Source organism: Perognathus longimembris, chromosome 15 (assembly GCF_023159225.1).
Source record: "Perognathus longimembris pacificus isolate PPM17 chromosome 15, ASM2315922v1, whole genome shotgun sequence".
In the NCBI taxonomy this organism is placed as follows: Eukaryota; Metazoa; Chordata; class Mammalia; order Rodentia; family Heteromyidae; genus Perognathus; species Perognathus longimembris.
Genome location: NC_063175.1, coordinates 11,261,511 through 11,383,406, shown reverse-complemented (window position 1 = coordinate 11,383,406; position 121,896 = coordinate 11,261,511). Strand labels below are relative to the sequence as shown.

At 44.1% G+C, this 121,896-nt stretch overlaps 1 protein-coding gene and 2 long non-coding RNA genes across 4 annotated transcripts; 2 read left to right on the top strand and 1 right to left on the bottom strand.

Moving 5' to 3' along the window:
* The first annotated feature begins 6,204 nt into the window (after positions 1–6,204).
* On the top strand, positions 6,205–47,585 carry Vapa (VAMP associated protein A). Of its 2 annotated transcripts, XM_048363001.1 has the most exons (7): positions 6,205–6,542; positions 23,283–23,435; positions 28,350–28,453; positions 29,132–29,212; positions 36,014–36,148; positions 40,803–40,976; positions 44,261–47,585. In XM_048363001.1, exons 1-7 carry the CDS (start codon positions 6,464–6,466, stop codon positions 44,417–44,419), a joined length of 885 nt encoding a protein of 294 aa, XP_048218958.1. In that variant the 5' UTR covers positions 6,205–6,463; the 3' UTR covers positions 44,420–47,585. The 2 variants fall into 2 exon arrangements, with proteins under 2 accessions (XP_048218958.1, XP_048218959.1); XM_048363002.1 differs by lacking the exon at positions 36,014–36,148 and having other exon boundaries at positions 6,212–6,542; positions 44,261–47,536.
* On the top strand, positions 16,472–19,831 carry LOC125363761. Its single transcript, XR_007213337.1, has 3 exons — positions 16,472–16,856; positions 18,625–18,631; positions 19,801–19,831. It is a non-coding gene; the product is annotated as an uncharacterized LOC125363761 (long non-coding RNA).
* A 21,130-nt stretch (positions 47,586–68,715) lies between the features above and the next one.
* On the bottom strand, positions 68,716–86,957 carry LOC125364025. Its single transcript, XR_007213399.1, has 4 exons — positions 86,875–86,957; positions 76,124–76,128; positions 74,923–74,928; positions 68,716–68,725 (listed from the first exon to the last, which is right to left on the bottom strand). It is a non-coding gene; the product is annotated as an uncharacterized LOC125364025 (long non-coding RNA).
* Between the last annotated feature and the right edge of the window lie 34,939 nt (positions 86,958–121,896).

The following is a 121,896-nucleotide window of genomic DNA, read 5'->3' as shown; positions in this document are numbered from 1 at the left end:
AGTCTCTGTAATGTCGAGATCAGATCTGGCCAGCAAAAGAGGGCAGAAGCTGACTCCATCTCCACAGGCCCAGCTGCTCAGAAGCCTGGGAAGATTCCCTCTACTTTTAAACAATAGTCTCCTCTCCCCCCCCCCCCCCCCATCCACACTCCAATTCTTGATGGGTGGGCCTGGATTCCTACAGGAAGGGAAGCCCCACCCCCAGGTAATGGGAGTTCCTGAATCCCAAGAGACAGGGGCGGGCACATGGCCTATAGGTCACTGAACCTGTCTGTCAAGTGCTTGGAACTGGGAGCTTCGTGTGACCCAGCCCTCTGACCTGACCCTATTTAGGGGCAGGTGACCTCAGGCGCCATGACGCCACGCCACGTGTTCGAGTCTTGTGTCTCTCTTCCCCATGGCGTCCCAATTCAGCTCTCCACTGGAGCCGAATTGGTTTGTTGGTATTTACAAATCTTCTGAAAGTAAGTCTCTGTGCCACTGTCCTGTTTTGTGTTATATGTTTTTCTGAAACCTGGGACCGGCCCATCCAGAACTTCCACAATAAGTTAATCTTACTTGAGGCTGTCTCTAAGTGGTGGATTCTTGGAGGGATGGGGGGGGTTCCCCCCGCCCTTGGACGCCATTACAGTCTCCACCCAGCCCTTGCATTACCTAGGTAACTGGCACACCTGGAGGCACTTACCTCCCCGTCCTCTGTGGTTACATCCTGGACTGCCCCTGGTCAAGCCTCCCATCAGCCCTCCCCCTTCGGTGTGGCCACACCTCAGGTAAACCCCTTCAGCCTGGCTGGTCCCCTGTTGGGGGGGCGGCAGTTCAGAAAATAAGGTTTGCTCTCTTGCCTGAATACGGCGTGGTGTTCTCTTCATCAGCTACCTAAATTAATAAACCTAATTCACCCACCCTTCCTTCCTTTCTTTTTCTATCTTTCTCTTCCTTTCTTTGTCATGTGGCTTTTTTTTTTATTAATTAAATTTTGTTGACAAGGTATTGTGCAAAAGGGGTATAGTTACATAATAAGGCAGTGAGTACATTTCTTGTGATATCTTACACCCTCATTTTTCTTTCCCTTCCCTAGATCAGGTAGGCATATATACAATACCCAGTGTACCAAAATCATATATAGTAACCATGTAAGGTATGCCAAAGGAAATTCACCTAGGACTTTAAATGTAACGTCAACAATAGAGTCCTCCTATGTCCTTCTCTTGGAGTTTTTGCTTATCCTCGTCTTATATGATCATATATACATAGCTGTTGAGCTACTGTGATCCACTGAGAGGTATATTTTAGACCTTTTAATGTTTAGTAGCTGTTTGGTTTTAGAGACATAATGTAAGGTCGCTGACCCAAACCTGTGGAAATACCATTTGAAAAAAAGTTTGTTGGTTTTGCAGACCTGGTCTCTACTGTCTCCGCCCCCCCCCCCCCCCCAGTCATATACCAAGGAGACCATGCCCCTTTGTTCTCTGTGTTCTAGGCTTGTCTCGCTCAACATTATTTGTTCAAGTTCTGACCTTTTCCCTGTGAATACCAATACTTTATCATTTCTAATAGCTATATAGTATTCCATTGTGTACAGGTACCACATTTTTTGGATCCATTCATCTGTAGTGGGGCATCTGGGTTGTTTCCATATTTTGGCTATTGTGAATTGTGCAGCGATAAACATGGATGTAAAGGTGTCTTTGGGATATCCTGAGACCTGTTGTTCAGGATAGATGCCTAGGAGTGGTGTGGCTGGGTCATAGGATATGTCTATGCTGAGCTCTTGGGGACTTTTCTGCTAGGACTGGCTTTGAAGCATGATCCTCATATCTCAGCTTCCTGAATAGCTAGGATTGCAGGCGTGAACCTGGTGCCTGGCTCTTTTTCTTCTCTTCCTTCCTCTCCTTCTTTCCTTCCTTCTCACCAGTATCAGGATTTTAACTCAGGACTTTTAAGCTAAACATTAACTCACAGATTGTGCTTTATCACTTGAACTATACCACCAGTTAAACCTTTTTTTTTGGTTTTTAAACTGGGGCTTGAATTGAAGGCCTAGGCGTTGTCATTGTCCTTTAACTTTTTCTGCTTAAGGCTCACATTCTACCACTTGTGCTTTAGCTTCACTTCCAGCTTTTGGGGGTGATTAATTGGAGGAAAGAGTCTGTCTTGCTCAGGCTGTCTTTGAACTATGATCCTCAGAGCTCAGCCTCCTTGAGTAGCTAGAATTACAGCCACTGGTGCCTAGAACTGCTTTTTGGCTGGTTAATTTGTAGTCTCTTGGAGTTTTCTGCCTGGAATAGTTTTTTGCACCCAGACTCTCAGATCCCAGTCTCTTTTGTAGCTAGGATTACAGGCAAGAACTACCATTTTCTAGCTTGCCTCTTACTTTCTTTAATCCAATCTCCATATTGCATCCAAGAGGTCTTTGAAAAATGTTCATAGGATTCTATTATTTAAACCCTTTGATGGTTTCCCATTTTTTCATGATAAAGATCCAAATCCTTAATGTGGCTTACAATAACCTACACAACCTGGACTTTTAGCTTCATCTCTTGCTACTGACTTTATTCAATAGCATACAGCTTTTCTTCAGTGACTTAAAATGAGCCCTACTTCAGTCCAGTTCAGGCTTCATATATGTTTTTCTAATTGCCTGGAATATCTTGTAATTCTTCAAAATATCATTTCCTAAAGATGTGTTTCCAGACACCCAACTCAGCTCCTACTGTCCACTCTCTTACTACCCTAGACTTGTGTTTAATAATTCAAATAAAATAATTGTATATTTATTCATTTTACATTTGTCTCTCTAGCATGAATATAAGCCAATAAGGGCAAGTACCAGGGCCAGGGCTCTCAACCAGCACCTAACAGGAATGAAACCCTGAAGTTCTGCTCCAAAATCCGTATCTTTATTGACTATATTTTACTGCTGTATTTATTGGATACACGTAAATGTCTGCTGAAGTATGCAGGGGATTGCTCATAAACAAAATCATTTATAGAGCACTTCTATAGCAAAGTTTAATTTACCTAATTATGAAGCTGCAACAGCAGCAGCAAGAGGAAGAGGAGGAAGAGGAGGAGGAGGAGAAAAAGGAGGAGGAAGAAAATATTTTAAGAAAAAATTTTTAAAAGAGATGGTCTTGTTAAGTAGTCCAAACTGGACTCAAATTCTCCTCCTGCCTCGGCCTCCTCAGTGCCAGAATTACAGGTATGTGCTAGCATGCCTGGCTGAGTGTACTTTGATACCATCTCTACCGGAAACTTAATGTTGTCAATCCCATCAGATATAATTTGTCCAAAGGTACATACAATTAGTGATGTGAACAAATTGAAATGACACTTTAAGTCTTCATATCGCTTAGGCTTATAAATGTTAGAAAAAAATATGTTTAAGAATATATACACAGCTGGGAATATGGCCTAGTGGTAGAGTGCCTGTCACATACATGAAGCCCTGGGTTCAATTCCCTAGCACCACATATATCGAAAAAAGCTGGAGATGGCGCTGCGGCTCAAGTGGCAGAGTGCTAGCCTTGAGCAAAAAGAAGCCAGGGGCAGCGCTCAGGCCGAGTTCAAGCCCCAGGACTGGCAAAAAACAAACAAACAAAGAATATATACACATATACTTGCTGGAACTTTAAGAACTATTTCTGTGTTGCCTTAACCTAAAAAGAACAAACATTTGCCCACATTTTACCATTCCTAGCTAAATGGCTAAATAGCAGAAAAATCAACTTCTTTTTAAATTGTTAGCTTGATCACTGCAGGTTGTCATTTCTGTATGCTTTTAGAAAGAGCAAAAATACACAGAATGTAAAATTGGACAACTGCCCTCCGTGGTTTAGCTCTATTACTAACAGAAATGCTCTCACATACATTTTTATTTACACATTTAACAACAAAAGTTGTACTTGCAAGCTGTTATAACCTCGTTCAGAGTAAGTGTGCCATGATCTTCATACTGGGACAAGAAAGTACAAATAAATATCAAGATCCAAACTGCTAAAGCTGGATCTGTTGAGGAATAGGAGATTTTAGAACTCCCAGCTAGTATCACTGCAATGTCCTAAAATTGTAATGGGGAGATAAATCCTGAGAAGTTTCATGTATTTTTAGAGTATCAGCTATTTAGATTCATATAGATCTTAAGAGTGTGTCTATATGATTTTGGGGCAATGTTGAGGAGAAACAGTTGATTCCAACGGTAAATAACCTAAAGGGAAAAAGGTTATATTATATATTTAATTGGATGGATTACATATCTATCTGTCTGTCTATCCATCCATCCGGTAACCCATCTAATTCAATCTTCCCAAGAACACATGATGAACAGATGATCAAGTGTCCTATAATGGGGCCATTGTGGTCTTTTTCTGTAGCTAACTGGCTATTTGTGCACTGAGGAATCCCAAATACATCCTGGCATGATGGTACCTATCCAGCTGTGAAGAGACCACTTTAATTAAGTCTAGCTCACTCACGAACTAGTTCTTAAATAGGAAAAAATCGAAGTTAGAAATTTTAGGGCTGCCAATACAAAGCTAATTATATGTGGGAGACTATCCTGTGGACCATCAACCACAGCCTTTGTGTTGCCTTTTTAATAAGAAAAAAAAATCACCTTAAGCCTCCTTTCAGTAAACACACACCTGTGGGCGGTAGTGTTGAGGACTGAACTTAAGGCCTCCAGGCTTGGCCAGAGTTCTACTGCCTGAGTCATACCCAAGTCTTGTTTTTTTTTTTCCCTTTTAGGTTATTTTTCAGATGGTCGAAGTTTAGCCAGAGCTAACCTCTGATGGTAATCCCTCTACCTATGCTTCCCCTCAGCTGGGATAACAGCCAGAAACTACCATGTCCAAGCCTCTTTTAGTGATAGTTAAAAATGGTCTCAAAATAAATTGTGTTAAATACAAATAAACTTGCTTTCCAAACTTTTTAACACTCGCTTCATTTGAGGTTCTCCGCGACTGAAGACCCAGGTCTTTGGCTTGGTGCGGTCCTATTTCCTGAGAATGCTGACTTGGGGGGGAGCTGGGTGTGGACGCCCTGGTTACACGCTGACTCCGAGGGAGCTGGGTGTGGACACCCTGGTTACACGCTGACTTCGGGGGAGCTGAGTGTGGACACCCTGGTTACACGCTGACTTGGGGGGGGGAGCTGAGTGTGGACACCCTGGTTACACGCTGACGGGGGGGGGGGGGGGAAGCTGGGTGTGGACGCCCCGGTTACACACCCAGGCGTCAACTGGGTCTGGTCGGCTGCTCCACGTGTCAGACGTTTTCCCGGGCTCTGACCTCACGCCCGCGGCACGCGTCCCGGGTCTCGGTGCTCGCTAGGGATTTGAATTCGGTCACGGGCTGCCGCCGAGCACGCACCCTGTCCGTCCGCTGCCGGGGTTTCCACACCGGCTCCGTCCCCGGCAGGCAGGCGGCAGGCGGCGAGCGGGCGGCCGGCCCCGGTGACGCGGGTGGAACTCCTCTCCAACCGGAGAACGTGGCGACCGTCCCGGTGGGATGTGCGTGAATCAAGCTGAGCGACAGCCGCAGGTTCCGCGATGTGGAACGGCCTCGGGCCTGGCGCGCGCCGTCCCCCGTCCCCCGTCCCAGCGCGCCTTCAGGGCGCGAACCGGGAGCGGGAGCCGCCGGCGCGGGGCCCCCGCCGGGCTGGGCCGGGTTCGGAGCACCGGGGACCGCAGCTCGCCCACCCGTGGGGCTTAGCCGTGACCCGCTGAGAGCCCGGAGGAAAGCGAAGGGTCCCTCGCGCCCGCCCCCAGCTCGCCTCCAGGGCCTTCCCGCCCGCCGAGCGGCCGATACTACAGCTCCCAGCAGGCACCGCGCGGGCCGCCCGGCGCCGCCCGCCCGGAGCATGCTGGGAATCGCAGTGTAGGCGGGGCGCTCGCCGACTCCTTCCTTCTCCTAGGCTTGCCTCTCGCAACTCCGCGACGCCCGATTGCTGTAGGCTGTCCGGCGTCGCCCCAGTCGCTCCCCGTTTCCGAGGGTCGCCCCACTCCCCCGGCTCCGCGTAGCGAGTCCGACGCTCGGCTCCGCCCACCGCTCACACCCGTTCCTTCGGCGGCGGGGCTGCGCCCCGGGGCCGCGGCTAGGCCCAAAGTGCGCAGGCGCGCCAGGCGCCGCGCCGCGCCCAATCGGCCCTTGGGGCGGGGCGAGCGCGAGGGCTCCCGGCTGCGGGGGCGCGCACGTAGGCACGCAGAGCCCGTCACGTGGGACGCCGTAGATCGCTGTGCGCGTGGCCGAGGCGACTGGTGTGGGGTTGAGTCAGTTGTGACACCCGGAGCTGCGACCCTGCTGGCGGCCTACCGAACCCGCAGCCGGGCGGCAGACGTGGAGACCCGGGAGCCGCGAGCCTGGCCCCATCCTAGAGCTCCGCAGTGCGGGCGCCGCTCCCACTCCCCGCCCCCGTCAGCGAACCGCCGCCGCCGCGGGCGCGCCCCCGCTCTGCGCTGTCTCAGATGGCGTCCGCCTCCGGGGCCATGGCGAAGTACGAGCAGATCCTGGTCCTCGACCCTCCCACAGACCTCAAATTCAAAGGTGGGCCAGCGGGAGGGGGGCGCCGGGACCCCCCCCGGGGGTGCGGGGGGCCGCGGGTGGCGGGCGGGGGCCGCTGGGGCCCCGCGGCAGCCCCTCCCCCACTCCGGGGATTCGCCTCCGGGCGGCCGTCGGGCTGCGCCTCCGGGCCGGCACCGGGCGCCCGGGTGCTCCGGGGGCGCGCCGGCCGGGGCGCGGCGGAGGGAGGGAGGGAGCCGGCCCGGGCGCGGCGCGAGGCTGGGCTGGGGCGCCGCCGCCATCTTGCGGCCCGCGGGGGCGCCGTGGGGGCCGCCCGCCCGCCGCGCGTCCTTGCCCCCGGGGCCGCGGCGGGCTCCAGGCGAGGGGCTCTGGGCGTGCGCTTCGGGATGCGGCGGCGGCGGCGACGGCGGGTTCCTGCTGGAGTCTGTGGGTGGCCGGGGGGACGGCGGCGGCGGGCTCGGGCGGGGCGGCCTTGGTGTCCAGGCCACGGTCCTTCCCCCCCGCGGAGGCGGCGAGCCCGGAGGCCGGGCACCGAGGGACCTGTGTGTCGGCCCGGCCCGCGCGCGTCACCTGGGGATGGATTGGATGGGTGGGTGGGGGCGGGGGATTGTCCCCCGTGAGGCTGGACGCTCGCCGTCCACCGGGGGAGACCCGCGCCCGGGCCGGGCGAGCGCCTCGGCTCGCCTCGCCTCGGACGCGGGCACGGGGTCAGCCACGCTCCGGAGCACGGCCCGGAGACGAGGTGTGGAATCAATCCGGAGCCCCTTCCCTTCTCACCACACGCGAGTACCGTGGGGAAGAAACTTAGAACGGAACCGCCTTTACGGGCTCACGGTGGAGCCTGGGAAGCTCTGTAGGGCGCAGCCCCCTTCCTGCCTTTCACATCACCAAGCGAAATCTGCAGGAAGCTTTAATGTTGTGTCTTAATTTCAGGAGCTGTGATGAAATAAATCTTTATGAGGTGCGGAGCGTTTTTTTTTAATGCTAAAAGAAAAATATTCTACTATATAAAGTTGATTCCAAACGATAAACATCCAGGTTGTTTTCCATAGTAAACATTTTAAAATGATTTTAAGGAAATAAAAAAATACTACATTCTCATATTGGGAGTTAGATTTACTTGGCAGGCGTTTTGTGACTAGAAACAAAGTGAAATCCTTGTTAGATAAGGATTTGGTTTTGAGGTCCAGCGAATGCATTTGTCGCAACACATTTCCGTATTTGATGATTTTTTACACCGTGTTAGCTGAGGGTGGGGAACATCTTTTCGGACTCTTGAAGTTTGTACAGAAGTAGCCATTATCTTAATGAAGTTGTTGGAATTTAAACCTTTATGATACGTATTTTTTTTCCGGAGCAGTTGGCTTTTACCTTTTCACAGGTTGAGCTTACTGGGGAAATTTCCTCTGCTACATAAATCATATGAATTGCTCTTAGGAACTTAACCTCTCCATCTCACACCTCCATCCCTTGTGCTGGTAGCCTAGGCTTTGAGCCTCACCTCCAGTTCAGGGACTTAAAATATCCCTTAAAACCAGTTAGAGGCCAGGCGATTCCCACAGAGCTCGATTTCTTCCTAGGGAAGTTGTGACATGGCCTAAGTAGGAGACTAATAATGGTGGAGAAGCAAGTTTAAACCACCGCCAAAACCCTGCATGGTAACTTGTGAGACAGGTTTAAAAAAGTTCATCCATGTTTGTCCCATGTATTGGGTATTGAAGAATACCTCCGATTATACATATTAGTTTAGAATAACATTGGTAAGGGAGAGGCAGGAAAGGTGTAAAGTTGATATAAAGAGGTTCAATGATGTTTGAGGAGCATAGTTCCTTCTTTTCCCTTTTAGGTAGCCCTTCTGGGAGAGGTTTCATTCCAATTGTTGAGTGAAGTTGGGCTGAGGGAGTGGTTGAATAAACACAGAAGTGAGAGTCGGCCTGATATATACTTACTTACATGCCCCAAGATTGTTTCAAGTCTGTGCTTTAAAGCGAGAGTAATGGGGAGTTACTGGAGAAGAGGTAGGATGAAATAGGTATTGACATAGCTTTTGATTCCTTCCTCCTTAATGTTACTATTAGTCAGAGGTAATAGTTTGCTGTGATGGCAATCTGTATTTAAATGCACAGTTCAACACTAGTGAGAATTTTTTTTAGACTCCACATGCGCAGGGCCTAGGTTGATAATAGCGAAATGGTTTAACTGACTTCTTTTAAATTACCTGTAACTTTTAGTTTTAAGTACATGTCTATTACAGGTTAGTTTCACAGTTATCTTGTATTACTTTTTTTTTAGGGCGTCATGGGGCTTTATCTCTGTGCCTGGGCAGTGTCCCTGAGCTCTTTGCTCAAGGCTAGTGCTGTATACCACTTTGGGCCACAACACTGCTGGTTTTAGAGCCTCATGGACTTTACTTCCAGGGCTGTCTTCAAACCATGATCCTCAGATCTCAGTCTCCAGAGTAACTGGGATTGCAGGAGGAGCCACCCTGCCTGGCTGTAGGTTTATTTAAATTTTATTCTATATTCCCATGAATGACTGATTAAGTATTCAGGAACTGAATGGAGTTTATATGTGTAAAATGTGTATCCTGATAGCATTTTGCACATTTTTGGAGAAGTAGATAAGAATTTAGTACATCCTTCTGCAAGTATCAGTCTTTTAGGATAATTGTTTCATCTAATAATGTACAATAGATGGTTTATAGTGACATGTCTTTTTTTCTTTTTTTGATGTTTCTAAGGTTTTGAACTCTAGTCTTGCCCTTGCACTTGAGCCATGCCTTCCAGCTCTTTGTTGTATTAGTTATTTTTCATGTAGGGCCTCTTGTTTTGCCCTGGCCAGCCTCAGGATTGAGATCCTTTTACCTGAGCCTCCAAGTGCTTGAGATTACATACAGGCTTGTGTTGCCTGACCCTTAGATAAATTTTAAAGTAGGCCTCTTACTTCCCTACTGAATATAAATACCTTGTTTTCTTTTTGAGATTGGGAAAGCCTTGCCAATTACTTGACCTTAAATTTAGAGTTTAGTGTTTCATGTGAACAGCTAAAATTTTTTACATTATCAAGTTTCTTCCCTTGTATTACGCAATCTTTTATTTTTCCTACCTGTTAGCTGATTTGGAGGGAAGTTTGAAGAAGAAATTGTTTAGGAAATGCTAAAATAAGTTTAAATGCCTTCTTTTTATTAATAATCTGGTGGAGGAGGATTGTAGACCAAAATGATTGTGTTGAAGTTGGCCTGTAGTAGTACAAAGCAATGGTGGCAGTTAAGGTGAGGTGCCACAGAGCCTGTGGGGTCACGGTTAGCACACTGTAAGCAGAAGCGAAGGTAGAGCATACTCCTGGTCCTCTGGATTTTGGCACATTTTCAGGTAGTTCCAGAAGCTCCTCCTATTAGTAAACCTTTGGGGTGTCCCACAACTCTCGTAGACCCTTGGGGTGTCCCATAATCCTAACTTCTCTTAACCATAAAGGTCATCTTATTACTCCGTTCTTTAATAGTTGTTAGATCTGTTGCCCCCACAGAGTTAAAGTCTTCACTTTGGGGAAAGGGGTCCCACAAGTAAGCCTTTCCATGGTGTGCTGACTTCTCTTCGTCATGGTTTCTTTGCCGAGCAAGAAAATGTCTTCATATCTAAGCTTCTTTGCTTTTTTTTTTTTTGGTGCTGGTTAAGGTAAAAATTCCTCATGACTCACATTTAGACCATGTTCCATCAGCTTTTTTTCTTCCTCCCATGTTTTCAACCACACATAAAACTCACTGAAGTACTTCATTTTAAGAATAAATTAGCAAGCAGTGCTTTCTGTCTTCCAGCTGTCCCTTCGTTTCATGTCTATTTTTTATATTCATACTTTTTTGGAAAAATAGTCCATGTTCACTGACTGTCCAGTTCTTAACCTCTTGTCATCACTCTACCTTAGTTCTGTTTGTGTTCTCACTTGATATTGGTGACATCTTCATTGATCATTTCCAAGTTTTATCTCACTTGACTCTCTTTGAACACTACTAGCAACAGTTCCTCTAGAAATTGAAATCTCTTTACCTGTATAGAAACCATTGCCTTCTGAGTTTCTTTGTTCTTTTTTTGCCCTTCTGTGTCCTTTTTTCTCCAATGCTGATGTTTCTGATTTGGTTTCAGCTTGTCTGCTTCTTGTTTAGACTCACATTTTTTTAGATTTCCTATTTCTCTTCCTCACTCTATCTCTGTGCATACCAGTACACACCCAAATCTAAATTTATATTTTAATTTAGAGCTTAAGGTCAACAAATTAGTGTATACTCTTATTTAGCTTTGAGTGCTCCTTAGACATCTCAAAAACATCGGAGCTTTTTTTGGAATACCTGAGCCTAATTTTCTTCCTGTATATATTTTAAAATTACTTTTTAGTGGCATCACTATTGCTCATACCAGAAACATTTTGCAAATTAATAATTAAAATTTGTTTCTACTTCTTCAATTATCTGACTATTCCCTTTTATTCATTTTACTTCTAAATTCATTATTTTAAAAGCTTAATCTAGAATCTAATTAATATAATTGCATTAGTTTTGAGCACCTGCAATATGTCAGGTATGAGGAATCAGTATGAGAACCTCAGTTATGAATAAAAACACCTCAGTTCTAAAGAGAAATAGGCTCTAATCAAATATTCAGGTGAACGAATTATAGATATGAACACACATACATATACACACATACGTATATTGCAATCAGAATCTAAAATAGGGAAAGACAGTTGAAGGAAGCCTGACACTGGAACTAGGAGTCCAAGTAAAAGCTACTGGGTGGGGGTGAGGGATAAAGAAATATGTATGTACAAAAATCTGTGGTGAGGGGAACATGGAATATTTACCATGCTGAAAGGTTATCAGTGTGGAAATAGAGGAAATCACCGAGAGTAGTGCTGGTTTAGTAGGTCAGGTTAGGCACTTCATTTTTATCCTAAGCCCCTGCAGAGTTGTTTTTTTTTTTTTTTTTTAAACTGTTTATGTGTGTGTGGGGGGGGGTTGATTGGTCGGGATTGGCTTTGAGGGTGGGCTGGAAGGTAGTGGGAATAGACTAACATTCATTCTCTTGCACTAAGTAAAACACTTAATATTAAGCAAGAATACTTAATAGCACTATTTAGTTGCAATGAAAATTAGAACTAGAAGAGATAAAGTAGGCAGCTGTTGTAATCATTCTGGGGAGAGATGACCAATTGGATTGAAGTGCCATGGTGCTAGCGATGAGGAAACTTGAAATTAGTGAGACTTGTTAGAAAAGGGGGTTGTTTCATGGGCAGCTAGGAGTTTTCTGCTTACATGAGGTAGAGGAATGGTGGTGCTGTTCGTTGAATAAAGAAATGCTGGGTATCTGGATGATGAATAATAATTACCTTTTATTTGGAGGCTTGTGGAAGAGGGATAGGAAGATCATAATCTCATTCAGTGTGCTAAGTATGTTTTGATCCTTTAAAGGTGTTGATGAAAAGATGCCAAGTTAGACAATTTATGCTTTGTCAGAGGTAGATCTGAACTTTGGATAGTTTCTTGATTTCAGGTGATTATCTTTTTTTTCTTCAGGTCAGCAGACTGGTTTCATTTTCTGCAGTGTCAGCTCTCTTCAGCCTAATTTCCATGCTGCTTGCTGCCATAATTATGCCTAGAAAAAGCAAAATCTAGTATTGTTGCTCTCCAGGTTAAAGTACCTGCAGTTAATTCCTTTTAAGACCTTGGAAAAGTCTTCCTTATCTAACTTAAGTTTGCAAGCTATTGCAACCTGCTTTGCTTGGAATCTTCTTCCTCATATCTCCAGCTCAAGAATCACTTCCTCTTGTTATATCTTTGATCTCTTCCAAGCCAAGTAGCCCTTTTTTTTTGCCACTTGGAAGGTTATGCCTACCCATAATAATGCTTGTCACATACGATGTTTATGCTTATATGTTTTCCTGTATGAGCTGCTTGAGAAATTAACAGTTTCTTTTATCTCTGTATTCCTGGAGTTCCTGGAAATAAGATCTGGCATCATAGAATAATTACTTAGTAACATAGGATTAATAAGATTGAGATGATCTCATTTGTAATTCCTTTTTCTTTTCTTTTTGGTCTTGAATCTCTTTTACAATTGTGATTTTCATCAGGCTGTAGATGTCATAGTTCAGAAAATGGGGACTGAGGGACTGGTGATATAGCCTAGTGGCAAGAGTGCCTGCCTCGGATACACGAGGCCCTAGGTTCGATTCCCCAGCACCACATATACAGAAAACGGCCAGAAGCGGCGCTGTGGCTCAAGTGGCGGAGTGCTAGCCTTGAGCGGGAAGAAGCCAGGGACAGTGGTCAGGCCCTGAGTCCAAGGCCCAGGACTGGCCAAAAAAAAAAAAAAAAAAAAAAAGAAAAGAAAATGGGGACTGAACATGTTATTGAGGATAGTTGACTAAAATCTGGAGTTACATTGTCCCTTTTTTGTGCCTTTTTTCTAAAATGAGAGGAAGGACTGACTAAAGTTTTAGGTGTTTTGGCTCTGAAGGTTTCTATGACAATTGAATATAAAAAGACATTTTAAAAAGTAAGGTGGAAAAACCTGAAGTAAATGTGCATGCCACATGGTTTCTGATAGTTTGTACCATTCCAGAAATAACTTCTAAGTTGAAGTCTAGTGCTGTCTTGCTTTTCCCCTGCCAGAGTCTGGCTATCTCTGTGGCCAACATCTCTATTGTTGCATACTGCTCACCTGTCAGTCACTAAACAGATCTCATTGAGTGCTGCTACTATTGCTATGCTTATTCAATCCCCAATAACAGTAGTGGGGCTGACAAATAGTCTAGTGATAGCAAGGAAACCCATAAAGTGCTTCCTTTAAGTGAAATTTGAAAGTTGTCAATAAGGAAAGAAAAAAGTATATGCTGAAGTTGCTAAGATCTACCAAAAGAAAAAAAGTTTGTTTTGAGGCTGTTCCCCCCCCCCCCCGGGGGGGGTGCTTATTGGGTCTTGACTTCAGGGCCTGGTCACAGTCCCTTAACTTTTTCGGCTGGCACTCTACCACTTGAGTCATAGCCCCACTTCCATCCAGCTTTTTTGGTGCTTAACTGAAAGTAAGAGTTGCACAGACATTCCTGTCTGGCTAACTCCAAGCCACATTTCTCAGAACTCAGGCTCCTAAGATTCAGGATTACAGACATGAGCCACCAGAACCCAGCTTATTTCTCCCAATTTTTTATACAACAGCCCCCTTATTCCTGGGGGCTATGTTCCAAAACTCCCAAACCCCCAATGGATGCTTAAAACTGAGGATAGTGGCAAACTCTGTAATTTAATGCCTTTTCCATCTTAACTACACACAAGGTGGTCATACATTTTACAGCCTCAGATCTCAGTGTTCTGAGTAGCTAGGATTGGGCATGAGCCTTAGGATTATAGGCAAAAGCTGCTAGTGGCTGGCCCACCATTTTTTTTTTTTAATTCACTCATGATATGTTGAAAAGTTCCTATCTTTGGTCTAGTGGTATGTCCCATATTCTGAGTATGCTGTATGTATTTCCCATATGTTTTGAATTACATTTGAGGCCTGATTACATTCAAGTTTCAATTTTTTTGTGGTAAAAATCCTTCATATATGTATTGTCACATCTGGTGAAGTTGTCCTTCTTTTACTTAGAAGTTTATTGAGCCTCATCTTGCCTTGGAAAGTTGTATTTATGAACCACTTATTGGAATATATGGAGGAAAAAGTAGGAAAGAATGTTGTTAGCAGTATGCGACTCCAGAATTAGAATATTTTTTATTCCTGGGATTTTACTTTTCTGTGTTTTCTAAGATTTTTTTTTTTTACAAAATATAGTTTTTTATATAATGAGAAAGTTGAAGTAATTATAGAGCCTGTTCTTTTTTTGTGATAACAAAAGGATTTAAAATAAGTATAATGCTTATAACTACATGTTAAAGTTATCAGAAAGTGGAGTAATTGTTACACTCTTAACAACATAATACTGCAGGGGAGGTTATCCAGGAGTGGATTTCATATCTATGCCAGGTAGTGTGATCACTGAAGAATGCCAGAATCACAACCTTGCACAAAGGCCACTATGACCTTTTGCAGAAAACACCTCTGCAAATGGTGTCTGCCCAACAGCAGCTTGCTGACCCTTGGACTGACAGCACCCTTGTTATTGAACCTTGTGGCCAAGGCATATTGTTTTAAAGCAATAATGTATGCTGCCATCTTCATTTTGCCCTTTAAGACTTCCTTTGTGCCAGCCTCCTTGAATGCACAAACTGTGTGCTAGTGTTCCCATTGCATTGCTACTAACAAATTCATTAGTCTTGGGAGAATCTTTGTTTATAACATTGACACAAATCACAAAATAAATCACAAATGAATGTCTAGTAGAAGGAAATCTAGTCTACAAGTACCTTGCAACTATTAGGTCATAACAATATATAAATGTGATAAGTTTCACTGACTTGTTTTTGTCATTGGTGATCTTTGAGAATATTTGGAGATATTTCTCTGAGAATTACCTCCTATTTTATATTGAAGAGGCAAGTAGGTCCAAAATACCTGCTAAGTTTCTCTTCCTCTAGACTGTTGATCGGTTCAGAGAGTCATTGATACAGGATTTTAATTTTTTTTGCAGAACAAAATACACTTTATTATTATAAAGAAACACTTTCCACTACTGTGAGATCAGACAAGTTCAAAACCCCACCTCCCCATCAGGGCTTGAACTCACTATCTACCATTCTGACTGGGCTTGCTTGCTCATGGCCGGTGCTCCAACATTTGAGCCATGCCTCCAGTCTGACCATTAGCTCTAGTTAATTGGAAATGGAATCTTCTGTACTTTTCTGCCTGGGCTGGCTTTGAGCAGCCATCCTCCAGATATTAGCCTCCTGTGTAGCTAGTATAATAGGCATGAGCCACTAACATCTTATTGAAAGTAACTTCTTTGAAAATATTATGCTTCTTAAAAATGTATAGACTTGTCCTATCATTATCCCTTAGTACAGTATAACCAAGATTTGCATAGTAGCACTGCACTGTTTTCTGTATAAGACAGTTTTACATTTTTGGTGGTACTTGGATTTGAGTCCAGCTGATTGCAGTTAATTAGCAAGTGCTCTGCCAGGTGAGCACAAATCAAGGTTGAACTTTTTTGCTTTATTTTTATTTACTTTTGTTTTTTAGATCTTTCCCCTTTTTTTCTTGGGCTGCACTAGACTGGCCAGGACTGTTATCCTCATATATTCCCCCCCCCCCCCTCCCAGTGTAGCTGCCAGGGATGCCACTCATGTACCACCACACCACGCCTGGCATAAAGGTCCCTCTTGTGTTTGAGGACACCTATTTTATCCCTTTTGTTTTTGAAAATTTCATCAGGTTTAGGTATAGGAGTTGGTGATAATATACACAGTGATATTATGCATCAAAATGCCTTAAAAAGCAATTCAGAAGTGCTTGTTTAGGCTATGTGGTTTAAGATTAAATTCCTTATAAAGGCAAAAGATCCTTTAAGATAATAAAGTTGGTCATAATCTCGCATAGTTAATGTGAAATGAGTCTTAGATCTAGGGATCATTTTGCTTATTCTAAAATGAAAAAAGTTAGATTGGTTTAAAGAGGTTAAGTGATTAACCTAGTTCATGGTTTTAGATTCAGTTATGCTTTAAAAAAAGTCTTTAAGGACATTGATAAGAGACTAGTGTGTTGCTCCCGCTAAGAGTTTTTTTTTTCAAAGAATGAAGTGGCTTTTTTTTTTTTAAACCCTCTAGTACTTTTTTTATGTGAAGGTGATGGATAACTATTTATATGCCCACAATAATATATGAAAGTGCATAGTCTCATCTGTTGGATAACTTTTTTTTTTGAGTTGGTTGTAGGGCTTGAACTTGTGGCCTGGAGACTGTCCCTGAGCTCTTTTGCTCAAGGCTAGCACTCTCCTCCTTTGAGCCACAGCTCTACTTGTGGTTAATTGGAGATAAAAGAGTCTCAGAGGGATTTTTTTTGCCCAGGCTGGCTTTAAATTCATATTTTCAGATCTCAACCTCCTGAGTACTAGGATTACAGGTGTGAGCCCCAGGAGATGGGTAACTTCTAACTACAACTTTAGTTAGGTCCATAGACTGGGAAAGTCCTTTCATTTATTTTCAAATGACACTGCTGTGCTCAGTGAGTTTTTTTTTTTAATGAAACATTCAGAAACCTTATTAACCAATGCAGTATGAATAAATAGGGGCAGTAAAGAGTTTAGTTAAAAGTTAAGTATTACACATGTAGATAAAATAATGAATCTTTGCCCAGAATTCCTATGAAGAAATTTAGTGCCTAAATCTGTTTGAATGGAAATATATCGGGCATTGTTATAGCTGTTGGAGATAGAGCAGTAAACAAAATAAGGACCCAGTCCTCATGGGGCCTACTTACATCAAGTCTCATATTTTGGTATGAGATAGAAGAGGTCAATAAATTTAAGATAACTTCATTTATAGACTTGTAGGAAAATATTTTAAAGCTTCTTTGGATCTAAACTGTAAAAATGCTTTGTCACTGATACTTATTTCAGGAAAAGTTCAACATTGACTTGTGTGAACCAGGGAAGCACAATTTTCTATTTAAAATTCTTCTCATATATTGCTTAATTGATGGTACTACCTCTCATTTTTATTGCTTCAGAAATGTACCTTGTGTGCTTATGGATTAGAAAATAGGTGATACATAAAGAATTTATGAGTGATAACAGCCTAGTTAATTTGCTAAAGCCTGTATAAACATATCTGATGACCTGCATTGCTATAGCTGCATTGTTTATGTATTTGATGGAACCATTCAGCCTTTTCTCCTTGAGTAACTAGAATCCTGTAATCCTTTCAGAAGTACTTTGCCTGTGATCTAACTTTCTCACATTTGGCCCCACTACTTTCCCCTACCTCCCAGTAGCATTGCTTTAAGGGATCAAGCTTTCAGCAAGCACATGGGCTTTTAGGGGACATTCAAGCTCTACACTGTAGCAGGGATGGGTATTTGGTAGGATGGGGGCATAACACTGTGGGATGTGCTGGCATTGCACAAAGGCTGTGGACCAATATCATTGTACCACCCAGTCACAAATACCTTGTGTCACTGTTGTGTAAAAGATTGTTTTTTAGCCCTGCACATTTGGCCTCCTGCCTGTAATAATCAACTAGGGATAGGGGAATGATAAAAATTTCCCCTGCAACCCAAACTTCTTACTATCTCTAAAACTGAGTGTTAAATTTTTGTGCATGTATCTATTTCTTTGAGGTGGGTTTGTTCAATTTACAAAGGGATCTGGATTTTACAAATGTGGGCCAGTTGTTTCTTTCCAAGACTTTTTTTAAGCTATGCAATTTGGCTATTCTTAGTTTATGGTCCTAAATACTGGAAAATGGGCTCAGATTTTGCTGGGAGCAAATCTCCTTTAAAAAGTGTGTTGAGGGCTTGGGAATATGGCCTAGTGGTAGAGTTCTTGCCTTGTATGCATGAAGCCCTGCGTTCGATTCCTCAGCACCACATATATAGAAAATGGCCAGAAGGCATGCTGTGGCTCAAGTGGTAGAGTGCTAGCCTTGAGCAAAAAGAAGCCAGGGACCGTGCTCAGGCCGAGTTCAAGCCCCAGGACTGGCAAAAAAAAAAAAAAAAAAAGAAAAAGAAAGGGTTTTTATTTTATTCTTAGTGCTAATAATAAGGTCCTAGTTAAAGTAGCTTAGAAAATTTTATACTCAGTTATGATTTATGAGTTTTTTTAACTGAATAAGAGAAAGGTTATTTGAAAATAAAGGCAGTGATGTTGGGGTTCTGGACACCCCCTTTCTCCCCCCACGGGGAGAATGGTAACCACAAACTCTATGAAAGAGCACTCAGCCTGGCCCTCCGCCAGCGGAAGGCCAAAGGCGTGCTCACATGGGCAAGCGCTAAGTTGAGGACGGGTTGCTGAAGCTTCCCCTCCCCCCAGGCCCCCCACATGTTACCGAGGGCGGAGGCGAAAAGGAAGGCATCAGGGACACGCTGCGGTGGTGGAATGCGTCTCAAAGACTTTAATATGGAAGGGCACTTATATAGAAGTAATGGCGGGAAAGAAAGGGGGCTGGCCAAAGGGTCAGTCATAGGCTAGGGGTCACGTTCATCAAGTGACATCACGAAACTTCCCTCTGTGGGCGGGACAACCCCATCATGGTGGCACGCACGTGTTCACCTCCCAAGGGGTGGAGGTCAAAAGGTGGGAGGGGCTTCTATTGTCCCAAGGCTGGTGGAAGGGCAGTCTTTCCCAGGCCATAATAATCCCCAACACAGTGAAAGTAACAAAACTTCCTATCCAGATAGGGGATGACTCGAGAAGTCCTGATGTATGGGTTTTGAGAATGGTAAGGATAGAATTTAATTAAGACTCCTTTCACAGCTCCCCATGTGTTTCCAGGTAACCCCTGTGGATGTGTATAGTAAGGGAGACAGGTTGGAGTTTCTCCTCTCCCTTAATGTTAATTGTGTGGTAAGGGGCTAATCTATTTTAAAAAATATATGAGCAATAAGGAGCCAAAAAGGGTTGAATAATCAGCTTGACAATATAAGCATTCATGATAAAATCATTTTACTTCTTAGGGCTTGACCAAAAAACTGTTCTACCTTTGTCCAGTCAGTTTCCTCTTCTCCTTTCTGGCTAGACTGATTTGCTTCCTTTCATCTCCTGCACTCCTCCTAATGTCTCTTTGGATTCCTTTAAGTAATTGTTGTGTTTTTTCCAGTATTTATCAAAATGAATCATTTTACTTGGTTGGAGAATTGTCTCAATTTGGATGTATAGAATGTGAATATTTCCAAGTTTGGAAAGACAGGTTTATTCATGCTCAGCAGATTTAAATTAAGATGGGCTTTTATTTTTATTTTGAATTTAATTTGATTGACAAGGTGATGTACAGATGGGGTACAGTTACATAAGGTAGTGAGTACATTTCTTGTCATATTTGTTACATCCTCCCTCATTTTCCTTTCCAAGCACATGTACAATATCCAGTGTACCAAAATCATACACAGTGACCAAAGGAAATACCATACATCAAAGGAAATTCACCTAGTACATTAAACATAAGGACAACAATAAAATCCTCCTGTTTCCATCTCTTGGAGTTCATTTTACTTACCCTCATCTTATATAATCATATATACATAGCTGTTGAGCTGTTGTGATCCTCTGATAGGTCTAACCTAGACCTTTTTTTTATGTTTATTTAGTAATTGCTTGGTTTTAGAGACATAATGTAGAGTCGCTGACCAAAACATGTGGAGAGGGCTGGGAATACGGCCTAGTGGCAAGAGTGCTTGCCTCCCATACATGAAGCCCTGGGTTCAGTTCCCCAGCATCACATATACAGAAAATGGCCAGAAGTGGCGCTGTGGCTCAAGTGGCAGAGTGCTAGCCTTGAGCAAAAAGAAGCCAGGGACAGTGCTCAGGCCCTGAGTCCAAGGCCCAGGACTGGCCAAAAAAACCTAAAACATGTGGAGATACCATTTGAAAAGAAGTTTGTTATTTTACAGACATGATCTCTACTGTTCTCCTTGCCGCTTGCCCCCCCCCCCCCCCCCCCCCCCCCCCCGCGCGCCACCTATCAGGGAGACCATGCACCTTTGTTCTCTGTGCTCTAGGCTTGTCTCGCTCAACATTATTTGTTCAAGTTCTGATCATTTCTCTGTGAATGCCATTATTTTATAATTTCTAATCACTGTGTAGAATTCCATTGTGTACAGGTACCACACTTTTTGGATCCATTCATCTGTAGTGGGGTATCTGGGTTGTTTCCATATCTTGGCTATTGTGAATTGTGCAGCAATAAACATGGATGTGCAGGTGTCTTTGTGGTATCCTGGGTCCTGCTGTTCTGGATAGATGCCTAGGAGTGGTATAGCTGGGTCATAAGGTATGTCTATGATGAGTCTTTTGAGGAACCTCCATACTGTTCTCCAGAGTAGTTGTACTAGTTTACAATCCCACTAACAGTGGAGAAGGGTTCCTCTTTCCCCTCCAGCATTTGTTGTTGCCTGAGTTCAGAGTTTAGGCCATTCTAACTGGAGTGAGGTGGTATCTCAGGGTTGTTTTTATTTGCCATTTCCTTTACTGCCAGGGATGTTGAACATTTCCTAATACATTTCTTTGCCATTTTTATTTCTTATCCTGTGAAGTCTCTCTTTAGCTCCTTTGCCCATTTAATAATTGGTTTACTGTGTTTGGAGGGGGTTAGTTTCTTGAGTTCTCTGTAGATGATGGATATTAGGCCTTCGTCTGTTGCTTTGCCGTGAAGATCTTTTCCCAGTTGGTTGGCTGTTTTTCTAGTTTAGTGGCTGTGTCTTTAGCTGTGCAGAAGTCCCATTTGTCGAGTCTCTGCCCTATCTGTTGTGCCCCTGGGACTCTATTCAGGAAGTTTTTGTCTATGCCTGTAAGTTCTAGTGTCTCTCCTACTCTGTCCTTCAGTAGTTTCAGGGTTTCAGGTCTGATATTGAGGTCTTTAATCCATTTTGAGTTGATCTTGGTGCATGGTGATAGGCTAGGGTCCACTTTGAGTTTTCCCCATGTGGTTGCCCAGTTTTTCCAGCACCAGTAGTTGAAGAGGCTGTTTCCCCCCCCCCCCCCCCCATTGTATGTCTTTAGCTCCTTTGTCAAATGTCAGCTGACTGTAAGTATGCGGCTTTATTTCTGGGGCTTCTATCCTATTCCATTGATCTTCAGGTCTGTTGTTAGGCCAGTACCAGGCTGTTTTTGTTATGATGGCTCTATAATAAAGCTTGAAGTCTGGTATTGTGATACCTCCTGTGCTGCTTCTTTTGCCTAGAATTCCTCTGGCTATTCTAGGTCTTTTGTTGTTCCATATAAATTGATGGGTTGTTTTCTCTATTTCAGTGAAAAATGTAGCTGGGACTTTGATGTGGATTGCGTTGAATTTGTATAACATTTTGGGCAGTATGGCCATTTTCACTATATTGATTCTGCCTACCCATGAGCATGGGTTGTCTTTCCATCTCCTGATGTCTGCTTTGATTTCTCTATTTTTAGATTTTTATAATTCTCATTAAATAGGTCATTCACATTTTTGGTTAGGTTAGTCCCTAGGTATTTTATTCTTTGTTTAGCTTTTGCAAGTGGTATTGATTCCATAATTTCCTTTTCTGCTTATACTTTGCTGGTATACAGAAAGGCTGCTGATTTTTGTGGACTGATTTTTGTAGCCTGCTACTTTGCCAAAATGGTTTATATTAGTTCTAGGAGCTTGAGGGCTGAGTTTTGGGGTCCTTCAGGTGTAAGATCATGTTATCTGTGAATGGGGATAGTTTGATTTCTTCTTTTCCAATGTGGATCCCTTTAATCCCTTTAATGTCCTTTTCTTGCCTTATTGCTATGGCTAGGGATTCCAGGACAATATTGAATAGAAGCGGGGAGAGTGGGCATCCTTGTCTTGTTCCTGATTTTAGGGGAAATGCTTTTAGTTTCTCCCCATTTAATATATTAGCAGTTGCTCTGTTGTATATGGTGTTTACTGTTTTGGAGAATGTTCCTTCTATTCCTATTTTCTCCAGGGCTTTTAACATGTACGGGTGTTGTATTTTGTTGAAGGCTTTTTGGGCATAAGATTGGCTTTTATAGTTGCTGTTTTTTTGTTGTTGTTGTTTTGTTTTGTTTTTGCAGTGAGCCACAACCTCCAGTCCCCTATTTGATGTTGCTTAAGCGCCAGTTCTGTGTGTTTATGTGTGCATGAGTATGCAGGTGTTGGTCTTGGGGCTTGAATGCAGGGCCTTGGCACTCTGAGTTCTTTTAAAAAGTACTTAGAACAGTGTTTTGTTTTGTCTTTGAATAGTTAATATAACTATGGGATTATTGCTTCCTATTGGAATGTGTTTTTTAAGTTTTATTTCTTGCCTCCAAATTAACCAATAATTACTTTTTGTTGTCTAACCAGTAATAACAAAAGATTACTGTTTTAAGCTTTTCTTCAGCCTGGAGCAAATGGCTTTAATCTTCATGCTTTGAGGATTACCAGTTTAAGCAAGCAGGGCTAGATCAATTTTTTTGTTTGTTTGGTTCAGAACAATTTTTTTTTCACCAGTCCTGGGGCTTGAACTCAGGGCCTGAGCACTGTCCCTGGTCTCTTTTTGCTCAAGGCTAGCACTCTATCACTTGAGCTATAAGTACTGAAGAATCAAACCCAGGGCTTCATGTATCGAGGCAAGTATTCTAGGCCATATTCCCAGCCCCCAGAACAAATCTTGTCTAAGAAAATTTTGTATTTAGATAGAAAAAAATGTTTTACAGTGTGAATGAATGGATTGAGTAAATGAGAAATGAGTAAGCCCACTAAATCAAATTAAGATGAGTGGCACTGTAGTCATAGGTTATATGGTGCTTTGAGATATAGAGACTTTATAAGCTGAATTTTTAAGATTGGCACTGATTTGAAGACCACTAGAAAATTCTGTTGCTTCCAGTAATGTGAGATTGTACTATAAGAATATAATTGTAAATTTCCCTATAGATTGAAACTTTCAAAACACATTTCAAACAATACTATTTTTTAGACATGTGAATTACGGGTTCAGAATGAAGATGAACATGGTTAGTAAGTCTACCACCTGGAAAAGAAAAAGACACTGTTGGCTATTGGGTAATATTTGTGTGCATACAGGTATCAGCACATAAACATAGTTGAGGTTATGTTTGCATAGTTTTGAATTCAGCTTTTGTTATGAATCTAATTACATTCTTTTCTCTTTTTAAACCCAATAGGTCCCTTTACAGATGTAGTCACTACAAATCTTAAATTGCGAAATCCGTCAGAGAGAAAAGTATGTTTCAAAGTGAAGACGACAGCACCTCGCCGGTACTGTGTGAGGCCCAACAGTGGAATTATCGACCCAGGCTCAACTGTGACTGTTTCAGGTAGAAATCAGTTTTGAATTGTGTTGTTTTATGATTATGTTTTGACTTCATAGTGTTTCATCTTAAGGGAGAGAAATAGTTTTTATATTATTCTGACTTTGCTTTCAAAGATGTTCTCTGGTTATTCCATAGAAAACTTCTCATTTTATGTAAGTATGATTAATTTATAATTGCCCAAATTTGGTGTTTAGTTTAAAAACGAAATGTCAAGCTCTAAACTAGCTTATACCTCATTCTCTGCTATGATTCCTCTATGTAATCTTTGAAAATGACAACATGTTTACAATTACTTATAGTATATTCCCTACTACACACAGCTAGAAGTATTCTGATTCTTTTGCTTTAAATGCACAATGCCTCATTTGCCATCTTTATCAAGTAAGACGAGTTCTTATTGTAAATCCTAACAGTATCTGGCCCTTGAAAACTTCACTAGTCTCTTGTTATTTACTTTTGAAAAGTGTGCTGAGTTTCTTCCACGTATAAATTGTTTACTCCTGTGGAATGCTTGCTGGTATTCTCTATAATGTGTTTTCTTTTCTCAGTGCCTCAAGACTTCCCAGGATGATACTCCTTAACAATATAATATAGCTGAAAGATAGGAAGCAAGTACGCGAATGTGTGTGTCTCGTTATAAATATGCTCTCCAAAAACCATTGGAGTTTACAACAATAGAAAAAAAATAATGGTCTCAAGAAGACAAAATTTACTGTGCAGAAGGGTGCACCATCAGCCAAAAATCTGGCAAGCAAGCGCATAGAGCAGCCAGTCTACTCCAGTATTTATCCTAACCCAGCAGGCCCTGCTGCCTGCTCAGATTGATTGAGCTCAGGTTCACAGTCTGCTCATGATTGGCTAGTTTGAATAGGGTAAAATGTATTTACATAAGGTGATTCTGAAATAAGATTACTCGAAATACACTCACATCTTCTATTTTTTGTATAGTCTGGGTCATGTCTTAATTCCATCTTGAAAAGAAACCAGTTTAAGACAAAACCTCAGATTTAAAAAATCCTTTGTCTCAGAGCAGTTCTTTTTCTTAGCAAGAGCCAACTTACCTGGCCAAAGCAGAAACTTTTAAGCAATACACTCTGATAGAAAAGAAAGTTTTTCTCTGGTACTTTTCTTTTGGAAGAAGGTTGTAGGCTTTATGTGGAAACCATTTATTCTTTTTTTTACAACAGTAATTCTCATATTGTGATGCTGTAATAGCTTGGGAAACAGAGACACATGGATTCATCATCTTTCAGATCAGAATTGGAGATATGGCCAAGAAATCTTAAATTTAAAAAGACCCTTGATGCCTGTAATCCTAGTTACTTAGTGTTAGGTCTGTGTAGGAGAATAGCCCCCTTCCCGCTTCCTCTTCACTTGCCTGAAACCAGTAATCACTTGACTGAATCAGCAAAGGACCTTAGACTCTGAGGTTACTTCCTCATCCTCTGAGGTCACTTCCTCAGCTTCCCCAGTCACTCCTCCTTCAGACAGTGAAGAGGTTTCCTAGGCTTTGAGATTACTCTCACATCCTCTGTAGTCACACCTCTGGCCTTTGCCTATGTAATCTCATTCACCCCTCAGTCCCTGCCTCTTCTTTCTCCACATGCCTTCATCTTGTGCAGGCCAGCCGTTTGCTCTCCTTTTAGTAAACTCTTTTCTGCTGGGAAGACCTAACTAACATTTAGAAGACTGAAATCTGAGGATTGTGGTTCAAAGTCAGCCCAAGTAGGAAAGTCTTGAGACTCATTTCCAGTTAATCATCAAAAGCTGAAAGTGGAGCTGTAGCTCAACTGGTAGTATGTCAGTCTTGGGCACAAAAAAATAAGGGACAGTACTCAGGTCCTGAATTCAGATCCCAGTACCTATACCCCCTCCCATCCCCCAAATATTCTTAAGATATTAAAATAATTCTGTACTGATTTTAGGTTTTCAAACCGACAGCATATTAAAAATAGCAAATCATACTGGATGAGAGCCTTGTAGAACAGGCCCGTTGGGAGAATTTAGAAGTGCAACAGGACTGTAAAGGCAGTATGGAAAGACAGTTCTTGTTGACACTGTCTTCCCATAGGTGTATCCTACACTGGAGAGCTAGGAGGCTCTACAAAAGGTTTTTGTTTGTCTTTAAGAGGGTTGTGGTAAGGTGGCTTGGGAGGATTGGTTTTATATTTGCTTACTTATTAGTTTCTGAGAAGATGATGGGAAATAAGAGAAAGCTACATAACTGGATTCAATGGCACATACTTGATTTCTCCTACTCTGAAGGTAAAGATTGAGGGTATTGCAGTTTGAGACCAGGCTAGGCAAAAAGTTTGGAGAGCTGCATCTCAAGTCAGGAATGATACACAACTATAATCGTAGCCATGTGAGGGGCATAATAGAATTGAATTCCAGGACAGCCTGGCTAAAATGTATAAGACCTTCTGTGAGAAATAACTACTTGCCTAAGAGTTGAGTTCAAACCCTTATACTGGGAGTTTGGGATTTTAGGTTAAGAAAGATAGAGTCTGTAGATGATGCTCAAGAGGCTAAGATCTGAGGATCACAGTTCAAAGCCAGCCAGGGCAGGAAAGTCCAACCACCAAAAAGCCAGAAGTGGAGCTGTGGCTCAAGTGGTAGAATAGCAGCCTTGAGTGAGAAAGCTAAGGGACAGTGCCCAGTCTCTGATCTCTAGTCCTGGCACTGGCACAAAGAGAAAAAGCAAGAAATTTAACAACAAGGAATTAGCTGGGTTTAGTTGGCTCACACCTGTTGTAATCCTAGTTACTGAGGAAGTTGAAGTATAGGATGATGGTTCAGAGCTAACCTGAGCAGCAGAGTCTGAGACTGTTTCATCTCCATTTAGCCATAAGAAATAAAGCTGGGCCTGAGGGTAGGTAGAACACTAGCTTCTGCATAAAAGCTCAAGCACAGTGCTTAATTTCAAGCCTCAGAATGAGCACCAAAAAAAGGAAAAAAGATTAAATAAAGGATTTATGCATTCTGGATTTTTTTTTGTTTTTGGCACTCATCCTGGCACTTGAACTCAGGGCCTGGGCTTCCTCTCTAAGCTCTTTTGCTCAAGGCTATAGCCCTCTATTACTTTGAACCACAGCTCCACTTCAGGTTCTCAGACTTTCCTGCTCCAGACTTTTCCTGCTTCTGTTGGCTTGGAATCTTGAGCCTTAGAATTCAGCCGAGTACTAGGATTACTGGCATGAGCCACCAGTACCCACCAGTGTCTGGTGCATTCTAGATCTTGCTTTCTGTCTACATCTTTAGTCCTTTCACTAAATGTGAAGAAAATGAAATGATTAAATCCATATGGATAAAAATAATTTTCAGTGCAGTTAGGTTAAACCTAAGCATCCATAAAAGTATTCAGGATAAGTTTTTCTTGAAGATTTATGGCTGAACTCATATCAGTATTAAGAAAAGATATACTTTGCAGAACAGTTTCTCCTACACAGTCCCCCCTTGTATCACAACAAGTGGCTTGTTGAAAACTTCGTAAACTACTAATTAGACTAGTTACTGATTCTTACACAGTTAGAATTCTTAGGCTACTAAGAATTAGAAATGCATAGAAAAATTTTGAATACTATTACTAGGAATTAAAATTCCAGAGATCAAGAGTTTTATGACTTCCTTTCATATTTTCTTAGAATCAGATTTGATTGAACAGTGGGTACATTTTTGAGTAACATATCCTTTTTAGAGAAAAATTAACGCATGATAGTCAAATTTTTGTCTAAAACTTTATAAAAAGTAGTTATACAAAAGGGTTTCATGTCAACAAATCCATTTATAAGTATAGTACATCTTGACCAATGTCACCCCTTTTAACTTGGCCCTGATCTTTCCCAACTCCACCAGCTACTTCAAGTTAAACTGTTCCATTTAAATATATGTACATTGAATATAATTACTGTATTCACCTATGCTTCTTCTCTGCCCCATTCCCTTTTTGATACCCCTCCTCCCTAAAATCACTTGGTATTCATCCTGTTAAAGTGTTGGTTAGTTGTTCGGAGGAGTTTTATGCCATTGGAATTGTGTGTGTGTGTATGTATGTATGTGTGTATGTGTTCATGTATGTTTATAACTTTTAGAAACATGAGCCATTTGAGCCTGAGATAGTTTTTAAAGTCATTGAATATCTTATGAAACACCTCAGTTATGTAACTTTAAGATTATTACTGAATACTAAAACGAATTCTAAATTTGTTTTGTAAGTAGTCTTAATAAGAAGTTTACTAGATTTAATAATAATGGTGATAAAGTTAAAATTTTCACAAACGTTTAGAGAAGGCAGCATGCATACATATGCATTTTTAAACAGCTATTTGGTTATTAATGACTTAGCAAGTCAGAAGGAAGACAATAGAAAAATTAATTATTGGAATCCATAAAGTTGATTGTGGATGCTTTAGTGTTAGAATTCAAGGGCTGGGAATGTAGCTTAGTGGTAGAGTGCTTGCCTAGCATGCATGAAGCCCTGTCAGGGTTCCATTCCTCAGTACCATATAAACAGAAAACCCAAAGTGATGCAGTGGTTCAAAGGGTGGAGTGCCAGCCTTGTGCATAAAGAGGTTTAGGGACAATGTCCAGGCCTTGAGTTCAAGCCCCAGGACTGGCCAAAAACAAACAAAAATCCAATGTTGCTTCCTTAAAGCCATCTTGGTTTTCTTTAAATTTATGTTATTTCCGAGATCATAGAAATGATAACCAAATGCAGAAGAGTAATTGATGTCTTTTTTTTTTATTTATTAATGCTGTAACCCTTTGACTATGATCCAATCATAGAAATGATAACCAAATGCAGAAGAATAATTTGTCTTTTTTTAAATTTAGTAATGCTGTAACCCTTTGACTATGATCCAGTCATAGAAATGATAACCAAATGCAGAAGAATAATTTATGTCTTTTTTTATTTAGTAATGCTGCAACCCTTTGACTATGATCCGAATGAAAAAAGTAAACACAAGTTTATGGTACAGACAATTTTTGCTCCACCAAACTTTACAGATATGGAAGCTGTGGTAAGTATAGAAGTTGTACGAATATAATCTAAACCATAGGTTTATTTACAAACCGTGTGTGTGTGAGAGAGACAGACAGACAGACAGACAGACAGAGATAGGGAAGAGGGGAGAGAGAGACGGACAGATAGACATTCAGGGCCAGGGTTTGAACTCAGTGCCAGTGTGCCATCCCTGAGCTATTGTGCTCAAGGCTAGTAGTACTCTTCCTTGAACTGTAGCTCTACTTTTCAGCTTTTTTGTGTTTAATGGGACATAAGAGTCTCATGGAGTTTCTTGTCTGGTTGTTTTCCTGCCTGGGCTGCCTTCAAATAATGATTCTCAGACCTCAGTCTCCTGAGTAACTAGGAGAGGTATGAGCTACCGGTGCCAGGCTATAAACCTAATTTTTAACATTTGAAAAAGTCTGTTCATTACAAATAATCCTAATTAGAAGGAGAACTTTTGAAATATTGCTTTGAAATCATTCAGAAATGTTGACTTGAAAGTTATCACTGGTGATGTAATTTTAATGGAATGGTTTATGATAGGAACGCACACCCTGCCAGGGGTGCTGGCTGAGTTACAGATACTCCTTACCAGTGCTCCAAGCAGCCGTACTTGAGCCACAGTGATCCCTTCAGGTGAAATGTTTGCTGCAATCACACTTCTTATGTCTCATATTGTTTTTATTTTTAGTGGAAGGAGGCAAAACCTGATGAATTAATGGATTCTAAGTTGAGATGTGTATTTGAAATGCCCAATGAAAATGATAAACTGGTAAGTAGGAAAATGTTTAAAAAAATTGAAGTTGAACTTGTTAGGTACTTGGATTTTTAGGTTTTAGGATATATGTGCGATGGCTAGTCTATTTACTAAGACAGCTTTAGGTAAACTTGGCAAGCTCTGGGTGCTTGGTGGCCCATGCCTGTAATTGTAGCTACTCAGGAGACTGAGGTCTGAGGATTGTGATTTGAAGCCAGCCCTGGCAGGAGAGTTAACCATGCAAGAACCAGAAGTGGAGCTATAGCTTAGAGTGGTAGACTACTAGCCTTGAGCACAAAAGCTTAAGGACAGGCCCTGAGTTCAAACCCCACAACCAACAATGACAACAAAAAACACACAACTTGGCTGACTGGTCATTTTATATTATTTTGTTTGTCCAAGAAGAAGTAATTTATCTCTTAGGTCTAAGTTTCTGGGTAAATAATTATTTAATTCACATTTTGGCCATTTAAACTCCTTCAGGCTCATTCCATATTTGGTCTTTCCTAAAATACTTTTTTTTTTTTTTTTTTGCTAAAATCAATGTGGGTTCTGTCTTTGTTTTTTCTTTTTGGCATTACTGGGATTTGAGCTCAGCTATCCCTTGAGCCATACCTCCAGTCCTACTTTTTACTGATTAGTTTTAGAAATGGAATCTCAGGGTCTTTTTCTGATTCCACTGGCCTCAAACTGGTTCATTGTACTGGTTAGTTTTAGAAATGGAATCTCAGGGTCTTTTTCTGATTCCACTGGCCTCAAACTGGTTCATTGGACCTCAGCCTCCTGAAATAGGATTACTGGTGTGAGCTTTTAGCATCTGGCACTATTCTGTATTAGCAAAGAAATTATTGGTGCTTATTGATTAATATGAAACACATACAGTTCTGAGGACTGAGGTACAGATACATGTTTAATGAAAGCATAAAAACCAATAGTCTATAGAGTGGGCCATAGTCACATTTCCTGTCTCCTGTTTGGAATATAAATCTGAACTTTTTTCCTATGGTTTGTAGGAGGGACTGATAGGTAAGTTGTTGTTTTTTTCCACAGTAATGTGAATGAATGTAATTGCTTGGTTACAGTCTGATATGACTTTTGGCTTTGATGTGGGGACCATTTTACCTGTTTAAAAGTGGGGCCAATTATTGTGTCATTCTTTCAACAAGGCTAAAATGAAAAAGTTGTTGAGTGTTAGTCATTGACTGAATTACTTGTTGGAAGTGTTTTTTTTTTTTTTTTTTTTTGCCAGTCCTGGGGCTTGAACTCAGGGCCTGAGCACTGTCCCTGGCTTCATTTTTGCTCAAAGCTAGCACTCTACCACTTGAACCACAGTGCCACTTCAGCCTTTTTCTGTTTATGTGGCACTGAGGAATTGAACCGAGGGCTTCATGCATGCTACTCTACCATTAAGCCACATTCCCAGCCCTTGTTTGAAGTTTTGAAATGTCTTATTTTGGGTACTGGTCCTAGAACTTGAACTCAGGGCCTGAGTTCACTGTCCCTGAGCTTTTGTGTTCAATGCTAGTGCTCTGTCACTTTGAGCCACAGCTCAATTTTCAGACTACTGCTTGCCAAGCAGTAACTCTGCCACTTATGCCATGCCTGCAGTCCTAACCTGCAATTATTTTGATACATTTTTCCAAGGACTTTAAGTGGGAGACATCTTTAGCACAATTCTCATGGCTAGATAAGCCTTAAAAAAATTTTTTTTTTGTTTTGTTTATATGCTAGTCCTGGGGCTTGAACTTGGGGATTTAGCTCTCCTGAGTTTTTGTGCTTACGGATATAGATAGCACTGTACCACTTGGGACATGGCTCCACTTCTGGCTTTTCAGGGGTGGGAGGTGGGGGAGGTCAGTTGTGGCGTTTGAACTCAGGTCTTGGGTACTGTCCTGAACTTTATTGCTCAAGGCTAGCCCATTACCGCTTTGAGCTATAGTGCCACTTCTAGTTTTCTGGTGGTTAATTGGCGATAAGAATCTCATGGACTCTCCTGCCCAGGCTAGCTTTGAACCATGATCCTCAGATCTTCAGCTTCCTGAGTAGCTAGGATTATGGGCGTGAGCCATAGGCCCCTGGCTACTTTGGCTTTTTGCTTTAATTGGAGGTAAGTGTTTCAAAGACTTTCCTGCCTGTGCTAGCATTGAACCATGATCTCAGCCTCTCCAGTAGCTAGGATAATAGGCCTGAGTCACTGGTTCCCCATAATGCCTTTAAAATTTAATGTGTCGGAGCTGGGAATATGGCCTAGCGGTAGAGAGGCCTTGTATGCATGAAGCCCTGGGTTCAATTCCTCAGCACCACATATATAAAAGCCAGAAGTGGCACTGTTATGGCTCAAGTGGTAGAGTGCTAGCTTTGAGCAAAAAGAAGCGAGGGACAGTGCTCAGGCCCTGAGTTCAAGTCCCAGGACTGGCAAACACAAAACAAAACAAAATTTTAATGTATCATTAGTATCTAATTGTTCTGGTTTAGCATTCAAATTTGTCCTATAAATGTCAGTAAATTATTTTGTTTGAATTGAAACAATCTAAATGATCTGGGGGGTGGGTGGGCGAAGTTAGTCAGTATCAAGGTTTGAGGACAGGGCAATGTACTTGATAAGTGTGAGCCACCAGTGCCTGGCTTGGGTTAGCACTTACTACTTGAGACATACTTGCAGACCATGGAGGTGTGTTAGTCGCCTAGCTTTTTTGTTTTTCTCTCTCAAAACTAATAAATGAATGGTTTCCTTATAGAATTTCCCACACGTGTTATCCTTGATATTTCCTGTATAATTGGAAGTTGGATCTAGGGGCTTGATTAAATTTAGATTTGTTTTGCTGGAAGTATGGTGGGGAAGATTTGTCTTGAGGGTATTGGTCTCAGGGAGGCACATAATGCCTCCTTTTTGTTCTTGGCAAAGTGGCAAGGTAAGCAGCCACTGATGTATAGTGTCTAGATTGAGTGATCTTCATCCAAGATGATTGGTGTGTCTCAAGGATAACATATTATTTTCCCAACTGAGTGGAAGGGATGGACACTTCCAGCATCTAATTTGGTGGAGGCCTAGAATGCTGCTTAATTTTCTGTGGTGAAGATTATAGCCCCTACAACTTGGGTTTTAAAATGTCAGTGAAATTGAGATTGAGAAAATAACGACTTAGGTCTATTCAGTTAAGGTTATATAGTGGTGATACTGTCATTCTATTTTATGTGCAGTTTAGGAAATTTGTTTAAAAATGAATTTTCTTCTAGTATTTGGTTATTCAGTGACAGTTTATGAAGACAGGATTAAATGCCTGTTTCTTTTAGCTACATGTGTTTAAAAAGTAAGCTGATTCATAGGCATCCATCCTTCTGTTGAAAACAGATCTCCCTCCTGATGTTTAAAACTAATCTTTTTCTTGCCCTCTTTCTCTCTGTTCCTCTCTCCCACCTTTAATTTTTTGTACTGGTATTGAACCTGGACCTTGTGTGTGGTAGGCAAATTTACTATCACTTGCACAATATCCCCTTTGGCTTTTATTTTTTGCTTAGACTAGGGTTTGGACTCTGGATCTTACCATTTGAGCTCTTGGGCTGGCTTTGAACTCAGCCTTCATGAGTAACTAGGATTACAGATGAGAGCCACTAGCACCAGCATTTATTTTGTTTTGAGGTAAGATCTTTCTTAATTTGCCTAGTTAGGCTTCAACATGGGATCATCCTTCTACCTCCGAAGGAGCTGAGGTTCTAGGCCTGTTTTCCTATACCTGGCTCCTTCCTCTACTTAGGGTTTGGTTTTAAATAACCATTTAGGTTCTAACCCCCTGCAATTGTTAGCATTGATGCCTAGATTGTTGGCAAGAGGTTCTTCAAGTTGATATGTGAATCCTTTTGCCCAAATAGTTACTGGTAACTTTCTTGATAATTGATATGGCAAGATTTTTTCCAGGTATGCCCAGAACTGAAACTATTTCTTTAGAAGATCTGTGTCCTTTCAGTGAGTGCAAAAAGGTATTTGAAAATCACAATTAATTTGTGTACAGAATTGCTAGGTAGCCTAGGCTGGCTTTGAAGTATTAATCTTCCCTTGTCAGCCTCCTGAGTGCTGGGATTACATACTTGAGCCACCATGCCTGCCTTCTTTTTTGATTTTGTTAGAATTTTTGTTAAGCCACTCTTGGTCAAGATTAGAGTGGAAGCCTATTTATTCAATTGAAGGTTTCTTCAAATGGCACTTTGTGTATTGATCCTTCTTTGGTGTTTGAAGCTGTGGGAAAGTCCACAGTCAGTAGTTCTTACACATCTACTTTATTTTTTTTTTTAATTTTTAAAATTATCTTTAATTGCACAAACGAGGTATAATATAACAAATTGGTTTATGAATACAGTATATCTTAATAGGTGTCACCCCTTCAACATTATCACCCCTCCTCAACTCACCTCTTTTACTTTTCTTAGTTTGGTGGTATATACATTGAATTCTTGACTGCATTCTCTCCCCTTTCCTGTTTTCATTCATCTGCCCCTCTCTCCTCCGTCCCACCACTCCTCCCTCCTGGATGTATCCATTTCCTGGTGTTGGTTTTGTTGGACTTTGACTTAGTCTTGTTTTCTTTTTGGTAAACATTGGACCATAGAACTCCTAAGGCCATTTACATATATTTTATTATGTGCTTCCTGTATGTATAGTGCACATTGTGAGATAAATGCCATGTTCAAATTAATTAACCTCCTTTGTCACACAGCAATTTTTGTCACACTTCAGTTGATCGTCAGGATTTTTTTTTTTTTTTTTTGGCCAGTCCTGGGCCTTGGACTCAGGGCCTGAGCACTGTCCCTGGCTTCTTCCCGCTCAAGGCTAGCACTCTGCCACCTGAGCCACAGCGCCCCTTCTGGCCGTTTTCCATATATGTGGTGCTGGGGAATCGAACCGAGAGCTTCATATTGCCTCTAGGCCATATTCCCAGCCCTGATCGTCTGGATTTTATCAACTTATTTCTTGGTGCTTTCTTCTCAGATATGGTAGAGGTAGCCAGTCTGTATGATTTTTGGTTAACCATCCTAACCAGTTCTTTATACATCCCCCTTGCCTTCCTACCCCTTTCCCCCAAGAAATATTCAGGTATTTAAGTATGTTATATATGTATACCACATGCATTGGAGCTACTGATCTTTTTAAGGTTTGTTATTAGTGCTTGAACATTTATACATTCTGGAAACTGGGAATTAGGTAGTATTTTGTTGATCTTTTTAGAATTTTTAGGATCTTGATACTAAAGGTACATTAGGACATGATGAAACTTTTGTGATGTTTTATAAGGTAATATAAAGAGCTAGCTTTAGAAGTATGGGGATGGAGTCCCATGTTTTTCTGTTTTAAAAAGTTCTTTGTTTTGGATAAGGCAGCTGATTTATTTGAACCATTAATTCTCAGAATGGATTTCTCTTTGGGAAATACCTCTGATTATTTATAGACAGCATGATGAAGGAAAGCTAAGAGTCCTTTTATTTTTGAATAAAAGACATTATAAAATTTTTTCCTGGATAAGAGTAAAATAATACTGTTATAAAGTACAGTAAGATGTGTAATTAATTACTAGGGAACATCAGTTGTGTGGCTGTCTAAATTCATTAAGGATCTGTAGTGTTTTCAATAGTAGAGTTGTTCTCAGTACCAGTATTAGACAGATAGTAGTATACAGTGTTGACTTGCATAAAATAGGATTCTCTAAATTATCAAGATTAGGAAATACCTGATGTCTACTTGATAGTGGTTTTTGTTTTTTTAGGATCAAATGTGATTTTTATTTTCATTTTTGAAATTTTATGAACTGTTGTGAGTTTAATTTAAGAAATATTTTGGAGCTTTAGCTTTATTTGACATTTTCCAGATTTTCTAATGAAGATTTTAGAGCTGTAGAGAACATACATTTAGGAGATCTTCTTATAAAGACATTTTATTGTTAAAAAACATTTCTGTTGAGACAAAAGACAGAATGAATATCAGGAAGTATTACTTCAAAGTCTGCTCCAACCTTTTTTTGTGTGTGTGTTTTTTTTTTATCCTAAAAGAATTTGGGAGGAAAAAAATCCTAGAAAAAGAACTGTTGGGTTAATACTTACAGAATGTTATATGAATTTGATTTTATTGTCGTGTGTGTGTGTATATGTATGTATGTATGCCCACTATTGGGGCTTGAACTCAGGGCCTTGAAATCTCACTTAATCTCTCTCACCCCATGGTTGGAACCTTTGCCACTGGAGGAGGTACACCTGTACTTTGAGCTTTTTGGTCTCAAGATTTGTCTACATGAGTTGTCTTTGAGTGAATCTAAGTTCTCAGATTTCAGCTTCCTGAGTAGCTAGGATCACCCGTGGTAGGCAAGCCACTGGGGCCCAGTGAGAAGTCTTTGAGTTAGTAAACAATACATTTTGAACTTCAGAGGGGGAAAAATGTTCAGGTTGAGTATTATGAAAGGTAAGAAAAGATGAACGTACTTATTTTTCAGATAACAAGTACTAGTAAAAAAAAAGACAGTAGAAACTTTCATTTTAGGGTAATAGGATATTAGCATAAATTGAATGAAGTATATATATTTAATAAGTGACCATATACAAATATATCATAACTGATTTTCTGGAAATATGAAAGGAAGTTTAGAAACTGGTGTTTTTTGCTTTAACATAGCTGTTTATTAATACTGTTTCTTATGCATAACACATTAAAAAAATTAGAGTAAAATACGAATGTTTTAGAGTCTAATGCTATCTGTATTAGTCATTCCCAATATCATGCAGGAGAAATTAGAGTTTGGTGAATCTGAGAATATGTTTCCCATGCCATCTCAGGGTAAAGCTCTACCAGGGATTGGTCCAACTGCCACTTCAGTGAGCAGCATCAACAACACAGTTGCAACACCTGCTGCCAGTTACATGAAGAGTGATCCCAGGGGACTCACTGTGTTCAAACAGGAGAAGCAGAAGGTTTGTTATAGGGAGTTAAGAGATTTAGGAGTCTACTAGTATTACTAAATTAATGTAGATAACTAAGGAGGTAGATAAGTGTTACTGTGTTCCATATGACAAAGTAGTTAGAGTTGAATTTTTGATCTGTGTTTAAAACTACAGTAGAATCATAAGCCACATAAAATGGTGGACCTAGTTCATTCTGTTATTTAAAATACTGTCAATAACAGCAAACAGGACCAAAGTAAGTGAACATTAAGTTGTAATCTTTCCTATCAATAAGATTTAGAGAGCATATGCTAAAAAAATAAATTTTCAGTTTGAATTAGGGTAGCCGGTATAGCACTGGTAGGAGCTGACAATATTTTTTAGAGACATATTTGTATTGAGATTTTAAAAAAAAAAGATGAAATTACACTTTGAACTTTCTTTCCAAATACGAGTATAATACTCTCCCTATAGCTCTTTTTTTTCTTTTCCTAATCCTGGGGCTTGAACCAGGGCCTGAGCACTCTCCCTGGCTTCTTTTTGCTCAAGGCTAGCACTCTACCACTTGAGCCACAGCGCTACTTCTGGCCTTTTCTGTATATGTGGTGCTGAGGAATGGAACCCACGGCTTCATGTATGCAAAGCAAGCACTCTACCACTAGGCCATATTCCCAGCAAGCGCCCCCCCCCCCCCATCCCCCAGGTCATTTTTGATTGACAGTCTTCTGTCAATCAAATTTGTATCTGAAGACCAAAGTCCTTAGGTTGTAATTGTGTGTGTGTGTGTGTATGTATGTACACATATCTGTATGTATGGATTTAAATCTACAAAGTAAAATGCCACCCCATCAAGAAGGGAACAGTTTTTTTAGTGGTGTATGATGTGGCACAGTTAGTTCCCTTTTCCATTTCTTTCTTACTGGAAACTTCAGAAACTCTCCAGTGTTAATAGATTGCATTTACTTTGATTTGGCTTACATGATAGCATGCTAAATAATAAGGTTTAAAAAATAGTCTTTATCCAAATGCCTGTATTACTTTTAGATTTTGTAATTATTTCTTGGAACCATGGTCAGAAAGAATATATTCATTGACTGTTTAAAGTGGAAAAGAATTTAAATACTATTTCTTAACTCAGAAATCACAACCAAAATTCTGATAGTAGTTTAAGTTATAATTCTTCACTTTAAGCACTTTAATACATATTGACGTTCTGTACTGGTGGCAGAAAGAATGTAGTCTTATGCTTATATTTGAGCCCCTCTTCTTTCCAGAGCTTCATTGCAAACACTTGCTGCTTTATGTTTTACCGTCCCTTTTGGTATCAAGTCCCTCCCTACTGTAATTGCTTTCTTCATAATTATTTGGAATATTGGAATTAAGATATTGAAAGTTGTTTAAAAAGGAATATAGAAGTGTTATTCATAGATGAAGAGACTATTGAACATAGGCTAAATAACGTAAGATGTACAGTATATGATATGTTGTCTAGGCTTAATTGATATACATCGTTAAGTTTTCAGCTTGTTCTAAGTTGCAGTCTTAAATATAATGCTAATGTTGCTATTATTAAGAATCACAGCGTGTTGAATCCTTTTAGTTTGCTTGTTTCATGGTTCTCAGAACAACCAGTCTCCTCTTTCTGGACCAGTATGAAGCACCTTTCAAGGAACAAGCTGTTTTCCTGCAGCCAAACCTCACCTCCTGAGTGGAAGCATTTACTTAAAGTCACACCGGCTTAGTGTTTCCCATCAGGCCTTCTGATTGTCACAGCACAAATGGCTCAGCCTCCCCCATTTTAAATGCCACCTGAGTTAGGTTATATTTGCTTATATATTAAATATCCATAAATAAATTAGATTTCTTTGCATCTGCTATGTATTTTGACTGGTTTGTTAGTGGATTAAATAGTCTGTGATAGAACTGTTTTATGTAACTTGTTTTATGCCTTAACTTGGCTTCAGTGTATATCTTTCATTCTAGTCTATGCTCCACAAATTTGCTGGTTGTGTATGTTCTCCTTATTGTGCAAACAATGTGAAGAAAAATTTCAGCCATAAACAAAAATTTAATTTTTCTACCTTAGGAAAGTACACATTGGTGTGTTAACTTGAGTCCAAAACAATGTGAAACTTAACTGCCAACAAAAGTGAAATGTTAAATAATTTGGTAAGGTACAAGATAGAATATTTAATGACATATTGTGTTATAGTAAAGCTATATTTGAGGTAACATATAAATCAGAAAAGGAAAGGACCATGTGTATGCTGATTGCTTTTCCTTTTGCAGTTCTGGAAGGTTTGAACTCAGGGTTAGAATTTAGGACTGTACATTATAAAATAAAAAATGTGCATATAAAAGAATATTGGAAGATAATATACATAATGGCTGTGTTAGACTAATGAATAATGGGGATGATTTCCTCCTGATTAAAAAAAAATCAGTTTGTAGAGAGCTTGGGTTTTTTTAAATTTTAACTATTTTTTCTTTTCATTGTTAGTGTCATATATATACATATACATATATATATCCTAATTACTTGTCAGCTTTCAGATTGGATATGATTGCTTTTTCCCCAATTATTAGCCAAAACCTGAAAGGGTGTGTGTGTGTGTGTGTGTGTGTGTGTGTGTGTGTGTGTGTGTGTGTGTGTGTGTGTGTGTGTGTGTGTGTTGCCAGTCCTTGGGGCTTGAACTCTGGGCGTGTGTGTGTGTGTGTGTGTGTGTGTGTGTGTGTGTGTGTGTGTGTGTGTGTTGCCAGTCCTTGGGGCTTGAACTCTGGGCCTGGGCTCTGTCCCTGAGCCTCTTTGTTGCTTAAGGTGAGCACTCTACCACAGTGCCACTCTGGCTTTTTCTGAGTAGTTTCAGAGGTAAGAGTTTCATGGACTTTCCTGCCTTGGCTGGCTTCAAACCATGATCCTCAGATATTAGCCTCCTCAGTAGTTAGGATTACAGACCTCAGCCACTGGCACCCAGCTCTAATTGCTTTATTATTGAAAGGACCTGCAATGCACCCTCTGTATATCAGAAATTGGACTTAAGCTTTATGGTATTTGAGCACACCTGGAAGAAGAATCATTTTGGAGTGAATTTTAGTTACTTAATATTAAGGAAAAGAAAAAAATATTGGCAGAAGAGAAAAATATATCTAAAATGTAGTACAGGTAGGATTGGCTAAGTATCAGGGATTGGGATGAAGAACAAGCTTGCAAGAGAAAAACTTGGGGGAAGATATTGAACTGGGATTATTAAATTGCACTTTGCAACTGTGAGCCTGACTGTAAGTGGAAAAGCCTTCAAACAGGTCAAATACAATATACATCAGAACCTCCTCAAACATGGTTATTTTTTAAACGGGCTTCTGCATACTGATCAGTTCACATCTTCCTAAGAGCTACTAGTTTTGTTTTTATTGTTGTTTTGTTTTTTGTTTTTGTGCCTGTCCTGGAGTTTGAACTTAGGGCCTGGGTGCTGTTCCTTAGTTTTGGTACTCAAAGTTAGCCCTCATCAAGTTTGGAAGCTAGGATGGGACAGTATATATGCAGTCTCAAATCTTACTGTACACGAGCACTGTGCTTGCCATAAAATTGAATTTACTCACTTTTTTTTTTTTTTTTTAGCAGTTTTATCTGAACAAAGCAGGCTTATGTCTTACTTGGAATGTTTTGGGTGCTGGGTATAGAGCTCTGGGCCTTTTGAATACAAATGATGTATCACTGAACCACATCCCCAGCCCCCCAAATCTTCAACAACTAAAAATTTATTAAAATGAAAAAGACAGCTTGTTACGCTGATGCTGTGATGTGTGGTGAAAGAAATGAGCTTGGGCTGAAGGATACTGAGGCAACTTAGTCCACAAGTACAGTCCGTAGGTATTGCCATAAGGCATTTATCTGCAGGCCTTTTTCATTAACTTTAAATAGGTATGGTGTTAAGAATGATGATTTGGGGTTTCATAGTTTTAAAAGGGTCTTAAGTACTACTTTGGTATTAATCCAAATGAATGATGTGAACTAAACAGTACTATAACATGAATGGATCACTTACCTTTAAAATCATAAACTATGAAATAACTTTTTAAAATTCAATGGTACATTTGCATTTATTGTTTTCCTTTCAGTATTTTTACACTTCAGTTAATTTTTTTTCACTAATAGATGTTAGGTTTTCTTTTGAGTGTTTTTATTTATTTTTAAATATTTCATTGATTACAGAAACACATCCATAACTCCCCACTCCTAGGCCTTACTTAAGCTTCAGAATCTGAGCATTGGAATTGAGTCTCCTGTTTCAGTTGGGCCAGTTTCAATTGTTTGGCATGTTTTCATTGAATAGCTACTTTTGGCCAATGTTCTGGGTTTAGGGGTAAATAAAAAGAGAAATGGTTCTTGCTCTCCCAGCTTTTATAAAAACAGTTATAGGGAAGAACTTGAACAATACATCATTTTGATATATGGTAAGTGCTATGGTAAGGTAAGTATCAAGGGTTCTGGAGTACAGATGAGGGAATAAGCTGCTTATTTTGACTTTATTGGCTGGTATTTTCTGATATCCGTTGAAATGGCTCATAGAAGACCATGGGTATCAAAAATTATCAAAACTTTTTGGAAATGAAAGATAGAATTTACATTTTTTAAAGCCATAAGGAGAGTTGGTTAAAGATTACCAATATCTTTGTAATACAGAATGACATGGAACCTAGCAAAGCTGTTCCACTAAATGCATCTAAGCAAGATGGACCCATGCCAAAACCGCATAGTGCTTCACTCAATGATACTGAAACAAGAAAACTAATGGAAGAATGTAAAAGACTTCAGGGAGAAATGATGAAGCTATCAGAAGAAAATCGACATCTGAGAGTAAGTGTTGATTGAAAATGAGTTGTATTTAAGGTATATGAAATGTAATATTAGGTTACATAACCAATTGTTTTTTTTCTGTATTTTAATTTCTGTCTTGATTTTGATCCCCTACCTGCATCCTCTATCTTTTAACAGCCTTATCATGACTTCTATAATTTCCTGTGAGTTCTTTTCTTTTGTGGATATCTTAGTTGTGATGTTGGCTGATGGCATTGCTAACTTCCTCTATTATTTGCATCATTATTTATTACAAAAAGTCCACTACAGCTAAAATGTAGTATCATTTAGTGAGGTTTTTTTTTTTTTTCCTCCCCCATCCTGGGCCTTGGACTCAGGGCCTGAGCACCGTCCGTCCCTGGCTTCTTTTTGCTCAAGGCTAGCACTCTACCACTTGAGCCACAGCGCCACTTCTGGCCTTTTCTATATGTGTGGTGCTGAGGAATCGAACCCAGGCCTTCGTGTATATGAGGAGAGCACTTTACCACTAGGCCATATTCCCAGCCCCTTTAATCAACTTGTCCCAGGGAACTGCTGTTGGTTCAGAGATGTGCTGTGAGTATAAAATGTACAGCAATATTAAAATTAATGTTACAAATATTTTTACATTTTAGCATTCTATTAGAAAATGTAAAATTATGCATATGGCTTACATATGAAGCTTGGTTTTGTTGAACAATTTCAAGTTGCAATATCCTAAAGAAGTATCTTACTAGTCCTCTTTTGTTGTTCCTTTTGACTGTAGGGACCTGAAACACTGTGCTTTCCATAGAGCACATACATGAGCATGTGTTTACTCTTTTAAGTGTTTAGTTCTTTTCTTTGCTTTTTAGTTTTCTCTGAAAAAAATTGTTTTGGAATGTTGTTTTCTTGTGTTTTATCACTCAGTATATCTGATTGCTCTTATTTGCTCAAGGCCTTTTTCCTGAGTGGACAGTTATTTCCCCAGAGACAAGAATTCTGTTTAATTTTCTTTGCATTCATAACACATGCATATATTTAATTGGATGGACTGTCAGAGGAGGGCTGCTATGGGGTGGGATTATGAATAATTTGCCTTTGACATGTCGGTACCTTTGTTTAAGGGCTAGTACTTTTAAATTGCTTTTAGACCTTGGAGCTTTCACATCAAAGCAGATGGTACAAAAATATATGTAAGTAGATACCTAAATTCTAGAAATTATTCTGTATTTGTTATTGCTGCATATTGCTGGTATTGAAGAACTATATTCTCTTGACTCATAAATTGAGTTGATGTGTAAGCTTTTCCTTTTTAGTGTTTTTTTTCTCTTTGAATTCTGTTTTTACCATCTTTTTATTTTTTAATAGTACCTGTGAGGAAAGAAAGTCTGTTTCACATTCATATACCATAAATTTCCTAGGAATTTTTTAAATTGTTGTTTTTACTTTTCCATGACTTTCACAGTAGTTCTTTGGAAAATGTACTGCATGGGATGCTTGATTAATTTTAACAGCTACAGTTTCTTGTCAGAGAAACAACTATTACTGATAGGAATGAAATAGATGGAGGACTGGAAAATAGACAGGAAACAGGAAAGTCAGTGAGAGAGTTTATGCCTGATGTCTCCTCTTTATACATTGATGTTCTGTAAGGTTTTATTTGGAAGCAGAGTCTACCATGTAAAAAAGAAGAGAGTCCAAAAGACCACTGTGTGATACAGTCACTTTTATAACAAACAATGATAGGAACAGGCTGATGATAATTTGTCATATAACCTGTTGACCATGTTCACACACTATCCTTTTTGTTCTTCTGTGTGGTATTTAATGCATATTGTGTATCTGAATCATCCAGGCAGCTTTTGAAAACTAGATTAGGTCTTCCTCAGATGTAGTATTAACTCAGAATCTCTGGAAACATACCAATAGGAGTTCAAATATTTTTGATGTGTAGCTGGGCCTGTGTTACCAAGAGCTAATTAGTATGAAGCCACAGAATCCCAGTAGGGGAAATAAGACAGGTATAGCTGTCAGGTATAGATTTTGAAAAGCTTGGATTCCTGAAAAGCCCGTTATAGCTTGAGATTATCATTAAGTGAGAACATATTCAATACACTTAGTCTGTTAGCCACATAGCACACCACAGGCAGCATATTGGTGGTTTCCTTTTGGAGTTGTGAGGCTGACTTGGGAGCTGTCCAGCTCTCTTCTGCTAAGTGTTACTACAGAGAGTCATCCCCCCACCCCATATTAATTCAGGAGAGATCACAATTCAAGTTCAGTTTGTATTAATAATACTTTTTAACTACCTTCAAGTCAAAAATTGTAAGTTCAACCATCATAAAATTGGAAGTATGCATTTGTAAATATAATTGAAGAATACAGACTAGTTTGAATTGAGGAAGTGACCTGCCATTCATCAGCTTGTGTAACAGAGCTAGCTGCACAGTTAGTTTAACTGGTGTCAGTGTTTTCCCCAAGGAACACAGTGAAGTAACTGCATGCTTGGAGAGACTTTCCTATGAGAAACCTTATCCCCTAAAAACATCAAGTGTTAGGAACTTAGTGCTGTGCATAACCATTCAGTAAGAATGAAGCAGCCTACTCTTGGCTGAAGGATTTGACTTTCCAAATCAGGCAAGAGTTTCAGGTAAAGGATTCTACCTCTATCTTCATTTGAAATTCTTTTGGAGAAACAGGATTCTGTATCTACTTTGCAGCCCAGGCCTTATACTGACCTTTGCATAGTTTTTTCACTCTGTTGGAAGCACATGGAACAGTATCAAAGCACCGTTTCTCAAAGTATCCTAAAATTCTTTCCCCAAGTCCTATAAGATACCATCGCTTCTGCAAGTTACTTGTCTCTTTATCTCTGCTGTGTGTGTTCCTGAATTATAATGAATTAGTGAAACTGCTAGACAATGTTTGTTCTTGGCAGTCTTTATCCAACAGGTGTAACCAGTTTAAAATAATGTGGACCATTTGGAAATGTGCATATTCACTGAATTCGCTTCTTAGGAATATGTTTCTCAGCGTTTTAAAAACTATTGTTACTGAGATAACAATTTGCATCATATGAAGCCTCTCATTGTGATTGTACAACTTAATGACCTTGGGTAAATTTAGAGAAACGCGCAGCCACTGCTGTTAACCAGCTTAGAATTGTTTCCATCTCTCCACAGGTTCAGTAGTCAATTTTTGTTCGCATCCCTAACTGTAGGCAGGCACTGGTCTGCTTTCTATGTCTTTAGACGTCTAGTTCCAGTAGATTCATTTGTGTCTGTATCTGTCATTAAAGTCTCTTTTTATGCATTCCCCCCCAGGATGAAGGCCTAAGGCTCAGAAAGGTAGCACATTCGGATAAACCTGGATCAACCTCAACTGCAACCTTCAGAGATAATGTCACCAGTCCTCTTCCTTCTCTTCTGGTTGTGATTGCAGCCATTTTCATTGGATTCTTTCTAGGGAAATTCATCTTGTAGAGTGAAGCATGCCGAGTACTAGTTCTTTTATTTTCTTCTGACCAGAAAAAGATTTGTTTACCTACCATTTCATTGGTAGTATGGCCCACAGTGACCATTTTTTTGTGTGTGTACAGCGACATAGGCTTTGCCTTTAATGATCTCTTACGGTTAGAAAACACAATAAGACAAACTGTTGGGCTACTGGACAAATTGTATAATACCAGATCATCCTAGCAGGTGTCAGCTGCACATTCAGTCCTTCATGAAATTCATAAATAAAGAATTGTTCTTGCTTTGTGGTTTAATAAGAGTTCAAGAATTGTTCAGAGTCTTGTAAATGTTGTTTTAATAACCCTTTAAATTTTATTTGTTGCTGTTGCCTCTTGAAATATCATTTCTTTAGATTGCTGATCCCACTCATTCAGGAAATGCCAAGAGGTGTTGTGTGGGGGATGGTGCCTCTTACCGTGTAGATTTTCTCCTTTACCTTTGCTAATATCATGGCAGAATTTTTCTTATCCCTTGTGAGGCAGTTGTTAACTGAGTTTTTCATCCTTACAATCCTGTCCCATGGTATTTAACAAAAAAAAAATAAACCGTTAACAGATTCTTGCTCGATAGCCTGTTGTGTCTGTCTTGTCATTAGAAGGGGTACCAGAAGGTCCAGTGTATGGGAATTTGAAATTGATAATACTTAAATTTTCTCTTTCAGTCAGACTCTTCAGATAATTTATTATTTGTAATTAACAGTCTTCAATCTGTACAAAAAAAAGGAGTCAGTAATTTCAAGATACTTTAAATGTCTTAGAAAATTATGATTTGTTTGTTTTCCAGAAATATAAAACAAATTCCATAAATAAAAGCACTGTAATTTTAGAGAGTTCATGTGTGTGCCATGTGACTGTATTGTATTTTATTTACCCCATTCTTGCTAGGTTCTTGTACTATTTGCTCAAGCAAGATTTGTTTTCTTTGATTTTTTTAAAGTACTTTGAAATCAGCTAATAATTCTTAAGACTTTATAATATTTTATAATAGCTTAAATCAGTTAGATACATCTCCCTGTCCAATTTAACACTTTAAATCAACTTATGTAATGGAAATTTAGCATTACTGAGCAAGCTTGGGAAATTTTCTTTGTGAAAAATGACTTTCTCTTGCAAATCAGTCTGTTACCACTCTAAATATTTTCAATATAAGTACTCATTATAGGGTCTGATACTTTCCTGCACTTAGTCTTATGTCTTCATTTATTTTGCTAGTACTAGGATAGGAAATTTTGGAACCAGAGAAAATATATTCAGTTTTCAACTGAGTATAGTCTAATACAAATACCTTTTTATTCTTCGAAGTAGGTGTTGGTTTTGTAGAAGATGTGGTCCACCTAAAAGAGAAATTGGACCTTGGGACTTGATGTGGTGCAGTGAAGTATGTTAGGCCCAGGTCTGTGTACACATTTTATGAAGAGTGAAATGTTCTCAAGTATTTTGGTTGTCTTTTCATTTCAAACGTGTTTTGAATTTATCAGATGACATTATTGTGTACTGTGTTCAACAGTCTATTTTATAAAACCTCTTGCTTGTGTGCAAAAGTTATTAAAAACAAGCAGAAGTAATGCCTCGTCATTACTAGCATGCTACTGCAGGTCATGTTCTCACTGCTCTATGCCTACTGTCACTGCAAGTCCTGCCCCCAGTAACTGGAAAAGCATGGTAAAATCCTCTTTTTCCATCCCATAAATGAAGAATCAGTAATTCCTTGGCTTAAAGCTCTCCATATAATCAATCAACATCAGTGGTGATAAGTATCAAGCTTTTTATTTCAAAAATATCTTTTTAAAAATTTGTTTTAAAAAAGCAGAATCCCGTTTTATGGGAATGCTTCTTAGAATTGAATCTGTTCAGCCACTTTGTTTTACAATTGACAAGTGTAAGGCCTTCCAAGGGCTTAAGAGACTGTTCATTACCCATATCTCAAAATAGTCTTAGAAGCAGAGCTGAAACTAGTCATTGTCTCCTGATTGATTCTAGCTCCATTTTTCCTGATGATGCAGGAACCAAACAATTTGTCTTAATTTGACAGCTGAAACAATGAGCTTAAGATGCTATTTCATAAGTGTATGTGAGATTTCTTACTGTAAGACTGACAGGCAACTGTTAATCTCATGTATGTTTTAGTGTTTAGGCTAGTAATGCCTCCCCTATTGATAATAAACATTACAAAATACAGTGTATTTCTAGGTAGGTATTTTGCAGAATGCATTATGCAATGCTTAGTTTTAGGGTAGGTAGTAGTTTGTGTAGCATCCTCAAAAGTATATGTGGGCTTCTTAACTGCTCTACATATCAAGAGATGCTCAGATTGTATAGATTTTATTTCTGTTCTTTTAAATTGTTCAATGAAGTGTGATCAGATTATTTTCCTACCAATAGTTATACTTTCAAAAGAGTCCACCTGTATTAATTGACAGATAATATATAGATTAAATTATTTGTCTTAATCTTTACATGTTTAGAAATGTTTGTGTGGTCTACTTGCTTACTTGTATGTAAGCATGAGGGAGAAAAACATGCTGATACTGAAATTACAGTCTAATAACTAAGGCCTTAAGTTCACATGTGATGCTAAATGCACTACTTTATTGTTTTTCTAAGTGATGTACCTTAGTTTATCATACTCTTGTATTTGCAAGAAGCAAATTTAAAAATTATGTTCTGAGTGTGTGGTGTGTTACCTCACAAAAAGTAACACTTGGGGGAAAATATGCATTAAATTCAGAAATTCTAGTTAATATTCTTAATTTCTCTTAAGTTGTTAACTTGGAAGTTTCCTTAAACTTGGTATTTGATGACATGGAAATATAATTTTGGCTGTAATCTTTACAATTATAAAGTTGTATCAATAAAGAACAGGTCGTACTGAATATATTCCCAAATTATGATCTGCCACCTCATAATAGTTTTCCTGGAGCTTTGCACATTCCCGTTCATTTACTTTGGTGTGTGCATAGGTTTCTTTTTAAATTGACGTTTTTGAGAGTTAGGGAAAAAAAATACACCAAAATCGGAAGTGATCTTTGTTTTCTAGCTTTCAAGGGAAATCAGAATATTGCGTGAATAAATTGTTAAAAATGTGGTGGAGTGTCATTTTCTTTTCCATAATAAAACAAAGAAATCTAACTTGCTATGGTTTGTATATTTATGTTCTGTTAGGCATTTTAATAGCCAGTTGTTTACTAGAACTTGAGTTCTGAGGGAAGATTTTCTTTAGTTTGTGGTTTAGTAGTTTCGTAGTTTTCAGTAAAAATGAAGGCTGTTTTTTTTTTCTTCCCCTTGTGTTTTGCTTCTGGGAATTCTTTGTAATACAAGTAGTATCTTGGGATTGCCCAGCCTGCTTGGGGGGGGGGGTGTTGATAAGAGAAGTACGAATATACATCCCTAGAAAAACACTTGCATTTTCTCTTTCCTACATTTCTAATTGCAGAAATATTTACAGGCATTTTAAGCAATTTGGAAAAACAGTAAAAAGCCAAATCTGTAGTTGCTGTGCACATTTGACTTGTTTTTCTGTGACATTAATATTTTCTTTAAGAAAATTTATGATATATATAACAGACCCTATGTGCTTGCTATCCTTACCCACTTTATTTCTCTGGTTTACTGAAAACCAATGTTATGGCAAAAGTGCTTTGTAGTCTTTTTCCCCCTCCTTACATTTTGGACATTTTAGCTACCCTTGATGGGTGTTTTTCTTCTGTGTGTGAGAACTCATTGTCTCAATATGTAACATTCATCTAGGATTTTAAAGGAAACCTTTCAAAATTGTTTCTTTTTAAAAGGGAAATTGCTAGCCACCTTTGGGTATTGCTTAATATACAGAAGTTAGCTTTGTAAAGTCAGGATTGCTGGGATACCTGTAAAGGCTCTTAATTTGTAAATAAATGTTGAGCTGTGCAAAATCAAAAGCAATTTGCCAATTTTAAATTTGTAAATAAATGAGCTGTCAGTGCAAAAATAAACAATCTGAGAAGTTTTGTGGGCCTCAGTTTTAATTGCCACTTAGGACTTTCCACCTAGGAAGTGGGTTTTTTTTTTGTTGTTGTTGTTTTGTTTAGCTCCCATTTATTTCTTAACGCTAATGGTTCCCAGTTATAAGGTGTTCTTAAGAGTGCATTGTCACTAGGATTGTTTGATTTTAATTTACTTGATCTTAAGTGTGCTATGGGCAGGAGATGGACTTGGCAGACTAAACATTGCATTAACCAAGGGCTTGTATTTAAATACTGTGTAGAGGTAGAGCCAAACTCTTGAGATTAGTCGCACAACCATCTGAAGGCAACTGCTTCTGCCCTGGTTCAAGACAAACATCTTTAAAGAAAAAAATGAAATGTTACTTTTGGTACCTTTGGTTCTACTTTAAAGGGAGTACTGACAATACTTGTGAAGTCTTTGACTTATCTTAATTTTTCATACTCTTTTTAAATCTCCAAAAGAAGTGAGGAGAAACCAAGCACTTTTCAATCTCAATTCCTGGACAAAAATCAATATTTCAAGATTTAATCCAAATGTTTGATTCCCCCTTCCCCCACCCCACCCCCCCCAAGACTTGGTAGTCAACATACTTAACACTAAATGTCCCTTAAAAAAAAAAGTGAAGTAATACTGGTATTAAGAGCCCTAAGTGACGATAACATTTTAGAAGAGAATTGTTGAAGTAAATTCTGAGGGGAAAAAAACTAAAACAGTTGAAATAGCAAGCAGTGGAAACCTTATGTTCTCATGTAACATTTTTTTTTTTTTGCCAGTCCTGCTTTTTTTGCTCAAGGCTAGCACTCTGTCACTTGAGCCACAGCGCCACCCCTGGCCGTTTTCTGTGTATGTGGTGTTGGGGAATTTAACCCAGGGCTTCATGTATACGAGGCAAGCACTCTTGCCACTAGGCCATATTCCCAGCCCAACATTTCCTAGTTTTAATGCACTCTTTTGTTCTAGTAAATAGAAGTTGGTTAGGAATTAAGTGTTTCGGTGTACTGGGGAAATTTAAATTTGTAAAGGCTTATTTTGAGAATAAAAATAGGATTTTGCAAAGTATTCGGGTGCTTTTCTAGCAAGAACATTTTATGGAAAATGTTGGAATAGTTCAGGTTTCTTTTTCTAAATTTAGTGAACATCTTTATTGTGAATTTAGTGAATTGTCATCTCTTCAAAGTAAAAAATGCCCTTTCAAATTAGGACTTTATTGGTATTCATGTTTCAGAAGCCATAAGGAAGAAAACAAAACGTAGGATAGGTCTTATAATGAGACTGGGTGAAGTAATTCCTTTTAAGGCAGGTGGTGAGTGAAAGGAAAATTTCCAGGGAATAAAGAAGTTGGAATGCTTGAAGGTTGGTGGCTCCTTTTTGTGCTCATGTTCGTATTTGGAAAGGATGAAGGGTGAAGGGTGCTCGCCACCATCACTCAGCGGAGAGCCTGCTAACATTTGCATTTAATGGTTGAGGTGGGGAGTGTAGATGCTTCCAACAAATGCTCATACAAATAGGTAAATCTGCCAATACTTTTTCTACTTAGAAAAAAGGCAATTGCACCTGCTGGTAGTAAAGCTTTATATTTGGATAATGCATGTCTTGTGTCCCACAGTATGGGAATAAAAATAGACTGGTGTCCCCAGAATGTTTTATTTCCTTTAGATCTTTTCCTTTCCTTAGCATTTCCTTCTCTCCTAACCTGAGATCTGCATCACTGTCTACTATGTATGTGATCGTAGCAAGATATATCCTGCATAGTTTAAAATGCTGCTAATGTGACCATTACTGGGAATTGTGTAGCTTCACTTTTGCCTAATATAGTTTCTTTTGCATCTCCAAACTTCCAAGTAATTCCCTTGAGATGTCTCCTGTTTGTATGAGCTTGTCCAGCTTAGACCCCTTGCGATGTTTGCTGACGTGTGAGATCTGAAGTGACACCAGTGCCTATAAAGTCCTGCCCTGCAGTGAGGCCTATTGATCCGCTGTAGTCACTAATATGGCCACATCTGTTGGGGTGCCATCTTCCAGGACTTCTGTAGTAAGCCTCACCCTGTACTTGATAGCTCTTCAGTTTTTCAGCCTTAGGTACATAGGCTGGCCAGGAGATACTTGGCTGTGAATGTGTGTCTACTTAATAAGCGCATATAATTTTGGAAGGTGTGTCTAAAGGAAGAGATGTATGTACAGGTCTACGTATGAGGTAATTATTTTTGTGGTCATGGGGCTTGAACTCGGGACCTGGGCACTGTCCCTTAGCTCTTTGCTCAAGGCTAGGGCTGTACCACTTTGAGCCACATCTCCACTTCAGTTTTCTGGTGGCTAATTGGAGATAAGTGTCTCTTGGATTTTCCTGCCAGGGCTGGTTTTGAACCTTCAGATATCAGCCTCCTGAATAGTTAGGATTATAGCTGTGCACCAGCCATGCCCAGCTTTCTATATGTGAGATCTGTAAGTTATCCCGAATCCTTGGTGTTCATGCATATGCTACAGAAGGTGAAGGTGGTTGTGGAGGTTTTTCTGGCCTGTTTAGGAAAGGGGAAATGACAAAATGGTTACCTAGGAAAGTTCAAAATTTTAGGGGTGAAAGGATTTGCATTACTAGCCTTGTGACAGTTTTCTGGAGTAAAGTACCAGTCTTAAAATTCCCATCACTTCTTTGGTCCTATTTTACATACTTCGTAATCTCTGTGATTTGAATTTGTGGCACCTGGTTTAGGTGTTTCTCACAAGTTAGGCAATTCTGCCTGGTAATACTTTTGCCTTATGCTGAGTATTTGGGTTGGTGATAGGTTAGTGTTGTAGTACATTAAAATAGTGGGTTCTCTCACCAATGGATAGATCATCTAGGCAAAAACGTGACAAGGAAACCTCAGTTTTGACATTGTAGACCAATGGACCTAACATCTACAGATTTTTTCATCCAGTACCTGTACATTTTTTTTTTTAACAGCCCATGAAGTAGACTATTCTAGGTTATACAGCAAGTGACAGCACATTTAAGAAGGTTGAAATAAACCGGTGTCCTGCTAACAGCAAAAGAAACCACAGAAAATATTCAAGCCATCAGTGGGTCATCAGATAAGAGGAAGCCCAGAAGTTCCTAGAATCTAATGAAAATGAAAATAGTCCAAAAGCTTTGGGACACAGCAAAGGCAATTCTAGGAGGAAAATTTATAGCTATAAGCATCCACATCTCCAATCCTCAGTGATGAGCACAAGCTTTTAGAAAAAAACTAGTAGATGGGAAGAAATGATAACTTTTTTTTTTTGGAAAAGATACAATTGGTAAGCCCTGACCAAAAGAAGATAAATACCTCAGTAAAATTAGGGATGAAAAATGGGACGTCACAACAAGTAGGAGTGAAATTAAGAACATAAGGAAAAGTACAAATCTTTATACTAACAAACTGGAAAATCTGAAAGAAATGGAAGTATTGCCAAAATTGATCTGCGGATATAAGCTATTGAAATGGCAATAAAGAATCTGACAGAAGTCCAAGTCTTGATGGAGTAACAGCTGAAATCTATTAGGATGCTTTAAAAAATAATTATATTGTCAAGGCGAGGTACAGAGGGGTTACAGTTACGTTACATATGTAAGTAGTGAGTACATTTCTTACCAAACTTGTTCCCTCCATTTTTCTTCCACCTTCCCTTCTCCCTAATCACCCCCCCCAGTTGTACAGTTAACTTCCAACACATTGTCTAGTGAGTATCATTGTTTTAGTTTGTGCTTTTATCATTTGTCTCGCAATTTTGATGTTCCCCTTCCCCTAATTCAGATAAATGTATGTACGATACCCACGCTACCAAAATCACATACAGAGACAGCAGGGGATAAACTATAGGAAAGACAAGTGAAAGAAAAAATTTTACATAGTACATTAAAAATAACAATGAAAAACCTTTTTTTTCCCCATACCTTGGAGTTCATTTTGCTTAGCATCATCTTACACTATCAGAAGTACATAGCTGTTGAGCTATTGTGATCCTCTGCTAGGACTATCCTGGCTATATACTAATTATTACCAGTGAGGGAAACCTTGGCATCTATGTTTCTTTGGGTCTGGCTCACTTCACTTAATGATTCCCCACCCCCAGTCTTTCCGTTTCCTTATGAATGGGTAATATTAACACCTTTTAAGAAGAGTAAGACTCTTCAAACTTCAATAAAGTAGAGATTACTACCAAACGAATCCTGTGTAGCCATCATCCTCAAACTGGACAGACTCACCAAAAGAAATAGACCAATTTCTTTGCTGAACATATTTTAAAAACTGGTGTTGGGGAAACTGGGCATTCATATGCAGTAGACAGACTGGATTTCTGTTGCCATGCACTCAGAACCAATTTTAAATGGATTAAAGACCTTAATCTAGTCTCTGGCAATCTGAAACAACTGCAGAAATGAACAGGATGGAGCCATTAGAACTTACTGACCTAGGCAGGAACCTTCTGACTTGAGTTCCAGGGGCCCAGCAAATAGTAGAATGGACAAATGGGATTGCATCAAGCTAAGAAGCTTCTGCACAGTGTAAGACACAGCTGGTAAGCTAAAAAGAGACTCCACAAAACAGGAGATCTTTGCCAGCTCTACCTCTGACAAGGGTCTGATACACAGAATGCACAGACAGCTCAAGAAACAAAACTCCCAAAGAATTGATAAGCTAACTAATAAATGGGCAGAGAAGATAGAGACTTCTCATTCATCAGGAAGAATAATGTCATTTGCGGAGAAATGAATAAACAAATTTATTTTTTTGGCCAGTCCTGGGCCTTGAACTCAGGGCCTGAGCACAGTCCCTGGCTTCTTTTTGCTCAAGGCTAGCACTCTGCCACTTGAGCCACAGCGCCACTTCTGGCCGTTTTCTGTATATGTGGTGCTGGGGAATTGAACCCAGGGCCTCATGTATACGAGGCAAGCTCTCTTGCCACTAGGCCATATTCCCAGCCCAAATAAAATTTTAAAGTCACACCCAGAGAGATAAAGGGCACATTTTCTCTCGTGGAAGTGAGATGTAAATGATAAACAGGCATATATGCATACGCAAATGGACTCAAGTATGGTAGGTCCAGGGGACGATTCCAGTGATGCTCTAAACTAGTTCTAAATAAATCCCAGGAATCAAACATGCTTTGTTGCGGGCAGGAAGAGAGGGACATGGAACAGATGAATGCAGAGAGGAAGGGTGAACAAATATCAATGTACAAGTGAAAATGGAACCAGGTAACTTTGAGGGGATGGGTAGGGTTGGGAGAAATGGGGGAGAACAATGAAGAGGTGAGGTTGATCACGGTGCATTATACTCAAACTGACATACTGAAATGAAACTCGGTACAACTACTTAAAGATTTTTTTTTTTTAAACAGCAGTGGAATCTAAGGGAGTTCTACTTTCAGGAAAAAAAAATAGACACTTAAATTCAGCCAACAGATAACTGGACCCAGAATACCTGAAGCATGATAAAATTAAGCAGGAATCAAAGTTAAAGAGCAATAAATGCTACTTTATTATAGAATATTTACTCAAGTTATCTTCTGCTTGGAAGTTAACTCATCCAGGCTTACTATGGACAAATCAGGTTTTGATCCCAAGCTTAAGGCACACCTCTGTTTTTGGAGTTTTGTTGGTTAATTGGAGATGAGAGTCTCATGGACTTCCCTGCCTGGGCTGGTTTTGAACTGTGATCCTGAGAACCAAGCCTCCTGAGTAGCTAGAATGACAGGCGTGAGCTATGGGTGCCTAGCCCATTTTCACCTTTTAAAACAGAATTTCTTACATAGTCTTTCTTTGGTAAAGTATCTTCCTGATTAGCTTTAAGACTTCAATTCTTTGCTGGAAGACTTCAAAATGATACTGTGTCTAGCTCAGGATAGCACGCCCACACACAGCAGGGCCTAGAGAGGGCTCGTGGCTTTGCCTGCTAGCTTTGCCATGATTTTAACAGTCTTTCCTCCCCTTCCACGTCTGTAAGAAGGGCAGGAAGGGTAGTGATACCTCATTCAGACTCCACAAGCTAATGTGTGTCACATGCTGAAGTGTTGACTGCTCACCATGAACACCTATTTCTTGCTGTTGTTAATCTTGGTTCTTCCAACAATAAATGACTACTTTTGTTGGAAATAATCTCAGAAATGGCTGAAATGCCCAGTGCTCTCATGCTTATGCCCAATTTTTAAAGAAAAATCTGTCATAAACTGTAGGGGATGGCTATACCTTTAAAACCTGGGGCTGCTTGGCTGCTAGCTACTCCCACCTCCTTCCGGTCCGGAACCGGAAGGAGTAGTTCTGGACCAGCCCCGCCTCCCATCTCAGTCTTGAGTCTACATGTCTGCCTCCAAGATGGCGCCACCTGGGTCCCAGGGGCGGTTCTTTTGGGGTATGACGTCAGCCTGTGGGGGAGGCCCTATGGCGCCGCTCTTGGATGGACATGCTCATTAGCCTATCGCTAGCACCTGGTCAGTCCCTCTCCTTCCCTCCTCATTACTGCTATAAGTTTGATTGCCCCTCCCTTGAATAAACAGAAAGCTCTGGAAGCTTCTCCAAGGTGTCCATGCTTACCCGGCCTCCTAGGCGAGTATAGGGAGGGGGAAGGGCATTCTCGCAACCACACGCTGACCGAGGCTCCCGCACTACTTCCTACTGGCCAGAGGATATGCATTGAGAGCGATAGGGGGACACATAAGGGGATGAAAGGCTTGGTCTCTCTACAAAGGAGAGGATAGATTTAGGCCGGCCATAAGCACGCCCGATTCCCGCAGGCAGGAGAATGTGTCCCATCATGACAAAGCCTGTAGGAAGTAGTTTGGGGCACTATTTTCCCCATTCTGCTGTTGAGTAACAGCAGAACCGACTCATTGGGAGCCTAGTGGTTCTTGTTGAAGTTGATATCACTAGGTAAAATATATTAATTTTATTTGTGTAAATATTTAAGCATTGGTAGAAAGTTTGGGCTGTGTGTGTGTGTGTGTATGTGTGTGTGAAAATAGTGCCCAAATCTTTGACTAGGGCACTTGGATAAAATTTGTTTTCTTTGTGGTAAAGTGGTTTTTACAAGTATTTCTGCATAGACCTGTGACAACTTAGGACTTGCACTTTTCTTTACTATTCTGTGTGTGTGTGTGTGTGTGTGTGTGTAAGTGTGTATGTATGTGCTGGTATTATGGTCTGAACCCAAGGCTTTGAGGTCTCATTTGGCTTTTTTTGCTCAAGGCTAGCCCTTTAGCACTTGAGTCACAGCCTCATTTCTAGTTCTTTTTGCTGGTTAATTGGAGATAAAATTCTCATAAGCCTTCCTGCCCACATTAGCTTTGAATTGAGATCCTCAGGTCTCTGACTCCTGAGTAGCTAGAATTATAGGCATGAGCCCCAGGAGCTCAGCTATTTTTATTTTTTGAATAGGCTTCCTTTCAGTGTATTTGAACAGGTAAAGAAAATAAGCCCAAAACAACCTACTACTTTCATTCTTCCCTCATTTGCTTAGGTGCTCACATAGAGTGAATTGAGATCTCTAGCGGTGTCAGTTGACTAATTCTGACAAAGGACTTAGAGTTGTGCTGATTTTTTTTTTCCTCCAGCCATCTGGAAGCTTGATTGTGAAACATGAGGACTATATCCTATTCGAAACAAGATTGTCCTAAGCGTGTAACACTGTCTTCACCTGGCTATAAGAGGAACAGCCAACTTTCTTACCAGGCCCACTGTGCTCCTACTTATCATTAAGTAGGACAGCAAGGGCAGAGAGTAACAAGGAGAGCAACTGAGACTGAAGAACAGAGCAAGCAGGACTGACTGTCGGACAGGGGCTATTTCTTTCTTTCCTTTTTTCTGCCAGAAGCAAGGTTTGCACTCAGCCTGTCATTTACTTGACTTGTTTTCGTGGCTGGTGCTCTAGCACTTGAGCCACACCTCCAGTTAGGATTTGGGCTGGCTCTTTTGGAGATGGCGTTTCATGTACTTTCCTGCCTAGGCTAGCTTTGAACTGTTCTGGATTTCATTCTCTCGAGTAGATTTTGTAGCCAGACATTATTCCCTCTTTTTCCATAGCTATCTTCTGGTTTGCTTCTAAATAACCATATCTGCTTCCTTCAGCTGCAAAATATGTCCACAAATTTAATGAGTAAACCCAGAGCACATTGTTTTAAAATTTGTCCTATAGTACTAAATCAAATAAATCTTAACTGAGCTGTGGCTCCTGGGGAGACTTGGTCTTTTCCTTCTTCAGTCACTAGAGGGCACCAAGTCTCGCTGCTGGTGTCTCCTTCCTTCAGTCACAGGGCTCCGGTTTCTGTTTCCCTCAGCCCTTCACCTTCTTTGATGCACATAGCATCTGGAAGAACCCAGGATCATTTCCTCATCTCAGGAGCCTTTGGCATAATCACTTCTGCAGAAAACCTTTTGTGCAAGACAACCTGCCTAGTCCCAGGACTGAGTGAAGAGTGCTTGGGGGGCGGGAGGGGGAGCGACATCATCGTGTCCCTTCTCTCCAGGTACCTTAGGCTGTACTCTACAGCAGTCAGAAGGGAAGGAGAAATCTAAACCTGAGCCAGTCACCACATCGCCTGAGTTCCCATGTGGGAATGCATTCCGTGTAGAGCCTGGGGGAAACGGCGTTTTATCTTCAAGTCAGTCTGTGCGCATTTAGCCAGTCTCCTCTGCATTAGTGGAGTCTCTCCCATATGCAACTCAAATAAGTTACTACCAACGCCAATCTGGTCTCCAAGATTTAGATATCGCGACTACATTTGGTTCTCTGGCCCTGGGCAACTCACAGAAGGCCTTTGGTATTTACTCTAAGATTAAAATAAAATGTTTTTGGTGCCAGTCTTGGGGCTTGACCTCAGGTCCTCTGCACGACCCCTGAGCCTTTGTGCTCAGGGCTAGTGCACTACCACTGGAGCTACAGTTCCAGTTCTGGCTTTTTGGTCGTTAATTGGAGATAAGCATCTCATGGGCTGGGCAGGGAAGTCTGTGAGACTCTTATCTCTAATTAACTAGCAAAAAGCAAAGACATAAAACCCAACCCAAGAAAATAAAACCCACGGTAAAGAAGATGTGGCCCAAGTGGTAGAACTGCACGCTTGAGCAAGCAAAAACAAGAGCAGGGCCCCCTAGTTCAAGCTCCGCACAAGCAAGCAAATAAAGAGCGAAACTTGATTCTGCCACCAGATGGCACTGTGGACTTATTTCTGGGGGTCAGCCCCAGTCCCCACCCCTGGCTCAGTTTTCCAGGTCTGTACCTATCCACATTCCTCTCAAGACCTCCTATCTCAAAGTCTAACTATTCTAAAACGTCCAACTGTAATTACAGGCTGAAGGAAGCCTTCACCTCGACTCTAAGGATAGAATTAAAATTCCCCCCACCCTTTGGAGTGATGAGCTAGTTGACAAGTTTATCTGAAGATTGAACCAATTATAGTGACAATGTGGTAGATCCTTGTGACGAGAAGATACAATAGAATGATATTTTTAATTTAACGACTAACTTTTGTCTATGTGATTTATTTTGTTGCAAGCATTCTTTCTTTTTTTCGTCAGTCATGGGGCTTTATCTCAAGGCCTGGGCGCTGTCCCTGAGCTCTTCCGCTGAAAGCTAGCCCTCTACCGCTTGGGCCCATAGTGCCACTTCAGGTTTTCTGGTGGTTAAGAGTCTCATGGGATTTCCTGATCAGGCTGGCTTGGAACCATGATCCTCAGGAGCCTCCTGAGCTAGGATGACAGGCGTGAGCCACCAGTGCCTGGCTTAACAAGCCTTCGTTCTTTTTTTTGGCCAGTCCTGGGGTTTGGACTCAGGGCCTGAGCACTGTCCCTGGCTTCTTCTTGCTCAAGGCTAGCACTCTGCCACTTGAGCCACAGCGCCACTTCTGGCCGTTTTCTGTATATGTGGTGCTGGGGAATCGAACCCGGGGCCTCATGTATACGAGGCAGGCACTCTTGCCACTAGGCCATATCCCCAGCCCAAGCCTTCATTCTTTTAAGAAAAATAAATGAAGCCTTATAATTACATAAAGCATATGTGTTTATCTCCATTTACCTGGCCTTTCTCTCAGATTGTGAATAACTCTGTGACCTGATCACTGAAATGGTTGCATTCTGAATCCCGCGAGAGTCTTTGCAAGCCACACGCCCAGCCCTGTGAACATGTACATGGCCCGTCTTCCCACTCGTCACCGGGCAAGGAGAGAGCAAAAAGTGACAGTGACTTCAAAAGCACAACTCCTACATTTTTGTTTACAAACTATTTTATGTAACAGTCTTGGAGTTTACTGGCTGGAAGGTCTAATGAGAGCAATTCCATGAACTTCATTGCTTGAGAGACCGCAGTAGCCCTTGTCTTTGCCCTCCTCCTGGGCGGGCAGGAAGGCTCCTGTCATTATGCGACTGTTAGCCACAGCTCCGGCTTCATTGTGCCGGCGGGCACCACATAACATCCACTGGACAGCTAAGAACTAAGAGGGTGGTTAATCATTTTTCTCGAGTGTCCTCCCCACCTGGGCTGGGTGGGGGGATGGGGGTGGATGGAGGATGAGGGCACCTAACTATGGATCAGTGTGGAATAACTCACAAGCGAATGAGCACCACCTGTCCGTGTTCTCACATTCGCTTCTACAGTCCTGCCAGTGTGCACTCCCAATCCCCTCTTTCACAGAGAAGGAAACAGGCTTACCAAGTATGGCTGGAATTTTGGGCCCCCAAAATGTCCATGTCCTAACCCTGGAAACTGCATATGTTAGGTAACACCGCAAAAGCAAATTAATATTATGCATGGAATTAAGGCTGCTAATCAGCTGACCATAACATAGAAATTGTTATCCTGGGTGATATAGGTAGGCCCGGTGTCATCAAAAAAGTCCTTTGTTGTGTGTGTGTGTGTGTGTGTGTGTGTGTGTGTGTGTGTGTGTCTAGTCCTGGGGCTTGAACTCAGGGTCTGGGTGTTGTTCTTGAGCTTTTACGCTCAAGGCTAGCGCTCTACGACTTGAGCCACCGGCTCCACTTTCACAAGGGTCCTTAGGATAGAAAAGGAGACACTGAGAGAGGGAATATGAAGAGGCAGGTGAAGTTGGCAGTTGGTGATAGCTTAAAGAGGACTTCAAAACCCAAGCACGGCTGGGTGCTGGTGGCTCACGCCTGTAATCCTAGCTACTCAGGAGGCTGAGAGCTGAGGATGTGGATGGGAAGCCAGCCTGGGCAGGAAAGTCTGTGAGATTCTTCTCTCTAATTAACCACCCCAAACCTGAAAGTAGAGTATGGCTCAAGTGGCAGAGTGCCAGTCTTGTGTGGAAAAGCAAAGGGACGCCTAGGTCCTGAATTCAAGCCCCAGCACCCCTCCCCCCAACAACAAAAGAAATAAACCGAAACGCCTAAGCATGTGGTGTCCCCTGGAATCTGGAAAAGATAGACATTATTCTCCTGTGGATCTCTAGTGGGGCAAGCCCTGTTGATGCTTTTCTTGATTTTAATCCAGTGACACCAGTCTGTACCTCTAACTCCTGGCCCTGTAAGTCAATGAATTGGTGTGTTCTGACCCGAGACATTTGTGGTAATGGCTACAGTAGCAGTACAAATCTAATAGGCTGGTGTGATGGATTATATGTTACCTCCCTAGTGTTGGGTGGTTCCAGATTTAAGTCATAGCTTAGATGATAGCATATAACATTTTTGTTTTATGAATACAATGATTTTTTTAACCTGATAGGTAGAAGATGAAAAGCAAATTTATTTTTAGTTCTAATTTGACCCTGTAATTTTTAAAAAATCCCTGCATGCTACTTGGGTTGTTATTTTTTAATAATTTCTCACTATTTGGATTTCCTTCTTAGTTACCTGCTCTGTTCTGTTGGGGTGTGTCAGAAGACTAGCTGGTGGGGGCTGCGGGTGTGTGTGTGTGTGTGTGCGCGTGTGTGTGTGTGTTTCCAGAGCCTCAGCGGGCCCAGGGCTTGGTCTCAGCCTTTGCAGAGCCTGGAGGGGCTATGTTGCATAGGGCAGGGTCCTGGGGTTCAGAGCCACGGATGGGGGATGGATGGGCCTCAGGGCACTGCCTCATGTACCATGGCAGATGCAGTGTGTTTCAACATGGAGAAGCCTGTGCCTGTCATCTCCTGGGTTCTGGAGAGTTCCCCTCCAGGGTCTTCCCACCCTCCACAAGGGCCCAGAGCCCTCCTGCCCCATCTGAGCCCTCTCTCCTTACTCTCATCCCAGACTCCTGTTCTAGTCGCCTGGCCCTCAGGGGTGCCATTCAAGTGAGGCTTTATTGACTGGTTTAAACTATCTTTGGGTAGTGATAGGAAGGATTCCAACACAGCGGGTAAGTACAATTGAGGAGCACAATGCATCTCGATTAATGTCTCCCCTTCTCTCGCTCTCCCCACCTCTCCTAACCCCACCCATCCTCTCAAGCCGAGGCTCTGATGTTGATTCTTTGATGGCAAAAGGAAGTTGCAATCCTGTCCGAAACAAAGCCCGTCTTCAACTTCTTGTCTTGCTCAGGGGCCAAGTTCCTTTTCTCTGTGCTCAACCATCATAGATCTGGGAACCACCGAGCATCATGCTTTGAAGAGTGCAATTGAAGTGCCCGCGGTCTCCCACTTGTCTTGCATGGCTCTGAGACGACGCTGAGCTGGGATTGGAGCCTGGGACTTTGTTGTCAAGTCTTGGACATTGTATGATGCCCAGGGAGGCTGACAGTGCTCAGAGAGTAGCATGTCTCCAGGTAAGATGACCCAGTCCTGTGGTCAGCATCTGATAGGGAGATGAATCTTTCTGTAGTATCTTTCACCTTCCTTGGCATGGTGTCCTGGAAACAGAGAAACCCTGTGCCCTGTCCATTGTCCAGAAGTGGCTCTTTCTGCTCGAGGCTGATTGCATGAGAAGGGAGGGCAAGCTCTGGGGTTCGGAGTGCGTGTGCTATTTGGTGGACTGGGGCTTATCCTGGGGATCAGTAAATACATTTCTTTGATCTTCTTCAATAGAAAACAAATGAAGCCTTAGAATAGTTTCAATGAAAAGAAATCTGATTTTAACATTTTTGAGCATTGGTTTTATGTTTATTCAATAATACGCCATTTTCTAATGGTTTGAGTTCTAAGACAGCATTTTTATCAATCATAAAGAATAAAACAATCTTTGTAGTATTCAAGCCACATTGCACAAATTTATCCTATGATATCTGTGAGACGCACCCCTCGGAAACAATCTACTGAAGAGGCTTTCGGAGAATGAAGTGCAATTGTTAGGAGGACTTTTACACCGGGAATGAAGACATTTGGAAGTGCACAGGTGTGACCATGACTGTTCGTCAGTAGAGCAGAGCAATGCATTTGACGTGGGGGTGCATGTGGTGTGGAGGCCTGGACAGGGCCCCCTTCCTCTCAAGAGGATGCTGCTTTGTCTGGGGTACAATTGTGCCTCTAGGAAACCACTTCTCCTAGCTCTCTCTGCAGTTGCTGCTGCTCTGAATGATCAGAAACTTCTGGGATACCATGCCCTATTATTTTAGCTTCTGCTGCCTTCTCCTTGTGCTTCTTTGCTTTGCTCTAGACTGAAACATGAATTTGACTGGCTCTACCTCCAGTAGCCATCTTAAGGCCAGGAACTAAAGACTGAAAGAATTATAGAATTCTCAGCTCTGATGATTTGAACTGTCAAAGAAATGGCAGATACACTACCATTGGATTTCATCTGGAATAGTAATAATAGCCCTAATGTACTTAAATGACTTGCGACTGCGGTTTTTGTAGTTCTAGTTTACATGGGATATTAGCTAGTTGTGTGTGTGTGTGTGTGTGTGTGTGTGTGTGTGTGTGTGTGTGTATGTAATATGTTTTTGTATTAAGGCACTTTGGTTATCACATGCCCATACGTAGAGAAGTCTAGCTTCTTCCTCTCGAAACCTCTTCTCCCTCCCCTCGCTTCACCACTCTCGGCTAACCACAGGTGACTATTCTGTTTCCCATGGCAGAGAGAAAACTGGAGCTTGTAAGCACTTGGTGCAGAGTTTATAGATAGCTCACCGCGTGGTGGTGACTAAAATGGCAGAGCTGGCTGAGGCCTCACAACTTGCCTTTGATATCAGTGCTTTATCTTAAAAAAAAAATAGTGATCTGCAACGCCATTGATTCACCTTCACTGGGGAAGGATTTTTTTGGTGGGGTGGGTGGAGAGGCTGCGAGTACAGAACTAGATTTTCAGTTATTGTCCTTCAGCCTTTAAAAAACTGTGGTCCATTGTCTCCAGCTTGCCCTTGGGCGAGGGGTCGGCTGTCCGTTTCTTTCTTGCTTCCGCGTGTGTCTCCCTCAGCTTGCAGAAGGCTGAAGTCTCTTTCTTTGTCTTTGGTTTTCAGTCATTTTAACCTGATGCGATGAGACGTGGGTTTGATTTGGTTGCCTTTTCGGTGTGGGTATGGAGGGACCTCCATACTCTAGGACTCGATGTTTCTCATCGTCTCTTCACCTGTAATCGTGCGTGCCTATCCAAGCGTCTGCCTGTGCCCCAAGTGCAGCTTTCGCTCAGGCCTCGCACACCCCGCATGAAAACTCCTGGGACTTGCTGGCCTTGGCTTATAGGCACGTGTGCTGGGTGACAATCCCGAGCTGAGAGGCTAGGAACCACCAGCCTGGCCCGCCCTGGGAGTTGGCACCAAGCCTCTTCTGGTGTCCTGCTTTCTAAGCCCACGAGGCCGGTCCTCTGGGCACTGCCATTCGTGGGTTTGTAATAAAGCTCCTCCAGGCGGCTCAAGCTTTCTTCCAATTCCGGACTAGGCCTACTCCTGACCCGCAGCGGCGGGCCTAACATGCAGCGTCTGCCCAGTCATTTATATGCTAGGCTCCAATTGTTTTTATGTTAGACCTTCTAATTTTAACTGCTTTAGGACCTTACTTCCTGTTTTTCTGTGCTTCATTCTTGTGCCTTTCTTCCTATCTTCTACTTTATCTCTCTCTTTAGCTATGTGTAATCTGTAGATCTGTAGTTAAATCTATATACTGATCCTTAATTTTGAGTGTTGTACTTTTTGTTTCTAGAACTTCTTTTCATTTTTTTTTTAGAATTTGCGTTATTATTACTCTAGAGGTTATATACAGAGGGGTTACATTTACAGGCATCAGGCAATGAGCTCATTTCCCATCGTACAGTGTCACTCATCCCCTTTCTCTCTGCCAGTCCCTCCTCCCATCTCCACCCACGAGCTGTGTAGTTCGCTTTCATCAGTGTCCGGTGAGCTCCATTGCTGCCCTTTTCACTCTCTCCCAGATAAGCATGTGGATGCCCTGGATATAAGATAAAGAATACAAGATCAGGAGCTGGGAAGATGGCCTAGTGGTAGAGTGCTTGCCTTGGATACATGAAGCCTTGGGTTCCATTCCTCAGCACCACATATATAGAAAACGGCCAGAAGTGGCGCTGTGGCTCAAGTGGTAGAGTGCTAGCTTTGAGCAAAAAGAAGCCAGGGACAGTGCTCAGGCCCTGAGTTCAAGGCCCAGGACTGGCAAAAAAAAAAAAAAAAAAGGAATACAGGATCACCAGCAAAAGGAAAAACAAAATTTAAAAGTCTTTTGTTTTCATATCTTTGGAGTTTGTTTCAGTATGTATCATATTTTTATATAAATATGAAGAGGAGCTTAGGCATTGCACCTTTGTGACTCTCTCCTAAGACAATCCTCTTTTGGTCTCACTGTATGTGAGTATCTAGAATCCCGTGTACAACTTCATTTTAAAACTAACTTTAGCCCTCTAATAAGATTTAAATTTTTATATATTCTCTCCTTCTACAATTTAGGATAGCTACTAAAACAAACCTGTGCGCTTTATCTCCATTGTTTGGAATCCAAATGATCTGTTTCATTTTTGTTGCTTTTATTATTTTCTAGTATGCTTGGTTATCACTTCAATTTTAATGTCTGGCTTTGTATAAAGAGAAGAGAAGAATAATTTGAGGCCTATGATGATGTTATAGTCGTACAGAGATATGAAGTAGTATAATCTTATTGTGACTAGATTCACTAGAGAATTGTTAAGAGTTACTGCTGCTTAGGCTCTAGACCTAAAGATTCGGACGCCATTGGTCTGGAGCTGATCCTGGACCTTCATATTCTGTGAACACTGTCTAGGCGATGGGTCTCAGGACCGAGACCTGCCCAAACATGAACTACAAGAAAAATAGTAAAAAGGGGAAAATGAAAGCCTAGTCACTTAGTCTCCCAAATATAGTGGATGAATGCACGGTCATAAAGTAATAATTACTGTTCTAGAACAAACACATTGATTTTTCTCATGGAACATTAGCTTATTAATAGATGCAGAAATTTTAACAACCAAATAATTTTTAATAGGGATACACACACTTGCTGAGCTGTACTAGCGTCTGTTGTGTGGGTATTGGTGCCGCTTCTCAAGCTTGGTTTACTCTTTCCTGCCTGCCTGGTCTCCGAGGCTCTGGTGGCCTGGCGTATGCTCTCTGTGGCTCGGTATCTCCGTGGCTCGGTATCTCCGTGGCTCGGCATCTCCGTGGCTCAGTATCTCCGTGGCTCGGTATCTCCGTGGCTCGGTATCTCCGTGGCTCGGTATCTCCGTGGCTCGGCATCTCCGTGGCTCGGTAGGTATGGCTGCACTGCGGCCGGGCACGGGGCACGTGGTGTGAGAGCTGCTTCTGCTCTTCCTCTGTTGTGCCATGCTTGTGAGGCCATGGCAGAGCCAGAGGATGGGCGCAGCTTGCTCCATGTCACGTCGTGGGGAATGGAGGCCTGGAGGCCTGTCCAGAACATAGCTGGCTTTGTGGCGGGGGAGAGAGATGAGAACTTCCTCACAGTCACAGTGTGGGTAACCTTTTAGCACGGCCTGGGTAGTCGAGACTCCACGAACTCACATGTCTCTGTCGTCAGAATGCAATACTTCCACCTGTGAGCCGGGCACTGGTGGCACACGAGCGACAGCCAACCACTCGAGAAGCTAAAGTGTGAGTAGAGACAAATCTGAGAGACTGTTATCTCCAATCAGCCGGCAAAAGCCAGGAGTGGAGGGGAGGTTCAAGTGGTAAAGTGCCAGCCTTGAGCAGAAAAAGCCAAGGCAGAGTGTAAGGCCCTGAGTTCGGGCTTCAGTACGGGCTTTAAAATAAAGCACCCAACTTAACACACTAGCACAAAGTAGTCATAGTCAGTGTATAAACTAATGAGTACGCTTGTGTTCCAACGAAACTTTATGAACAAAAGTGGGTGGTAGATGTGGCCCACAGACAACAGTTTGCTAAGGCCTCCTCTGAGTAAAACCTTTGCTCACTCATAGCTTGTTATAAAGTTTTAAACAATAACATACCAAAACCATTTTAATTTAAAAAAGAAACTAGTAAGGTAATCAGCTAATGCTACTTAAGAACAACTATTTGAGAGGGTCTAGTTAATGTAAGCAAGTGAAGTAATTGGCGTAGAGAAAATAAGATTAAAAAGTTTTTGGAACAATAATATACAAGCAGTAAGACAATTTGTTAAAAAGAATTTATTAGGTAGGTATACTGTATAAAATCAACAGCCTCTGTGTGTGTGTCTCTGTCTGTCTGTGTGTAAACCTACATGATGAACAAGAGAATTCACAATAAAAGTATAAATCACACATTTAGGACCATATTGCACAAGAGAGCTCCAGTATTTATATGAAGAATAGAAGAACGTAAGCATTTGTTCAGAAAACATCCCCTGATGGAAAGATACAATGTCACACAAATTTCACTTTTTATATAAGTTGTATTTAGAGAACAAAATGAGAATATTGAAAAAACAAACAAACGAAAAGAAGAGGCAGATACGTGTTTCTTGACTCCGCCAAATCTTAGAATTCATTGTAAAATCAACAAAGGAAAAACCAGCGGGGCTTTTGGCCAGCGTGCGGGCTGGGAGGCAGCTCCTGGCGCGTGCTGTGGGAAGGGCTTCTCCCCTCAGAGGCCCGGAGTGTTCAGGTCCCACACTTGCTCTTTCCTGTCAGTTTGTGAGGGCCCACTTACTGGGCTTGTGCTGGATCTTCCTGCTACAGGTTAGAATTCGAGGTTGATTAAGTCGAGAGTAGATAGAACCTCTGACCTCTGGCTCTTGGGGGCCACCTGACCTAGGCCACACGCTTGGGTGAAACAGGGAAGATGGCCACGAGTCCGTAGGGCTGAAAGCCTTAAAAAAAACCATTAGCTCTTCAGTTAGGTGCGTTTTCTGAATGAGAACGATAGTAGTATGGCTTAAGTCGTGAATGAATGAGAAATACAGAAGCACTGCCGCGTGCTAGCGCTATGGTTTGGGTCTGGAGTCCCCCAAAGACCAAGTGGGAAAGGATTGGCCTCCAGCTATTGGGAGGCAGTGGAAGCTCTAAGAGGCAAGACCTAGTGGAAGAAGTTAGGTCACTGCGGGCATGCCCTGGAAGCCTAGAGAGGGACCTGGCTCCGTCATCTCTTCATCTTTGCTTCCTAGTCACCGTGAGGTGAGCGGGCCTCTTCTTCCACACACTCCCGCCATGATGTGCCAGGCTGCCACAGGCCCAACGGCCTTAGGACCAAGTGAACATGGGCTGAAGCCTCCGAAACCAGGAGCTAAAGTAAACTGTTGTTGGGCACTGCTTAGAGCGTTAAGACGCGGCCCTAGGCCTGCCTCCTCTCCCGGCCTGGGGCCGCCTGCCCACTAGCCCCGCCTGCTTTTTTCCCCAGGTCTGGAACTGGAAAGGCAGCTCTAACCAGCCCTGCCTCCTGCCTCAGACCACATGTATGCCAAGATGGCAATGGGCGGAACCCAGGGGGCGGTCCTGTGGGGTGTGACGTTAGCCCATGGGGGAGGTCCTATGATGCCACTCTTGGATGGACAGCTCATATCAGCCTATCGCTGGTGTCTAGCTAGCCACTCCAAATCCCTCCCCTTCCTGCCGCCATTACTGCTATATAAACCCCACCCTGGAATAAAACCTCGGATTTTCCCCCTGACGGATCCCCGATGCGCCTGGTGTCCTGAGTCCGTTATTTAAATATAAGGGGGGGGCTGGGTGGGCGTTATTCGCGACTAACACACGTCCCCGCTTTTCACACTAGGGCGCGCCCCAGCATTTCACCCGCAGGTCGGGAGACATGGCGCGAGGGCAGAGGGCCCTACAAACTGTAAGTTAATTTATCCCAGTTTCTTGTCACAGTGATGGAAAGCTGACTTGCTAGCAATCAGGTTTCCTTTCAGTTGAATAAATTAACCATAATGTTTACTGAACACTGCATTAATTAGGAATGCTTTGGGCTGCAGCGGACACAAGTGGATTTGCAGTCGCTTAAAAATACTATTTAAAAAACATAGAACACGAATCCTTAAGGTGGGCGCCTGCTGGCTCTCGTAGCCTCTCGATGGTATCAGAACCAACATGTACTGGACTTTCCTTGTTTTTTCTCCCCCTTATGGTAGCAATGATGACCCCGCAGCGCCCTCTAGCATGTGTAGAAAAGGCTGGAAAGTAGGAGAACTGGTGATGGATGCGGCAGATTTTTGTGTTTCATTGGCCACCCTGAGCTCCTACCAACCAAGGAGGCTGGGAACAGATCTTTAACTTACGTGGACTTTAGACTACAAAGCCACAAGGAAGAGGAGGTTGGAGGCCCAATGAGGATGCGAACAACACTGTCTTCTGCAAGCTCCTCCCTTGCCCAGTGAAGTGAACACATCTATTTTCACCCATCTTTCCAACAACCCTGGGCAGTGAGTAGCATTGGTTTTACTGGTGAGGGAGTGAGACTCAACAGGCTTCAGCTGCACCCAGCTGCCATCCTGTGCTATGTTCATGGGACAGACTCTCTCGGAAGTTACTACTGTGCACAGTACCCTTTTGTGCCCCTGTGTGTGGAGCACTCCACCCCACCAACAACGAGCAAATGGGTTACGGTGTCATCGCCTGTCCCTAGGCATCAGCTGGAGTGGAATGTGTCCCTTCCCTCCTGACACAATGCACAGCATTACAGAACAGCACGCCTCTCCTGTCACTGCGGAGTTCATAGGTGAGCGGCTGGCTCTCCTGTCCTGGATGAGCTCACACCTCCATGTCCAGGCAGTGCTTCTGGTCCTGATGGTATCCCGTCTTTGAGGCTTAGCTGGCTGCAGCCTTTGGCTTTTAACTGACTTTCTTTCCTCTAAACAGGACTGACCAAGCGAGTTCCATGGCCAGCTGAGAGTTACAAGGCAAGTGACACGCTCCACTCATTCCTGTAGGCAGATTACTAAGGGTGGCGATGTAGGGGTGTGGAATCGACCTGTCACATGGAGATTTGAACCTCTGGAGACCCTGTGACTCGGCACGGCTGTGCTGCGTGGCGTGCGGACGTGACATACGTCCGGTGCTGCACACTGGTCTCACCGGCATCTGCTGCCAAATCGAAGGAAAACAGAAGGGCTGGAGTGCAGTGGTGGAGTGCACGGTTAGCATGGGCAAGGCTTGGAGTTTGATCCTTGGCAGGAGACACACACGTGACCAAGGGGAGGGACAGACAGACATACTGGTGGTATGGAGACAGAAGGCGGTGCCTGTGGTGTTTCAAGGTGGAACCTTTGGGGTGATGGAGACAGATCATCAGGACAGACGCCTGTGTTTGAACGATGGAGGCTTCATAAGAAGAGGCTGAGACCCAGAAACACGCTCACGCCCCTCATCTCGTACCATGGATGTTCTGTGTTATTCCGGGCTCTCCAAGAAGGAGATCACCACGCGTGGCCCCTCACCCTCCTGGAATGTGAACCCAAACTAACTTCTTTCTTTCTGAAGTGAGCCTGCCTCAGGTATTTCATTATAGTGAAGAAGAGTGGGCTAATAAGGTTCTCTTTCAGTTCTTCCCTGAAGGCTGAGCAAGTGTGCAGGGCAGGGCAGGGAGGGGGGCGGGGGCGGGGGCGGGCAGAGCCTGCTGGGGGAGGGTGTTTGTGCCTTCTCATCTCTCTCCAAAGACCAAGTACAGACGGTGCTGAGTGACTCACCGCCTGTGAAGCAGGCGCTGGAACCTTTGATGAGTCGCCACAAGGTATGCTGGGGCGCTTCTAGGAGAAAACTAATTAGGTCCTCCCTTACAAAAGGAGCTCGTGTTGAACATCTATGAAACTCCTGTGGCCCCCCAATAACTCGTCTTTCTGGTGTCCATGGCACATGCCCCCAGCTGTTTTCATTTCCATGAGGGTTCTCCTGTTCAGTCAACATCCATCCATCGGTTCCACCAACTCGCCAGGATATGTCGTGCTCAGCATCAGGTTTAGACGCTTTGGGACCACAGAAAATGCAAATGACTTAGTCACAGCCTTCAAAGACCTGGAAGTCTGCGGAGAACCAGGAGTGGGCATTCTGGGTGTGAGGTTCTTGGGACTACAGGGGCGCTGAGTGGGGGAGGGGGGGTGTCGGGGGTCCGCGTGGGGTGAAGGAATGCTGGGAGGCTAGGCAGGAAATGTGAGGTGGAGTCAGCCCTGAACTAACAGGGGAGAAGGAGCACTGCAGGAGTGACTTGAGGCTGGAGAGAGAGGGACCGGGCACCTGGTGTGTGTGTGGGAAGGGAAAGGTGGCTCAGTGCACGCCTTCCACAGGCCGATGCCACGCCTCCTCCAGGCTGGCACGCAGGACTTTGCATGTGCAAGGGCTCTGAAGCGCACTGCACGAGGAGGATCACAGTTTATCGACAAAGTTATGGCTGGGTCAGGCCGCCTGTGAGCCGGGAGGAGCGAGGCCAACGGTGCCGAGCCCGTCTGGCTTTAGGAGGGGGTGCGTCTCCATGGTCGGAAGTTCTTGAACTTCTCTGCCTCAGTTTGCTTGTCTGTAAAGTGGAGCGAGTGATAGGCTGCCGGGAGTGGGGGTCCATCCCGTGCGTGTGGTTTAGGTCTTCTTCTCCCAGGATCCCCGGCCTCTGGGAAACGAGGAGAATTCAAGATAGAATCCAGAACAGGCCACGCCTGCGAGCTCCAGGCCTCTCTCTCCGCGAGGCTCATGCTGGGCGCCTGGAGGATTCAGGAAGTGGGCGAAGATGAGTCTGCAGCTGGCCCAGGTGCATTTGTGAGCGCCACATTGGCTTTCCCACCTGCGGGCTCCATGGCAGGCGGATGCTTCCTAAGGGCAGATGCTGGGGCCTCCAGCACCCACCCAGGCTGCACCCACGCCCTCCGCCCACCCACTCACCCACCCACCCACAGGCAAGCTGCACCCACATCCTCCGCCCACCCACCCATCTACCCACTCAGGCTGCACCCACGCCCTCCACCCACCCACCCATTCAGGCTGCACCCACGCCCTCCGCCCACCCACCCACCCACCCAGGCTTCACCCACGCCCTCTGCCCACCCACCCACCCACTCACCCACGCTCTCCGCCCTCCACTCACACAGTGGGCCCTGCTGTCTTGGTCTTACCTGCTTTTTACAAAAAAGAACTCCAACATGGGAGTATTTCCTTTTCCTTTTCCGTTCCCAGCCGTGGGGATGGAGTTCCAGGCCTGGCTGCTGTCTCTGAGCTCCTTCTGCTAAAGGCTAGCACTGCACCACTTGAGCTACAGCGCCCCTTCTGGCTTGGGCTACTAGTAATTGGAGATAAGAGTCTTGTGGACTTTCCTGCCGGGCTGGCTTTGAACCAGGATCTTCAGAGCCCAGCCTCCTGAATAGCTAGGAGGGCCCCCATGAGCCGCTGGCACCAGGTGAACAGTTCCCTTTGGCCCTAGAGTTTATCTCCATCGTGGACGCTGTGATTGCATGGAGCCCGTCAGTGCGTGACACTGAATCCTGCATTTGTGGGAAATGGTTTTACTGCCACTTTTTACACACGTCGTAGCTCTTTAGACCTAGGAAAGGAAGGAGGAGTCCCAAGTGCACCTCCACTTCCCCCATTTACAGAGGAGCTAGCAGCTCTGTGAGTCTCACAGGCGCTTGCAGCCCAGGAGGCAGGCACGGGGGGGGGGGGGGGGGGGGACAAATGCTGCTCACACCCTGCGCGCTTCCCCTCAAAGCCAGAACAGCCGGGAGATCCGAACACAGGCCTCAGGGAGCCCATCCAGGGGCAGCCCTGGCGAGTGGGTAAGAAGCTGCTGTGCTGACTCCACGTTGTTCCTTCTGCCTTCCTGCCTTGGCCACAGGGCCCCCGGATGCAATGGCGGGGGGGCCAAGCCCTGGTCCAGTCCCATTTTGGTGAGCCTGTTTCAGAGCCCACTCAGCCAAAATAAGCAGTAGCCAGGGACAAACCTTTGTTCTTTTTTGGTCTGCATGCAAGTTACAAGAAATAGTCAAAGGTGCACCCCAACTTTGGAGGATTTCCTTCTTATGGGCTCTACCCTTTTCTTTGGAGGAAAGTACATTCGTATAAAACTGGCTTGTGGTGTGTACAAGAAGGAGAGGAGAGGGTAAGACTAGGAAGGCATCCTCCAAGGTGCCCAACTCTCTAGTTGTGCATGCGTGCTCCGTCAATACACTCTTATCCCTGCCATGTGTCCTGGTTGTTCATTTAATCTAATGAAAGTTGAGTTGCCTGGTTTTTGTTCATTGCGACCATCTATATGCACAATACTATAAAACGAACCTGCTTGCAGGGTCTTGTCCATTGCTCTTAAGCTGGGCTGGCTTCCCTAATCCAGGGCACAGGAACTGCAGAAGAGCAGGGGAAAGGGCGCGGTCTGCCACGCAGATGGACGGGACGCCTGCCCCTCGCTTACTGTGCAAAGTCTCCATCGCATCATTGCAGCTGCTGACACTGGGATGGCAATCCACCCATCCCCCACCCCCACCCAACCATCCCCCACGCCCCCACCCACATCCAACCATCCCCCACGCCCCCACCCACATCCAACCATCCCCTACGCTCCCACCCACATCCAACCATCCCCCACGCCCCCACCCACATCCAACCATCCCCTACGCCCCCACCCACATCCAACTATCCCCTACGCCCACCCCCACCCAACCATTCCCCACCCCCACCCCCACCCAACTATCCCCCACCTCCACCCCATCCAACCATCCCCCACCCCACCCCCACCCCCCACCCCATCCAACCATCCACCACCCTCCACCCCCTCCCAAACATCCCCCACTCCCCCACCCCAACCCAACCATCCCCCACCCCCACCCAACCATCCCCCACCCCCACCCCCACCCAACCATTCCCCAGCCCCACCCAACTATCCCCCACCCCCACCCCATCCAACCATCCCCCATCCCCCACCCCCACCCCCCACCCAACCATTCCCCACCCCCACCCCCACCCAACTATCCCCCACCCCCACCCCATCAAACCATCCCCCACCCCACCCCTACCCAACCATCCCCCACCCCCACCCCCCACCCCATCCAACCATCTACCACCTCCACCCCCACCCAACCATCCCCCACCCCCCCACCCCATGGCAACAAATCAGAGTAAAAAGCAGAGGGCCAAAGGTGTCCTGCTCCGACGACATGATCTTATATCTGAAGGACCCAAAAAACTCAGTCCCCAAACTCCTACACCTAATAAACTAATTTGGCAAAGTAGCAGGATACAAAATCAATCCACAAAAGTCAGCAGCTTTTCTGTACACCAGCAATAGACAAACAGAAAAGGAAATTATGGAAACAATTCCATTTACAGCCAAAAAAAGAATAAAGTACCTAGGGATCAACCTAACCAAGGACGTGACGGACCTATTTAATGAAAACTATAAAAATCTAATAAGGGAAATCAAAGAAGACACAAGGAGATGGAAAGACCTCCCATGCTCATGGGTAGGCAGAATCAATATAGTGAAAATGGCCATATTGCCCAAATTGTTATACAAATTCAATGCAATACCTATCAAAATCCCAGCCACATTCTTCACTGAAATAGAGAAACCAATCCATAAATTCATATGGAACAGCAAAAAACCTAGAATAGCCAAAGCAAATCTAGGCAAAAAAAAGCAGTGCAGGAGGTATCACAATACCAGACTTCAAGCTCAACCACAAGGCCATCATAACAAAAACAGCCTGGTATTGGTATAAAAACAGATCGGAAGACCAATGGATTAGAACTGAAGACCCAGAAATAAAACCGCACTCTTAGAGCCAACTGATATTCGACAAAGGAGCTAAAGACATACAATGGAATAAACATAGCCTCTTCAACTATTGGTGCTGGGAGAACTGGGCAGCCAATGCAGAAAACTCAAAGTAGACCCAAGCCTATCACCATGCACCAAGATCAACTCAAAATGGATCATGGACCTCAATATCAGACCTGAATCCTTGAAACTACTGAAGGACAGAGTAGGAAAGACACTAGAACTTACAGGCACAGGAAGGAACTTCCTGAATAGAGTCCCAGGGGCACAACAAATAGGGGAAAGACTCGACAAATGGGACTACTACAAATTAAAAAGTTTCTGCACAGCTAAGGTCATAGCCACCAAAATAGAAAGACAGCCAACGATATGGGAAAGGATATTTACCAGCACAGCAACAGACAAAGGCCTGATATCTGTCATCTACAGAGAACTCAAAAAGCTAAGCCCCTCCAAGCCCAATAAACCTATTAGGAAATGGGCAAAGGAGCTAAAGAGAGACTTCACAAGAGAAGATATAAAAATGGCAAAGAAACACATGAGAAAATGCTCAACATCCCTGGTAGTAAAGGAAATGCAAATAAAAACAACCCTGAGATACCACCTCACCCCAGTTAGAATGGCCTATACTCTGAACTCAGGAAACAACAAATGCTGGAGGGGCTGTGGGGAAAGAGGAACCCTTCTCCATTGTTGGTGGGAGTGCAAATTAGTACAACCACTTTGGAGAACAGTATGGAGGTTTCTCAAAAAGCTCAATATAGACCTACCCTATGACCCAGCCATACCACTCCTAGGCATCTATCCTAAACAGCAAAACCCAAGATATCAAAAAGACATTTGTACTTCCATGTTTATCGCGGCACAATTCACAATAGCTAAAATATGGAAACAACCCAGATGCCCCTCCACAGATGAATGGATCAAAAAAATATGGTACTTATACACAATGGAATACTACATAGCGATTAGGAATGGTGAAATATTGTTATTCGCAGGGAATGGTCAGAACTCGAACAAATAATGTTGAGCGAGACAAGCCTAGAACACAGAAAACAAAGGGGCATGATCTCCCTGATATATGACTGTTAAGAAAGGGAGACGGAGAGACAGTAGAGACCAAGTCTGTGAAACCAAAAACTGCTTGTCAAATAGTATTCCCCACAGGATTGGGGCAGCGACCCAACAGTATGTAACTAAAACCAGACAACTACTCAACATATAAAGGTCAAAAATTGACCTCTCAGGGGAATACAATAGCTCAAAAGGTATGTATGTGCGTTCATATAAGACTACTGTCGACATATGGTCTAATATCGACATTACATTTAAAGCCCTAGGCGAACTTTCTTGGGCGTAGGCCACGTGGCTACTGTATACGTTCTTGATACATTGTATATTGTATATATGTCTACCTGACCTAGAGAAGGGATAGAAAAACAGGACGTAAGATATCACAAGAAATTTACACGCTGCCCTACTATGTAACTGTACCCTTTTTGCACAACACCTTGTCCAAAAATTTGTGTTCAATTAATAAACAAATAAATTAAAAAAAATTCCACACTGACAAAAAACAAAACAAAACGTGTCCTGCTCCTGACAGTCCACAGGGCCCCCTCGCCTTCTGAGCAGGCAGTGAGTCTAGCCGGCTCGTCTCCTTTCCTCCTTTTCTCCTTTCCCTCCTCCTCCCCCCCTTTCCCTTCTCCCTCCTCTTTCCTCCCTCCCTCCCTCCCTCTTTTCCTCCCTTCCTGTCTTTCTCTTTTTCCTTTTCTCACTCTACTACTTGAGTTAGAGCTCCACTTCTGGTTTTTGTGTTTGTGTGTGTGTGTGTGCTTAATTAGAGATAAGAATCTCAAGGACTTTTCTTCTGAGACTGGCTTTGAACCTAGATCCTCAGATCTCAGCTTCCTGAGTAGCTAGGATTACAGGCGTGAGCCACCAGCACCTGGCTTTGTGTCCTTGATGATGGCAATTTTGCCTATGATAAGATGGAATCTTGGTGTGACTTTGATTTGCATTTTCCTTATAGTTAAGGATGTGCTTTGATTCTGTTTATGTGTTGTATTATGTTTATTAGTTTGCAATGTTGATCCCTAATTGCATCCCTGAAATGAAACCAACTTGATCATGATGTGTAACCTTTCTAATGTGCTGTTGAGTTTGGTTTGCAAATATTTAATAAAAATGTTTTCACTTATGCTCATGAAAGAAATTGGTCTATAAATTTCTTTTGTTGTGGTGTTGTGTTCTTGTCTGGTTTTGGTATTGGAGTAATACTGACTTTGTAAGAAAAGTTTGGTAGCATTCTTTCCCTCTGTATTTCATGGAATGTTTTGAGAAGTTTTGGTGTTAATTCATTGTTAAAGGTTTGACACAGTTCTGCAATGAATGCATCTGGTCCTGGGCTTTTTGTTGGGTGAGTGCTTCAATCACCATTTAAATCTCTTATCTCTTATTGGTTCAATTTTGATAGGTCTAACACATCCAGAAATTTACCTATATCAGGAAAATTTCTGGTTTATTAGAATATAAGTTTTCAAAATATTACCTAATGATCCTTCAGGTTTCATTGGTGTTTATTCCAGTAACTCCTCTTTCACCTCTAATTTTATACATTTGTGTCATTTCCTTCATTCTTTTGGTCAGTTTGCCTTATGACTCAGTGGTACTGGGACTTGAACTGAAAGACTTGCTCTTACTAACAGGCGCTCTACCACATAAGGCGCGTTGCCCAGGTAACAGGCTGGTTCTTGGTGGGGCTCTGCACATCCACATAGCAACAGAAGAAATGACCAGGAGAGTGAAGCGCATCAAGCTTCTGAAGGTAACTAGAACCCAAGTCAGGGACGTGTCCTTACCAGAATCCTAGTGCGCTCTGCTTCCTGATGGTCCTTTCCTGGAGCTCCTTCCCATGTCTTCTGGTGGGCAGCTGTTTGGGATGTAGGCGTTCCTCCTCTAAGTTCTGCCAAAATGTCCACTCTCTTCCCAAACCTCAGCAACCATCCAATCAATCACCATGTCCTGTGAATTCTATCTCCTATATGCACCCAAGTCTTCCTGTTCCAGAAGCCCTCTGCCAGCCACGGCCACCCACATGCTTCTAGGTTGCTCCATCTTGAGGGTTACTATTTATAAGCATATTATCCAGGTGTCTGTTAGAAAGGTCTTTTAAAAATGCTAGCTTCTCAGGAAGCTGAGATCTGAGGATGTTGTTTTAAGCTAGCCCAGGCAGAAAAGTGCATGGAACGCTCATTTCCAGTTAACCAGCAAACATCTGGGAGTGAGAGTGTGGCTCTAGTGGTAGAGAACCATCTTCCAGTACAAAAGCTACGAGACCACTCCCGCACCCTGAGTTCAAGTCCCAGTACTGACGTGCACATTCACACGTGTACGCATACGCACATACACACACAGAACACATTTCAGTAATTTCCTTGATTTTATGATTTTTCCATGGAGTCTATGAATTTATAATGAAGTTTGAATTTCTTCACGTAGGTGTATTTTCATGTCCGGCCCCCTATCTCTTTCCGCTTATCTACCAGCCCTGTTCATCTGTGGCTGAGTTTTTACTTTCTTCAAGAAGTAGGATCTGGTACAATGGCTTTAGCTTGTAATACCAGCCACCCAGGAGGTAGACAGAGGGATAATTATAACTGGAGAATACCTTAGGCAAAGAGTTAACCAGACTTCATCTCAAGCAACAAGCTAGTATGGTGGTGTGTGGCTCTCATCCCAACTATGTGGGGGACCGTAGGTGAGACCATTACAGTCTGAGGCTGGCCTCCAGAGAAAAGCGTGAGACCCGACTCCATAAACAGCTGAAACGAAGTGAGAGCCTGCGGGCATGCCTCAAAAATACGAGAAAAACATGCCACTCTCCAGTTTCCTAGTGATGAGCTGCCCACTTGGAAGAGCCCACGGCAAGCTATGGGGAGTGAGACACCTGTGTTTAACCTTTTGGTTTTGTTTTTTTTTCCCCCCAACATCTCCAGGACTTAACTAGAAAAGTAGCAGGGGAAGAAGGCAGCGAACACGTCAACATCTCCAAGCCTCAACCCAATCAAGTTTATGTGGACATTGTAATTATTACTAGGCTGAGTCAATGAATGTTCTCCTCTCCTTTTCTTTTTGGCTGGAAGCACATACACGTCTTAATGAAAGGAAACAGATGGAGTTGCTTTGTGCATTTCCAAAGGAAATGGCCATGACATGGGAACTGGGCCCTGCGAGAGCCTGCTGGGAAGGGAGTGTGTTCACGATATTGTTCCCCAGTGCTGTGTGCAGCATGGGGGCCGGGGCGGGGGGCCATGGCACCCCAGTGATGGCTCCCGTCACGCCGTGGGGACAGCCAGGCTTGGAGCTCCAGCCGCTTCTCGCCGACACTCCTGTAACCAAGGCCATGGAAAAGAAGTGGGGGGCAGAGGACTCGCAGAATTTCCAAGGAAGGACCAACGTGGGCTTATCTCGGGGGGCACATGACCCAGGGTGGGGAGCCCACAGGCTCGGTGGAGGCTTGCGGCTCACTTTGCTTCAGTGAGAGCATTTGTGGGTTACACATTCAGAAGCTATCCGAGTCCCCAGGTCTCTGGTAGCTCCCCAGTGATGGGCTGGAAAGGCCTGGGGGGCGCACAGCCCTTCTATTCTCCCGACTAAACTAGGCAAGTGAGAGGAGAGGAAGGTGGTGATCGCTGTTGCCTTTCCTGCACATGTCTGACTCCCCAGGCTCTTGGCTGTCTGTGGGGTCACCCCCTTGTCTGCACTGGATTCCTCAGCTGCCTTCCCCATCTTCCTTCCTCCTTTCCTGCCTCTGCCATCTGGTGACTGAAGATCAAGGGAGAAAGAAGGAGTTTAGCACTTGCAGTGAGACAATCTAGTGAGGGGCCGGCTCTCATCTCTGTGGTGGGTTGATGGAGCAGCGCTCAGGGGACAGACAGGGCTGGCAGTCCAGGGGGTTGGGGGGCATCTGCCGTGGCCCCCAGGGTGCCTGGTGAAGCTGAGGGGAGAATGGCCTGGCCTCCAGGTGAGGCTTTGCAGCGCCAGGCTGGAGTTCATAACTACTGAGATCAATGGCTCACGATTGAATGAAATGTGGCCCGAGCTTCAGTTCTGTGTTGCAGTTACTTGTGTTCGCTTTTGATTGTTGGCTCCAAGGCAACTTTCAAAGGATTCAAGCCAGGCTTCAGTGGTGCACGGATGTAATCCTTGCAACTCAGGAGACTGAGATTTGCAGATTAAGGTTCAAAGCCAGCCTGGGCAGAAAAGTTCATGAGACTCTTATCTCCAATTAACCAACAAAAAGCCAGAAGTAGTCATGTGGCTCAAGTAGTAGAGCACCAGCCTTGAGTGAAAAAGCTAAGGAACAGAATGCCCAGGCCTTGAGATCAAGCCCCAGTACCAGCACAAAATAATAATAATTAAAAAAAAAGACACAGATGATATGCCCTACCCTCGGTTTGTGGCTTACTGAGCTATGTACTTATAATTAAATTAAAACATCTGGCAAGCAGAGACCTGGCTCTAGAACTTGAGTCTAGAAAAGAAACTACAGAAATTTGATTGTGCAGCCAAAATGCAAGTGTGCAGGGCTGGGAATATGGCCTAGTGGTAGAGTGCTTGCCTCATATACATGAATGGGTTCGATTCCCCAGCACCACATATATAGAAAATGCCAGAAGTGGCGCTGTGGCTCAAGTGGCAGAGTACTAGCCTTGAGCAAAAAGAAACCAGGGACAGTGCTTAGGCCCTGAGTTCAAGGCCCAGGACTGGCAAAAAAAAAAAGCAAGTGTGCAAAATCTATCCTATGAGATCATTGTGGGCTGTGGGTAAAGAAACATGCAAAAATATTGATAAAAAGAAACATCAGTACATTTTGTGACTATACTTGGGTCTAATGTGCTGGATATTTTATTATATGTATGCAAATATTCTAAAGTCTCCCCCAAATCTGACATTCTAAGGGCTGCCAGTCTCAACTTTTCAGTAAGGGATATATAATCAGTGGTAAACGCCTTGTGAAGAAAATGCATGGCCTCCTTTTTTCTTTTCCTGTTCTGCCTGACTTTGAACCAAGATCCTCAGATTCCAGCCTTCTGAGTAGCTAAGGCTACACGAGTGAGCCATGGATGGCCAGCTTTTAAAGCCTGTGACCCACCCTCTTTATACACGAGAGAGGTTGAACTATATAACTTGAAGTCCTGTCCAATCATGAATTTTTTTTCCAAGAGGACAAATCTATGTTTTTAATGGATTAAAGTGATCTTTAAAAAAGTATAGGTCAGGAAAAAAATTTAAAATATAGGTCAGGAGAAATCAAACTCCTGGATTAATATGGAAAATATTCATCTAGGCCAACGTGTGGGGAGATTTTATGCTTCTTGAATTCCTTCCAGTTTGACTTGTGGCACACACCTATCTCTTCTGTTAAAAGGAGCTTCATGGCTGGGGCCTGCCTGTCAGAGCTCCTGCGTTACCAGTCGCCGCAAGCCATCTGTGCAGCCTGTCCAGTTCACTCCCTTGCTGGGAACGGATGGGTCAGCGCTTGTTGATCGTGGACACACTGGGAGGGAGAGGGAATACCATTCCATACAGTCAGTTTCCCCCTTGAACTTGGCCATCCACGGCGGGAGCTAGGGAGCCCGAGTGAGCGATGGGTTAGCACTTCCTTCCTGGTCAACAGTGTGAGTTGATGCCTGAGACGTCTCATAAACAGAATACAACAACAAAAATCACTTATCCAGGTTTCTGATTGGAGGTTGAAATGCAGATCCTCTACCCTGCAGGTAAGGGCCCTGCTTTCCTGTCCTGTCAGAGAAATAGAGCACTACTCTTTAGCTGGCAAGGACCAAGTATGCCATTTAGGGACATCTTTAAAAATCAGTCCTTCCTTCCTTCCTTCCTTCCTTTCCTTCCTTCCTTCCTCCTTCCTTCCTTCCTTCCTTCCTTCCTTCCTTCCTTCCTTCCTTCCTTCCTTCCTTCCTTCCTTCCTTCCTTTCTTCCTTCCTGCCTCCCTCCCTCCCCTCCTTCCTCCCTCCCCTCCTCCCTTTCTTCTTCTTTCCTTCTCTAGAAACAATATGAAGCCCATGCTGGCCTCAGGCTCTCAATCTTCCTGCCTCAACCTGCTGAGTGTCTCTGAAAGTTTTCCTAAGAAAGACAGAAAAAAAAGAAAGAATATAGTTCAAGAGGAAAACTACCTTGGTAATCAACATTGATCTTATCGCTCTCCTTTTAAAAACTGGTGGGAAGAATTGCATGGTGGGAAGAAATACAGCATCAAATCAGATAACTTCCTTACAATGCCCATTTCTTGTCCTCACTTTAAAGGCACAGATCAGATCTTTCTGTACAGTGTTGGTTGCTGTAGACGTTGGCAGTTTTTAAGATGCATGGAAGATACCTGGTCCTGCTTCCTGTTCGGTAAGAACGTGGCATACTTCACTTGCTAATTGTCAGCCTTTGATAATCGTTCATGACACAGTTTGGGCCATCAGAGACCTGTGGATGATAGTCACCTTGGTTAAGACCCAGAAGCATAACCAGGTCCTCATTACGGAGTTATACTTAAGGCTAGAAATCCAAGCCAGGCTTTCCAACTGGGTCACAGACCTGGGTTTGGCCAGCCAGAAAGTGGGACCATAAAAATGAGAGCAGATTACAGCACTCTGACATTAAAATAAAGCAAGCCAGAGGCCTTTTGAGTGTGTGTGTGTGTGTGTGTGTGTGTGTGTGTGTGTGTGTGTGTGTGTGTGTAGGTTTGGATTGGAAAAATCAGGGAGGGGAAATAAAGAACAGATAAATGATGGAGAAGAATTTGGAGGAAAATTGTGTTAGATTTATTCTGACATGTCCAGGCTTATTGTAATGCTATAAATCACTTTCTTCCAGAGGAATTTACTTCCTGAGATTTATACAACTTCATAAGCTTGGCATGTGTGGAAGAACAGAACCTAGAAACTGGAGAAGGGGAAATGATGGTATTGTACAAATGTGGTGTGAAACCACACTGGTTATTTGTCAGTGCAGCAGCTCTGTCAGATGGGGACAAGCAATGTAGGAAGCTGGAACGGCTTAAAAGTTTACTGCTAATAATTCCAAGATGAATATGTGAAGAACAGTATTTAAAACATGCTTTGTGGTAGCCATATGGCCTTGAATTCTGGGAAAAAGAATGGAATGGAATTTATGATTAGAGATGAGCTCAGTATTAGAGTGTCAATGTAAGGTCCTTGTTCTGAAATGAGATGGCTATATGAACTATGACTCAAACTATCGCTAACCCTGATTTCTAGAATACCCGTGGCTCTCACACGCTAGTGGGTATACAGAGCTCAGAAATTCTGACTTACTGACAAATCATACATTGAAGTACAATTACTATTTGGTGGGAGGGAAAAATTCAGCAACAATGTCATTCAGTATTTCTAGTTGCCCAGTTTTTAACTTTTTCATTTCCTTCTCTCAGAACGAGGGCACTAGTGTGTGTACACACACATATATTCACCCTGACACACATATACACACATTCATCTCACAAGGGGGCTAATGTAGAAAACCTTAATAGGAAAGACTCTTTTCTAGAAACACTCCCAATTTCTTTCTCAGAGAGTTGTAAAATCTCTGAAGCCAGAGCAATACCCTGCTATATGTGTTGGTTTTGCAAAGTTGGCAGAGTGCCTTACCTGCCTTGATGTCACTGTGTGACATAGATCAAGGAATGTATTTGAGAACTGGGAGGACGATGCTAGCAAGCTGGCTGAATGAAAATCATTAACCACTTGTTCTTTTGCAGAAAAGTCAATTTGAACCATCATCCATGCATGAAACCTCCACAAGAATGTAAGAATCCAGATAACAGATTACAGTTTGTTAGTGAAGCAAGAAATAAGGGGGCTGGGGATATGGCCTAGTGGCAAGAGTGCTTGCCTCATATACATGAGGCCCTGGGTTCAATTCCCCAGCACCACATATACAGAAAAAAATGGCCAGAAGGGGCGCTGTGGCTCAAGTGGCAGAGTGCTAGCCTTGAGCAAAAAGAAGCCAGGGACAGTGCTCAGGCCCTGAGTCCAAGCCCCAGGACTGGCCAAAAAAAAAAAAAAAAAAGAAATAAGAAAATACCTTAAAGAAGGCTAGAAGGTCAGTTTTGCATCACTTGCATCATTGTTCCCCAAAGCCTGTGAAACAGACAGACACTTTCCACTTAGGGAAGGAAAATTAAGCGAGAACCTGAGGTTGTCGTGAATTCCATGACCAGGGCCACTCAGTGAGCTATGGCCATGCTTATGGCCTCAGGCTTCAGGCTAGGTCTCCAGACTTAGCTTCCAGGCCCACCCAAATACGGGGCTGGCCTCCGCAGCCCCAGGCTTCAGGTTGAAAGAAGGGATCAGAGTTTCAGATTAACTTCTGCGTGCTCAGGCATCTGGCCAGCTCACAAATGGTGTCCTCAGAATCACTGAACACAGTTACTGGAGAAGAGTCTTCTCTGCTGGAACCAGCTTGTAAAACATGGGAATAGGAGCCTACTTCTTGAAAAGCATAGACAACATGCTGTCACAAGAATCACAAATATTCAGGGAAACATGATACCACAAAAAAAGGAACAAAATAAGGTAGTAACAAATGACTCTCTAGAGATGGGAGATTTGTACGCTCCCTTAATTCTTTATAAAGAATTTAAAATTATCGTGTTAAAGAAGCTCAAGGAACTTAAATGAGCAAGGTAGACAACTGGATAAATTCAAGAACTAAATTAGAAGTTCAACAAGGAGATAGAAACCATAAAAAAGAACCAAACAGAAAATCTGAAGCTGAAGAACACGACTAAAATAAGATATTTGATAGTGACCTTCATTAGAAAATTCAATCAAGTAGAAGAATTAGTGATCTTAAAAATTATCCATTGAAGGGAACAAAAAGAAACCAAGGATTTTTTTTAAAAAAAGTGTGCAGAAAGCCTGTAGGGTATATGACTCACCACCAAACACCATCCATCTCCTGTACATTATGGGAGAACAAAGAACAGAGAAAGGAAGGAAGGTAGAACACTTTAACAGAACACCCCAGATCTGGAAAGGGAAATTGCGATCTGTGAAGTCTAAAGAATCACAAACATATTAATCATGAAGAGAAATTCACTGAGATATATTGTAAGCAGGTTCTATTTAAGGTAAAGATAAAGAAAAATTTGAAAGTAGCAAGACAAAAGTGACTCCTCATATACAAGACGAGTTCATAAAACTGTGGATTTCACAGCAGGAACCTTGCAGTCCAGGAGAGAGGGACATGAAATATTCAAACTGCAAACAGAAAACACTGCCTGCCTAGAAAACTGGTACTGGTCATTTTTCCTTCAGAAATGAAGGAGGTAACATGATCTTCCCAGCCAAAAGCTGAAGAAGTTCATTCACTATCCATTCCTTCCAAGAAATGCTGAAGAACATTCTTCAGCAATGAAGGGCTATTAACAACATGAAATGTCCAAAAATATAAAGATCGTTAGTGTGCAGGTGCTGGTGGCTCCCGCTTGTAATCCTAGCTACTCAGGAGGCTGGGATTTGAGGACTGCAGTTCAAAGCCAGCCCAGGCAGAAAAGTCCATGAGATTCTCATCTTTGGCACACTACTCATAAAAATCTGGAGGTGGTGCCATGGCTCAAATGGTAGAGTGCTAGCCTCGAGCACAAGGAGGCTCAGGGTCTGAGCTCAGGCGCTGAGTTCAAGCCCCAGGACTGCCAAAAAAAAAAAAAAAATTAAGGAGATCAACTCTAGGAAATGGGAACAAGAGGTTTTTCTTCTTTTTGCTATTTGTGTTTTCTTTACCTTTTGTCTTGTTTGTCCTTGGGAGTGTAAGCGGGGGCACAGAAATGGAGGGACAAAGGGTGCACAAATGCAGCAGTGGTACTCATTAGACACTATGTTGAAAAGGAACTCTACAGCTTGTGGGTGGGGATGGGGGGGGGGGAAACAGGGAGAGAGCGAGGGAAGGGGGGACACTGTCCAAAAAGAGGTGCTCATTACCTGACTTAGGTGACACGTCTGAACATCACCTTTATAAGAACAGCAACAATAGGTTAAAAAACAGGTAATGTCATGAGACAGTGCCTAAGCCCTGAGTTCAAGCCCCGGGCCCAGCACACACACACACAGTATCACTGGTAGAGATGAAGATACTTCAGTCTTCCTGTGACCTGTCTGTGGTTCTGCTTTCTATGTTTCCAGTTACCTAGGGTTTACTGCATGCTGAAACTATACATGGAAAATTCCAGAAGTAAATAAAACTCACTCTGAGTCGTGAGGTAAGAGCTTGTCGTAGCCCTACCCAAGACGCTGTGGGTCAGGCATTCACACGAGTCTGCTAATCCTCAGGTAACTTTTATTTTGCTTAGCCCTCCCCCCCCCCCCCAATGATGACAACTCAAGTATGCTAAAGAGCACATGGAAAGTGCTCCCATGAAGGACAATGGAGTGTTCTCAACTTAAAGGTATAGAGAGAAATGACATGCAGACGTTTGTAAAATGGTACTAAGAATGACTCATCCATCTGTGAAGCAGCGAGGAAGGAAAAGGAGACTTGTGCTGGTTTTGCTCTGACACAGGCGTGTCGTCTGGTAGCCACGGTGCACGCCACCGTTGCTCTGACTGTGTCTCAGCATGGCTGATGGCATCATGTCCCCTCAGGACCAGAGGAGGCACTCGATACAGTGACACGGGAGTGACCTGACAAGGACGAAAACTAGAGAAATACAGGTGTAGAGAGACAAAGAGAGGTACTATTCTCACTAAAATTGCTTTATTGTTGTTCCTACTATTATCATTAATTTTTTTACTATGCCTAATTTATGAATTAAATTTTATCATAGGTATGTGTGAATATGAAAACATGTACTTTTATTATCCTTGGCTACAGGCAACCACTGAGGATTTTTTTTTCTTTTTGCCAGTCCTGGGGCTTGAACTCAAGGCCTGAGCACTGTCCCTGGCTTCTTTTTGCTCAAGGCTAGCACTCTACCACTTGAGCCACAGTGCCACTTCCCACTTTTTCTATATATGTGGTGCTGAGGAATGGAACCCAGGGCTTCAGGTCATATTCCCGGTACCCCCACTGAAGATTTTGAAACATATCCCCCCTGGATGGAGAGTAGGACCACTTACTGTATAGTCAAATTGGGGATAATGATAGTAAAATTGTGAATGAATCACTGTGTGTGTGTGTGTGTGTGTGTGTGTGCATATGAGTGTGTGCAGGTCCTAGGGCTTACATTCAGGGTCTGGATGCTGTCCTTGAGCTTTTTTGTTCAAGGCTGCTGTCTTACCACTTGAGCCACAACTCCACTTCTGGCTTTTGGTAGGTTCATTGGAGATAAGAGTTGCCCAACTAGCCTTGAGCTACAGTCCTTCGATCTGAGCCTCCTAAGTGGCTAGGATTACAGGCATGAGGTACGGGCACCCAGCCATATGAGCCACTTTTAAATATATTAAAAAGTTAAAGACAAAAAAGTTAAGAATAACCTATAGCTACACCAATTTTGTAACTGACATACAACAAATAAAGATGTGAAATATGACCTTACATAACATGTATGTGTATGAGAGAGTAAATGTGGAGATTTTGTATGTTAGTTATTAGGTTGTTGTAAGCTTAAAATAGACTTATAGTTATAAGACATTTTATTTAAGGGGCTGGGGATATGGCCTAGTGGCAAGAGTGCCTGCCTCTTATACATGAGGCCCTGGGTTCGATTCCCCAGCACCACATATACAGAAAACGGCCAGAAGTGGCGCTGTGGCTCAAGTGGCAGAGTGCTAGCCTTGAGCAAAAAGAAGCCAGGGACGGTGCTCAGGCCCTGAGTCCAAGCCCCAGGACTGGCAAAAAAAAAAAAAAAAAGATATTTTATTTAAGCCTCATAGTAATGATGAAGAGAGTCTCTAGTAAAAACACAAAAGACAAAAAAAATATATAAAGGCTACTCTATAAAGAAATTAACAAAGCACAAAGGAAGCTAATCAGGGGAAGAAAGGGACAAAGGCACTATAAGAGATTTAAGAGAAAAGAAAATGGCAATCGTAAGATATTATCAGCCAACCAATACACTAAATATGAATGTGTTGTCCTATCAAAGCAATATAAAGTTGACTGAGGATATAGATAATGATTATAGATGAATACTTGGCTAGCATGTTCCATTTCTGGTACTGTAAAAGCAAAAAAAAAAAAAGATCAAAAGACAGTGACTAATTAGAGTTGGGTTTTTTTGTTTGTTTGTTTTTTTGTCAGGGGCATCCTGGGGCTTGAACTCAGAACCTGGGCACTGTCCCTGAGCTTCTTTTGCTCAAGGCTAGTGCTCTACCTTGTGAGCTACAGTTTTACATTTACTCTGTTAGGAGGAGTTTATTGGAGACAAGAGCCTCACAGTTTTTCCTGCTACTGGCTTGGAACCAGATCCTCAGATCTCTGCCTCCTGAAAGCTGGGGTTACACGTGAGAGCCACTGACAACCAGCTCGGATGGATTTCTTTTTTAAAGCTCTAATCCTATGCTGTCTATGTATGTCTATGTATGTCATTTTAGCTTTATGGTAACAAACTGACCGGGGAAAAAAAAGAGTGACCGTTTTCCCTAAGTATTCACTCAAGTCATCAAGACATGTGTCATGACTCATTTTTGACCATCTTGACAGGAAATACCCCAAAAATGGACTCTCAAATGATAGTTTACCAGTTCTTATGTAATCCTTACACGTAAATGAATTATCTCAGTGGTGTTTGTTTCTTGTGCCAGATTTTGGTTGAAAATTTATTTATATAGTAATATAAACATAGCCACTCATGCTTCCTTCTGCTTACCATTCCTATATAATATCTTTTCTACCCCTTTACTTTCAGCCTCTGTGTCACCTTAAAGCTAAAATGGGCCTCTTCTAGGCAGCATATTGTTGGAGTTCATTTTTTTTTAAAAAGAAACAAATGTCTTCCAAGAAAGAAACAAGCCAGAACCTGATAGTTTTACTGCTGAATTATACAAAACATTTAAGAAGTAGTGCTGGTACTTAACCTGTTTCAGAGTACAGAGCAGAAGAATGACTTCCCAGTTTATCTTTTGAGTTCATCATTACTCAGGCTATAATGGCAGGTAAGGACTCTACAATGACAAACAGTTGATTACAGGCCAATAACACAATGAACATACGCACAAAAACTTCCAGCAGGGCTGGGAATATGGCCTAGAGGCAACAGTGCTTGCCTCATATACATGAAGCCCTGGGTTCGATTCCCTAGCACCACATATGTAGAAAATGGCCAGAAGTGGCACTGTGGCTCAAGTGGCAGAGCAAAAAGAAGCCAGGGACAGTGCTCAGGCCCTGAGTTCAAGGCCCAGGACTGGAAAAAAAAAAAACTTCCAGCAAACCTAAATCCAATCAAGTAGGATTTATCTTGAGTTACAAGGTTGGTGAGACCAGCAAGATAATGAAATAGTCCATGGAAGCAAGTTCTATGGCCCCATTCTACACCTTCATTTCAGGTGCCTCGGAATTCTACTTTAAACTTTGATTACCATAGAGAAGAAAAAAGTTAAACATGGTTGTCTAACAGGACTTAATTCAAATTTAAGCCAATGAAATTAGTGTGTACCTCAGTCTAGCTCCAAATAAACTGGAAAAAAAAGACAATTATAATGCAGGCAAAAAAATAGATCTGTCTCATACTTTTAGGCTCAATGACCATACGTCTTGAATTGTGTTTTTCTGACCACTGTCTTTTTCAGTGATATTTGTCTTTTCTGCATTTGTTCTTTTTGGGGGGTACATTCTTTAGGGTCAGCTATCCACATCACTCTTTTCTCTGAAAGCCATGACTATTACTTAAAAAGAGTGAACTAGCAGTTCCCACAGGACACCATGTGTCTGCAGTATTCCTTAGTTACGGTTCCTAGAAGGAAGCGATGCTCTTCGGCCCCGTCTTCTCCCTCCTTGTCCCCTCCTCATTGCCTGGGAGATGCAATTGTCCGGTCCTCTCTTCATGTGGGGATGGAGAGGAACATTTCCTTCACGAGTGAGCCGCTGGGTGCTCCCTTGAACGCTGTCAGCTTTTCCTGGGACGCCCTCTGCCTCTTCCTGGCCAGCTGGTGGCTCTGTTTTTACCAGGATAGATACTTGGTTGGGATTTATTTTAATGTCTTTATTATTATTATTTTTTTGCCAGTCCTGGGGCTTGAACTCAGGGTTGAGCACTGTCCCTGGCTTCCTTTTGCTCAACGCTAGTACTCTGCTACTTGAGCCACAGCACTACTTCTGGCTTTTTCTATATATGTGGTGCTGAGGAATCGAACCCAGGGCTTCATGTATATGAGGCAGGCACTCTACCACTAGGCCATATCCGCAGCCCCATGTCTTTCTTTTTTATTAAGGATTTTATCCATCTTCCAGTCTCATGCTGTCTCCAGATGCAATCTCCTCTATGGTCTTTTTCAAATGGTTGTTAACATGTCCGTTTTGACAGAACTCAGCAGAATTGCCCTTGACTGGTTGTAGGATGTGGGGTGGTTGGTTGCCCCAGTTTCCAGTTGACTTAAACTTAAAAAAATTAATTTCTTTATTGTCAAGGTGATGTACAGAGGGGTTACAGTTTCCTATGTAAGACAGTGAGTACATTTCTTATCCAACTTACTACCTCCTCCCTCGTTTCTCCCGCCTCCCCCCTCCCCCCCGCCCTCCCCCCTTGCTTTAAACTTTGACTTTCGAATTCTCCTGGACCTTCATTTCATGAGACACTCTGACCTCAGCCTGGACATTTCCTTTCCCACGCGTCCGCATACGGCACACTTGTTGGGAGAGCTAAGTCGGTTTCCCCCCGTGAGGCAGAGGGCTCCCTGGGAAGGGAGACCATGGCATGGCTGTTTGAGGACCGCTCTGGAGATGTGAAGAAGGGAGTTGGTTTGTGGCACAGATTTCCTTTCCTTCCTAATGGGTGACTATGTCATCTCGCCACTCAGGCGGGTGGCTGTAAACTGCCTAGTACCTGAACTTGTTTGAACAGGGATAAAGCCTTTCATTGCTGGTTGAAAATTCAGGAGAGAAGGAAGGACATGGACTATAATCATGCTAAGATGTGAACATACCCATATGATAGGCAGGGTCAGCAGAGAAGAAGAGAGCTGTAGATTTGGATCACAGGTGGAGATAAGGCAGGGAGTGGGGCCAGGAAATCGCTCATTCAGTGTCTGCTCCGCAGTTTGAACAGCGTGGCTTCAGTGGATGTCATGGAGCACAGGATGCGCCTACAATAGGAAAGGGCCGTTTATGGCCATTCCCTATGTACAGGTATTATTGAGAAAGACTCTGAACAGCTTTCACCGAGCTGAAGAGGAAGGAGGTAATTTAAAAAGTAAGTAATTGGGGCTGGGGATATAGCCTAGTGGCAAGAGTGCCTGCCTCGGATACACGAGGCCCTAGGTTCGATTCCCCAGCACCACATATACAGAAAATGGCCAGAAGCGGCGCTGTGGCTCAAGTGGCAGAGTGCTAGCCTTGAGCCGGAAGAAGCCAGGGACAGTGCTCAGACCCTGAGTCCAAGGCCCAGGACTGGCAAAAAAAAAAAAAAAAAAAAAAAGTAAGTAATTAAAAGGAGGTAGTTTAAAAAGTGCCCCCTCCCCTATTTTTGCCTTGCATTTGTCTGTGAAAAGCAGGTCCACTCTCTGAACTGGAGCTCCGGCTCGGGAGCCGAGCCCAGGCTTTCGCCCTGGCTCCACCACGTCCCAGCTCAAATTCTTAGTCTCTGTCTCTGTCTTAAACAGGATCTGCTACACAAAGTGTGGGGCCCAAGGTACAATAGAAATGCAGAGCCTCTTGCCAAACAATTTAAGAGAACTGAGTGTTGGTGGTACATACCTATAATTCTAGGATGTTGAGATCTGAGGATTGAGGTTCAAAGCCATCCCAGGCTGGCAAAACATCCAGACTTCTCTCCAATTAATCAGCAAAAAGCCATAAGTGGGGGTGTGGCTCAAATGGTAGAGCAGGAGGCCCTGAGTTGAAGCCCTAGTACTGATTAAGAAAGAAAAAATTTAAGAGCCCACTCAACCTAACAGTGCCTCTGAGGTCACACACCCATGAAGCTGGTCCTTGTCTAATTTCTTCATGTAACTGAGGATCCAGATTTTAGCAATTCTTTTTTAAGGTTGTAGGATCTCTCTCTCTCTTTCTCTCTCTCTCTCTCTCTCTCTCTCTCTCTCTCTCTCTCTCTCGTGTGTGTGTGTGTGTGTGTGTGTGTGTGTGTGTGTGTGTGTGTGTGTCCTGGTTTGGGGGCTTGAACTGAGGGTCTGAGCACTCTCCTTGAGCTTTTGGCTACTGCTTTCAAGGCTAGTGGCTCTACCACTTGAGCCACAACTCCACTTCCTGCTTTTTGGTGATTAATTGGAGATAAGAGTCTCATGGACTTTCCTGCCCAGGCTGGCTTTGAACTGTGATCCTCAGATCGAAGTCTCCTGAGTAGGGAGCATTACAATCAGGAGCCAGCAGTGCCCAGCTAGGTTGTGGGACTTCACGGAATTATTCTTAACCATTGGTAAATTCATATTTGTAAATACAAATGTTAGAGAGGGTTTTTTTTTATAAATTTATGTTTTGCTTAACACATAATTGTGCATGTTTATGACTGTATTTTCAAATTGTGCGTATTTATGTACAGTGTGGCATTTCAACAGCTGTATATAATGGGCAGTGATTAGATTGGGTTATTGGCAGATCTGTCGCTTCAGACACTTAGCACTTCTTTGTTTGGGAATACTCAACAGCCAAACTATTTTGAAAGGCCCAGCTAATTCAGAGTTGTCACCCAGCCGCCCCGCCATGCTGGGACGAAGGGGTATATCACCCTTGATGGCTAGCCACGGCAGGATGCAAGGTTCACATCGGGGTCCTCTGTGAGGTCAGGCCGTTGGGCTGAGCCTCAGGGAAATCCCTTCAAGCTGTCCGGGGGTGCCACGTGGGATGCGACAGGGCCCTGCGGCCCTTGCTGAGCTATTTTGAGGGAACAAAAGCAGGCCGAAGGTGTATCGCTAAAACTGGGTAGGGTCCCTGAGCCTCTTTGTACTCAAGACTCGCCCTCTACCCCTTGAGCTGAAGCGCCACTTCCAGCTTTTTCTGAGTAGTTTATAGGAGATTAGAGTCTCACAGGCTTTCCTGCCTAGGCTGGCTTCGAACTGCGATCCTCAGATCTCAGCCTCCTGAGTAGCTAGGATTACTGGCACCCAGTTTAAATTCTTTTTTTCTTTTGCCAGTCCTGGGGCTTGAACTCAGGGCCTGAGCACTGTCTCTGGCTTCTTTTTGCTCAAGGCTAGCACTCTACCACTTGAGCCACAGCGCCTCTTCTGGCTTTTCCCGTTTATGTGGTGCTGAGGAATCAAACCCAGGGCTTCATGCATACTAGGCAAGCACTCTACCTCCAAGCCACATTCCCAGCCCCCAGCTTAAGTTCTTAATTAAGAAAATGAACCTGCATCCTAGGCAGTATCAATTTCATGTACCACTTAGGATACATTATATTAAGAAATTATTTGTTTTTCCTCTGCATTCCAGTTTAACTGGGATTCTGCATTTTGTCTGTGTGGAGAGGGCTTTGTTCTCTTCCCTAGTGTCCCCAGAAGGGCCCGTTTTTCATGGCATTCCTCTATAGAGACAGAATGTCTGGTGTCACCTTTCAGTCACCAAACATCCCCAGGAGCCCTTGCTAATGGTAAGATGGGGGTGGCCAGGACTATAGTCAGCGTTTGTTTCTGTCCTGCTTGATGGTTTCTCTAGACCACACTGACCATATTGAGGAAACATCTTAAGAGCTGCATCTTTGCTGGTTCTGCTGGCCGGGGTGCGTGTCACCAAGCCAGGATTCCCCAGCTCTGACCAGGAGTGGGAAGAACTGGCAGCCTTTCCGCAAGTGCTGGGCAGGGCCCGGTGGAGGGAGCCTTCCCCGGGAGTCCCTCCCAGCCCCCAGGGCCTCTCGCGCCCGCCACTGGGAGGCAGCAGAGGGCAGCAGATGCCCTCGTCGGGCTGGGCGGTGGGCAGAGGAGGCCGGGCTCTGCAGGAAGGGGCCCCTGCTATGCCCAGCACCCCGGTTGGCGCTCCGCAGAGGCGTGCTGGGTGGGCCCGTGTGGGCAGGCTGGAATGCCCTGTCCTCTGTGAAGGGCGCAGGTGGCAGGCCCCGTGTGTGAAGGTGAGGACAGGCGCTGGGCTTCTTGGGTCAGGGACTGGGGGAGGTTAAGAAAGCACAGTTATTTTTAGAGTTGAAGCAAAAGAGAAATGAATTTAATTTCCTTTTTGTTTGGATTCGGTTCTATACTGGACTATTCTTTTCTGCCCAGGGCACACTCCACACACTCTGAGGCTGTGATTTGTTCCAAGGACCCGAGGCCAAATATTGGTTTAGCTTGGGTGAGAAAGTGCCCTTTGTAACGTCAAGTCCCGCTGCAGTAGATTTATTGGTGCGCGTGGAGGGCGCAGTCCCGGGGCGATTTATGGACCTGCTGATATATTGATTATGGGGAAGTGGGGGAGGGGGCCGCCCCCCATACGACAGGGTGCACAGGGATGCACACAGATACATAAGAAAATAGGGTGTGTGCTCACCTGTGTCGTGTAAGTGTGTGGTTCATGATGGCAAGAAATCGCGATAGAATCTTAACTTTCATACCATTCAATAAGTATTTTCTTTTCTACTCTATCCACTTTACAGACAAGTCGACTTTATTTTTCTTGTGCTGGCAAGTGAAACCCGGGGCTTCGCTTGTGTTTTGTATTCAATTGTTGATTTATAACCAAATCAGGTGGACATCCTTGAGCCAACTCTCTCTCTTTCTCCCTCTCCTTCCCTCCCTCAATCCCTCCCTCTTTCTTTCTCTCTCCTTCATTCCTTTCTCTTAATTTTTTCCTCCTTACTTTCTTTTCCTTTCCTTTTTTTTTTTTTGATTATCTAATTATTCCTATCATCAACTCCCTTCCTTCCTTTTTTGTTTTGTTTTGCCAGTCCTGGGGCTTGAACTCAGGGCCTGAGCACTGTCCCTGGCTTCTTTTTGCTCAAGGCTAGCACTCTGCCATTTGAGCCACAGCGCCCCTTCTGGCTTTTTCTATATACAAATAAGGTGCCGAGGAATCGAACCCAGGGCTTCATGTATAGGACGCGAGCACTCTACCACTAGGCCATATCCCCAGCCCCTTCCTTTCTTTTTTGTGGCAGTGCTGGGACATCAACTCAGGGCCTCTCACTCCTGCTTAGCGTTTTCACTCAAGGCTACCACTTGAACCATAGTCCCACTTCTAGCTTTTTGCTGATGAATTGGACATAAAAATCATACAGACTTTTTGGCCTGGGCTGGCTTTCAACTGCAATCCTCAGAGCCAAGCCCCCTGAGTAGCTGGGATTACAGGAGGCGCCACAGTGCTGGGCTTGAGCTTCATCTTCTCATTACTTATCTTGACTGTACATCTTTCCTTTGTTTCTCCCCCCATGGAGGCCTCAGCGGTAGGACCACGGAGGGGATGAACTCACCTCCATGCCTCCGCCCGCAGAGCTGAACCCCATGTTTCTCTCAGACATAAACCGCTAACCGTTGACAGAGGCTTAGACAGATGTGCGGTTAGCTCCCAGATTCCAGCACAATAACCAGCACAAGTTCACAGTCATACGGGGAATTAAGACTGGCCATTTCCCCCCATCGCCTCGTGTAGTCGGAACCAGAGCCACAGAGGTTGGGGCTCTTCTTACCCAGGCCTCCCTGCGGGCTGTGAGGACGCAGGAGGAGGACGGCGGGGGGCCACTCCATGTCCATCACTGACTGGAGCTTTGTATTTCTGCTTGGTTTTGCCCACAGGTGGGCGGGGTGGGAAGGGATTTGTTACATCATTGGCCTGGCTCTTTGAAAAAAGCATAAGGAGTCATTACAAACAACCCTGTTGGATGCGCTGTGTCCTTTCTCCACCTGTAGATATACAGTTTCCTTCTCCTTATTATGTGTCAATCAAATCCTCAACTTGCACAACTTTGGAAAATAAGGCACTTTGTGGAAAAATTAGAAAAGAAATACAGCAAAGAAGAAATAAAAGTCAAGCTGTGGGTTAGGTAGGGTCATTCATTGTCCTACTCGCGGCTTCTCGGGAAGTGGAGATTAGAAAGGTTACCACGTGAGTCTGCAGCCGAGGCAGAAGTGAAGGAGAGAGCTCAACACAGCTGGGTAGGGTGGCACACGCCTGGAACCACAGCCGAGTTGGGGGCATCGTGGTCCCAGTCAGGTCTGTGTTAAAGCGGGAAGGGCGGAGGTGATGCCCGGAGGGGTAGAATACCCGCTTAGCGAGCACAGGGCCCCGAGTTGAAAAAGCGAAGCGCTGTCAAGAAAAACAAAGGCAGACAAAAAGCCAACTGTGATCACCGCGGTGGCTCAGCGGCCTTTCCTCACGCTTTTATGTGTATTCATAAACATCCACACTCACTGTGTTCCACTTTTATAAAAGTGGAGTCATCCTGTAGGGCTGCTTTGAAAAAAACACGTTTCTCTTTAATGATACACGATGAATACTTTTCCCACTTTGAATATTCTTTTTTTTTTTTTTGGCCAGTCCCGGGGCTTGGACTCACGGCCTGAGCACTGTCCCTGGCTTCTTTTTGCTCAAGGCTAGCACTCTGCCACTTGAGCCACAGCGCCACTTCTGGCCATTTTTTTCTGTATATGTGGTGCTGGGGAATCGAACCCAGGGCTTCATGTATAGGAGGCAAGCACTCTAGCCACTAGGCCATATCCCCAGCCCCCCACTTTGAATATTCTTGTAAACATAAGTTTAAATGGTTTTATGCAATTTCATGATAAACATAGGTGTTTGTTGGATGTCTTAGGTTTGACCCTTTATTCATTTACTTTCCACTATCGTATTTAAATCTTACTGTCATTATTATTTTAGTGCTACAAATGGAACGTAGGGCCTCATGCATGCTAGGCAAGTACTTTATTACTGAACTACATTTATATCGTGAGTGTCTTGAATACAATCAGCCCAAGCTTGGCACTGGTGGATCCTCGTTGTCTTCCTGGCTACTTGGAGTTTGAGATCTGAAGGTTGCTGTTCAAAGCCAGCCTGGGCAGGAAAGTTCATTAAACTCTCATCTCCAATTAAGTATGAAAAGGCTGAAGCGAAGCTGTGGCTCAAGTGGTAGAGCACTAGCTTTGAGTGAAAAAGCTAAGAGCAAGTGCCCAGGCCCTGACTTCAAGCCCCAAGAACTCCTCTCCCCACACCCACTAAGTAAGTAAGAAAGAAAGGAAGAAAGAAAAAAGAGAGACAAGAAAAGAATCAGCTCGGTATAGGAATCAGCAAAGTCTTTGATTCTAAGGAACTTATCGACCCTGATTTCTATGGGTTGTCATAATGGGTATATAATGGGTGTTGTGTTTTCAACAGACACAACATTTCTACCAAGTCTGGAGTACTTACACCCCTGGTCCCTGCTAGATGGTTCTGCTAGAAAGGCCCTGGTGCGGGGACTTTCTGTGTCTGTGGCGGTGAACCCTGTGCAGTGAGCCTGAGGCTGACTTACAAGCTGAAGGTATTTATTTGTTCATGCTCCCCTACTCTGATTAATATCTGAAGTGAAATTAGTGGGAGGAAAAAGATGTGCCGGGCTGCGAACACAGAGCCCTTGCTGGTGGGCAGGCGGAGGAAGAGATAAGGTTACATCCCCAGGGCTTGGACGCGCCTTTGTAAGTCACCATAGTGTCTCTTTCACATCACTGAACAGAAAAGGAGGCCACATCAAAGAGACTGTTTCAGAAAAGACATTGTTGAGCAGCCTAGACTGTGCTGAACAAAGCGGGAGCGGAGGAGGATTAGAGGCAGGTCAGCAACCCTGTGGAGGGGGGCATTGCCCCTCCCTGGGGGTCTTCTGGAGTTTGAGCTCCTGTCACCTCCTGCTTCTCCTTGGGCAGGGCCACCTCAGCCTTGTCAGCAGAGGGCACAGGGGCTCTTGGTGGCAAGGGACTTGCTAGTCTGAGTTTCGGAAATCCAATTATGCTGCGCCCCCCCGCCCCCCCCCCCCCCCCCAAGGGACTTTTCCTTCGCTGCTGCTCTTTAGTGGATATTGTCTTGAGACGTTGGGTTTCCTACAGAAGCACACAGAGCACAGCGCTTCCTGGGAGCCCATTTCACGAGGGGTATGGAAGGCTGGTGCTCAGGCCCAACGTCAGGCACGGGTGGCAAAATTGTACCCCGTGATAACGTGGAGGAACTCGGGGTCTGAGCTCAGCCCCTTCACGATGGCTTCTTTTAGAACTTTTTGCATTGCTACCATTTTGGAGTGTGCTTATCTTGCATGCTAACACCATGTAAACGAAGGAAACATCTACTCAGAATTTTCTTTTTTTTGGCCAGTCCTGGGGCTTGGACTCAGGGCCTGAGCACTGTCCCTGGCTTCTCTTTGCTCAAGGCTAGCACTCTGCCACTTGAGCCACAGCGCCGCTTCTGGCCATTTTCTGTGTATGTGGTGCTGGGGAATCGAACCCAGGGCCTCATGTATACAAGGCACTCTTGCCACTAGGCCATATCCCCAGCCCTACTCAGAAATTTTGTATGAAAATGAAAGCGCATGATGTGTTTAAAACATTTAGAGCCCAAGAGGAGGACAAAGGGCAGTACTTTAGGAAGGCACAGCACGCAGTTTCAAAATCTGAAATCTGAGATGCTCTTGGTGCACCTTTGACATCACAAATGGAATTCCACAGCACGAGACTTCATTTCATGCACAAAATTACCAAAAAATATTGTTGCCGTGTTGCATAAGGCGGCTATAAAACAAACTTGGTATTATTATTATTAGTCTGTGTGAGGCACAGTGCTGGATAATGGAGTCATCAAGATGAGTATAACCATGGTTCCCATGCATCAGTAAGCACACAGGATAAGAGAAATAGTAAAGCCACTTTAGTACAATATGAGGTCCTAGTGATAAAGGCATGAGCAAAGTATTATGGTAACCCATAACTGCCCAGAATTAGAAATCAAAGTGGTAGAGCACTAGCCTTGAGTAAAAGAGCTCAGGAATACCACCCAGGCCCTGAGTTCAAGCCCCATGATACCTCCCCCACCCCCCAATTTCAACAGCTTAGGTATCAAGGAAATGCAACTCAAAACTACACTGAAATTTCCTTACTTCAGTCATAAGTGCTACCTTAAGAAAACAAAAGCCAAGAATTAGAGAAAGATTCAGAGATTAAGTTTGAGTTGTAACTTGATGCATAGGAACCATGGTTTTACTCATCTTGACGACTCCATTATCCAGCACTGTGCCTCACACAGTATAATAATAATACCAAACTGTTTAGGGGTGGAGATGAAGCTCAGTGGTAGAATATTTGTCTAGTATGTTTGAGATTCTGGGTTAAATCCCCAGCATGCATCTTTCCAAATCCATGGATGGATGGATGGACGGATGAGCAAGTGGGTGGAGAACTTGGATGAATTAGATCCTACTTATAGATTCCTCAGTCATTGACTGGAAGGGAATTGGAGAAGACCATAAGAATGGATCAATGTAAATCTTCATTTGCTCTTTGAAGAAGCCACCTTTCTCTCTAAATACAGCAAAAGTTACTCAGATTTTATACTGTGTATGTTTACTTTAGTGTAGCTTGAATAAGGATGGTTTGTAACACTATGTAAACTGTATGTTTTTTAAAGAATAACTTGTTTTCCCACAAAAAAACCAAACTTGGGTCCCATCCCATAGATATCTTATTATGCAGATGCAAATATTCCAAAATAAAAAAAAAAGTTCTAAGTCTGAAGCACTTTTGGTCCTGAGCATTTTGGGCGAGGGATGTTCCACCTGAATTTGTTCTGGCAGGATTAAGCAGGAAGTTGATGCAGGGTCTGTTTCTCTGCTAGGTAAACAACTAAGTGGCAGAAGAGTAATGACGTACACTAGAACAGCTAGTTTACTGGAAGAAAGTGGAGGCCAGACTCTGCATAGAGAAGGGTCCAGAAACCAGGATCCCACCGAGGCCCTCTTGGAAAGTAGTTGTCACACTTGGGGGTCATGCTCTGTTGCTTTGCCTGGCTTTTCGCTGATTGGTAGGTGGCTTCCACATGCACAACCCAGGCTCTTTGTTTTGGTTGAGTGAGTACTCAGTGCCTTATGGGAAGAAAGGGCCACGGGGAGCCATGTGCCCACCATGTCTTATGTCTGCCATTTTTCTGCCCTTATCGACATAACAGTTCCCTTTTTTCCCCTGAAGGTCATATTTAAGTACACCCACTCAGCCTTTATGTTGGATAAGTACGAAATGCTGTAAGCCATATTTGGGCTTGAGAAATAAGACAGTTCCAGTCCCCAGTGACGTTCTGCAAGGCTTGCTTGGTCTGTCTTTTTTTTTTTTTTTCCTGTTGAGTACTTCATCATGTTCTGTTCTGTGATTGACCCTACTGGCCTCATTCATTCATTCTTTCAGTATTGGCAGCCCCAGAACACACAGACAGAAAGCACGGCGGTAGAAAGTCACAGAGATGTCAGAACTCCAGTGCTGCTAGGTTGCAGGATGTAAGTCGGGTTGAGGTACGTAGGCTGAACCCGGGCAACAAGAGACCTTCACCTTACTCCACAAGAGTAACGGGAACATACGCTTTTCATTTGGACTCGATTTCTTTTCAGAGGTGTGATATGGGAGACGAATTGATGAATAGTGTAAGAAGTGTATTGGAGGTGCTGAGAATGTTGTGTGTTTTGGTCCTTTCCTTGAAGTCTTGGGTAACAAATATGTAAAATGGTACCTGTCAAGCCCAGACTGGGCTATAGGCAAATAAGGCAAACCACTTTACTGAATATCTAACCTAGCCCAAATGATTATGAACAATCTCAAGCATGCCAACAGCAAGCACCCAGGCTGTGCCAGACCTTGCTTGCCTCTCTGACCTGGGTAGTCGTTGGCAGAATTGCCTGCTGGGCTGGCACCTGGATCACACTGATTCAGTCAGGCCTTCTCTTTGCTAAGCACTGGCTCTGGGGACCTCTTTCTGCTTAGAACAGACCTGTTGCATGCTTTAATGAAGCGGCACTCTCCAGGGCTGTATTTCTTTTTTTTGGCCAGTCCTGGGGCTTGGACTCAGGGCCTGAGCACTGTCCCTGGCTTCTTCTTGCTCAAGGCTAGCACTCTGCCACTTGAGCCACAGCACCACTTCTGGCCATTTTGTGTATATGTGGTGCTGGGGAATCGAACCTAGGGCCTCATGTATACGAGGCAAGCACTCTTGCCACTAGGCCATATCCCCAGCCCCCAGGGCTGTATTTCTGAGCACTGCTTTCTTCCTTCTGCCCTTTCCAGGTCTCCTAATTAGGTTTTTCCTTCTTCAGCAAAGGTGTCTTTTCAAGCCCTATCCTTGCTCTTTTCCTTTTAATATTTTTTTTATGTCAGTCCAGTGATCTTAAATTTCTTTTATATAAATTTGGCCTGAAGAACTTTGAGGGGATCCTCTTAGTTAACCGTTGTACCCCAGTGATATTTAGCACAGTGCTGGGTATATATGTCAAATATACAAATAAATGGTGGATAAAGGTGACAAAAAAATGGAGTTCGCCAGGAATCTGAGCTTTACCCTGGCTGGTGGTATTATCTGAAAGTGCTTGTGAGCAGGGTGACTGCATTCAAGGAGGAGCGCAGGGACCTTCTCTTCCCAGGGTTGGTGCTGTCTCCGAGCTAACCTTTCCAGCTCTTCCAAACACGAGCAGCAGGCAGTCTTTGAACTCAGACTGCTTCACTATGGTCTTCAATCTTTTCCCGGGAGATGGGATGAAATGAAGGGGCTCACATAAGCTGGGGCTCTCTGGGCCCGTGATGTCAGAGAGACAGGGCAACGTGGAGTCTCTATCAGCACACGCTGTCCTGTGATAGCACAGGGCAGCCATGAGGCCATGGACGAGGAATAATCCAGAACAATCCTGAAGCCAAGTCAAGGATAAAGATGGTTTCCAAACTGGCCAGTATATTGGGTCTTCTGTCGTGGGCATATGAAGGCCTATTGAATTTGGGACATGATGTGTACACAGAATGTAACATGGAAGTAAGGAGACGGGCTAAGCAGTCTGCCTTGTCCTCAAAGCCATCTTAGGGCTGTGCTGAGTAGAGCGGGCTTTCCACACAGCTCTGAAAAGCTCCAGAGGTAACAAAGGACATTCTTTGGATTACAAATGTGTTTTGGGTTGTTAAGCTCCAGGAAAGTCTTACTTCCCTTGGTAATTGGCTCTTGATTTCCTGATTGTTTCCTTAGATGGTTTGCTTTGCTTTTTTCAGATAGTTTGTCTAGTGGGGAACTGAATTGAGGATTTGGGGCCTGGGGATACAGAAGGCCAACTGTGCTCATTTCGCAGTGAGGTGGAGCATCTTCAAATAGGATTGCCTACTTGTGCCTCTGCTTCCGTTTCTGTGAGCCGCCTCCTGGCTTTCCGCACTGAATTGGAAGGAGTTAAAAGAGTCAGGGACTTCCAGTGACCTCCCTTGGTGCTGGAGAAAATGACTGCTCCTTTTAGTCATCTGTGAGGTGGGGCTGGGGGTGTCTGCAGCAATGTCTCACCCATCACTGGGGTGCAGTGAGCATCTGTCTCCTCCACCTTCAAAGCAACAGGAGTGCACACGGAAGGTTTACGCCAAGTCCCTGTGTGTTCTGCCATCAGCTGGGTTGTTCAGGAAAAATGACTAGCTCCTGCCTGCAGATGATCTATCAGCCGGTCAGTGGTGCGGGGAACAGAGCCTAGTCTCAGGCGTGTTATTTCCCCTCTTATCAGCCCCAGCAACCTTGGATGGGCATGCTTCCCAGGTTCTGAGTGCCGGTCAGGAGCTCTCCCATACTGGGTGTGTAAGACGTGGCAGGTACCACGGTAAAGCTCTACCATGTGGACCTCTGCTTGACACATGCCTTCACTCCCTGAGTCGTTATTGGTGCTTTCTCTTCCTTCTCCTCTTCCTCATTCTCCTCCTCCGCATCTTCCTTGCACTATGGCAAGTCTCGGTAACTTTGCCTGGCCTGGCATTGAACTCTTGAGCCTTCTGCTTGCATCTCCCAAGTAGCTGCGACTACAGGCATGCACACGAGTCCTGGCTTTGGCATCTCTATTTTGAATGTCACAGGTTTAAGGCATCAAGGGCTATATAGGGAAAACCATCAAACCTTCCACGTGAGAGTTTGTGGGGCTAGCTTCTGGGTTTTGAGTGAATGAGCCACTGGAATGATAGATTTCAAAACACCTAGGTGAAGAAGAAGCCAGTCCTTCGCTGGGGCTTCCGTGGGAGATCCTGGGGTGCCGGGGGATGGGGGTGGGGCCATAGGCAGCCACAAGCTCCCACAGCGAAGCAAAGAAGGGAATGGACGACTGGACAGGACAGCGATTGTGTGTGTCAGCACCGCAGGTGCAGGCAAGCGTCCTAATGGACACAAACAGGGTGCTAGTGGCTCTCATGTGCTCCAGTAGGGCCTGGAGGCAACATAGCCTGAAATAACAGGAGCCACCCTGAGGACATGCTTAGACCTCAGGTGTCCCTGCCATTCATTCAGGCTGGGGGTGGGTGGGGGAGCTGAGGGACTCCTGATGTGGCTTGGAGGAGTCCAGTTCCCCTAATATGGCAGCTGCCTCTTGCTCCTCACTTCCCCGTCTATTCTTTCACCTCTTTGGCAGAGACCAAATCTCGGTGCCTTCTGCAGAGGCATCTGAGAGATCGGGTGTTCAGCCTCCTAGCCTGGGCGAGATGGAATCCAAGCCCAGGTTGTTGGAGCAGTGGGTTAGGTGTGAGGTGAGGCAAAGTCAGCATTTGCTGTTGATGTCAAGCCACCCTTGTTCCCTTGTTGCTCCCACTAGGATTATCCAAGGGCAGGACCATCAAATTACTTAAACTAATGGGTGCTGGTGCCTCACCCCTGAAATCCTGGCTACTCAGGAAGCTGGGATCTGAGGAGAAGTGGTTTGAAGCCAGTCTAGGTAGGAGAGTTGGTGAGACTTTTATCTCTAATTAACCAGCAAAAAGCAGAAAGTGAAGGTGTCTCATGTGGTAGAGCACTAGCCTTGAGTGAAAGAGCTAAAGGGATAGCACCTAGGCTTTGAGTACAAGTCCATGCAAAAAATGAAAATAAAAGAAACACATGAGGACCTGCTTATCATCCCTGGACACACAGGAAATGCAAACAATTCTGAGATTCCATCTCACTCCAGTTAGACTGGCCAATGTCGTGAACTTGAACAACAATGATTGGCAGGGATGGGGCGGGGGTGGGAAGGAGCCCTACTCTGCTCTTGGTGGGATTGTAAACTAGTAAACTCTGGAAGGCAGTCTGGAGGTTCCTCAAAAAAGCTAAATATAGGGGGCTGGGAATGTGGCCTAGCGGTAGAGTGCTTGCCTCACATACAGGAAGCCCTGGGTTCAATTCCTCCGCACCACATATACAGAAAACGGCCAGAAGTGGTGCTGTGGCTCAAGCGGTAGAGTGCTAGGCTTGAGCAAAAAGAAGCCAGGGACAGTGCTCAGGCCCAGAGTCCAAGGCCCAAGACTGGCAAATAAAACCAAAGCAAATCAAAACAAACAAACAAACAAACAAAACAACTAAACATAGACCTTCCCTACAACCCAGCCATACCACTCCTGGGCATCTGCCCTGAGCATCACGAGCCTGGATATGCTAAAGACACCTGCACATCCATGTTCATTACTGCACTGTTCACAAGAGCCAAGATATGGAAACAACCCAGATGGCTTGTAGTGGATGAATGCATCCAAAAAATGCAGTACCTGTACACAATGGAATCTTACATGGCCATTAGAAAAAATAAAATCATGTCATTTGCAGGGGAATGAAGGGAACTAGAACAAGTCATGCTAGGTGAGGTAAGCCAAGCTCAGAGAGACAAAAGGTGAACGCTCTCTGGTATGTGGAAATGAGATCTAAAATACACTGGGATATGATAAATGACACAGGATCCTAGATACCCACACACAGTGAGACCAAAAGAGGACACTCTTAGGAGAGAAACACAAAGATGCAGTGACTCTTCATACTTCTAGAAAATGATATACAAGCCTGGCGCCAGTGGCTTAGGCCTATCATTCTAGCTACTCAGAAGGCTGAGATTGGAGGATTGTGGTTTGAAGCCAGCCTGGGAAGAAAACTCCATCAGGTGACAGCATGTGCCTGACACCACGTGACACCATCAGGTGACAGCACGGTGCCTGCATTGTTTTGTTTAGATGGAGTCTCACTGGCTTTTGCCTGGCCTGGCCTTGAGATCAGGCCCTCCTGATCTTTACATCCCCACTGCACTAGGTGAGAGGACAGGCCCAAGCCACTGCACCTGGCTCCAAGCTCCCACCCTCCAAACACTCACGCGACCTCGGAGGACACGCTTCTTCATGAGTTTGGGAGGCAAACCAGATTTGAGCCTCTTAGAAGGTCCTGGCATGACTTCAGACATTTGTCGTCGTCGTCTTCATCACCGTCATCATCGTCATCATCATTATTTTGTGTTGGTCCTAGGGCTTGCACTCAGAATCTGGATGCCCTGGGCTTTAGTTTCCCCTCAAAGCTGGTGCTCTACCACTTGAGCAGCAGTTCCACTTCTGGCTCTTTTGGTGGCTAATCGGACACAAAAGTGTCACAAACGTTCCTGTCTGGGCGGGCGGTAGCACCGTGCTCAGTGAAGTGCCGCTTAGCACAGCCAGGACGTGGGATGAGCCTGGATGAGCTTGGAAGCCTCTCAGTGCATGAGGGGGGTCAAGAAAATGGGGTACATATACACCACGGAATTCTCCGCCATCAGAAAGAATGACGTTGAACCGTCCATAGGGAAAGTCCTTGGGAAAACTTACATCCAATGAAATAAGCCAGACACAGGGAAACAAAGGCCCCGGATTTGATTCCCAGTGTCACTGACTAATCAACCAAATAGCCAATCAAACAGCCAGCATCTCTTTGCTATTCGGAGCTATCAAGGAGTACACCCATCCCTAATACTGACTGGGATCTTCCACAGACTCCAAGTCTGTGAATACTCAGCCCTGCGCGTGGTATTTGCACATGGTCTGGGCCTATGTTCTTGGGCAGACGTTTGGAACCCAGGGCCACACACGTGCTGGGCGAGACATTCTCCCACGGAGCCGCCTTTCCATCCCTTCTGTCGATTTCACATAGTGGAGTTCACTCATCATACTTGATGTAAGATAAATGGTACATTGCATTGTTTAGGGAAGAACAACATCTGTTGTTGTGTTTATGACAGATGCAGTTCTTTTTTTAACTATTTGGTTGAATCCTTGGGCGCAGAATGCTTGGGGATAGAAGGATCACTGCATTTCCCAAGTTTGCATGGAATACGTGTTTCAGAAAAGAAATGAAGTCCCAGTGTCCCTTTGGTTTTTTTCTGGAGGTTGTTTTGAGAAAACTCATAACACCCGTAATGCCCTTTGTGGGCCCTTTTTTATCTTCAGTAATACAGGCACAACTATCTCCCCCTCCCCCCATGACAAACTGATTACAAAGAGTGCTTTCTTCTGCTGCCTTTCTGCTGGGTGGTCCGAGTGTTTATCCCATTTTATGTAGCAGTTGGATAATTGCTTGGAGAAATTGCCAAGAATATCTACGGACTGCAGCCCCTGCGGGACCGTCACCCAGCGCATGCTAAGGAGCCCAAGGCAACCTCCTTTGTGGGTGGAGACTGGGCCCGGCCCCCTCCTCTCCGCTCTGAGTTAGCCGGCCAGCCCTGTCCTCATTTGCCCAGGACAAGAATACCTGAGATGCTCTATAGCATGTGAGGAACTGGTGGGCATACCCTTGAAGGAGGCGGTCGCACAATCCAGTTCATACGAGTACCTGGTGGTTTTTAAAGCTCAGAGCATGTGAAGACACTGAGGAGTTGTGGGAGAGGAGGTTCCCGGCTCTTCCCAGAGTTATAGTTCCAAGGGTCCTCAGGTTCTACACGTTTCCATGTTTACTAAGCAAAACAAGCACACCTTCTACCAGAGTGACCAGCTGTGATATTCACAGGAGGAACTGCGAAGTATACGCAGCACAAGGGCTCCCTGAGCCCCGTGCGTCTCAAGCAGCTACTTTCTAACTTTCTTTGAAAACAGCCCAAGAGTCCTCAATGCAGACTTCATACACATTTACACTGCATATATATGATGGAATATTATGTCGCTGCTGAAAATGATCTATGTGCACAGATGCTGCAGAAACAAGGAAATGTGGACTTGTGATGGTTTTGATGACGTGATGAGAACATGGGATGGTAATGACAGAAACATAGGTGGTTGTCTTTACTATTGTTTAACTTCAGCTGCTCAATTCTTCTGTAACGCCTCTGTCACCGGCTCAGTTTCCAAACCTTACCCTGCTTTGCACTTGGCATGAATATGTTGAAAGAAGCTGCTCTCATCGGCCCGGAGCTGCTGGCCATGTAGGGAGGGAAAGGCCGCATCTAGAAGTGGAGGAGCAAAACCGCAGACCTTTGGGTTCAAAGATGCATGTTTGAATTCCAACCTCAGCATCAATGTGCACGTACAGTGGCAAATGCCCTAACAGTCCTTGTGCCAATTTCCATGTTTAGAAAAAGAGGGTAATACCTGTAAACTGATTTGAGATCTGTGCGAATGATCAAATGAGACTGGTGCAAATGAAAGTATTGCATGAATTGCAAAATGCTGTACAAATGCAAGTTATTTTCTTTCATGCAAAGAAAAACTGTCAGCCAGGCACTCGTGGTTCATGTTTGTAATTCTAGCTACTCAGGAGGCTGAGATCTGAGGATTACAGTTAGAAACCAACCTGAGAAGACAAATCTGAGAGACTCAGCTCCAATTAACCACCAAAAAGCCATAAGTTTGAGGTGTGACTCAAGTGGTAGAGTACCAGCCTTGAGTGAAAAAGCCAAGCTAGAGAGTTCAAGGCTGGGAGGTAAAACCCCCATACTGGTGTGTGCGCATACACACACACACACACACACACACGCACACACACACTGTGAAGTGTCAACACTGGGAAACCTTTCCCCCAGAAGGATCTTGTCAAGCAGGAGTATAGAAATGTCTCCTAGGCTGGTTTAAAAATGAATTGTTGGGATCCAGTGTTTTGGAGGTGTGTGCGTGTGTGTGTGTATGTGTGTGTTTCCTAGTAGGCCATTGTGGCCTCAGGAGTGGGAGGGAGCCCAATATGTGCATACCCCAGCATTCCCTGCCAACCTAAGCTTGGTGTTCCAAACCCCACTCTTGTCATGCTTTGTGGGGCGCACCGACTGGCCCTGCCTGTCTGCGCCCCGGAGGTGTATGGCTGTTGTGCCTCGGTTGTGAGGCCCTGAAGAGCCCCCCTGCCTCAGTCCCTGGGGGCGTGCTTGCTTGCACCGCCTCCGGGAAGAGGGATCCCGGTTAGCCCCGCCTGCCTTCCTGGTCCGGAACTGGAAAGGAGGCTCTAGCTGGCCACGCCTCCCAGCCTTAAGACCATGTGCAGCAAGATGGCTGCCGGCAGTAACCTGGGGGTGGTCCTGCTAGTACTTAGGCCGCCCCTTAGGGAGGTCCCATGGCCTTCCGCCCTTGACTGACAGCTCGGACCGCCAATCATCGCCCCTGGCTAGGTATGTTACACCCCCCTCTTCCTGCTGCCATTGCCCATACTTAAGATCGGGTCCGCCCCACTAAAACTGAGAGCAGTCTTGAACTTCTCCAGAGTCATCTGATTGTCCAACTACCAACGAAAGGTTGGGTTGGGCTGGGTGTGGGCGACTCGCGGCTCGTTACCTATTCTGGGTTCACCCTCGGCGGGGTGCGCTTCCTCGCCTCTCCTGCTGGTTGGGAGAGCACCCGGGGTGCAGGGACCCCTGCAATGCTTTGTCTACATAGGTGTAGAAAACACTTGAGGATAGCCCAGCCATCGCAGCACTACGCCGGCTTCCGCGTCCCTCCTTGCCAGTGCCTGTGCCCAAGGCCCCCCTCGTGGCTGTGGATCTACAGAGCCATGGCGACGGGAGGGAGGCCTTCCCTTCTGGGATGTCTCTCGTTCATCAGGCACAGGAGGAGGCTGGCCAGGCCGCACCTGCAGGGCCCATGATGGCCTTGGTGACAGGCGTGAAGGCAGGAGAGCACAAACCCTGTCCTCCTAGAAGAAGCCTGCATGCTAGTGCTTGTAATGGAGAGGGAGAATTAACCAGCTGCTTCTAGCAAAGCCAAGAAGTCCTAGTTAATATCACAATCATCTTTACCTTGTTTACCAAAGATCCTCTGGTTCAACCCACAACTTCCAGATACGGGCTTGTGTGAAGTTGGCGAGTTGGGCCCAGGGCCCGAGACATAAATATTTGCTAAACAGGCGTGGAAACATGTTTTGACCTCAAACATGTTTTTACCTCAGTACTGGTTCAAGGGCTGTCAGTGTGAGTTTCCAGTGAGGTCCTTTTGTGGATTGTTCTCAGCAAGGATTAAGAAACATATCAATAGTCCAGATCTTTTAAGATGCATAAAGCCAGAGGGAAGGTGACCGTTCTGTGCAGTACAATGACTGCTGGGTATTCTCCTTTCAAAACAGGTGTGTGTGTGTGTGTGCATGTGTGAACATACACACTCACACATATGCGCATGGGTAGGATGCCTAGGGTGTTAGATTAAGTTACTAGACGCAGGTTGCACTCAGATTCTCCTTGACCTTGTAGAACTGAACTTCAGTTGTCCTATCTATAAACCAAAGGCAGTCGGCTCCTGGGGTGGTTGTGATGGTGAGGTGAGGTAATACGTAGCAAGCATGTGGCCAAAGTCATGCACTCATTAAGCGCCAGCTTTTATTTTCCTTGAGTGAGCGTGTATTTTAAAGCCTTGGGCTTGCCCCAAATATCACAGCGTTCCCTGGGGCATGCTCTAAAGTCCTGGCGTGTAGACCCGGTGAAACTCAATCCACGTGTTCGTCGTGTGTGTGTCCTGAAGACTTAAAATGTTATTCCAGAAGGTCTATTTGATGTGCAAAAACACTAACAGAGCAGCCCTAGTCTCTTTGGAGGATACGACATCATACTCAGGCAGATCTCAGAGCAGCTTTTATGCTCCTCTGAGATGGGCTGGAGGTAAACACTGGCCCACACAGTCCCAGAGATGGCCACACCAGTGCATGCTTCAAAATACTAATCACCACACTCGCTGCCTCTCTCTCTCTCTCTCTCTCTCTCTCTCTCTCTCTCTCTCTCTCTCTCTCTCTCTCTCTCCCTCTTTCTCTCCTTCCGCCCCCCTCTGGTTATTGCATCATTGGCCAACTTTGCAGAAGAAGGTTAAACTGAGCCTCAGAGGGGTCACACAGAATCAAGAAATTGATCATTGGCAACAGTGGGTTTCAATCACATTTGATTTCAGATCAGATCAGGGATGATGTATGCTAGTCACACAAGACTTAGAAATTAGAAGCTGTTTCATACGTCTCCTCTCTCTCTTTGCCTTATTCTTTGCTTAGTATTTTCTTTCTGTCTCAGTCTCTGTTTCTGTCTCTCTCTCTCTGTGCACACACACCAATACTGGTGCTTGAACTCAGGGCCTGGGTGCTGTCCCTTAGGGTTTTCACTTCTGCCTTTTTGGTGGAGATAAGAGGCTCACGGATTGATTCTCTTGGCCGAGATGGCTTTGAACTGTCATCTTCGGATCTCAGCCTCCTTAGTGGCTAGGATTACAGGCACGAGCCACCAAGGCTGGCTGGGAATCTTCATGAAAGTAGGATTTTGGCAGACTTGTGGCCTCATTGCTCCGTTAACAGAGTCCCTGGAGTCTAGGCCCACAGACAATTTTGCATGCTGAGGGATTAAAAAAACTAGGTCAGAAACACAAAACTGTGGCCAAAGGAACCTTAGGAGTAGTTTGATTCCTGCGGTCACCTAGGATTTCACTCAGCACCTGAGGATCTCGGAGCAGCCTCGAGGGCTGCTGTCCTTGCCTGCAAGGTTGTGGGCTGATCTTCATTCCACCCTGTGCCACACAGGGGAAGGAATGGGCCTAAAGAAGAGAGATGATTTTGTTCTAGACCAGAGGCCGTGCTGGTCAGCTCAACAGCCCTTCACTGAAATGCTTGCTTGAGACTAGAAGTGGTGGTTTTAGATGTTTTTGAACTTTACAATGTTTGCGTGTAAAATGAAATATTTGGAGCCAGGTGCAAGTGCCTCCTGTCTGGAATCCTGGTTATTCAGAGGCTGAGATCTGAGGATCGAGATTGGAAGCCAGGCAGGGTGTAGACAAGTCTGAGAGACTCTTATCTCCAGTTAACCAGAAGAAAGCCAGAAGTGGGGTCCTGGCTCAAGTAGTAGAGCACCAGGTCCTGATTTAAATCCCCAACACACACACACACACACACACACACACACACACACACACACACACTTTTAGGGATGGATTCCAGGTGTAATCACAAAATCATTTATGTGTCACATACACTTTGTACACAATGACTGAAGATAATTTTATAGAATTTTAAAATAATTTTGAACATCAAAGCACGGAATTTCCACTTTCTTGGCGTCAGGTTTGACTTTTAAGAAGTTTCAGTCACTGGAGCGTTTTAAATCGGAGATTTCGAATTGGGGATGCTTCACTTGCTGCAGGTTTATACTCTTCCGAGTTGTACACAGCCTGCCCTCCCCTGCCAGTGGCTCCGTGAAGGGGGCAGAAGACACCAGAACACTCTGCCCTCTGTGCGGAGTGGAAGAGTGCCCTTCCTCCCTGCAGCTGCCCAAAGCTCTGCACATCCCACTGTGGCATGCTGGGGGGATACCCTTGGAGGTTCCTTACGGCTGGAAACCAGACAGTGCCATGGTCCTCACCATCAGGGAGCTGGGGTGGGATGGCCGGCCCTGGTCATAGAAGGCTGCAGACGCCCGCAGCAGGGGACCAGGGAAGCACCCCAGTTCCTCCCAGCCTTTTCTTCATACTTAGGGAGCTCCCCCTCTCTTCTGCCTCCGAGGGAGACCAGGCTCTTCAAGGGACGCTGGCTGCACACTCTTATAAGTGCTACCTCGTAAACTTACAAAAGAGGCTATGGACACAATCAAAACAGAATAACCAAGCACAGCCTCACCGATGGAGGGACATTAGGTCCTGCGCTGCCTAGATCAAGACGTCTGGTCACTTTGCTTCCTCGGGACAAAGAGCCTTTCTTTCTCCCTCAAGCTAGGATTTTCTGTCTATTTTTTTTTTCCAAAAGAAAAAAAAGTTCTCCGATGTGGCACTGTGGCTCAAGTGGTAGAGCGCTAGCTGAGAGCTGAAGAGCTCAGGGACAGCGCCCAGGCCTGGAGTTCAAGCCCCATGACCACCAACAACAATGAAAGAGTTCTCATTGCATCTGCTTCTTATCATCTAACTGCATAGCACAAGGATCCTCGCATCACTGTCTTTCTTCCTTTAGATCAACAAGTGCTCCGTGATTCTCACCAAGGCTTGTAGCTGGGCTGTCAAAACAATGACACAAGTGTCACCAGACTGTCCATTCTTGGTCACATTCATAGGCACTATTGAATAACCCACAAGGATCTTTGTGAGCTCTTCACACTCAACAGTGAGAGGGACACCTCCCCTTCGAATCTGCATCACAGGCTTTGGAACAACTCAGCTTTGGGACTGGCAGCCAGGCCCCAAAGCCTCCAACGCATAGTCTTCCAATATGGCCTCATTGTTGGCTGGGTTTCCTGAATCAAAACCCAGAGGGGAGGAGGGAGACAGCGCCTGGTGCCCAACTAGCAAAAAAGATGTTATATCTTCATATGTGACATGCCTCTGGAAAGGACCTGAACAGTGAAAATGGATTTTAGCACAGGGTATCACCTATGAAATGATGGTGTGGTGTGAGGACAACATCAGTGCCATCATTTCTGAGCAGGACGCCCAGGGACAAAACACAGACCAATCGCTTTCACCTCTGGCTCCTTACTAGAGTCACATACCTGACACCCACCTGTGCCCTCAGGAAGTCTGATTTAATTGTATGTGATATATATATATATATATGTGTATATATGTGTGTGCATATGCGTGTGCATATGTGTGTGTGTGAAAGAGAGAGAGAGTATAGGAGTTTGAACTCATGGGTCTTATATTTGCTAGCCAGGTGCTCTACCACTTTGGCCACGCCCCAGCACTTTTTCACTTTAGTTTGATTTTAGATAGGGTCTTCTGCTTTTGCCTGGAGCCAGTCTTGAACTGTGCTCTTCCTACTTCCACCTTTCAACTAGCTGAGATTATTGGCACGTGCCATCATGTTCTGTCCTGATTTAATTATTATAAGGACAGAACTGGGGCTGGGCATCTGGACTCCAAAGGAGATGGTCCTGGGCAGTGAGGGCAAGTGCAAGCCATCTCGTGTGGTGGAATTGGGGAGGAATGCTAGTCCATCAGACAGCTCCCAGCTACTGCAGAACCTGCTGGGCACGGAAGGAGGACACCTGGAGCAGAGGTGCAGAGGTCTTGTGGAGTAGCCGGAAGCTACTTCAGGTGGCAGGGGCCTGGTGTGCACTTCGGGGAGCGGCAGTGGGTGTGAAACTTTGTGAGCAAGCTTGTAGTGTCACAGAGCTCCCCTCTGGGGCTTCGGCAGGTATGGCTGAACATGGTATCAGATAGACACGTTACTGCAAGACTGCAGGTCGGAGGTCAGGGACGAGCTGTGGCTCTCACCCAGATGAGAGGTGACAGGTCTGAGCAGAGGGGAGGACCATTCACAGTGTAACAGAGGCTGACTGGCAGGGCATAGGAGGGGAGGGAGGGAGGGAGGGAGGGAGGGAGGGAGGGAGGGAGGGAAGAAGCAGTGCTTCCAGGCCTTCCTGCTCTGCTCAGATCACTCACCCCATGCTCCCCTCCTCCCAAATCCAGGAACTCCTGGTTTACCTGCTAATCTGCTCCACACCCTCTGGATCCAAGGCTATCTCCTGAGGAGCTATCTCATTGGCTGTCTTCTGAGGAGTGACCTCATTCCAGAATACCTCAGCTGGAAGAGCTCTGTGTGGCCTGCTTCAAGAACATGTGTTCTAGTCTGGTCTGACCCTATGCCAGTGTTATACTAAGTGAAGTGAGCCAGACCCAAAGAAACATGAACTCTATGGTCTCCCTCATAGGGAATAATTAGCACAGATTTAGGCTAGTCACAGCAGAGGATCACAAGAGCCCAATAGCTATACCCTTATGAACACATAAGATGATGCTAAGTGAAATGAACTCCATGTTATGGAAATGACTGTTATATGACTGTTGTAATTACTTTCAACATACCTTGTGAAACCGTAGCTTCTATTGTTGATGATCCTCTTGTATCCTCTTCCTGTGGTTGTACCCACACTATCTCTGTATCTTATCTGAGTACATTGGAAACCGTGTATACTGGTATTAGAACTAGGAAACTGAAAGGGAATACCAAAATCGAGAGACACAGGGTAAAAAAAGACAAACAACTACAAAAGCAATACTTACAAAACTGTTTAGTGTAAACCAACTGAACAACTCATGGGGGGAGAGGGAAAAGGGAAGGGGGAATGAGGGAGGAGGTAACAAACAGTACAAGAAATGTATCCAATGCCTAACGTATGACACTGTAACCTCTCTGTATATCAGTTTGACAATAAAAGAAAAAAAAAAAAAAAAAAAGAACATGTGTTTTGCAACCTTAGCTCCATGATCTCCTCATTAATTCCGGGACCGCCACAGTACAGGGGTGCTGGCGTATCTTCCCAGCTAGAGGTGGGTGATGTCTCCTTGTGCCCAGCCAGCAGATTCCTTCCCCATGTATTAGTCCCAACCTCCAGCCTGCCAGCCATCCAGACACCAGTGAGATCGGAATCTGGGCCAACGTCACACTGGGAAGAGCACATGGGTGAGAAAAAGATCCAGAATGTGCAGCTTACACACCCACCTTTCTGTGTTTGGTTGTGTCTGGGATTCCAGTTCCCACACCACCTGTGGGCTCTGCCATTCTGCCTGGTAGTTCTTAGTGTGAGTTTATCAAAGGACAGAGGGGTCTTGGTCCAAGAGGGAGAGGGGGGAGTTAGCATGGTGGGAGGTAAGTGGCATCGAGTGGGAGCATGGCTTAGGTCACTGCCACCTGAAATGGCAGCCAGTCTCAATTCCACATTGGAGGGAGGGAGGCAGCTGCACTGGGCTTGGTGCCCTCTAGGAGTAAGGATTTGTTTTCTCCACCCACTAGAGGGTTAAAAGGCAGGAAAGTGTTTACTGTAAACAGAGCATGTTTGTTTGATAGCACAAAGAAAGCTGTGAAAGTAGCAAAACTCCCTCTGAAGAAAGGTCTAAAGAGGGGATCAAAGAAGTCCTCTTGGGGGTCAGTGTTACAATACAGGGTTCCTCCCCTGTATTCTCCCCTGGGCTTTGCTTGCCCTGATTGCTCCAGACTGGGGCATGATGGGAAGAAGAGGCATTTGAGTGGGAGCCTGCCATATTGTCTCCCTCTTTACCTCACAGTTCCCCTTTCTCTCTGTCTGTCTGTCTGTCTGTCTGTCTCTCTCTCTCTCCCTCTCTCTCAGGGCTGGTACCCGGTGTCTTTTTCACAACATGACCAAAGTGTGTCCTTGCCACAGGGAAGAGCTGGTAAAGCTGAGACCAAAGCAAAGCTGCCTCAGCATCCTGCAGCCCAGTAACCAGGCAGAAGCCAGAAGTATCGCAGAATGTAGTCAAAGTTGTATGCAAATTAGGCTCCAGGTGGGAGGGCACATTCCTTTCCTTTTTTTTTGTGCAGTTTAAATATTCCTGTTTTCTTTATAATTATACGAGGCAAGCACTCTGCCAATAGGCCATATTCCAAGCCCTCTTTATAATTATATCCAAAACAAAGCTATCATTGGCATATGGACATCACACCAACAAGGTGGAGCACAACAGAGAAACACCAAGCCGAAGCCTTGGTAAAGGCTGGCATTCACAGTGGTCAAGGGGCATATCACACGGGGACCCAGGCTCAGGAAGTTTTGCTGAAAATAAAATGCAAACCAGAAGGTATCAGCCAGTCCTTGGTGGCTCATGCCTGTCATTCTAGCTACTTGGGAGGCTGAGATGTGACTATCATGGCTCAAAGCCAGTCTGAGCAGACACATCAGTGAGATGCTTATCTCCAATTAACCAGCCAAACCCAGCGGAGGTGTGGTCCAAGCGGTAGAGTGCTAGCCTTGAGCACAGAAGTCAAGTGAGAGAGCTAAATCCCCAATTCAAGCCCCAGTATACCACCAACAACCAAAGCTCCGGAAGTTATCAAGTCTGGAGACACTAACAAAAAGGAGGATCGGAAGGTGTCCCCAGGTGAGTGAAGAGACTTCTCGGTGAGACTGCGGGCGCTGACTGTCCTTGAGGGAGCTGTTCCCGCAGGCAGTCCAGTAACAGCAATCTTGCCTCAGTCGGACAGGGAAAGCAACGCAAAGGTCGGAAAGGACACAGGCGTTGGGAATCGATGAACAGTGGGGGACTGCAAGCTTAGAGCCTCATCGGTGTGGCACCGGAATGCTTGTTGGGCCGGTGAACATGTCTGGGACTGGCTGTCCCTGGTTGGAATGCTGGACACACAGGGTCGTGGAAGTGCTGATGTCACTGCCAAAAGCACTGTGGCCCTTAGTGAGCACACCGCGTGCAGCCCTCCCGGCCAGGCCGGCGATCGCTGCCACCGCTGGCTCTTCTGAATGTGCGGACAGGGAGCGGGGGCTTGCACTCAGCACCGCTGCATGGCAGGCCCTTAGCCCGGGCCGCCCACCTTCCCTGTCACTCCTTCGGCCATCACGGACATGCACCTTGGCTCACCTGTCCTTCAGGAAGTCTGCCCACTGATCATTCTGCCTTACCTGAGCCACCCATTATTATGTCTTCATCATAGGCCAAAGACATCTTCTTCTCAGGCATGACCCACAAGTTACCCCAGAATGTCATAAACAGCACCCAACATGCAAAATTCCAGAAGCTAGATGAAAAATAGGTTGTGTGTGTGTGTGTGTGAGTGTGTGTGTGTATGTGTGTGTAGCTAGTTTAGTACCACATGTTCCCCGCCCGCCCCCCCCCACCGGGATTGCTCAATGCCAGGGGGATCTTCAACCACCACCTTGGGACACAGATTTGGTCTCGAGTTCTGAGTGGTGGGTACGGTCACATCTCCTACCCCCTCTAGGGCTCATCATGAAGCACCAAGAGTGCATGAAAAGTGAACACTCACCACTCCCAGTGCAACGGATCGGATACGATTGACACCAGGCCATCGAGATCTTTTGTGTAACTCTGAGAAGTAGCATTTGTAAGCTACACCGTGTAACAGAATGTTTGAATGTCACCTGTGACTGGGAAAGGGAAGAGGACATTGAGGGTGGTTGTCAATTTCATGAATGCATTGTGAGATATGGCATGCAACCACATTAGAACAAATAGCCCCACGCACAGAAACTCGAAGAATCAGTGATAATTTCAGCTATCCCTTGGCCATCAGCCAATATTGCTTTTCATTTCCTCCTCTAAATGGTCGCTGCTCCTCTTCTCTGATTGAATTCTAGCCCTCAGCGAGAATGAATAAGAAAGTTCATAGCAGATCAGGGAGACCTGAAAGGGCAGAGAGGTGCTCAAGGAGGAGGCAGCTTCCAGCTCATGATCCCAGAAATACCTCGGGGCGGGGGGTGGGGGGAGGAAGGGGGGGCCGAATTCTGTGACAAGACTGCCGACAAGCCAGCTTCCCAGCTGTGGAATCTCTAGCTCCTCTCCTCTCCCACCAAATCCCAGGAGTGGTAAGTTAACTGGTCACTAAAATGAGTCAAGAAGAGGAAGTTTTATGCAAGGCTTTCTGGGCTTCTTGGAAAATAGCCTTAAGCTGTGGTTTGAAATGAGATACGTTCTGTAAGGATCAGTGGCATTTCAGAAAACCACATCAGATGGAAGAGCCTGAAGTTGCAGAAACTAGGCTTGGCTTGAGCTGGGAGAGGTTACCGGGGCATGAAATGGTGACCCAGGAAGTGCTTGAGTCTCCCTGGAGACACCTTGTATGCAGAGTCTAAGTTAAATTTTTTGGTAGTGTCAGGCTCAGCCCGGCCCCGGGCCCACAAATTCCCACCCTAACAAGCGCTCACTGTACTACGGAATTTATAGTATGTTAAAGAAGACTTAAAATGGTTTCCTAGGTCTGATGGGTTTCCAAGACAGAGTTTTCTATTGCTTGCTTTTGTTTTAGAATTCATAGGAAGAATAGATGGTTCTGGAAGGACAGGTCATTTCAACATCCAGTTTTCCAAGGGCTTGTTGTCCCAGCACAGGGAGGTGCTGCATGTTGGCTGCCTTCCGAAGAGAAATGGGCTCTTGGATCTAAAAGGTTAAGATGAGGTCATCAGGACATTGCTTGAGGAATTTATTTTTTAAAAAATTATTTATTTACTATCAAAGTGATGTACAGAGAGGCTACAGTTTCATACGTAAGGCATTCGTAAGGCAGTGGGTACATTTCTTGTATAAGGCCTGAGGAATTTCTATCCAGTGTAACTCAGTACAAATCCCTGTGGCTGAAATGTCCCTGAATGCTGTTACTCTGCCTTTCTAGGGTGCAGTGATTATCTTAGCCGTGGTGGGCTGCTATAAGCATACCATAGACTGGACAGCTGTTAAACAACAGGACTATGTTTCTCATAGCTCTCAGGGCTGGGAAGTCCAAATAGGAGTCTTGGCAGGTGTTGGATAAGGAGTACTTTCTAGAGCATAGGCGACTATGTTCCGGACATGCTCACGTATGGTGGGAGGGGCGAGGCTGCCCTGTGGATTGGTGCTACTCTCATGGGAGCTATACCTCCATGACCACCCAGTCATTTCCCACATTGGGGATTAGGGTTCAACACGTGGGCTGAAGGGCAGACACAAAAAGCTCAGTCTCCAGCAGTGATAGAGACGCTTGACCTCAGTTTACCCGGTGGGATCTCTGTGATGTGTGGCTTACGTCTCCCAAAGTTGCATCACTTTGAGGAAAGTGGAAGGACAAACCAGCAGTGCTCTCCATAGGAAGAACGTCAGACTATGTGCACCTGAATATGCATGCCTGAATACATGCGTGTGTGTGCCACGAGTATACATGCGAGAACACGCACATTTGAGAATGCGCTCACGAGTATGCACACTGAACACGTGGAGCTTAGTAGAAGCACATGCGTGTGCTTGCTGAGCATGCACTAGTGAATAGCTGAGCGTGTGTGCGTGATTATGCATGCTGATTATGTGCACTGAGTGTGCACAGCTGGGTATGTGCATGTTGAAAATGCACATGTGAGTACACTCGCCGGGCTAAGTGTGCACATTTGAGTACAAACGTGTACTTATTCCGTAATGTACACATCACATGGTACGTACCTGAGCAGGCACACCCCGGCCTCTCTGTCTGTCTTTGGAGAAGTCTGCCTTCGCTTGCTTGGTTCTTGTGTCTTGTTAGAGAAAAGAGCCCAGCCCAGGTTGGTGTGGGTCTATGTGGCTTGGGTGGGTGGGGGTGGGGTCTGAAAACGTGTCCCATACAGCCTGAGGGTGGCAAGTCTTCCTGGATGACTTGTGGGAGCGGAATGGGGTTGCCGTAGAGTGGGGAGGGACCCAGCCAGACATGAGTGATTGGCCTTGGGCCCCTTCCCCAAGATTGCCACGAGTGGAGGCCAGAACATTCACTGCAAAGCTAGGGTGCTAAGGCCCATCCTTGTCTTCGCCATTCCAGGAGGTGGGGGGATTTCTTCTGAACTCTCTCCAGGAGGGAGGCCGGGCTTCTTACTGCTCAAGGAAGATGGAGGTCGGACAAGTGAGGGGGTCAAAGCAGCTCCACGGTCCTGCCAGTGCTCCCTCCCTCTCCTTTCCTCCCCTCCCTCCCCTCCCTCCCCTTCCCTTCTTCCCTTTTCTCTTCTTCCCTCCTTCCTTTCACCTTCCTTCTTCCTTCCTCCTGTGTCCCTCCTCCCTGTCTCCTCCCTCCCTGTCTCCTCTCCTCCCCCTTTCCCTCTTTCTCTCCTTTCTTCTTTGCCCAACATTTAATGACTATCCAATGCTTTTTGAATATTTAGTCATTTTAGTTTTGATCGCGTTTTCATGAAATGTCTCAAAATTTCCAGGTGCATCCACCTCATTTTGGGATAGGAGGAGAGGAAGGAAAACAGAATGTCTGTGTCTCAGGAATGTTTCATACACTGTACCATCACCGTCACCACTTTGTGGCCGTCTGGGTCTGCATAGGTCCTTTTCCTTCTGCCTCAAGGAATTCCCTTTCTATTGCTTATCATGCAGAAGATAGAGTCTTTTAGTTTTTTAAATACATATTCCCAGTTTCATAAAGGAATCCATTTTGTCTTTAATTACAAAGGTTCCACCCTTCCAACCACAGGTATAGGAGTCTAGGTTGACAGTTCTTTTCTAATTTTCATTTTTGGAAGTACTGGGGTTTGAACTCAGGGCCTGGCACACGAGTGCAGCTTGCAGGTGCTCTACTACCACTCGAGCTGTTACCCCAGTCCTTTTTTGCATGGATTGCTTTTTGAAATAGGATGGAGCTGAATTAAAATCCTCCTGTTTGTGCTTCTCTGCCTTACTGGGGGCGGGGGGGGGGGCAGGCCCATGCCACCATTCCTCACAGTTGTACTTTCTGTAGCTGTGATGACTGCTACACCCAGCCACTGGTTGAGGTGGTGCCTTGCAAACTTTTCTGCTGAGGCTGGCCTTGCATTGCAATCCCCTGATCTCTCTCTCAAGTAGCTGGGATCCTGGGCTTGAGCCACTGTGCCTGACTAGTAGTTTGTTTACTTATTTATGGTAGTAACATCCTAGCTCTTCCCTTCAGGAGTTTATGTTGTGAATAGTTTCTTTGTTGTTCCAAAAATTTCCATTGCAATGAAGGCATGTTTCAGTGAATCTATACATTGTTTTCAAAGCCCAAACGCACTGTTTGTTTTTTAACAATCCTCTTGTTTTTTGCTCCCCAGTGTTCTTTCAGGGATTGTTGTAAGTCATAGATACTGAGTTCTGCTAGTTCTTTATTTAACTGGCTGCAAGGGAAGTGTGTTCAACTAGTCCCGATTGGCTAGGTGAAGCTTCCAGGGTTTTCCTTTCATCTTTCTCGCAATAAAGTCCTTTGTTGGTTTATCTTTGTGCAATTCAGGCCTTGTTTCTTTATGGGAAGATATCTGAAGTCATTTCTTTCCTATGTGGACATTTTTAGTTCTTCTCCAGCTTTCCTTTCTTTGTTTCTCGCCTATTCACATGCTAAGATTTGAAAGCCCTCTTCAGAGTGTACTCAGATTTTATTATTTTTTGTAACAATGTTAAGAGATGGGTCTTTGGGCAATAACTAGGCCGGGAAGGCTCTGCCCCTGTGAGTAGATTAGAGCTGTTATCCTGAGCTTGGGCTGTGAGAAAAGGAGGCGTTCCTGTTTCTTGCTTTTCTGCTTCCTTTCCTAGATGACCTTTGCCCTCCATACTGGCACCATGTCCTGACACAGCCCAGACTCCAGGGCTAGGAGCCAAATAAACTGGTGGCAAACTAGCCAGTCTCAGGTATTCTGACAAAATGTTACCAGAGAGCGTTGTGCTTAGTGATTGAATACATGAATGAGCTAGGGGAAGGCCTTGCAAGACATTTCTTGGAGCTGCTCTTTCTCAACTGTACTCCTCAGAACAGATAGCATAAAGTTGACATTAGTTTCTCTGCTGGAAAGGTGCACATTCTTCATTCAGCAAGGGCGACTCCCTAGCTGTCATCTATCTTTATTTTTGGAGGGGAGAGTTGTGTAGGGGTGAGGTTCACATTCTATGGCTGTTTGCCAAAGTAATCCTTAAAGTCTTGGATTAAGGTGCTAACCAGTTCTCAGTGAAGACCAAGGTGGACCTTTCCAGAGATCCTGGGTCTAAGCTGAGGACATTTAAGTGGGGGAATCAGTGAAGATGATATAGAAATAGATGAACTCTACCAAGGGATGGTGACTCACACACCTGTAATCCTAGTTATTCAGGAGGCTGAGATCTGGGGATCATGGTTCAAACCTACCCCAGGCAGGAAAGTCTGTGACCGTTTAATCTCCAATTAACCAGAAAAAAAGCTTGAAGTAGAGCTGCAGCTCAAGTGTAGAGCACCAGCCTTGAGTGGAAAAGCTAAGCAGACGTATGAGGTCCTGAGTTCAAGTCCCTATATACTAGTGTAAGAAAGCAAGAGAGAGAGACAGATAGATAGACAGAGACAGAGACAGAAAGAGAGAGGGAGGGCAGAAGGAAGAAAGACCTACCCTTAGCAAGGCCTGTATTTGGATGAGCGCTAAATCGGATTTGACCATGTATAGTAAGAAAAACTGTTGCCATTTGTTTAACTAAGTATTCATTGATCTCATTTGTCTTAGAACCTGTTGTGTGTATGTATGCCAGTACTGGGGCTTGAATTCAGGGACTGGGTACTGTGTCTTAGCTTTGTGGTTCAAGGCTGGCACTCTTACCACTTGCGCCACACACACCTTCACTTCTGGCCATTGCTGGTTAATTTCATGGACCTTTCTGCCTGGATGGCTTTGAACTGTGATCCTCCTATCCGTTTCCTGAGTGGCTAGGATTACAGCTAGGATTACACTGTTGTTTGGCTGAGAACACTTGTTTCCCCATAAAGTAAAATGTATTACCATCCCTGGCTTTGTCTCCAGAGCCTCCATGCTAAGAAAAGACTTGTCCTGAAGCCAGGAAGCCTTCATTCCATAATATTTGGAAAACTCAGCAGACTCAGGAAACCGGCTCTCTAGGTGGTGGCTCCTTATTATGTCCCATTCCTCTGCGTAGTTTGCCTATAATAAAAATAGGATGATAAATTTCACCAAGTAACCTTAAGATGAGTATGACAGCTACATTTAAACATCCTTATTACATAAAAATGCTGGATTTTGCTAGCTGCTACTGATAAAAAATGTTGTATAACTGGCATGTTTCTTAAAAATTAGATTTGAAGTTAATTTTAGTTTGAAATTCTTTTGAAACAGTCGTATGTATTTAAAAATTCAGATTAGATTGGATTAAAAAAACCCCTCCAGATCTAAATGTACTTTTCTCACATTTGTCTAACTTTAAAGGGAATTTCAAAGGATCAGGAGGACTGAGAGAGACCATTCATGCAGTCTAACCTTGCAGACATTCATGCATTCTGGGCATCAAGAGAAACACAACCACCTACTGTACGTTCCCCAGAGGTTAAACCTTGCCTCCTAAGTAGATGAGGCTTTTGTTGCTTATAATCAGGTGTTCCAGCTGCATGCTGAGAAGTGACTATCCCTCTAAGCTTTTCGTGGAATCCGAGGGGTATTTTTTGTTTGTTTTGTTTGTTTGTTTTGTCTTATGTGCAGAGTAGAGAAATACATGACACTGCAGAAGAGAGGGAGGAGAACAGATGAAGAAGAGCAGAGGGAGGGGAATGCCTACGCATGCAAGTCTCCACAGGGTGTGTG

Excerpts from the sequence above, each read along its gene's own strand:
- Vapa (XM_048363001.1), top strand. The coding sequence starts at position 6,464 with ATGGCGTCCGCCTCCGGGGCCATGGCGAAGTACGAGCAGATCCTGGTC. Across the intron at positions 29,213-36,013 it reads CCAATGAAAATGATAAACTG|GGTAAAGCTCTACCAGGGAT; the intron begins GTAAGTAGGAAA and ends ATGCCATCTCAG. Across the intron at positions 40,977-44,260 it reads AAGAAAATCGACATCTGAGA|GATGAAGGCCTAAGGCTCAG; the intron begins GTAAGTGTTGAT and ends ATTCCCCCCCAG.